The sequence below is a fragment of the Seriola aureovittata genome, chromosome 6, assembly GCF_021018895.1.
Source record: "Seriola aureovittata isolate HTS-2021-v1 ecotype China chromosome 6, ASM2101889v1, whole genome shotgun sequence".
NCBI classification, from domain to species: Eukaryota; Metazoa; Chordata; class Actinopteri; order Carangiformes; family Carangidae; genus Seriola; species Seriola aureovittata.
The window spans coordinates 16,447,804-16,590,637 of NC_079369.1; the positions used below are offsets into that span (position 1 = coordinate 16,447,804).

At 39.7% G+C, this 142,834-nt stretch overlaps 9 protein-coding genes across 28 annotated transcripts in view; 4 read left to right on the forward strand and 5 right to left on the reverse strand.

Moving 5' to 3' along the window:
- LOC130170988 (adhesion G-protein coupled receptor D2) overlaps positions 1–5,576 on the reverse strand; it is an 87,058-nt gene extending 81,482 nt beyond the window's left edge. For 2 of the 3 annotated variants that reach the window (XM_056378738.1, XM_056378739.1), the window contains exons 1-4: positions 5,540–5,576; positions 5,061–5,085; positions 3,089–3,313; positions 2,125–2,766 (exon numbers count right to left, since the gene is read on the reverse strand). In XM_056378738.1, the coding sequence (XP_056234713.1) occupies positions 2,125–2,766; positions 3,089–3,313; positions 5,061–5,085; positions 5,540–5,575 (928 nt within the window). In that variant the 5' untranslated portion in view covers position 5,576. The remainder of the gene's footprint in view (positions 1–2,124; positions 2,767–3,088; positions 3,314–5,060; positions 5,086–5,539) is intronic. The other variant, XM_056378740.1, reaches the window with a different exon arrangement.
- A 1,283-nt stretch (positions 5,577–6,859) lies between these two features.
- On the reverse strand, positions 6,860–25,912 carry kif14 (kinesin family member 14). The gene is made up of 29 exons (XM_056377725.1): positions 24,636–25,912; positions 23,894–24,148; positions 23,648–23,735; positions 23,424–23,522; positions 23,063–23,115; positions 22,931–22,961; positions 22,515–22,622; positions 22,230–22,346; positions 21,776–21,894; positions 21,262–21,434; positions 19,557–19,704; positions 19,125–19,188; positions 18,772–18,956; positions 18,357–18,459; positions 18,007–18,164; positions 17,746–17,893; positions 17,413–17,559; positions 16,678–16,810; positions 15,885–15,978; positions 15,607–15,748; positions 14,631–14,737; positions 13,435–13,535; positions 13,063–13,293; positions 12,555–12,742; positions 11,894–12,046; positions 10,921–11,043; positions 10,629–10,703; positions 8,692–8,842; positions 6,860–8,051 (listed from the first exon to the last, which is right to left on the reverse strand). The coding sequence occupies exons 1-29, from the start codon at positions 25,697–25,699 to the stop codon at positions 7,684–7,686; spliced, it is 4,926 nt and encodes a 1,641-aa protein (XP_056233700.1). The 5' UTR covers positions 25,700–25,912; the 3' UTR covers positions 6,860–7,683.
- A 935-nt stretch (positions 25,913–26,847) lies between these two features.
- ddx59 (DEAD (Asp-Glu-Ala-Asp) box polypeptide 59) lies at positions 26,848–33,371 on the reverse strand. The gene is made up of 8 exons (XM_056377589.1): positions 33,316–33,371; positions 32,099–32,965; positions 31,259–31,441; positions 31,044–31,133; positions 30,365–30,616; positions 28,729–28,881; positions 27,626–27,754; positions 26,848–27,219 (listed from the first exon to the last, which is right to left on the reverse strand). The coding sequence occupies exons 2-8, from the start codon at positions 32,945–32,947 to the stop codon at positions 26,965–26,967; spliced, it is 1,911 nt and encodes a 636-aa protein (XP_056233564.1). The 5' UTR covers positions 32,948–32,965; positions 33,316–33,371; the 3' UTR covers positions 26,848–26,964.
- A 772-nt stretch (positions 33,372–34,143) lies between these two features.
- Positions 34,144–83,872, forward strand: camsap2a (calmodulin regulated spectrin-associated protein family, member 2a). 6 transcript variants are annotated; one of them, XM_056378639.1, is made up of 19 exons: positions 34,144–34,756; positions 40,295–40,554; positions 54,737–54,898; positions 57,200–57,283; positions 62,635–62,667; positions 63,823–63,964; positions 64,721–64,860; positions 71,994–72,090; positions 72,294–72,390; positions 72,555–72,586; positions 72,700–72,769; positions 72,960–75,081; positions 76,443–76,579; positions 77,099–77,322; positions 77,970–78,066; positions 78,536–78,601; positions 79,919–80,034; positions 80,536–80,654; positions 81,321–83,872. In XM_056378639.1, exons 1-19 carry the CDS (start codon positions 34,618–34,620, stop codon positions 81,624–81,626), a joined length of 4,443 nt encoding a protein of 1,480 aa, XP_056234614.1. In that variant the 5' UTR covers positions 34,144–34,617; the 3' UTR covers positions 81,627–83,872. The 6 variants fall into 6 exon arrangements, with proteins under 6 accessions (XP_056234614.1, XP_056234615.1, XP_056234617.1 ...); XM_056378640.1 differs by having other exon boundaries at positions 77,994–78,066; XM_056378642.1 differs by lacking the exon at positions 78,536–78,601.
- A 2,602-nt stretch (positions 83,873–86,474) lies between these two features.
- Positions 86,475–98,058, forward strand: LOC130171368 (WD repeat-containing protein 47-like). Its single transcript, XM_056379344.1, has 16 exons — positions 86,475–86,679; positions 88,009–88,188; positions 88,493–88,576; positions 88,976–89,060; positions 89,596–89,904; positions 90,238–90,677; positions 91,575–91,671; positions 92,632–92,804; positions 92,892–93,149; positions 93,471–93,546; positions 93,786–93,943; positions 94,325–94,494; positions 94,627–94,797; positions 95,044–95,175; positions 95,645–95,863; positions 96,230–98,058. The coding sequence occupies exons 2-16, from the start codon at positions 88,031–88,033 to the stop codon at positions 96,370–96,372; spliced, it is 2,673 nt and encodes an 890-aa protein (XP_056235319.1). The 5' UTR covers positions 86,475–86,679; positions 88,009–88,030; the 3' UTR covers positions 96,373–98,058.
- Positions 98,059–98,213: 155 nt separating this feature from the next.
- lim2.2 (lens intrinsic membrane protein 2.2) lies at positions 98,214–102,078 on the forward strand. The gene is made up of 4 exons (XM_056379345.1): positions 98,214–100,198; positions 100,841–100,981; positions 101,440–101,574; positions 101,957–102,078. Exons 1-4 carry the CDS (start codon positions 100,021–100,023, stop codon positions 102,025–102,027), a joined length of 525 nt encoding a protein of 174 aa, XP_056235320.1. The 5' UTR covers positions 98,214–100,020; the 3' UTR covers positions 102,028–102,078.
- A 1,946-nt stretch (positions 102,079–104,024) lies between these two features.
- si:zfos-943e10.1 (GRAM domain-containing protein 2B) lies at positions 104,025–120,331 on the reverse strand. Of its 7 annotated transcripts, none has more exons than XM_056379371.1 (13): positions 120,132–120,331; positions 110,283–110,456; positions 109,500–109,563; positions 109,192–109,264; positions 108,992–109,095; positions 108,788–108,886; positions 108,483–108,554; positions 107,928–107,996; positions 107,677–107,776; positions 107,291–107,380; positions 106,902–107,001; positions 106,297–106,404; positions 104,025–105,643 (listed from the first exon to the last, which is right to left on the reverse strand). In XM_056379371.1, exons 1-13 carry the CDS (start codon positions 120,221–120,223, stop codon positions 105,625–105,627), a joined length of 1,164 nt encoding a protein of 387 aa, XP_056235346.1. In that variant the 5' UTR covers positions 120,224–120,331; the 3' UTR covers positions 104,025–105,624. The 7 variants fall into 7 exon arrangements, with proteins under 7 accessions (XP_056235346.1, XP_056235345.1, XP_056235344.1 ...); XM_056379370.1 differs by having other exon boundaries at positions 107,677–107,773; positions 110,283–110,459; positions 120,132–120,330; XM_056379369.1 differs by having other exon boundaries at positions 110,283–110,459; positions 120,132–120,330.
- A 4,540-nt stretch (positions 120,332–124,871) lies between these two features.
- gipc3 (GIPC PDZ domain containing family, member 3) lies at positions 124,872–139,359 on the forward strand. Of its 3 annotated transcripts, none has more exons than XM_056379099.1 (6): positions 124,872–125,262; positions 130,548–130,733; positions 131,166–131,346; positions 135,492–135,601; positions 136,146–136,224; positions 137,873–139,359. In XM_056379099.1, exons 1-6 carry the CDS (start codon positions 124,969–124,971, stop codon positions 138,022–138,024), a joined length of 1,002 nt encoding a protein of 333 aa, XP_056235074.1. In that variant the 5' UTR covers positions 124,872–124,968; the 3' UTR covers positions 138,025–139,359. The 3 variants fall into 3 exon arrangements, with proteins under 3 accessions (XP_056235074.1, XP_056235073.1, XP_056235075.1); XM_056379098.1 differs by having other exon boundaries at positions 124,873–125,262; positions 136,143–136,224; XM_056379100.1 differs by lacking the exon at positions 124,872–125,262 and adding an exon at positions 129,538–129,700 and having other exon boundaries at positions 136,143–136,224.
- A 156-nt stretch (positions 139,360–139,515) lies between these two features.
- Positions 139,516–142,834, reverse strand: part of tbxa2r (thromboxane A2 receptor) — an 8,128-nt gene continuing 4,809 nt past the window's right edge. For 2 of the 5 annotated variants that reach the window (XM_056379092.1, XM_056379094.1), the window contains 2 exons: positions 142,372–142,505; positions 139,516–141,253 (listed from right to left, as the gene is read on the reverse strand). In XM_056379092.1, coding sequence (XP_056235067.1) covers positions 141,052–141,253; positions 142,372–142,505 — 336 coding nt within the window. In that variant the 3' untranslated portion in view covers positions 139,516–141,051. Of the gene's footprint in view, positions 141,376–142,360; positions 142,506–142,834 lie in introns of all 5 variants that reach the window. The other 3 variants (XM_056379096.1, XM_056379097.1, XM_056379095.1) reach the window with 3 other exon arrangements.

Consider the following 142,834-nt stretch of genomic DNA (forward strand, 5'->3'; position numbering starts at 1 on the left):
AATTCAGTTTACCAAGATGTACTTCAAGGCAGAAGAATCCAGTTTTAGTCACAAAACATGCTGAGGATTCGCTGTCACATCAACATAAAACTAAAACTACACAGCACCACTTAGAAAATGTTTATATTTAATAAACTTCATGTTATTTAATAAATTCTTGTTTTCTTAAATTCTTTTAATTTTTAGTTTAAAACATCAGTGTAGATTTAAGCATAAGGCTGATATCTGTTCATAAAACAGAAATACTTTGGTAGAAATGACTGCTGATTACAAGACGTGTAGCCGTTACAAGGACTGAAACTACGAAAGTTCAGTTGCATGAGTAGTGTGTCATATGTAGTGTATATCTGAAAGGTTCTGATGAGGAAGAGGAAGGGAAAACTTAAGGAGTTTGACAGGGTAGCAGGTACCGCCATGTTGGCTGAAGTCCTAAAATAGATCATCAGGTTCAAGGGCTTCATCAACTACTGCACTGGCTCTGTTAGTAAGTTAATCTTTAAAAGACCGGCAAATATATTCCTACACTACGACTGATGATCACTGGAGGAGTACAAATACACTATATTTTCTCTCTACACTCTGTTCCAGGTGGGGCAGTGAGGGTTTTGGAGCTTCATTGCTCACTGGGGAGCATGATGTCAGAACGGGAGTAGTTTGTTTTGAAGGGAGGGATTCAGAGTGACGTGTGTTACAAAACATTTACAAGAACCATTAGGAGCCCTACCATTTGCCAGTTACATGGTCACCATCTCCCCTATTCACTGAAGGGTAAGTAAGGGAGAGCAAGAGAGACAGATTTCCTCTTTTCTTCAGTTTCATTAAACTTCTCATGCTGGAAAGAAAAAAAGTGTGTGTGTCTGTTTCCTATGTGTATGTAAGTTTGCCAGGCATGTCACAAACTCAGAAAGGATTAGGGATATCCTAATGAAGCTGTTTTTTTCTGATCTCAATTTAATACTGATTATCTGCCAATAATAATAACTTTGGTAGCGCAGATTGACACTATCACTGTAATTAGTGTAGCAGCTGCTGTTTTTGATTAATTCCAGCAATGTGTAAAAACATGCATATACAATAAACTTATGTAATATAGGTAATTCACCACAGTGTGTTCTTTTTTATTCAGTGCAGGTAATACAGTTGAAAATGCAGAATAACCTGAAAGGCTGCCAGTTTTGCATTGCCACATGAATTAATATGCTGGAGCGAATGTTCAACATAAATTTGGGGGTAGGGTCGGCAAATTTATGACATTATATAATAAAATTAGTGAACCTGGCAGTTTGCACGTCTTTTCAAACACTGGCACATTGTAGCTATACATCTGAGCATTTTCTTACGTTAATCTGAAGCAGATGACGAAAAGAAAATCTGGAATCAATCACAAAAAGACAAAATCTCACTTGGCCAAACTTCATATCTTGTCATTTGCAATAAAATGTTCTGGGAGTCATATGTTTACACGCTGTGTGTCTCATGTCTTATAATACATGTATTTTCATATAACAATTTCCATTTACTTCTTTAAGTAAATTTTACTGACAACAGCTTCAGTGATGCTTTCCCATTGTTTAAGTCTAGCAGTTAAAGAGTGTTATTCTATGTATTTAAGACAAACTTTCAGCTACAGTCAGCATCTATGTAAATTACATAATGATCATCATGGGCATGATAAGAGGAGTGTTGGATAAGAAAATGAGACACAAACAAAGCAGATTTTGGGTCTACTTGTGTCTGTGATTTATGTGTAGCATTTATTTTACCCTGCTTGGGGATGCCAGATGGGTGGAGTTTCACCACATCAGGCCAGCCCAGATCTTGGCATGTTACTGAAACGTGTACAGTCCAAAATGACTTTCAAATGGTCTCTTATGTGATTGTTTTTCTGCATAGCAACCCCACCCAGCCCTTGTGCCAAACTAGTTCAACTGTAAATAGCATGTGAAAATAATGCTTAACTATAACAGTGTACCTTCAGGATAGATTAGAGTCTCTTCTATTATGTTTTTTTTTACAGTGTTAAGTATTCCTGTACTTTGTTTAGAATTGGTGATTTGCTTTGATTCAGATTCTGGTACCCCCTCAGTTTCCTCCCGTCCCCATGCAGAATCCTGACTAATATACCTTGACACGGGTTGTCTCCCCTCAGCTTCGTAAGTGAGGACTCTATTTCCATGTCTGGTCCACTCCACTTGAACACCAGCCCAGAGGAAATGGGCGAGCACTCTTTTTCCATGGTGAGGATTTCACTGCCATTCAGTACCCGATCCCAAATGTGCAGCTCCGTGATGCTCCCTGAGAATGACTCGTCCTTCTTAAATGAGCCCCCAAAAGTGTCCTGCTCCTGCCCGATAATGAAAATACCATCAGGACCGATGCTGTCAGTACTGTTAAGGCCATCACCCCTAGATAACCCAAGGCCATCAGTATATAGTGCCCAGCGTCCACCATTCTGGCTCCAAGTAACGCACACAGAGTGCCAGAAGTCGTCATGGTCAAATGCTTCTTGGTAAAGCCCATGAATGCCATGCACCATAAGAGCCAGCTGCACAGGCTTGCCCTGGATCAGGTTTGCGCGGAGCTGGAACTCATTAATATATGACTGGATGGAATAAGAGAAAATGGTGGAAATTCCAAAGCAGTTGGGATCGAAGAGGAGACGGGTGCAAACGGTCACTGAGCCCATGGAGGGGAACTTGTGCAGGAGACGGGCATGACTCCTGTCTGAGCGCCCGGTGAATTCCAGAATCAGGGTCTGAGAGGAACCTTTGGTTTCACCCCACGCAGAGAGAAGAAAGACACATTACTATAAAGGAAAAATCCTGGCACATCTCTCGGAAAAGTTGGAACCTAATCATAAAATTCCACTTTGTGGTCCTATTCCTACTGTAAACTTGGGAAACATTTATTCACTGTGGCTAAGAGATTTGTATGACAGCATCGTCAGTCCCATTTTACATTCTATTACCCTTTTTAGTGAGTAGGCAGAAAAGCGTCTTGGACAAGAAAAACAATGAGCCTACTATTCAAAGAGAAAGGGTGCTAATATGTTAATAAAAAGTGTAAACAAACAGCACACTGAACCTACTTGTCAGATGCGTCATGACTTTCCTGGCAATCCACACAGGTTGAGAGATGTTCAAAGATTTTAAAAAGCTGGTTAGGTCTTGGTTCTCTCCTGGGTTGGAGACTGTGGCTAGGGCCCCAGAGCGGTGCTTACATAGTTCCCCTGCACTGCTCCATTGCAGGCGATCAGGCACATACTCATAATAGGAGTCATCGAATGTCAGGGTTCTGGTTTCCACTGTAAAGGCTGTTCAAAAAAGAGAAAAGAAAAAATTAATGGAGAGATCCCTGTCAGACTGCATTGGTAAAAATTCAGGCTGAAATGCCCAACTGTGTTTTGTTTTGATTCTGATATCCCAAAGACATTTCAATCCTGTTCAGATCATATCTGGTGCATCATGGTACCAATGCTCTCACATCTGGATGAAAACCAGTCTTAGACCAGTGCCATTGTTGAAAAATTTAAATAAAATCACTGAGGATACCTGTGAGAGCTGGTTAGACAGACTGCTACACTTCCCAAGTAAAATGTTTTACCATGAAAATGATTTTAGTGACAACGAGAGAAAACTCAAGTCTGGTTTCTAACCAGAACTTAGAGCCAGCCACCAGCCAAATGATGATCACTCGCAAGTACAGTGCCATCAAACACTGGCACCTGTCACACACTCAAGGTCAAGTTTACATCTAAATACAGTGCACATTTAAAATTTTGAAACACCGGCAAAAGAAAACACAAATTACTGAGGATTTCCTTACACTACTGTTATGTGTATATCAGGACTTGGGCACATCAAGATAAACAGTTGTGTGCCATTTAACAGTTGTAGCATAGGATGGTGAAACAAGATGACATAATTAAAAAATAGCATCACATTTCAAATTATGGAAAATCATGTGAAAACATGATGGAAATAAATTGAGGCTGTTACATACAGATCTGATGTTTTTGTTGCAAAGGCTTGAGTGACATTTAGGTCACATGCTTCATGTACATCAAAATGTAATCACCAAGTCTGCTTCCATTGCACTCTTGCATTTTTTATATGTGGCAACTTTTCCACCAAAGCAAAGAGTGAAACTTTTTGTTTGTTTTTTTGCCATATTTGGACTGTTTAGTTATTGATAACTTACATTTAACCACCAACTAAAGGATTGTTGTAAATGTCCTAATCCTTTCTGTTCTCCTATGACAGCAAAGCAACATGCTATTGAACACTAGCACACCATTTGAAATCCTGCTAAGGCATCGCTCTCTGACTTGCCAAGGTATTTCTGACACATGCAGTATTTCCTATATGTTTTTCCTTGTAGTGTTTTAGGGTTAGGTTAGTGGCACCCTGGACTAGAGTTGCTAGGATTGGGAAACTGTTTTTCTTCCCAACATACCATTTCATTTGTTTGTGTTGTTGACTACCTGGGTGTTTCTCTATATATATATATTTCTATGTGTCTGTGTGCAACAGCTTTGGAAAGCGAGGACATTCTGTGTAGTCCTCACTATGGATTTGAAGGTTCATGTTAGAACTGGGTTTAGATTCAGTTTAGGGTAAGGGTTGGAGGTAGGCATGTAAAAGTGATTTAGTTGTGAAATTTAAGGTTAGGGTAAAGGTCTAGGCCTTAGACCTTTACCCTAAACTAGGCTCTAGGGGATGCATGTCAATGAGGGTCCACACAAGTATATGTGTGCATGCCTGCATACTTACACATTTCTTAATAAGCTAAAAATAAATTTTCTTGACTTCTTTCTTTGAGTTTAATTTTTCTATTTTGAAATATGAACCAAAGTTTAGCTAGATACCACTAGAGCAAATGTTTAATGTGGATGACAACACTTGAAAGCACCTTAGCCTTAGTGAGACCTCTAGCTTATCAATAGTTAAGAGTTCTAGTAAGGGATACTTGCTAGGTAGCTAGGTTAGCTACTTGGTCTAACCACCTTTGGTTAAATAAAATTGTGTTTAACTTAAAAGTGACATGAGAAAGTGACTCACCTGATATACAGCTGTGAAAACACACCTGAAACATGAGATAACATATACAATGTATAAATTTAGCTCATTCTTAAAGCGACAGAACAAAGGCATCTTTACTGATATGATGACGTATTATACACAACAGGTGTACTGATTGATTATTGATCTCGAGGTATATTTAAACAGATACAAATATAATACGAACGAAGACACATCAAGCCATGGACAATATAAATTCTTGATATTTAAGATAATCATGTCTTTTCTTAACCTGTAAGGCCAGTTTAAAGAAAAAACACTCCACACGTGTAAAAACGGTGAGCATCGTTGCATTTGCTGCCTAATTGTTTTTACAGAGAAATGAGTCAGACAAATTAAGACTTTGGATACAGGCGTTGTACACAACTCTGAAAAGCTTCTGGTTAAAAGTCGACATGGTGACATGTCAGTAATATCCTAAAGAAGAGAAAACATAAATACAAAGATGATGTACTTACAAGCAGCCCTAAATTGGGGAACAATAACCAGTGCATCCTGAAAAAAACATCCTCATTAGATGGGAATAGTACAATTTATTCGTACTGTTTTGTGACACTGCAGAAGCATTAGAAGCAAAAATGAAAAGATTGTCTTTACCTGAAATTTTCGTCTTGTTAAAAACTTTTTTGCGCGTCTTCTCATTCCAATTGCGTAGTGTCAGTGAACGCAGCATTCAACCACTCCTTAAAGCGTTTCTTTTAATTCCGTAAGTTTAAAGTTTACCGAAGTAGTTCTTCTCAGCTGTGCTCTATCAGTACAAGAGCCCTGGTAGTAGCCGTCTCCAGAGAGCATGAGGGGAGGATGCGGAGGAGGCTGCAGGGCGGAGTAGTGGGTGTAACCTGCAGCGAGCAGACGGCTAATAAAAGTAGGGTTCATGGACCTCCAGGGGACTTTGAGTGGGTTCCAGTGGTCTAGTCAAGCTAGAGGCTTGCACAATGATGTAATACACCAATGAATGTGAATCCATTAATCAGCTTAGTGGAATCACCCTTTCCTGCTTCACTTAATGTGCAGCCAAGGATTATTCATATATAGACTAAAATATGTTTTGTGTGTTTAGAAACACACTAAATGGTCTCATTTGAATGTGGGGTGACCTCAATGAGGTCCCAGGACCACCAAGACCTTACATAGGGCTTCCAGGGGACCTCAGGTAGTCATTCTGAGGTAAGGTAAAAATTGTTTTGTTTCACTCTGCTTGTATCTCACCAACTGCAAAAAGGAAACATTTCCTGTAAATTTATAGTCAAATGTGTGTGACTTTTGACATAAAATCCCCAAAAATCAAAGGTGAGTGGTGTTGCACGCTGAAGTCTATTAACAAGGAGTCCAGCACGTAAAAGTTCTTTTTAGGCTAATGTAGTAGTTCCCCAAAATAGGGTCCAGGGACCACCAGGCAGTCCCCTGACAATTATTACACCACAATCTTACATGCCTTAAATTAGCACAGTGATATGACTGTAAAAAGATGGGTTAACAGCTTTGTCAACCTACAATCAAGAAAGACAAATAAAATCTTACCAGGTGTAAATTCAGCGGACAACATATAATAGAAGTAAATATGTACATTATTTGTAACTCTGTGGCCTTGAGATAAAATTTCAGTATTTTGTTCTCTAAAAAGTTAGACCAATTAGGGAATGTGTATATGAATGTTTTGATAAAAACATTTAACATGTCTCACACTTTGTGCAGACTTTACTGCAGTACGAATTGACATATAATCACTAGTAAAATCTTGTCATAGTAGTAGTCTTTACCAAGCATCCATGGTTTAGTGAACAGTGCTCTACAGTATGAAATGATAAGGTTCTTGTCAAATCAAGCCACATGATTAATTGCTGTAGTACAAGTTCCTATATTATTTTGACATATCAAATTTTTACCAAGTGTTACAGAAGACTAATAGGACATAAAACAATCCTTTGTTAAAGTACATGTATTAAGAAGAAACCCTGAGTATACAAGTCTCTCCTAAGTGCAAATTGTTACAGTATGCGTACAACATGCAAGAGCAAAGCTTTATGCAAATGTGAGTAAAACATGTCTTCATACAAAAATGGAGAGGAAGTTGTTTACAAAACACTAACAAAGCAACTGCATGTTGAACTCTTGCATGTTTGAATGAATAAAAATGCAACATAGAATAATTTAGTGGCCTCTGAAAAATATCGTACAACAGAGAAGGCCCGCCGCCGCCAGCACAAGTGAACATTTTCTGTACATACAAATACTTATCATTATTGTTTTTATCCATCATGAATAACTCTGTTAAACTCTACTCTGGTGACCGAAGTCTTTGTCCCCATGCAAAAATACCTTTAAAGAAGCAAATTCTTACCAAACTTAGAAGAAAACCTCCAGTCCCTCAACATTAGTATTGCATTTACATCATATCAGAGGTGACACATGCTAACATGTAGTGAGCAGTATTGATTTAAAGTGTGAATATAACTGACTTGAGCTATGTTTGCTGCTTGGAGAAAAAAAAAAAAAAAAAAGGTACCCACAAAGTTCTCTCCATGTCAGCAGTTAATTTTTTACAGTAAATCCTACATGATATGAGCACATCATAAAGAATAACACATAGTGTAAGTACAAATTAAACCCAGTGCGGGCTGCCTTTGGAGGACACACCTGGAGGGAGAGAGTACACTATCTTACTCACAACTCGATTTTTAAGAGCAGTGTGAGTGGTAGCACTCCCTTTAGTCAAGACTTCATCTTCTATACTCTTATCTGAAGCGGCAGAGCCTCTGCTCTCTCCTGCCCCTTGTTCGTTCCAGGGGGAGGACAGGGACTGCAGGGCAGAGTGGAGCTCGTCTCGTGCAGTCATGACGCTCTGAAGACAGGGAAGTTGTAAGGACAGCATCAATGCTCCCTCCTTGGAGAGACCAGTGAGCAGCTCATTGACAGCCTTGGCAGACGAAGAGATCAGCTCTCTGCAGCTGCTTAAGTCTCCATCTTTTCCTGGAAGGAGAAAGACAGTCAGGCAAGGGAAGTGACACATAAAGCAACAATAATCTGGTACATTTTGACTGAGGCTGCTTTTGTTTATGCTGGTCATGCTAAATTCCTTCATCGTGTCAGCCACTTTGTCAGCCAAGCAACCATCAAAACCATGGCAATAATTAAAACAAGTTTAAGCTTTGATTGGCTGAGACATAGGCAAAGGTTTAATGAAACCCAATAAACCCACACCTGTTAGAGCACAACAGTTCATTATACACGCTGATGCAATATTGCATGAAGCAATTCAGTAGTTCATAAACTGGTAAAGAATTTAAAGCAAGCAACAGCTTTCATAACTTGGTTCACAATACTGTAAAATAAACAGCAACATACTTGCTCTTTTAAAAAAAAAACTAAAAAAGAAATAAAATGTATTACTTATCTTGGCATTTTGCCTTTCTGTTTTATTGTACTGTAAATGTACATTTAGAAAATTGTCTTAATGAACTGAAATGGTGAAAGGCAAAAGGCTGGAAGAGCTTTGACCTTAGACATACTGTTAGTTTCTAATGCTTGTGACTTTGGAATGTTTCAGTGTAAGTCACTCTGGATACATCTCAATTAAACACCAAGGATCTGTATATGTCAGAAGCTTCACCTCGCAGTGCGGTAGACAGAGAAGAATGCAGCTGTCTGATGGCCTGGTTCAGCTGGAACAGCTTGGTCGCTGTTGTTCTCAGTTTCTTCAAATGGGAAGCTGAAACCTCCTCCGCCCCTTCCTCCACCTCCTCTGGATTAGACTCTCTCTCCTGTTTAAAAACACCCCCCCAAAAAATAATATAGATAGAGCAAATAAGCTGCTCCAAATGTAATGCAACCAACATTTGCATAACTAAGACACATGCATACACAACATAACCTACCAATGGAGAATATATACTTTTATACAATACACCTACTAGACCGTCAATCACTGAGTAGCTCTGCGGTAGCATCAGTGTGCTTGAGATCCTTGGCACATGAATAGTGACCGAGTGACTGTTACTCATCATATTGCCTTATCCTAACATTCTCCAACTCCTCTTTCAACCAAGGACCTTTTTGTTCAATTCTTTATGTAACCTAATGCCACTTAAGGATCATACAGATACATGCTAAGACACAAATACCCACATAGTAGTAAATTATGTCACTCAATGAATGGGGCTTCCATGGCATCCTTTCCTATGATATAAACCTGATGGCCTCCTTCCCAGTTCACTACTGACAAAAGAAAATGCTAATGAATCATGCCATTTCCTCCAACACAGTGTGTCCAATCTTTAAGCTACATTTTAACTTCTTAAACTACTTAATCTTAAAAAAAAAAGTAGTTTACCTCCTTTCTGAAGAGCTGAATGAATGATAATGTCTGCTACAGTATCCACTCTACCCTCTTGATACTGTAGATGCATTTACAGCCACAATCATGCATACGTGTAGTCCTGTTTCACATGACTTATTCAAAAATGTCATGAAAGTAGTTGTTTCAAGCTGTAACTCAGCTTTATTTGACTACAAATCCAGTGGGTAGCAAAATGCCCCAGCGCCTATATGTGTCAGTGATTGGTTTTAACAAAAAAAGCTGCTAGTTTGTGTGACTAAGATAACAGCAAACAAGCCTGTTAGCTGTGACTGATGCCACTTCATTCAACACATTCATTACCTGAAACTAACGTTAAGGGGCGACTGCAGCGAGATAAGCCTACAGAGCATTGAGCTTTATAGGAACCATAAAAGGCTGAGTGGCATCTTTAACGGGGCTGCGGTGGGAGTAGGTATTAATCTGTAACCTTTAAGCCTGTGTCAAGATGGAAGATTTTTTTTAACCTTTACATATCCAGGGAAGCTCTGCTGCCTGGGCTTGTATTCTGTCTTTCAGCCATGGTCTATACAAACAAATAGCAGCAGGTTTTGTAATGAAGCTGCAGATAGCCGATAGCTAATACCATTAATCAAATTCTTTCATTCTGACCATTAGTAATTAATTCACCTAGTATTAAATTACTTTTAAATTTAAGTATTCATCATGGAACAGTAAAGGGTGATAAATTATTTAGGCGAGTTATGGTTTTTAATATATAATTATACCAATAAGCTGTTCTTATATTACACCTCCACACAAACTTATGACTGACAATAAAATGTATCTGTTGTTGTAGTGTAGTGTTCTAGTTAGTTAAAAACCTTTTGAATTTGTCAAGATAATAATTCCAAGTCAGAAAGGTGATTACCAAACTAATAAACTTGTCAGTCCCATCTCAAAAGGAATGCCACAATACAACACTGTAATTCATACAGAAAAAATCCCTCTGATTTTTGCAGTATTAGCACCAGGAAAATGAAGAAAGCATCGTATGGCAGGAAAGCACTAAGAAGTTGTTGATGACATTTCCAGGGGGCAGCACAATCAATACCCAAGTAACATAGTAAGAAACATCAAGATGTAGTTTCTCTAAAATTTAATAAAACCTTCAAGACTTCAAGAGTGCAGAAGCTTTCTTACAATATTACCATAGCTCTTAGTTTGTAGCTGGCTGTGTTGTTGAAACTCACCGAAATCTGGCAATACATGTAGCTCTGAAGAGCACGTGCTAAATCAAGTGTCTTGGATTTTAGGCTCTGCAGGACCTGTAAGCAGAGGGGACAGTTATCAATGACAGCAACTTATTAAAAAAATACTTATGTACACAATCATGGAACTTAGTAACCAAAAATCTGTTTATAAAATTGATCTTGACAAACTTTGTGTGATGGGATGACTAAAGTAACATTTCCCTGTGACAAAGGAAACAGGGAGGTGGCCAAAAGCCACAGCATTTTTTAATAAATGATTATGATCTCTTACTGGATTTCTGGGATAGGCCAGCTGCGCCTCTCTTAGCATTTCCCTGGTGATGGTGAGGCTCTCCTCTAAGAGAGAGTGCACGCCTTTATTTGTCCCCTTCAGCAGACACATGGCCATTGATGGCTGAAAAAGATGTAATCATATAATAACATAAATCATATTTCTATTATATTTTTAATAGCAGTTCTCTGATCAATCAACGAAATCTAGAATACACAATAAACACGACAAACAAGATATCCCTGATGGTTTAGGATAGAGTATGAGAACTATAGCACGAACAATGCTATACAAAGATGATATGGCTTCCTCCCTGAAAACCCTTGGGGCTGTCTTTAGCTTAGCATCATTAATATGGGAATATTGTGAATATATGTGGCAGTCTGACCAAATAAAAACTGACAATTATTTGAATATGTAACATAAAATCCAGTGGGTCAATGTAACTTTCAAGACACTTCATAATTTTATGGCCTTAAATTTTACAAATTAAAGACCTTTGAAAACTTTTTTATGGATCAGCATCTACCCTGTATATGTCTGTAATTATCTGATATCAGCCTACACATCTTTGGTGCTCACTGATCACTGATGTGTTTTTACACTACATTCCCCAAAGATCGCCTGTCAGACAAACCATCTCCAGCATTGGGAATCTTTTAAATTGGATTTTCTGTAGGTGAGTTTCTGGCAGTCTTTCTTTGTTTGGTTCAGTCATGCTGGTTGTCGCTGCTTATGATATACCCTGTGGTTGTTTTGAGTGTTTTTTTAGAAAGGGTAAAAAAAAAAATAAAATAAAAAACATATACAAATATGCGTAGATATAATCCCCCACCTCCTAATATCTTCCTTGCTCTGAGATCCACATAGCTAATATTCCATTCTCTAGTATTGTGGAGTGGGGGCTTGATTACAGTGGACCCCAGAGCCCTACCAGAGATAGTAGCTGCTGTGGTATTAATGGTGGTGTTACCTTGCCTGTGGCCTGGGCACCCAGCTCCATAGCATTCAGCGGCATGCATGTCACTGCCGCCAGATGGCCAAGTGCAAGCAATGCTGCATCCAGGCACTGACTGCTCTTTCTCTGTGCCTCCGTCACCATTGATGTGATCTCGGATTCACAACCCTGGATGGGGTAAAATTATCATTTCAGTAAACATCAAGTCAGCACAAACTAACAGCTTGAATTAAAATTGATTTAATAGTGAATCAATGTAAGCAAGCCAACAAAGTGGTCCACATAGTCTGAGGGGTCGGTAAATAAATTAAAATACTAGAGAATGTGGAAAATCAGAAGTGAGAGAGGAAAATTGTGTGTTTAGGTGCTGAGGCTGGTAAGGAATTTAGATTTACGTTTCATATATTCATGTTCTGTTTGGGGCTCAAGGATGAGAATTCCCTCCGCTTGGCCATTTCCATAGACAGAGCTCAAACAGCTCAGAGCTAAGACCCGTCAATCAATGCTCTGCATTTTGATTAGCTACCCCCTGCCCAAACTACTCTAAATTGAAAATCATTTTTCAGCTCAGATTTTGTACTCTTTTCAACTCATTTATATCCTGTACGTGCCATGAAATGCACAATATAATGTCAGTATGTGGCCTTTATTACAGTTTAGTGATTTTTGTGTTTACCTGAATGAGCAGCTGAAAGAATCCTCCCATCTTCTTGACTTGGCTCTTGAGTTCCTCAGCGATGGTGTAGGGCAGGCCAGAGGAGGGTTTCACGCTGGCCAACCACTGCGTAGTAACAAACACTGCACTCTCTATGGCTGTGGTGGCCTTGACCAGTTGAGTCTGAGCCACCAAGTTACACACAAACACTGCAGGAGAAAAATCCCTTGTAAAAATTTGTTTCAAAAACACCTACACAGTAAATCAGAAAACAAAGAAAAGGATAATCCTTGGCCTGAATGACTGGAAGAATTGATATGTCACCCCAAAAACATGAGCAATTTTTATCTATGTTCTTTGTGCAACGTCAGATAATTACATAGAAAAATAACATGCTATGTGATTTTTCTAGTCATGGCCTGTCTAAGTTAACTCTCTACTAACTTCGACTGACTACCATTGAACTCAATGTACCACCAGTTTGCTCCTCTTCTCACTTGTTATACACAAAAATTAGGCTAAATCTCACCGTTTTCCTGACTGTTGTCATCCATGCTGTCATACAGGTCAGATATAGTTTGGACTGCCGCATACATCAGGTTCAGATCAGAGGCCAACCTGTCAACCACGCTCTCCTCTGTCCCAGTACAACCACGCAGACGGGCCACTGATTGACCAATCAGCTCCTTGCAGATGCTGGGCAGGGCAGAGTCTGTGCTGCTGGAATGGGTGGAAGGAGGTTTGGCAACACCCATTAAGCCTGGGACAAACACAGTGAAGAGATAGGGTGTGCAGTGATGGCCTCATTAAATATCATTCTTACAGCACTTTGTCACTGTGAATGTTCGTTTCAATCAAAAAGCAAAAACTAGTAAGTAAGTAATTTTGTTCTGTTCCTTACCAGCAGACTGGGAGGAGCCATTGTGGAGGCTCTGAATTGGATGTACCCGGATCTCGTATAGACGCCCTGAGATTCTTCTGCCCTTCAACAAACTCCTGCTCCTGATTCCAAACAAACCTTATTCAAAACCCTTTGAGTACCTTACCAAGATTTTGTATTTACACTCACACTTTTTATGCATGTTGATGCTCTCATTCACAATGACTTGGTCCTCCGCTATACTGAGAGTGAATTTGGTACGTCTTATTTCTATAATTCATTCACTGTCTGGCATTTGCCCTTATTAAATGTAGGCATCTTTGACAGGCTTTGGACATGATTAAAGTAATCCGATTTTGAAAGTGTTTTTTTGCTAGGATGCAGGTTAAACTCATGTGTAAAAAGGGTTAAATGGAGTTCCGCAGGAGAATAAAATTATTACGAACAATCTAGAGGTGGAAAGGTCAATAAACAGCTATTACTGTGGCCACGAGGCTTAAACATGAGTTTAACAGAGTCAGAGAGAGAAAAAGTAAGAAGGCACCACAGATCCGGTGCCATGTTTGATTTGGCTAGGTCTTCTTGTAGTTCAGGCACCACCAGAAGCACCATAAACATGCTTCACAAGAATAACAACAATGTGAGGGGAAAATGTTGGGGATCTGCATGTACCACAGGTGCTCTGTGTGTTTGGGTTAAGTGTTCAAGAGTGAAAAACACAAGGACTTAGTGCCCTTTCCCTTTCTAAACCCCTTGGCCTGGCCTTTGTGGAAATTAAATTAATAAACAGAGGAAAAAGAATACAGAGGGAAATTCTCTGTTGACAGGTTGGAAATCACATTGATGGAAGTATGAAGACTTTGTAAAAATAACCAAAATCTTCCAAACTGTCTAAAAAAAGTGATTTTCTGAGTTCCTTACACATACCTTTCAACTTTCCATACACATTCATTTGCCTGACATATTGTTCACATTAAAAGGTGAGCACAAGGGCTGTGGAATTAAGACTCACAGGCTATAAGGCAAAACGATTTTCTATCCAAGCCCTAGGCATCGTTGAAAGATAGTAAAGTGGGCTAAGAGATAGTCCGGTGACGTACAGTACCTCAGCAACATGCTATAGGTGTTTCTGAACAATTTTTTTATCTAATGTAAATGTAAGGTGCTGGGATGGGGTATTGACGGATAGGAGGAGAGAGGAAGAGCTGGATAATTACCTTCGGCGTGAGAAGGAGGAGGTAGAAGTAGAGGAGGCCGATATATCTTGCTCCCACTCATCATCGGGGGCATAAAACACATCGTCATCTTTAGAAGTGGAATCCCCCTGCGGAGATTAAACTATTGCAGACATGACCAGTCTCATTTACTCAACTTAATGAGAAGAGCACGGCAAAGTGATGCAGCATCCCTCTGTCAGGCATAAAACAGCCCATTCTGCACTTTAAATAAGGTCAAACACCTGGGAAATTGGCAATTGCACTTGAGCTGATGTTGGATGGAATATGCAGAATGAGGAAGAGATAGGCTGGCTGACCGAATATGCTTCATTCAACAGACATCATCCATCAGCTTATTGGAGTACTGGTCCTTGGTAGTTGATGATAGTTTATCAGCTTCATCATTAGTCTACTCATTGCATCATTATGAGACCTTTAAGGGTGTAAATAGGTTTCTGATTTTACTAAACCTATAATTATTCTGATTCTATACACAAGATCCTATAATACTGTCCAATAAAATGCCATAAAAATAGTTTGTTACATATTAATCCATACTTACTCTTAATAACGATCAGGGGCTACTAAAGCTAATCTACGAAAATTTGCCGAAAGACTAGGAAACACCCTGGACAAGTCAAAAGCCTAGGACAAGGCCAAGATATTCACAACTCACACCTAGTTACCAGTTCATGTGATCTAAATGTGTTTGGACAGGTGCGGAAAACTGGTAAACCACGCAAAAAAAAACATGTTCCCATTGCCTTTGCTCTTCTGACGGAGGAGATCTTACCACTGCAAATCTGTAGCCCCAAGTTCATGCTTATTTATAATTTGCTTAAAATCATAAAAAAAACTCTATTTGTAAAATATCTGTTCAGTTTTAATTAGTCATATGTCAGATTGTTCTTAATGTCTTTTAAGACATGAAAAAAAATCATAAAATCAAAAACAAGATGAGGGTTTTAAGACGAACCTGTTCGAGTTCCCTCATGGCAGCCATGTTGTTTTGGAACTTGTCCAAGGTCCAGAACGTGGAGATCCCCAGCTTTGTGTTTTGAACCCGCACCTGTAGCAAATCACCTTGCTCCATATTCTCATTGTCAAGGCTTTCATGTCTACAACAGAGGAGAGTCATGGGATGATAAAAAATATGACTGTATTGATAATATCAAGCTTGAAATAATACTGTAATTGAGGGAAAGTCTTGCAATAAAATAAGACACAACTCAATCACATCAACATTTTCAATACCTGCTGAAGACTGTATTTTTCTTCAGTTTAGCACTAATCTTATTGGCTTCCTCAATCATCAAGGACAACTTCATGGCATCCCACTGTGGAGAGACTGCAATACAGAAATGACACATTAACTACACCACAACCAACAGCCCTGAGCCTGATTTGATATTACTAGAAGAAAGGGGTTCACCATACTAGAAAAATTCAAATACTCTTATATAGGTTACCGAGTACAAACAGCAATATTGTTCATCATTGGCCTGAGAGAGTGACACAAATACTGTATTGTAGGGATACGTCAGCACAGCGGAGAACAGTAGAGGAGTGGGAAAAGAAATTTACAAATATACATTTTCCTGTTTCCATGGAAGATATTTCTATTGAAATTTCTATTTATAGTCAATTCAATAAATAATAATAATGCAGTTTAGTGAGACTGAAATTCTTACTTTGCATTGTTTAGTTTTATTGTAGATTAACCAATGACCATGAAAGCGGTTTACCACCTCACTACAAACTGCTAAATTACTTATGTTCTATAGCCTCACTACCTCCGTCCACCTATTCAACTGATGTTCTTTCAAATATTTATATCTGGACTTGCCAACACTCTATTCTAATGTTTCTTGCTTAAAAGGACATATTCCACTCATTTAGAGCTCCAATATATGGTGTAATAATAATAATAATAATAATAATAATAATAATAATAATAATAATAACAATAATAATAATAATAATATTGGTGTATATTGTCGCTATAGTTCCTAATTCCAGTATGTGGTTGAGACTTGAAAGATCTTACCATTTCGTGAAGTGTGGTTTTCCCTTAAAGCTCTTTTCTTTTGCATCTCCTCCAGCTCTTTGCTGATCTTTCTCTTCTCTGCCTCCAGGGCGTCAACAATCTTTGCTTGACACACACGGTGTTCCTCCATCGCCTGGAGTGAATCATGGTAATGTACACAACATTAAAAACCACCAGGCCAGAACATTATGCCTAAAGCCAAGCTCTGCCACGACTCAAAACACATCCCAAATGGCCCATCAGTTAAACATAAAACCTGGTGTCAGCATATTTGCTTGAGCTTCTCAAGCTTGTTTTAGATGATCAGAAATCACGAGAATGAGCAAATGAAGGAGATGATCTCCTGTAGAGTGAGGTCTGAGGATCAAGAGGGAAAAATACAGAAAACTAACTGAAATAAGATCTGTTATTTCTCTTTTCTTAGATACTGCAGCTCTACTACCCACTAGCTTGGATCTCGGACTTCAGGCCAAATTGTTAGTAGCTAGTAGGGCACAGTCTCTTTCAAAAGGGGTTTAGCTCACTAGTGTAAGATCAATAATTGAGAGCTCTAAAATTGTCAATATTCAAATATTTTGAAAAGGACATTGGACATTGACAGTGGGATGGAGCAAGTAAACTTTTTATGACGGAACAAATCCTGTCCGGCACAAGGACAACTTTCCAAGAACTTAAAATAGTCAAGTCAAGTGAAGAGGAAATTTAACATTCCCAGGCGTTGGTCTGTGTCCTGACCTGGGACTCCATGTGCAGGCGGAGGCGTTTCTTGTGTGTGTCCACCTCCTGTTCCAGCTCCAGCTTGGCCATCTTCAGCTCTGCCATTTGAGTGGCCACCCTCTGCTGGTCTAACTCCTGTTGATGTTTCCGCTGATTCTCCTCTGTCTAAAGAAATTATATTTTGGCATTACTAAATAGTGGTTGCACAATTTGAGAGGCTTTGAGGATATACGTAAGATTATACATGACAAGAACTATCCGATGTCACTGTAATAATGCAATCTAGTACACAAGGTTTAAGAATATACTGTATGCTTATTTATTTCAATATGTGATTGTAGTGTTATGTACCAGCTCTCTCTCCAGGACACGGATCCTGTCCTCATAAAGAGCCTTCTGATCATATAACTCCTTCTGAGCCACCTCCTTTGCCATCTGGATTCCCTGCATCATCTCCTCTTTCGCCTTCAGATGGGCTTCTTCAATTTCTGCCTCTAGCCTGCGACACACAAAAATGGCTTTAGGGGAAGTCTTACTTTAATTTTTAGTCTGCACATAAAAATGTTGCCCTGTGTTTTTTAGTTTTTTTTAATCTGGTCTTTTTTAACTCACTGAGCTCTTTGAGCTGCAAGTAGCTCATTTTTGGCAAATTCGAAATCTTTGTGTCCATCGCCTGCGCCTGTCCAACAAGATACCCGCATCCCAGACTGCACCTCTGCTGGATGGTTGAAGCGGAAGTAGTGGTCTCCACCCAGAATCACCCTGTCACCCTGGAAGCCAGATACACAAACATAGATGGGGAGAGTGAAATACATTTGTGAAACACTTTGGTGAAACCAGCTGATTATATGTTTGACTTAAAACATGTAAAAAGAAAGTTATTGCCCAAATTTGAGTAACCTCATAGTATAAGGCAAAGCTTAACTTTTAGAAAAGGTAGAAGATCTTTCTGATCTACTTACATGATGTAGGACAGTGGAATCTGAGATGAGGTTCCCATTAACAAAGGTCTTGGCACTTTCCATGGGAGTGATGCTGATAGTACCATGGATGCTGGTTATGACACTATGAAAATAAAGAAATAAAAAAAAAAACACATAATTTAAATTGAAAATTAACATAGGCTATTAACCATAATGGCCAAACATTTTAAAATAATTCAGAATTTCTGTTCTGTTATTTCTGTTATTTATGTAAAGCTAATTTTAAGATCTTTTTTTATGAGTAGTGGCTTATTTAACTTTTACATAGACACAGTGATTCTTTTCCTTACTGCATAGGTACACTTCTCACGTGTACAACTGTAAAGACTCTAAACACACTATTTATTCAACTCATCAAAACACCACTGTTTTCACAACAGCAATACTTTCTCACCAGTGCTGGTCCGCAATGAGGGCTCCAGTCAGCTGAATGTCATGGCTGGAATCAGACTTGAGCTTGCCAACTGTGGTTTTACCCTCTTTTATCATGTAGAGAAGCATCTCAGACAGCTGAGGATCTTCGTTCAGGTTCACCAGGTTGGGAAGGCGATTGTCCACTTTGAACGTCACACCTGCTTTCTGAGACCACACAAGAGCAAGAACATTTCTTCAGTTTATTACTTTGACAATTATTGCACTGTTGCAAAGTGTGGATGAGAGCCATGGCACTTAAATGAAGGTAAGTTTACTATATACAAGAAGTTAAAGAATAAATAAGACATAAATGTTCTGTTCAGAACAAATTACCTGCAACTCTTTGGTCTCCTCACGTTTGCGTATTTCAGCTTGTTCCAGTTTCTCTCTCCATGCCCTGTCAGAAAATATAAAAAGAAAACGGTAAAGCAAAACAAAAGCATAAAATCCCCTGTACAGAAAAAACAAATCTGAATTTAGTCTTTGTATATATGCAAAGATACATATGTAATCATATGTACATTGATGCAAAAATATTACTAATGTGACACAAGCAGAAATAGAAATAGAATGTAAAATAATATCAGCACATTCATGATATAACAAGGAATATGAAGAACTACTTGCTAATAGGTTTTTCTAAAGCGTGGAAAATCCACTACAGCTTTCACTATGATCCCCTAAAAAATGAGAATGATAATCACCGGGTGTGGTGCGTCAAATGAATAAAATTAATAAATTTATTATGATTGCAGTGATGCTGACCGGTTGGCCTCGACCATTTCTCTCTCTTGCTGACAGAGTTTGTTTCTCAGGGCAACAATCTCCTGCTGGAACAGCCTGACCCTCTCTGGTTCAATTCCCTGGGAGCTCGTCTGGGCCGCTCGCAGCTTTTCCACCTCCGCCTTCAGCTCTGAAACACACACAAAGTTTGTTTAAAATAAGGCTGATCAATTAATTGAAATATCATCAAAATCGCAAAATGGCATAAGGAAATATCCAAATTGCATGAGCTGCAATCTTTTGATTAAGGTAAAATGTATCACAACATACATTGAGGTGTTACAGAGATGCCCCAGCCTACAAATCATGCTCTGCAGACGTAAGGGAACATGCCTGTTTAGGACAGAACCCAGCAAAAATCACATTATCATGTATATTTTTTATTTTTTCCAGTGAAAATGAAATAAAAAAATTCCCAATAAAATTAAGACTCATATCGCAATCATAATATCTGTCAAAATAATCGCAGATGATTGTTTTGGCATATTGTTCAGCCCTAGTCCAAATACTTCATGTCGCTAAATTATGTGTAGCAGTTTTGAACAGATATAAAATTAGATGAATACCAGTCAATATAAAATTGCAGGGAGTTACATAAAAGTCCTGACAATGTGTTTTAAGGTCTGGCTTTCACAAAATCTGAACATTTCTGTGGCCTCTGTTAAAGATCTGGCCAACATTTTGAGTTATTGATAACAATTTACTGAGCAGCATTGACCTGATTTGTAATGTTAAAGTCATATCCACTTTGAGAGAAAACCACAGCAAGAGCTCCCCTTAGTGCTAAAAACCTCAAACAGCAGCACAATCATCTCATGAAAAATAATACTTGCATGACAGTTAGCCGCCATGTGCAGCTGACAGTGCATAAATATGGCCTGGAGGCAAGGTTAGGGCCAAGCCTTAATTGAACCGGGTAGTACATAAGTTGGTGATGGATAGATGGGCAGACAGGGCGGTATATGGGAGAGAAGGAGAGAGAAGATCAAGAGCAAGACACGAGTAGTAAGACAGACATGCACATGTAAAAGAAAGAGAAAGATATACAGACAGAGACAGTGAGACAGAAACAAAGCAGATGAAAGCAAGACTGAGAATGGATAACAGTGTGATTGAGTTTATGTATATGCATGTGATTAAGTTACTGATGATACTGGAATTGTTAAGAAGTACCCTCCGTGGTTTTAAAACTTGACTTTGTGCTGTGAGGGTCTTCCATTGCACAAATACTGTTCACACCTGTGATAACAGGAGTCTGTGCACAGAAAAGCCATCTTTGGTTTTCCTTGTGAATAAGGACATGCAGGTGTTTGCTGTTTGTGTGAAATGGCAGATGTTCAGGTTCAAAAAAGAAGAAAGATGCCCTACTGTCCATGAATGTGCACAGGTGAAAGAACCTTTTTTGACATCAAAATTGTTTTCTCAATGGAGAAAGCTGTTAATCTTATTCCACGTTCCCTTCTGTTGTAGTCACAGAGGTCACATCCATCTTTTTTTAAATCTCATACTCACATTAAGGGGGTCAGGCATGTACGAACGGGTTCACAAACATACTGATAAAACATAATGAAACTATTAACTTTTACTACAATTTAGGTTTAGACACGTTAAAATACTGTATAAATAGACAGGTTTAAGAAGCTTTTTGCAGTTAGTTCAATTGAGCTTTGAGTTTTGAGTGTCTGACCTCTGATGAGCTTGGCGCTGGTGTCCTCATTGACCTTGGCCACATTAATGATTGTTCGGGCCTGCTGGGCATAGCGCAGAGTGCTTAGGCTTTCCTCCACATTGCTGCCTGCCGGGCTCAGTGTGGCGATCATAGCCGTCTTGGAGTTACCTCCAAGACTTTCTTTTAACAGCCTGCGGAGGAAAAAAAGTGAGGATCATGCTCCTAAGTTGGAAATGCTCATTGGGTCAGAGATCTGCACAGTGGCTGTGGGTTAGAAAAAGTTTCGATTAAAATTGAATTGATTAATGATGAATTTGATTAATTAATCAGTTAATGTATTCTTATTCCTAGAAATCTGTGTTTGATGTGTATATACCACACACAACTTTAGTACACTGTGTGAAACTGTGGACAACCTTTGTTAACTTCATGTTTCTTAATTTGAAAAATAAAACTAATAAGGAGAGCTTACAAAAAAGTAAACATTGTATTCTACAACAGCTATATGTGTACAAGCATACTGAACTCTCACCATGTGAGGACAGACTCTCTGTACGGTATGAAGACCTTCTTCCTGGTCAGTGCCTGTTCAGACAGGGCAGAGATGACCTTTCCAAGGGTAAGCAGGGATTTGTTGATGCTAGCACCCTCCTATAATGATACAGGAAATGCCTTGTTTTGAATTAGGGTACATGCAAATACGGTTACAAAAAAGCAATGCTGGACATAACCTCAACTTACTATAAGAACATTCATTTGAGTCTGCAATATAATTAAATTGGCCCTCATGAATAACAGGGCCCAAAGTGAATTTTTATAATGACAAATACCTAGAAGCAAATATCATTTGCTTGTGGTATTTGCATATACTATCTGAGAAAAGGAAAAAATACAGATATCCAATTAACAATGGATATGAAATGCAGAAAAGTCAATTCTATGTATGAGCAGCAATAACCAGGGTGTGTGTGTTTATGTGCATGTACCCTGAATCGGTCTCCACTTGTCTGGGCTGAGTTACAGCGTTCACTGCCTGCCAAGTCCACCAGGTTGATCCTGCTGGTGATACTGTGGTCATGTTCCTCATCCTCCACAAACTCTGTCTGTGCACAACACACACAGATGATTAGATGACTAGATGTGTAACACTTGACTAAAACACATGACAGCCCAAGTCTCTGTATCTCTGAAGAATTCATTGTAATTATATAAAATATGTCAGACATCATGTTTGTGTTTGCTAATGATACAGTTAAGTCAAGAGGCCATACCTTGGTCTGGGTCATAACCAGGGTGAAGACAGAGTGAGATCTGGAGCTCTTGTCATTCATTCCTGTAGCTGCTGTGGCTCTCTGCTTGTTGCCCAGCTCCAGCCATCCCTAAACCAGAACAGTGTGAATCATAACTGAATCTCTCATGTGATATAGGCAGCATTATTTTCTTACCATGTTACCCCTTGGATACACAGTATATTTGAAGCTCAGCACTTATCTCCATGTTGTGCCTGCACTGTACATTCAAGACATTATGATTCAGTCAAACAGGATGTCTGTACTTCATCGTGGCCTCTAAATCTACCCAACACTGAATCTTGACTTGCTCAATCATTCAAAGTTGTTCAAAAGAGCATCAACGAAAGGCCAAGGAGCTGAAGGAAGAAACTATCTTGACTGCAGTTTCAACCTACCTGAATGTCATTGTAGGAACTCACAACATTCCTGTAAGGAAATGAAAAAAGTGAGCAATTCTGCAAATCACATCATTCAAGAATGTTCTTTTGGCCTTTATTGGAGGCCAATGAAAGAAAGGATTTTCTTACGTAGAAAGCTCAGCGACATAGGGACCATGGACTGGATGTTCCCTCACCCTCAGCTGGAAACACAAATCAACTGGGTTTTATCTTGATGGATTCATAGGTTATTATACTTCATATGCATCTCAGAAATAAGATATATTATCAAGTAGATGTTTTATTCTATCTTGATAGACAGGAAAGTCTTTCCATTCTAAGCTGGACAGCATACTGATTTATCTGAATAGGTATCAGCCAATTTTCCTAACTCCCAGCAACAGTTTTACAATAAAATCTTAAATTTAGGATGGGTTATGTGTCACAATAAAACATTACCATTACTTCACTGGTTTATGAAATGTATTTCAGTCATCTGTAAACTACTTACTGGCATCCTCCTTTGGTTAGGCTCATCCCTGGTGACAAGGAGATCATGGATCTTCTCATTGTACACTTCAAAGTAGCTCATCTCTACATGGCATTTCACCTGAAATATAACAAGCCAAATGGGTCATTTGATGAGTCATATAAGTGTTATACACAACCTCTAGATTTTTAAAGTAAAACTGCCTTATAAAAATAAAAATAAAATTCTTCTATGTGATGTTTTACCTCTTTATTTTCCATGGAGGCCAATCTAGAAAAAAGTTCACGGCAGAAACGTGGGATAACTCCTGCCTCTTCTCCAAAGCCCATCATCCTGCAAAACAACAATTTAAAAAAAGTCAAATTGGCAGCTGATATATTGTAATTTCAAAAACAACTTGCATTTTTAAGACCAAAAGATGTGAGGAGATGAGAGGAAAGTGATTCAATTGGAAAGGATGACTGTAATAAACTAAAAATAAAAATACTTACGTGTATGACTTCCCTGAGCCTGTTTGGCCATAAGCAAACAGACAGGTGTTGAATCCTTCAAAGGCCCTCAGTAGCAGAGGTTTGGCCAGGGTCTCATACACCGTCTGCTGGCTGGCAAAGGTGGGGTCACTCTCATTCACCGAGCAGAAAGAGAAGTCATAGATGAAGGAGTAGCTCTGTTTGGACTCCGGATGTTGGACAACAGTCTCCTGGTCATTCATGAAAATGACCTGCAATGGCTTCTCTGCCTTCTCCCTAAACCAGAGCAGAAATATTCAAACACATTATTTCAGAAAACTTATATCTGAACACTTCCATAAGCTAAAAATGTAAATTTTTGTTGCTTGGTGGTTTGATGGTCATTTTTCAGGTCAGAAAATTCCCATACAGATTGCTTGTTTTCTCTAACCAAAAATCCAAAGCCCTAAAGAATATATTTTTAAAAATTATTTCATTACATTTACTATCACAAAAGGCATAAAAAGCAGAAAATTCTCAATAATACATTTTCATAATCCTATATGATGTTACATTTGTCAGCTTTACCAAAACTTCTAAGACATAATAAAATTCACTGTCTTTGCATGTCAAGGAAACACTGGAAAATCAGTTTAGTCACTCAAGATCTGATTAAACTGTACCATGGTTCATCATTATTGGAGTCAGCAGTAACTTTTGTAGACCCACTCCCTAACCAGCTGACAGATATCACATCAGTTAAGGCGAGCATTGCATTACATACCTGGCATTGAAAGGGCGGACACGGACAGCCACAGTCACTGCGCTATTTTCCATCTTAAATGAATCCTGCTGCTTCAGAGCCTCACTGGGACGAGACAGTGTCTTCTCAGTAGGTGCTGGAGCAGGAGTGCAGGTCCTGGGCTGGGTCACATCCCCCTTTTGGCTTGAAGTGGCTGTCTTCCTCACCTGCTGCGCAGCGTTTGGCTTGTGCACACCTGCTGACGCCTTGCTGACTCGAGGAGTTGGGACAGGTTTATTGTCTTCAGCTTGCTGTACTCGGGATTTAGGCCTTTCTAGACTTGCGGACTTGACTGCAACTAGTTTAGGGGCTTCTTTCCCTGCCAGCCTCTCGAACACGTCCCTCTTGGCTGCGATTTTCTCAAACGGGGTCTTTTTGTCGGGGGTTTTAAAGGTATGGGCCTGGTCCTCTAGTTGCCTAATTGTGGATGAAGAAGAAGTGGAAGGTGTCTTGCTGTGCGCTAACCTCCCCTGGGTTTCCACATGAGCAGCAGTTTCTCTGGCTCTGCTCTTAGAGGTTGCTTCTCTTAAACTCATAGACCTGAATAAACTAGGAGCTCTACCATTAGGTTCACTGAGGACTTTTGGCGTTTGCTGCAGGCCAGTACCGCTGACCCCACGCTGCCCCTGTGCACTTTTATCCATGGACGGAGTCCTGGTCCTGCGCTGCAGGGTTAGTCTCTTCTCCGGAGCTGGTGTGGTATTCTGGCTGCTTTCAGCTATGGTTTTCTCCGCTGTTTCAGCCCCGGTCTTTCTCCTTGACCGCCTCTGCAGGGTGAGTCGGCCACGGTAAGGAGTCTGCTGCCCGCTGCCACTTTTTGAAAGCGCAGAGATGACATAAGTCCTGTTAACCTGTCGGCTTTTATCAGATGACCCGTTGTCTTCACACGCAGAGGCTTCAGATGTTATCTCACTTTTCCCGAGTGTTGTGTCTGTTGCTTTTCGCTCTGCCAGGCGCTCTCTGCCCGGTGTCCTGGACGATGTCGTTGACATTAGATGGTCATAATAAGCAGTATGTTTCCTCGCTTGTACACTAAATAACGACATGGCTGCCGGCTGCTAAAAACAAAAACGTTAAGTTGAATTTACGGGTTAGCTAAGTACGCAAACGATAATTCCACTTGGGCAACTACAACACTACACGACATGAAACACGTGTAAAACGAACGCAACTACAACTCCCCATATCAGTTAAAGGTGAAAATAAATGCATGTGAATAAAATATAAGCTGTGTCCAAGCTAACAGAGCTACTGTTGTTTATAATTATCCCCTCTTCCGCCTTCGCCCGCTTCAATTTCAAATCGACTGCGTCAGTGACAGCTGATTGGCTAAATTCTCGGAAAGTGTTACGTCACCCCATGGTTAAGATATACGAGTACCCGAGACTGACGCTGGGTGGCAGCATAATCAAGGTTATATCGTTGTGTATCCAAAAACACTCTTGGTATAAACTGTTAACTGTAATCAACAATAGTGCTACTCATGTTTTCCATTCTAAAATTAACGCTCTGCCGTTAGAAAGGTGACGTAAGCTCCACAGTTTAAACAAAAACTGAAATCTCTCAAACTCCATCTGCTGAGGAATACTGTGAAATATGGTTTTAAAAACTTCACAAACTCCAAATCTTTGTCAATACACTCAGTGAAGTGTTTAGGACTGGTATAGTAGGTGACATAAACTTTAAAATTAAGAAAAGTTCTGCTTTCTCTTGGCCTCCAGGGGCAAAGCTGATCACAGTCCTCAAAGATCATGGTAAACTACATACGGAGAGGTTACGAGACAATGGGCCCCTGGGCAAAAACATCTGAGAGGCTCATCTTCATATGACACAAAACACCCAGACTAAAAGAGTGGTTTTGTTTGTTCATCCTTCTGTAGTTGTTTTATGTCACTGTAGTTGTTTTGCATCTCTAGTCATGTTGTCTCTCTGTGGTCATTTTGTGTCCCTTTGTCGTCCTTTTTGTCTTTCTGTAGTTACTTGCATCTTCTTGAAGTTTTATATCTTTTTGTAGGCAATTTGTCAAACATGAAATTTAAAGCAGTATTATTTTTTACTGGATTGGTCTTCAATAAAAGACACCACATGTACACCACAGCTGTAGCAAGAAAGACTGTCCCTCAAATGGAGGGCCTGGGTTGAAGAAAATATATTTTCTCTATTTAAATAAATTGTTTTATCAATAACAAAATACTTTTTTTCAGAAAACAACATAATGATTTATTTTTTTCAATACACTGATACAAAATAAACATTTAGCATTTCTTTAATAAATAGACAGCACCGTTGCAGGAATGAAAGGAACAACTTGCTACTTCTTGCGACGGTCATGTTTCCTTATGATGTCTATGAGGTTGTTCTTGGTGACCAGTGTGTCCTCATGCTTGGTCTTTTGTCTTTCTCTTCTCTGCTGCTCATAGAGGTGGGGTGAGTTTAAAAGCTGTGGGGGTAGGATGGACCCTGTGGGCTTGACCCGGTTCACCACCTCCAGGAACAGTCGCTTGTTGTTGTTGTTGAGAAAAGTAATGGCTGTTCCCCTGTGTCCCAGCCGCCCGGCTCTGCCCACCTGGATGCGAAGAAATGAAGGTATGAATAGAATACTTTTAGCTTGCCTTCCATGATATATATTAGGCATTACTGGTGACATTAAATGTTAACTTTTGCAAATAAGTCAATATTCCAGATAATCAAATATTGCTTTTTAACTATATGCAAATTATTGCCCAGTTTAGCTATGACAGTCAACAAGGTGTCAGATATTTACCTAACTAAAAATGACTCAATATAATGATAACAAATTTAAATGAAAAATTTTGAAGAACAGAAAAATCTGTCTGTGACGGGAAGTGTCAACTAGACAATACAATACTCAAACAAGTGCATTAAAGAAACAGTATAATGTTGCTGGAAAAAAATCTTTTTGCAAAGTAAAACTGTAAGATTACCACCTTCCCACATCAGGTATTACTAACCTGATGGACATACTCATCCATTGTGTTTGACATGTCAAAGTTAACCACCAATCTGACGTTGGCAAGGTCCAGTCCTCTGCCCAACACTCCTGTACTGATCACCACCTCAAAGTCTCCATCCAGGAGACCCTGAAGACACAACACGGTAAATATTACACTGTCAGACATGTTTAGTATGGGCAGCACTCTACAAGGACTGTGAACATTATGAATAAAGTAATTTTCACCAAAGTGCAACTGGGGTCTATGGAACTCAAATTTAACTATAAACTCTGCATGATCTAATGGCTGGTCCAGCTTTAAAAACAAGCCAACCCCAGAAATGTATTTTACATTATAGTGAAGATCCCAAAATTTCCAAACATACTACATTTAATCACAGCACAATGTGTGTAGAATAATGCAGAAGATAACTTGTATATTTCCATCTGATGTAATGGTGCAGCTATGTGAATATGACATCAGCCTGAATCACCCCTTAGTGTGAGTATAAATAGCTTAAATGATGTGTAAGAACTAGCGGAGACGGAACATAAAATGTGCAATACTGCCATGCATTGATTAATCTTTTTTCCTACTAAATAGAAACTTAGAAACTTAAAAGTGACATTTGGAGGGAAGTTTAAAAAGTTAAATTACTCTTAGTACCTTTTATTTTTTTCCTGTTTTCACCAGGAAGGGTGATCTGCTGTTGAATGGCATCTAAATGAAATCAGGATGATTTTAGGCCCTGCTTAATTACAGCCGTTAACCCCTATGTTTTACTTCTCCACTTTGCTTTTTTTCTTGTCTTTTAGGAGTTGCTTTTTCTATAGCTGTTGTGGCTTTGAAAAAGAGCTTGTCTGGCCTTCATGTGTTTTTTTAGAACAAAGAGGCTGAGTGAATGAAATGCTGTGTTAGTTCTTTCAGTGTTAATATAATAACATTAAAAATCCTTGTGCATTCAATATACTGATAAAAGCAGCACTGTTAAGTCTCAGCTCTGAGTGGCTGCGCTCTTCCAGCAACAAGAAATTCAAGAACAAACACTGATGAACACCAAACATGGGACCACTGCTATTTATCCACTTTACTGTGCATGTCCTGGCTGCCATTGGACTCACCCTGAGGATGCGGTTACGTTCCCACTGGCTCTTGTCAGAGTGGATAGCCACTGTATTCAGGCCTGTCACCTTGGTGACCGCCTCACACAGCAGATCAGCCCCCAGTTTACAGTCTACAAAGACCACCACTGGAGGGTGGTACAGCTTACTGTCCTGCAGAGCCACACAGAAAAAGACAGAAACAAGGGAGGATTTAAAAAAAAACAAAAAAAAACGATGTATGACTATTGAGTTTTTAACTTTAGTTTATGAAAAACTTGTAAGTTACAATGCCAGATGCTGACATAGAAGAAACTTAGAAACTTTGGGTCAGATTGAAAAGTCAGAATCCTCCAGCAGTGGAGCAGCTTCAGCCAGTGACACACATGTTCAAGGAAAATAAGGAGCAGGACTGGCTGACAGGCACTAAAACCAGTTGACTGGTGGATGTAGCAGAGCCAAAAGCTAAGCATAGCCAGACTGCAAGGTAACAGATGAGTGAAAACTGCTTCCTTACTTATCCAGTCCCAGTTTATTTATTGCCTTCCTACTTAGATTGTGACAGAAGGGCTTTAGACAGCCCTTAATAAATGTTATGAAAGTGGGCTCTTCATGTCTCTCCCTTATGCTCTAATCTAACTTGTTATTTCCCTTGATAACCAATAAAGTGTCTCTGCCTAAAGCAGGAGGGTAGGTAATGTGATAATGATGAGGCTCCTCCATTAAACTTGATTCAGCTCTCAGCCTACTGATCTGGCTTCAATTTGTGAGAACATGCTATGATTTTCTGACTTAAGTTGAGTAAATGATGATATATAATGCTGTGACGGCTGTGGCATATAAAGCGACTGTGACAGAGTCCCATCCACTCCAGACTTTTGGATTTCTTCGAGTGTCCCCTCTAAATCCAGTCTAACAGCCCAATGATCCTACAGGAATCCTGCTGGACCCACCCACTTCAGTGTACTGTTACAATGCTGGATTAAATAACAGCAGTCATAAATTAAAAAAAAAAATCACAATCACAACATCCCTCTATGCAGAAAAGTATCTCCCTTTACTCATACAATGGTCTAACTACACTTTTTCACTGGGTTAACTAAAGCAGACCTTTCCTGTCCTGCCCAGTATAAATGGTACAAGCCATTGCTGGGATTCTTGGAGTGGGGCCATGGCTCAGGACCCACCCATTTCCTCCAGACGGGGGCCAAGGCTGTAGCAATGGCTGTCTAAATATGGTGTAGTGGGGAGACTGGTCCTTGGAGCTTTAGGAATTCCCATCTTTAAAACAGCCAGTTAATAAAATACCAAGCTGGTACCAGTGCATGTCAAGACTGAGCGATAAATCCACAATAAATTAAAGCTGAGACAATAACCCACTTTCTGTGTTTGTCCCTACCAGAGCACTTTCTGGTACATTTAGTCCTGGCTTTACAAAAAAAAAAAAATCTATGAAAACAGCCGACCAGTTAAAGAAAGCTTAGTTTGGAATTGAAAACCCTGGGCTTACAGTGATACTCCACCCAAAATCTTTCTATTGAGACTTTTAGTGCGAACTGGATTTGCTGACCAAAAAAAAAACAAAAGAGAAACAGTCTGTTTTTTTAACCACACCTCACAAAGTAATGATTAAAAATCAAAACAGGTTGCAACCTACATTGAGAATCTCAAACAGCTTCTTCTTCTTAGAAGGTTCCTCTACCCATAGCAGGATCTGCCTGACATTGGCACAGGGCTGGTTCTTCTCTCCGATGGCAATACGGACAGGATCACGGACCAGCCGACCAGCGAGCTCCTCTGTCCCTGTTGGGATGGTGGCTGACACCAGCAGAGTCTGGTGTTCTACAGGGACTTGTTCCAGAACCTCCAGCACCTGCTGCTGGAAGCCCATTTTCAACATAGTGTCCACCTACAGGATACATCACAAATACATTTGTCCCTTTCAAAACTGTAGGATTTCTACACACTAAACAACAAATTCAAGGATTTTTCAGTACAACTATTATTATTTTGGTAAAATCTTCAGTTTAACAGCATGTTTGAGGATATGACATGATGTTTGTCAAAATTAGCAATGAAAGCCATTGTTTGCTCATCATAATCTAATCAAAATGAAATTTGGAATTGGAATTTCAAAACTGCTGCTGTATCACCACAACTGAAGCTTTTCTGGAGGATGTTTAGAACTGATTGTTAGATTCCGAGAGCACCCAATGAGCTGAAACATTATTGTCTTTACTTTGAAAGATACATTTATACTTAAATGAAACCCAGGCACAAAATTCTAAATTTATGTTGGAAGCCCTTTAAGTGCTGACCCTCTGTGTTTGTCATACCTCATCAACCACCACAACCTTCACTTTGTCCAGCTGCACTGCTTTCTGCCTCAAGATCTCAAGGAGTCGCCCAGGGGTGGCTATGACAATCTAAGAGGATTAAAAGAAGAACTTCATGAAGAAAGCTGAACAGTTATATCATTATATACAAATTTTTTGATAAAGTGAATCAGGAAATAAAAATAGTAAAAGTAGTGATGCACTCTGCACTGTACTTTGATGCTGGATTTGAGGCGGTGGAGCTGTGGGGGAAGCGGCATGCCGCCCACCAGTAGGGCAGTTCTCATGTTGGGGAGGCACTTCACCAGTTCCTTGCACTGTCTCTCTATCTGAATGGCCAGCTCCCTGGTCGGGGTCAGGATCAGAGAAACGGGGCTGTGCACAGTGTGTGCTGGTTTCTAAAAAAAAAAAAAAAAGAAGACGTACAGCATGTGAATACAAATGTAAGCCCAAAAGCCCTGAGATGAACCCAATAACGTTATTCCTTCCATGTCTACTAGAGACATTTAGTGAATAGTTACATTCTATTAAAAAAAATTCTCTGTACAGGCAGGTCATGGCCAGATACGGGACAGCTCCTCTGTCAGCTGGTGGAGGTCTGGTGTCTTGTAAAAGGATACCTCAGCAGAGGAGATGCTTGCTACAGCAGTCTGAATAAAATCTTGTCTGCTCAGTTTACTGCATAACAATAATAAAAATGTTCAGGCAATTCCGTTTAATTTTGTCCTAAAGAACAAAATGACCTGACCTGTGCATTCCTTACTGCAGGTTGCTTGTACTATTGGTAACTGAAGAACTTAATACCAGGGCTGAAATGTGGCCTGCAACAAAAAAAACCCTACAAAATGCTGAGAGTTAAAACTCATCTCCAGGATTGATTAAAAAAATAATCATAAATTCCAGCCACTATTTTATTCCATCCAGAATCAGTATAGTTAATTAAGTTTTTTATAGGTTAAAATATGAATTCATTTGTGTAGGAACAGGCAGTTTCATGATGTGAACTGCATTACAAAAAAAGACAAATAATTCTGTTGTCAGCTGCACCACTGTACCTGGAGTGCTCTCACAACCACTGGCAGCAGGAAGGCCACAGTCTTCCCTGAGCCTGTGTCAGCGCTGGCAATCACATCCCTGCCACTGAGACCAACGGGCACCATCTGCATCTGGACCGGTGTGGGCGCCTCATAGCCAGCCTTCTTCAAGTTCCCACTCAGCGTGGCAGGGAACCCACAGTGTTCAAACTCAATGATTGGTCTCCTGACTTCTGTCCCCTGGGTTTCAATGCCTAGCTCTTGTTTAACGCGCTGCACCTGTTCGTCTGTAAGGCCTGATATGAATGGATCTTCCCTGTAGTTATACCCTGCTTCACTTTCACCCGCCCCACCACCATCAATTGCTGACTGTGGAGGTTGGGGAGTCCTTCCATCTCCATTTGTGTCCTTACGGTTAAAGACATCCGCCCCAGTCCCCATTCCCATTTGCACCAAATGGTTAGCTTTGCATTCAAGACTGCAAACATCATTGTCAGTGCTGTCACAGATGTATTCCCCATAGCGACCACACATCACACAGACAGGTTCCCCTGGCTCCGGCCATCTCTGGCTCTTTTTGAATGATTTGACCGGCTCCTCCTCCTCCTCTTCTTCCTCTTCTGTTTCATGGGAGGAAGACCTTTGTCCGTCATCATGTACTGAGTTCTCTGTCAAACCTGCAGAGTCTCCACTTGCCTGTATTGTCTCATCCTGTGTTTTGGTATCTTCATATGGTTCCTCCTTCTGAACAGGTGTCTCTGAGGTACCTTCATCTTTTCTCTCATCTTCTTGTATCTTGCTTTTCTTATTCAAAATTTTTCCCGATCCCTGGACAGGTCTCTTCACTTTCAGAGCTCTTGGCATAAACATTTTTAGGGAGTTATTGACCTGTTGCCACCAGAAAAAACACATGTAAACATTAAGTTGTCATTTCAGTGATTTAGGCAAGTTCTCCAAGTGGTGGGAACTTGCTATATCTGGGTTTGTACAATATATTTAACAAAGAGTCAGGAAATTACATATTTTAGTTCACTAACAAAGGTAAAATGTGATTAACATATAGATCTGCACCGCATGTTAAATCCGCCTAAAATGCTGGTTACAAAGACAAATACAACTCCTGAATGCTACTTTTTAAATTGCACCTCTCAGACCTCGGTTCGGCCACAACTAACTCATAAATCCCAGCAAGTATCTTAGCTGAATGTTTCATATACATTTAAGAGCATTACACAAACCTCCTTCCGTCAAATCTTCCAACAGTTCAAAACAATCACCGACGCACACCGATGACGCATTACTACTTTGCACGACGGGAAATGTAGTTCGTAGAACAACCTCTCTGCTATGATTCAGGGGGGTAATTAGCCTTCTATAACAGACACAGTTGACACCTTTTGTATTGAAATATGCCAAAAAATCATTAAATATTTCAGCTTATTATATTTCAAAATCTTCAAACTGAAGTCATGTGCATTGTGGATGTGGGATGTGGCTTGGGAATTGAATCGGGCTTTATAAGTCTGTCGAATATTCAAGGGAATTACACTGGTCTGGAATAAGGGCAATACGATAGACAGTAACTGAAAAACTGTCTAGATTTATGTAATTAATAAAACCCCTTCAGCTTTGTTTTCTCGCTAATTGCATGCACCCTGCCCTCTTTTTATGCTACATTCATGTGTTCATCGTAAAGTTAACATTTCCGTCTATACTGTAGAGCAGTCGTGTGGTACGCCTATGAATATATTGCTTAGTAGTGTTACAAGATACTCTTGGCCTGTTGTCATGTTCCAGATATTTGGTATTCATCGCTATTATGAAATAGCAGGAAAATGCATTACAGTTCCAAAGCTGAATATCGTTATAAAACATTTTCAGTTGTTATTGCAACTTCATCCTTGTTAATTTTACCCAGTGAACGCCGTTTCGGCCAATTGGCCACGGTTAAATATGCATTTGGACTGTTCAAACTAAGAAACTAAAACAAAAGTTGTAATATTTCCGACAGTATCTGAAGATAACCCACGCGCATGCGCATTGCGCAACAAAGGTGCAGGGCTTGGAGAGCCACAGTGCGGCAGGAAAACCGCACCGCGGCACCAAGAGATTGAATTGAGGAGGGATTGCTAAACACGTAGGTTATCCATACCAGAATACATGGACATGAAAGGCAGAAGCCGTCTGCCACCAAAGAACCCAAAGAATGGAAATTTCTCTGTTTTCATTCCGGTCAAAGAGCAGTTTTTCCTCTGAAATCCAAGGAAACCTTTCCAGCTTGGTCCGACGGAGCCCATTTGAACTGGTAGGGAGCAGAATGGATGGAAAACACCAAGACTAGCGATTCATTGTGTCAACAAGACTGAAAAATACGAAAACGCAGCCAGCCTACCATTTCATGACTGAAAGAACCTGTAAATAATCTGCGGAAAGACACCGCAGCTTTTCAATTTACAGTTCAATTTATTGTTTTCCCAGTAGTGGGATGCTTTGGCGTTGTGTTGCTTCCTAGGGTCTAACAGTACAATTAAGGGAGAAATATGGGTGAAGTTCAGGACGTCAGGGATGTTCAGAAGACATTCGTTGCTCCAGCAATAAAGTCTTTTGAGCACTATGACTTCCCCCGAGCCAAAATCTGTTGCAGCCTCACATGGCTGGTGGCCAAAGCGTACGGGACAGGTAGGTGTCTTTACTGTACCTCGAAACAGTTATACAGTTGCACGCTGCATGAATATTTGCATCATATTTGATGTTTTGTTTTCTTTTGAAGTGCATGTTTTGTCATAATTTAAATTAATTACTGCAGAACCCGATTAAATAAATGGATAATATGTCTGTACATTTTAAAAGGCCATGACACCAAAACAAACTCAAAACGGTCTCTTCCTTGTATGGTAGAGACGTCTTGGACTATATAGGTCTCACCATTGATTTCCCCTGGTTGTAGTATTCCCTGTAGAGATATCCACAGTGATTTTCCATCAGAGTAAAACCTCAGTGGTTTCATGAACGCTATTGTGCTCTGTTGCTGTTGCCCCATTGCAGACCATCTTAAATGAATAGCATATTGGAAAGACAGTAAATAATATCCCAGTAGGAAAGATTAAACTATTTGCTCCACTGGAACCCCCAGATCAATAAATATGTTGTTCTACTTAATGGAAAGGGACCGCTCAGTTTGGAACTAAAGAGGTATGAAGGTGTCCCAAATTATCTCACCTTCAGGGTGCTGCATCCAAGTCAAATTTAGAAACAGATGCATCACATGTGGGCCTTTTTATACATTGTCAGCAGGATATATAGCACACAAAGGTTGTGCTTTTGAACATTAATGTGGGTTAAATGAAAAAGTTATGAAGGTGTAGTCAGTAAGCATCATAATCAAAATATGAACATATATCTATATATATCTATATATATAGATATATATTGATATTCTGTCAGTATATAACATCAAAGGTTAAAGTCTGTTTTGCAATGAAAATATAGATAAAAGCAGGTTTACAACCCCACTGCATGAGGTAGTATTTAAAGTATTAAAAATGCATTCATCTTAGAGAGTGAAGGTATGTTAATGCAGGGAATGAAAGGATATAGCTTGGTTCCATACTGATGAATCACCACCCACATCACCAGCAATGCAGTGAAAACAAAATGGCAATTGAGTCTGTTATCTGGGTAGTAGAGACTCACCTCACCCAAAACAGATTTAAAAGGACCAACCGTGGCTCCTTAGCTGATATGGGATCTCCTGTTCCTTTCACCACCTGTTTTTGTTAGAATGAACTGCAAAGCACTTATTTTCTTAATCTGCTGCTGCAAAAAATGCTCAAAATATTTTTTGTTACATTCTGAATGGATAAAAGTTATGCTTTTATGAACATTTACAGTAAAAATAATAATGAAATGAACTGCAGTGCACATTCTAATGCAGTATTTTTGTATTAAACATGTATAATGTGTTTTATTGTACCACTCTGATTTCAGATGGATGAATATGCTCTTTTATACATTAACAAATATGTTGTTTGCAAGTGTAAATATGTGATGCCTTTCACATTTATAGATCAGCATTAACGGATTTAGGATGCATATTTTAGGTGTAACGTATAACTTTTATCACCCTCTGTTGTCCATCAGCAGGATTTACAACAACATGGTCATACAGTGACAACTCTCAGCACAGTAACTCCTCTCCTTAAAATAACCCCTCCTCATATTGTGCCTTTGAGCTATGGTGGCTTCTAACTGACACACCTTTAAGTCACATTTCAGCATAAGTGTCTAATGAAGACATCATTTATCATCATATAACACACCCAAGGATCAGGTGTGTTATATGATGATACATGGAGTGGAAATGTGCTAAATTGTGATGTCTGTCACATGGTCACATTTTTTAATCTTAAGAAGTTGAAATGCTTATACAGTGAGTGGAGATTAGGAGCGTCTTGAAATTACAGCAAGCGTGCAGCTCTTTAACAGTTTAGCAGTTCATCTTGTATACAGGAAATTGTTATTTGTTAAAACATACTCTGATACTACACTGATGAAATTCCTGCTTCTTCCATTAGTTCAAATTAATTTGCAATTTTTTATGTATTTAAGAGCATATTATAAAATATGATGTACAAACTCTTGCATGCATCTATGCATCTAAACTAGCTAAGAGAGAATACCTTTGTGTGTCACACCAAGGCTGGTGTCACTATATGCAAACTTTTGCTCAGTTTTTTTTTGTTCACACTGCAGCTGACAATGTCCTAAGTTTGCTTTTATTTCCCTTGTGACACATGGGATTATCACATATCTGATAATGAGCCACGTGAACCACACTGCTGTATATGAACTTATTTCAGCATTGCAATTACAGTAACTCAATGTTCATCATTTACGTGAAACAGTGTTAGGATTTTGGCTTATATCCAACTTGATTAGTGTTTGGAAAGATGAAAAAGTGCAGTAGTTTGGGCTTTAAAGACATCCTGCAGTATGAATGAGGCCTTGCTCCAGTTAATGAAAATGATTTAGGTCCAAACCTGGGTTTCAGAAATCTGACCTCAGGAGTTTGTTGCTGAGAAATAAAGAAATACAGTAATGCGGTCACTTTGCAACAGTGATTCTTTAGTAAGCTTAAATTCCAGATTGTGGCAGAATTATACACCTCATTCATCTTTTGATATCAGAAAAAAGATTCAGAATTCATTCAGAACAACCTTTCCCACAGGTTGAGAATATATTTGAGATGGTCGGCCCCCACATGTAACGTGTGAGGGTGGATGGCAAAACAGCATTACATTCACAAACTGAATTCTGAGCACGGGAGCCACTTTCCTAATTACTGTCTGTGATTGAAATCTACGTGACATGCATTTCTAACCAGACCTTTGGAAAGAAAAAATAATATAAAACTACAGCATAAAAACTATTTAGATGAACCACACAGATGACTTTTATATTTGAGTTGCTTTGCTGCACAAAGAGAAAGAAACAGTTTGTTTATTAGATTCTTCAGGGCTCTGGTACTTTGTTCTTTTCCATTAGTTTTATTTGTTGCGATCCCTATTATTGTAGTTATTATAGTGCTATCTGTTCACTGGTCACATCAGCATTAAAACCAACAATCAGCTTGTCTTACCAATGCAGACAATATGGTGTTCTGCTGCTGTAGCCACAAGAGCACATTACTCATTGCCACTATGTTGTAATAGTCCACCAAACATGAGATCTCCTGCACATCCTCTATGTATTTTCAATCAGGACTGAATGAAATGGGTTGATTCCAAAAATACAGCCCTCCAGAGGGACAGAGAGAGAGGGTGAGGGAGAGTGCAAAGAGAGAGAGCGGGCTTGCCTCCAGATCCCTGCCTACGCTGCTCTGAATACTTCACATTCATCTGCTTCATTACACCAATGCAGAAGTGCATCAATACACAGTCAAGTACATGCAAGATGCAAGCTAAACAACAGATCATCTGCTACCAGGAAATACTATCAAACAGTACTGATACAAATATTAAATGTACTACACAACTCTTCATTCATAAGCAGAGCTCAGGGAATAGTCATTGTGACCAGAAATAAAAGGAAAACCAAGGTGGTGAAAGGAAACCAGTGTAATTCTCTGTATTCTCTTACCAAATACTTTACAGATGCCCTTGAGCAAAGCTATTAAACTGAAAACATCAGTGGTTTTGCTCTGTCAGCAATTGAAGACTAAAATATTGTGAATGTGAAACAGAGCGTTGCCACAAAAGTCAGACTCCTCTGCATACATAAAGATTGATATAAAATGTAATCCTATATTTGAATGTTAAATTGGAGTTAGTAGATTTTCTGGATAGTATTTGATCCAATATACAACTGATCAAGTGATTGCACATTGAGTTTGCTGACTGCAGTGATTTGGATTGATGCTTTTGTGTTTTCTTGCAGAGGTTTTAGTTTGTTCGGTTACTTGATGTCAGAATAAAATGTTTTAAAGCTTGGTTCATTGGGCCACAGCAGACAAGTGTTACTGACTTTGTCATTTTTTTTCATTAAGAAAATACATGAAATGTATGACATGAAACATGAATAAAGTGACAATGTGAACCAGGGCCAGAAAATAGTGGAATTCACAGTTTGGCCTTTAGGAAAGCCTGCATGTTGAAACACAACATTAAATAAAATGTCATTTATTGTTTCTTTGTTACCTAAGCAAAGTGCAGACACAGTACCAGCTCCAGGGGTGTTTCTCTGTAGCTCAGCCTGACCTGTCTGACCTCCCTGTGGAGGATGAAGGGGGAGGGCTAGAAGAAGGATTAATTTATTTGTTGGGATCAATAACCTGAACATAGCACTTACAGGAAAAGCATATAACCTGGGTAGCTGCTACTACTGCTGTCTGCGTTTCTGCTCCATAATAACACTGAGTCCCTCTGTAGATGACCTTGTTGATAGTGGTCAGCCTAAGCAGGTGATTCATTGACTGTTCTCTGTGTTGTGTGTGTGTGTGTGTGTGTGTGTGTGTGTGTGTGTGTGTGTGTGTGTGTGTGTGTGTGTGTGTGTGTGTGTGTGTGTGTGTGTGTGAGAGTGAGATGAGTAGAGGGTTTTGGGAGTGTAAAGCTGTCAATGTAGCTCACCACATGTCACATTTTTCTCTGCATACACACTCTCTCTCTCACACACACACAGAGCAGTATCAGAATCTGCATCTATTGCCCTGCTTCTGACAGAGTGATGGCTCTGCATCTGGAGTGTGTGCAGATGTAATTTAATTTTTTTTTTACACTGCAGTAGCATCTCATTTGAAAGCACTTTAACATGGTTTCATTGTTTAATCTATTGTTGAGAGAGGGGGACTTGCTTTTGCTTGGCTCTAATTGATATTTTCTGTACAAAAGCCACACTTTCTCTTTTCAAGCAGTGGTTTATAAAAATGCTGCCCAGCTCAGCAAACACTGACAAGAAAGCTACCAGACAAAGGCGATAAAAAAAAAAGCAGTGTTTTTGAATTATATGAAGACTATCCCCCTGCAGTGGACTTGCTTGAGGTGTTACACGCACGCATGCACACACACACGTACAGGCTCTGTCTTTGATGAGACAGGCAGTGAGAGGGGTGTTCCCAGGGAGCTGGAAGTTGCAGAGATACAGACTAGTAGATGAATCGATCGTGTTCCACTCCCCCTGCAGTTGCTATAGCAACGCAGAGATCTATTCACACATATCCTTGTCAAGATATTGTCAAAGCATGGCAATGAAAAATGAAGCAGACCTGCAAAAGTAAAGTAGTGGCAGAGAATCTGTGCACTGAGTGGAAAATGTTCAATAAAGCCAAACTCTTGCAGATTTGGAATAAAGCTGCCAGCACTGTACATACACTGTGCTACTCATTTCAAGTTTACCTGACTTTTCACTTGTTTATTCCAAAGTCTTGCTAAAGAATTCAAACTATTCCTTCTGAGAAACGGGGGAAAGATAGGAAAAAGTTGTTATATTGTCCATATTTTAGAAAATGCATTGAAAAAGTTCCTTCTGTCTGTTTTTTTTCTAACTCACATACTTCTACTCTTTTCAGTGGGTCAAGTATTTTGTTGCATTTGTTGCTGGTGATGGTCTTGGTTGACATCATGTTACAGTACAGCTGATTCATATGCCAAAAATTAAACACAGTTGCATTGCATGTTCTTTCTATCTCTTACAAAATCCAACTTTTTCCCCTCCATCACACAGACAGCATCCCAACAGACTTGAAGGATCCCTTCTACACAGACCAGTATGAGCAGGAGCACCTGAAGCCTCCCGTGACCAGCCTCCTGCTGTCTGCAGACCTCTACTGCAGGGCCGGCAGCCTCATCCTGAAGAGCAACGCCGCCAAGCCTCTGCTGGGCCATGATGCCGTGATCCAGGCGCTGGCACAGCGTGGACTCTACATCACCGACCAGGAGAGACTGGTCACTGAGAGGGACCTTCGGAAGAGGCCTCTACAAATGGTGGGAGAGATTTATGATCTTTTTTTTTTAATTTTAAGTGTGACAGGATTGTGGTAGAATATAAGTAATAATGGTATTGGCTTATAAGCAGAAACACTCAACTTCCTGCCTTGTTGGCATCAAATCAATATTATGTCATAGTGGTCATCATCCAACTCTATGTTTTGAGTATTCCCAGCAGCAGAATTTGACACAAGTCACATACCACACAGTGATGGTGACTTTGCTTTTCCTCGTTCCCTGAGGCATGTCTCATGCATATAATCGCTTTCCTCATTGCGTCATTCCATCCATCCTGTCTGTTAAACTTTACTTAACCAGGAAAGTAGACATTCTGGAGAAGTAAGGTACAAGAACAGGCAAGGGTACCTGCATTCACGAATATTTGCTTGCATGCGCTTCTATACAAGCTGCATCCTAACTGGGTGATATTCTCTGATTGCATGATGTACATACTGGTCAGCCTTTAGGCAGGGTATTTTATTTTGAAAAGTTAGCACAGATAGCGAATAAATAGAATAGAACAGAATAGAAAGAATAGAAATAGAAAATAAATGTAACCCTATAAAATTGGCTTATCTCTGACGTTATTCAGTGTTTTTGTTCATCTGGTATATAATTTGTGAAATGTTTAGTCAGTGTCAGTTAAAAGTGGCCAAACACAGGGATTGCTGAAATGAGATTCCCATCCATTTTGCATTTGCCAGATAAGCAGTATATGAAAGAAAAAACACTTTAGTAGTGAGGAAAAAGTATCATTATGGCCTACATCTGTGGATGATTAGAACAATATTTATAAGACAAATTTAATTAAAAAGAGAATAAAATACCACTGCAGCCTGATAAACAAGTGCATCAAACCAGGTCATTAACAACAGGAAAGAAGTGACAAAATTAAAAACAACAGACTGTCTAGAGATTCAAGCTGATCAGTTTCCAGTTACAAGCTGAGCTGTACCTTAAGGCCTCCAATGTGCTGTGAGTGTCTTTGTCATCTCTCCCTCTACATCTCTGTCTCTCTGTATCGGAGCTCACCACAGAGATGACTTTGTAAGCAGCCTGAGTGAGAGAGAGAGGGATCCTCATTATTTTGGGGCGAAATCTCAATGGGAGGCTTTATTGCTCCACTGAATTGCAATTGAGACATGATTAGCACACAGTATGCCTGCAGTCTGTTTGTAGAGTCTTGCTGGTTTTAATTTCTCTTCTATGCTAATTCAAAACTTATTTAAGTTTTGTTGTGGTTTACATTTGGTTTACTTATTTTGTGAAGAAAGTGTTTTAGTGCAAGCCTATCTCTCAGAACCTTTATGTAATTTAAAGCTAAACTAAGTGGGATTTCATGTTGTATGTGTGTGAATTTCATAATTGTGCATAGGTACGTTCGTGCGTGTGATGTCACCATGCTCTCTGGCTCTAGCACCAGTTTGTTTTTATGTTTTTTTTTTAACATATTTTCTCACTTATTTTAGTTTCATTTTCCTGTCCAGAGCTGAATAAGCATTTTACACTTGATTTTAGCCCGAGACCACAGATCATAACTGACTGGTTTGCCAGCGAGCGACAGTGTGTGTTTGTGCGTGTGTGACTGAGAAGGTTGCTGTGAATGTGAAAATGAGCTGCTAGACAGCTGTGAAAGTACCCTTTTCACTTTTTCATCATCTGCATTCCACTGTTCCATTTTTCAACCTCATCCTGCATTCGTTTCATTCTTACGTCTTTCCCGTGACTCTGACATCCTCCTCTTTCTCTCCACTTTATCTGTCTTCCTTTTCACCCACCCCTCTCTTATTACTTCTCTTGCTCCTTCCTGCCCTTTACCCCTTCATTGTTCCCATACATATTTCTGTCCTCCCTATTACTTATTCCCTCATTTGATTTCCACACATTTCCCTCTGTCTATCCTTATCTCTGCTCTCTTCATTTATTCCTTCCTTTTTCCTCAGTCATCCCCATTCTCTTTCACACTCCCCTTTCTGAACACACCCCCGTCTGTCTTACATGCCTCTCCTTTTCACCTTCCCTCACCTTTTTTTCTCTCTTCATACTTGTATCCGTCCTTCCCAATATGCATTTCGATTTCTTCCTTCCAGCACACTCTCCATCTCTAGCAGAGGCAGCGGTTGTTCTTGTTTTGTCCGTTCCACTGTCTGTGGATTTCAGTTGCTCAGATTTAATGACACATGTCACAGGTCACAACTGAATCCTTGCTATTTACAAAGCAGAGCATTAAATGCATCGTCATGCAGAGCACATGCATGAGCTCTAGATGCACAGAAACATGCTGTAAGAAATGCTGTCTTTTTTATATTACTTTCAATGTTTTTAATCAGATTAAAGAGATTGACAACCAAAATTGTTTAGCAGTGATTTTCCAATGAGAATTTAAAGCACTATGAGACCATTTATATGCATAAGCTTACCTGCTGCATATTCGAATGACAGCTCGGGTAAGGATGCTTTATTATTTAGAGACTGTGTTGAGTTTGGCATATAAGGTGTCTGTCCAGGCTGAGCTCTGTGGGGCTGTGGAGAGCAGAAACAGCAAGGCATTTCTTCTGGAAGACTTAAGAGGTTTTCCTAAAATAAAAACACAACTTGTTTTACTCCTGAAGCAGACTGTGAAAAAGCAAGAGACTGAGCACCTATACCTGCCGTTGTAACCTTAAGCTGCTCTGGATAAGACAGCCAGGGATGTCATTAAATGCTGCTTCACGGCATTTAAGCTAAGCATCTTTATTTTTTAACTCAGCAGTTTGCATAAGGAATAATAATTTTCAACTTTAGAGGATGTTTGAGGGAGCTTCAGTGGGTCAGTCAGCAGCAGAGTCAGATGCTGCTGATGTCATGTCTGACATGTGTCATAACTGAGCACATTTACCGATGTTTTCATGAGGTTGCCAAACCGTCTTTGCATCGTAGTCTTAGTTTTTTTCTGTCTTTCTGTCACTGTCCTGCCCACTCATCCTTCTGCCTTCAGCCATGTGACGGATTCCCACATGTCAAGACGCAGGCTCCAAATCGCACTTGCCGCCCACTCGATTGCCTACACACTTACTGACACTCTCCTCCACCTGTACTGCTCACAGAGAAAGAGAGAGAGATGCGGAGGTGGGCTCGTGATCTGAAAATATTATTATAGCACTACACATTACAGCCCACATGAAGCACCGCTGTGAGCGTGATAATAGCAAAAAGTCATTATCAAAAGGCTTTAATTGCAAAGTTTGCTCGTACTAATTCTCAATTGTGTTCTTTTCAAAGTGTCAGCTCACCACCAGATAATCTCTACTGAATTAAAAACTAGTGTCTTAGCTTGATGAATCGATAACCTGATTTAAAGTCTAACCCTGTAGCTATAGCAATGTCACACAGAGTTTGATGAGAGTGATGTCAAGATCCAAAAAGAAGCCAAGGTACCCAACACCTGTGATTGTGCGGAAGTGTTTTATCTGTGTGTAGGTATCTAAGGACCTAATTGGACACAGCAGAGTGACACAGAAGTGCTTCTTGTATGACAAGACTCATGCACAGACAAGGTGGTTCATGCAAAACGGTGGTTGACATTTAGTATTCTTCTTCATTTATTATGGGTAGTTTCGATCAACTTGGACACTTTTGCAACAGCGTCTCATCTGCTAGATATTGAGCAGCCCCATTGGAGAAGCGATTGTTGATTGCCTTGCTGAAGGGCACCTCTGCAGTGATAATGAGAAAGGGACAAGTGTTGCCCTTTCACTATCCTGCTCATACTCTCTTTGCCTGTCTTGGGCTCAAATCAGCATCACAAAGACACAGGATAGTTGTACTGGTCTGCAGTAGATGGTATAGGTGTTGGTGCAATTTTGTCAACCTCCTACTTTATGTAAAAGAGAACAAATCCCAATTTTTTCTTAGGAAATCCGAGCAGAGTTTCATACCATGTTGTATTGCAGGGGTGGGCCACCAGGGCCAATATAAAGATTGATGTTGATGTTGATGTCATAGAATGTCATGGCTTTAATAGCTTTAATATTTAATAAAACTGTAGTAAATAGGTCATGTGGCTGCCAAGATTTTTAATGTACTGTATAAATGAGACTCTATCATGGATGCTGTGAGCTGTTACTTACAGTAAGTGGCATAGTACCTTATATGGTTTCTGTGTTGCTTTATTGTCTATATGGGTGCTGACTCTGTGACTGTATTTCAGAAGAGCAATAAAACAGGCAGGTTTATTGTCATACATATGTTAGAGGATGCTTACAAATCCAACCTTAATGGCATATGCACTTCTAATGTCCTTCTGAACAGATTTATACTGTAGTTATTTTTGAAACCTGCTGATTTATAATGAAAGAAGGAACGAGAATCTTTTGGATGTATTGTAACCTGTACGGCAAATTGATTACAGCACAATTTAAATGTGGAAGAACCATTTCAAGAAACTTGGATATGTGAAATTAAGCTAAAATAATTGTGACATAGGCATTTAAAATATAAACATTATTATATTGATATTTAAGAGCCTGAATTGATTTAAAAATGTGGTTGCCAGTTCAGTTTTACTTTGTGACAGATTGATTCATCAAATCATGTATGGCATGGATGAATAGAGGTGAATACACTTCTTCCTGTTCCTCTCTTCTGCTGCTTCCATCACAACCCCTATTGGGCAGGCGCTCCGTTTCCATGGTTACACTCCAGTAGGCAGGGTGTTGTGCATGTGTGTGTGTGTAGGTGGGTGCAAGAGTGGGAGTGCTTATGCTTGCATATGTCACATGTGCAGTGTGTATGTGCAGCTACGTGCTCTGAGGGTGCATGTGTGCGCATGTGTGTCTAGTGGGGGTTGTAATAGTGACGAACACTGCCTGAGACAGAGAATTCTGAAATGCTGGATTCATACAAGCAGGCAGACAGCATTTCCAAGATGCTGCATCGCACACAAAGACATTTGGTACACCAGTGCACACGTACAGGGTGAAGTGCAGAAAGCTAACCTGTGTGCCAAAAAAATACATCTCAACATCAAACTGGCTTCCTCTGTCCTGATTCTTTTCCTCTGCACTTGATCTCACGAACAAAGACGAGCTGAAGCAGCAGGGTGGAAGGGAAGCCCATCCAAGTACTTTCTGTCCTCGTCGGCCTCGGTGAAGTCACAGCCAGTACGTTTTGCTCAATGCCAGCGGCGACTCCCGGGCAGTACAGTATGGATGGATAGGCAGGGAGCACATTATGAGATGCCATTTGATGTCCTGAGTCTTTCTGTGTTTACTAGAGTTAGACTGATGTTTTATTTGTTTGCGTTTTTAATTTTGTTTTCTTTTGGGGGGTGGGTCTTCATTTCAGATGTATGGGAGAGGGGTCTTACATCCCCAGGATTGTTCTCTGCTTTCAACCCTCAACACAGGAGTATATTTGTCTTGTGGCCTTTAAACAGTGCAGAGGAAAAGATACTCAAGATAATCTTTCTCAACAGTTGATACAGCAGAGTTCAGTCGACAATGATTGTTTTTCATTGATTGTAAGTGTTCTGTCTCTTGTCTCTGTGATCATTAGTATCAGTGCAGGAATGTTGTAGAAATAATGTAAAATGATGTATATAGGGGGAGAATGCCACTTTCTTTTAAGGTATTCTAGTTCAAGTCTTGTTGAACTAACATTGTGTTTCCCTGGGGGTCTGCGAGCTTTGCTTTCAGAGCAAACAGCTCCTGGTTCAGTTTCCTAGGCAGACTGATCCTAGGTGAGGACCCACAAGACATTTGTGGATTAATACCTTCAGGAAAGAGCAACCTTGCCCAGATTAGGGGCTTCTTTAGAGGCAAGGCCTGGAAATAGGGATCACAGATAAGTGCCTAGAGGCTCGGTCTGTCCATAGATGTATATTTCACTTACTGTTCTACTCTAAATAGTTAGCAAAACTGTTTTTGTTAGTGCTAGAGATACAACACTTACCAGAGTTAACAGTGAGGTGTAGTTATTTTACTGTAATGGGAGTGACTTGAAATCAATATACAGTAAAATGTATCTAATGAAAGTGCATATATTAAACTACATTAGTACTAAATGCTATATCTTTGAATGAGGTGTTACAGCACTGTAAGCTTATTATACTATCATAGAGAAGATCTGTGTCATTTTCTCTTTAGAATTTAAAGCAGGGATTTTGTGATTAATCATTCTCACTCTGCAGGTCTGAAAATATTGTATTCACCTGATTCTCCCCATCATTGACTGGCACTTAATCCATAATGAATTTATTCTGATACAGATTTGGCCATATACAGTGGTTTATACGGGAATCCCTGAGATTAGATTGAACATTCATATTTATTGGTTATCCTGTTACAACATGTGTATTCATTACAGTTTTAATTCACTGAAGAATTCAAATTTAAAAAGGATTTTGATGCGTTTCAACAGGTATGATGGAGTAAACACACAATCTTACAATACAATAACATCAGGAACAGACTCATAATTCAAATGAAATCACTTCCATGAAAGAAAAATTCATTAACTGCAAAATTCTCCTTCTTTCTCTCGCACAGTCATTGACAACCTTGATCCTGAACTGATACCGGGTAAAATCTGGCAATGCTCTGCAGATAATCTGCTTTATTATGCTCAGACCCAGTTTTAGGTGCACGCAATGAGGTTTCATGTAGTGTGACAGACAGACAGTATATGTGAATAATAACTTAACATTTAGCTGATAACACAATTCCTTCTATGGTCAATGGGCAGTGAAATCCTATCTGCAATTCTCAAGGATGAACACCAGGTGAATGTCCATCATGTTTATGTAAAATAAGTGTTATTTCCCTTAAAATTTAATCAACCACCAAAATCAAGCAGCGTTTTATCACTATCCACACATGAAACGGTTTCAACCCGAGGGCCTTTTCAAACATGATGGAAGGATTTGTGCAGGCCTATCTCCAGGGTAGGTCAACACTGGCTGGTAGCCATGATCCTGTCCCCAGATAGTGTTCTAAGGTTAGCTTTGAGGTTTCCATATAATTGCTAGGTTGGGTTTGGAGCATATGGAGGGGGAAGGTATGTTGCTTAAAAGCTCCATTCCCACAACTGATGCCAGACCTCACAGTTGGTATTTTGTGAATCCAAATGTGTGCATAAGTGCAATTGTGTGCGTGAGAGCATTTTTTGTTTCAGCTCACAACGGCACAGGCTGTGAAAGGAGTCATGCCAGCTCTCCATTTGAAAAGGCGAGTGCTTAAAAAAGACAGAAAAAGGGAAGTCTTTATACTTCCACAAGGATTCCTGATGATAATGGGAGAATTTACCCAAATTCAAAATGCAGTTCTATGTCATTCAAACAGTTTAGGTGAAATGAAGCATTATCTGCTTGAGTGGGGACTGATCAGCTGTGTTTACTCGGAAAAGTCATGATTCGGATAATTAAATGGTTCATTTCAATTCAGTTGGAATTAAGCTTCTGTGACTTTTACTCACACAAGCGGCCAGGCTCATGGAATGTTATGTCAGTCTGTCTGTTGGCCACTCCACCACTTTGGTCCTGACTGAAATATCTCAAAAACTATTGGATGGACTACCATGAAATTTGGTTCAGGTTCTGGGTTCCCCAGAGGAGGAATTGTAATAACTTTGGTGACTCTATGTTTTTTTTATCTAGCACCATCATCATGTCAAACAACTTTGCTTGGTGTCCAAATACCTGCAAAGTTATGACATTCCCCTTAGCCTTACAGCTGTACTTGTGTGTGTTTAGTGTTAATTAGCAAATGTTACCATGCTGACATGATAAACTAAAATGGTGAAAATTGTAGACATACATGCTAAACATCGCTTAGCATTGTCAGTGTGAGCATGTTAGCATTTAGTTTAAAGCACCACAGCCTCACAGAGCATCTATCATGGCTGTAAACTCTTCTTTCATATTTAGTGTTAATACAAGGTTTGAAGTTTTAGTAACCACTGCTATAGCAAGTACATGACGTCATAGTATATAGAGACGTGTTTTTGCTGGTAAGTACTACATTTTCAGTTTTGTCATTTATATAGTCCATATCCTGGTCTCTAGGGACTGTCCTGGTAAAATAAAGGTAAAAAAAACAAAGAATTCCTGCTTGCACTGCCCAGCTGGCAATAAGTAATGCTGCAAAATGTAAGTAGAGTAGCTCTTGAACTTTGTTGTTTGTTATTCTTTTATCCTGTTTAAAGAAAAAATAAATGCATATATAAAAAAGTTAAAACTTTTCTCCAACAGTACTGCTTTTTCCTTTTACTTACTATTACTGCTTTACAGTACTTATGGTGACCTTCAAAAGAGACCAGAGAGAAGCACAGCTGAGTGCTTTTCCATGTCCAGCTAAATTGGCGTGAAGTTACCTGAAGCTAGACAGATTCAATTTTCTGAAATCTCCCCCAGCATGGAACCTCTGGGCCTGGACAGGAGAGCTGTAATACTAAAAACAGACTGCATTTCAATATTACATCACTCCTGAGCTAATGTTGATGCACTGTATATGTGTATGTGTTTCTTCCATCCTGAGGAGGTCCAGGAGACTGCAGTGCAGTCGTTTGGTGCTTGTTCAGGTCATGACTGATTGCTGCTCCCACTCTGTGATGCAAGTCCCTTTAAAAAACTTTCGGAAACCTTGCACTCCAATAAAAAGTGACACAGGCTGATCATTAGCCATGACCCAATTGAGCCCTTTGGAATGGTTTTACTGTAAGTCATAGTAAAGACATTACCATAGTGATTACATCAATTCATTTTGTAGTGGAATAAAGTCAGCGTGTTGATTTTAATGACTTCCTCGAAGCAATTTTTCACAGATCCACGATAATGATGAGGATGTGAAATTTTGTGCATCCTCTGCTATGAATATCTGGTTCAGGCCACAACAAGCAGCTCAAAGCTGTGACAATAGAGATTTTAGTTCGTTTACAACAGACACACAACAGTGAGGTGAAATGCATCACACACTGTCTTTTGTAGGTCGTTGCAGTTCTTATTTGCACTTCCTTTGTGCTATGTTAAATCAGGCTTCTACGGTGGATTTTCATCCCTGCTTTTTCACCAAGGAGTCGTATTAAAGATGAAGAGTCTTTGCCTATTTCCCCAGATGGAAACACTCAGAGCCAGCAATGTAAAAGTACAATAAAAACAGGATATTGACCGTGAAGGAGCGTCTTCTTAGCCCCAAAGAAATCACTACAAGATTTATGGACACAATCAGCTTAGATGAGACAGCAAAAAAATCAGTGTGTAGATGTGTGTTTCTGAGTCATGTGACCATGAATGTATGCAGTAACTTCATCAATGTTTGATTGAAATGCCTAATTAATTTAATTAATAAATTAATACAAAAAATTAGCAATTAATAGATAGTTTTCATAGTCAGCAATTGATAAAGTTATTATCTTGGAGGAAGCAGAAACCAAAGCTTACAAATACAGTATTATAATTAGAAAGTTGCCAGTTTGAATCCTGGAGAAAAAAATAAATAAATCAATAGATTGGAGTGAGTTAGTAACATTTTCCCCTCTGACAGCTGTCTAGATACCCCATGCAAAGCATTTGATCCCTGAACCCTCCAATGGAGCTGCTCAGTGTCAGCAGTGGAAGACTGGGGTTGTGGTGGGCAGCTCCAAGTTATGGATCCGTCCAACTGAATGTGAAGTTAAGTGATGCTGAAGGAGAAGCATACTTTATGTGCTCAGCTAACATAAAGGTTAGAAAGCATGACGTCATGAGATGTCACAGAGGAAACAGCAGGCGGGTCTGCTCTAATGAGAAAGGCTAACTCTTCCTTAGGGCAATGAACTATTACCTCTACTCTTCAAATACTCCCCCTGACATGCTCCATTCCTTTTCTCTAACCACTTACACCGCTTCGTATCCGTTCAGTTAATGAAGCCTCTTTTCCTACCTCTCGCTTTCATCTGGCATTTACACATGGTCAGCTGATCCTTCACTGCCCGTCCATTTCTGTGAGTGTTACAGCTACTCCCACTCCAAACTAATTCAATTGCAGCACACTGTCTGATGCTTCATGAACACTGAGTGCTGGAGGCCTCTAAAGAGGAGAATGTTCCACATTTATTCAAATAGAAAGAGGCAGAGTCGTCTTATTTTGATGCAACAAGGAAAGAAGAGTTCAATTACAGGCTCGGCGGTTAAACTGATACCAAAGTGCAGAGCTGTCTCATAAAACACATTGTTACATTACATGCAGATTGTTTACTTTCACCACACATTCACAACAGATCAGTAACAGATCAGGTTGGACGTACTGAAATTGATTCATACAGCAGCACTGCGATTACAAACGAGTTTTAATGTCCCAAATGCCATTTTAGCCGTGGGACTTTCCATCCTGCCATAAAGTCTGAGGATGAAATGCTGAATAATGTCCAATCTGGGGGATAAAAAATGGACATGCAGAAATGTCAGCCTCTCCATCAACCTTCAGAAATCCATTTTTAATGTGATGCAGTGTTCATCAAAGTGATGCACAAATCAGCAATTTGAGTGAAGCTCAGTTTTCCTCTGATCTCAAGAGTCAAACTAATTACACCCTTTGCTATAATCCACAGTTTGAGTTCTTCAGCACCATGATGCTTCTGTGAGGCTGTGCCAAGAGACAGCAAAATCGATGTTCCATTATCAAAATTGATAATTTTGAATGACAAAATGTGTTTCAATCAGTCAGGTGATAACCAAGTGTTTGACATGATAAAGAATTCTAGCAATACTTTATACTTGCAGAGTTTGCAGAAAGGGAATGAAACTGATGGTTTCAAACCTCAAGTATTGTGTCAAAAATGTTTATACAATTTATCCAAACTACCACTAATTGTTGACATCTCTGACTTTAAGTGGTGGAAGAAGCCACATTGCAAAGTTTTCACAATCCCACTGTCAAAAAACTGTCATATCCTGGAATGACCATGTGGTCCTACACTAGCCTCTTCCTCCCACACAACAGCTTGGATTCATTCAGTATGATTAGATACTGCAGGCCTGTGGTCTAGTAAACAAGATTAGTTCACCTTGTTGTCATTTTATCTCATCAGACCACAGCAGATCCAAGTCAATATCCTGAAATTGCTCAGCAGAGGGGAGGATGCAGGAGGGGAAAGAGGCCTTTGAGGATTCGCGCTGGTCCCTTGGCCTTTTTAAAATTGTGCTTGCCTGGAGTTGATAATGTTGTGGGAATACCAGGCAGATTTGTAGCTGTGCATTAGTCAGTTAGTTTGCCTCTGAGATTATGTCTTACAATGTTTGGACAGGCTAAATGAAGGCCAATAGGAAACATCTTGGCAGTGTATTATTAGATGGGAGGGGTTTGTTGCTGGGTTGCCAGATCAGAGACAGTGGAAATTAAGCACTAAGCTAATTCTGTATCACACAGCAAATTCATTTCAGAGCTAAAAATGCACTTACAGTCACTAAGTTGACAACCAATCTCACCACATATTACTATATTATGCTACATGTTGCATCAGTGTTTGTCCTGTGTTTTTTCTAGCCGTCATCACACAAAGCTCACAATCACAACCTATCAGCTGTTGTAAAGCTACTATATTACTAACCAATTATACACACGAGTGCACATCTTTTGAAGTTGAGAAGTTCAACAGAGAATCAAACATACTTTACAAGCTACTCCGCTTTATTATTAGTGTAAAATGACACATTGTTTATCAGTGACAGAGCAAGTGAACAACATAGCTCTTCAACATGACTTTAACAAAGAAAAAAGAAAACTACTACTTTTATTACGTTGTACCTTTTATTCAGCTATAGTGCACTGAATCATTGTGGATCTTCAAAGCCACTTTAACTTTATGGCTGATTAATTGGATTAGCTCATGGAAAAGCTGCGGCCCAAGTATAAATATTTGGCAGACTGATTCCTGGGTGGTGAGCGCTGGATACACAAGACAGTATAGACTAAAAGGAACTCAATGTAAGAGCCAAGAACTAAAATACACAGATGACAGGCTATACCCATATCACCATGGTGCAGTAAAGACAATGTTATGTTTTACTTTAAGTTTCCACATTTAGCTTTTATTACTACCCATAATAACATGTCAGTGCACTGTCTTGCTTGAATATATGTAATATGTAAAGATACATGAGGACAGTATAAGAGTTGATAGAACTGTTTCCTTACTGTGGTGATTTGAGAGACTCTGATTGTGTCTCGATATTTGGCTTGTTTGAACTGATGGAATAATGTTTTTTATGCAAATCATATATTTGTTGCTGCTTTGAACATGCCTCTCATAACATAGCATCATATTCATGATGTTACATAGCTAGTTAGCATGGCTAATGAGGTAGCGGCATACAAAAATAAAGGGGAAGTCAAGACTTGAAAAATATATCTGTATGTCAGGAGAGACACTGAAATGTAATACAGTATCTCTCAACAGGGAGCAAAGCCAAAGTGCAGGCGTAGTCATATAACATGCATCAGATATAATACACTGGAGTCTGATGTTTATCTTTGATTAAATGACATACAATTTCAAAATGACTAATAACAGAGAACTTAACCAACCACAGTCTTACATAATGAAAAGACGGACAAGTTAAATAGTCAAAACTATTCATCACAGTACGATGAATGCCATGCTATCCCTTCCGAAAGTGGATCTATATATGTAGTGTTTTCAGTGATAATGATGAGAATATATGGGTTGCCAATTCTAATGATTGGCCTCTGATGTCAGGAAGATGTCTTATTCGGGCTTCTCAAAGGCCAGCAGTCGCTGTGAGCAAAGTGGGTCGTGTAACCAGTAATGGATGCACTTGTTTCCAGGGCAACAACCACAAGGGAATATTCGAATGAAGGCAGACTTACAGATATACAGTACGTTGGAGGATTTGGTCACACGCTATAAATCACTGTGCTTTCAATGCTATTCTCCCCACACAACTTAAGCCCAGTTTAAGCTGTGCGATTTTGGCCTGTCCCAGATGAAAGATAGTAATTGTGACAGAAACGTGGCGATATCTTTGGTCAAGGCTCCAAAACGGTGGTCCTACGTTGCACTGTGTGAGAGGTGATATGACAACCAAGGACAGCCTGGGAAAAAATTCTGACAGTCAGAAATTTAGGGTTACAATGTCACAGTGTGAATGCTGTTACAGCCTACATCAGGAATGAAACATGAAATGATGCACTGTGTAAACAAACAGCAGACGTTTAGTATGTTAACACAAGCCCCGAGACATTGCTCATCTTAAAACATTGCAATGGTCATCACAAGTGTTCATTTTACATGTAGTGTGTCTGTGGAAAAAGATCACATCAGTAGTCACCACAGCTCAACTCTACTTACCTGAAGCTCTCTTTGCTAAATTGGCATCCGAAGTTGGCCTCTTTTCCCTATCCAGGTCCATATTCTCCTCCTCCGCCTCTTTTGATTTTTTTCCCAAAGGGCGCGATTCTTACTGGGCTTCGTTGTTTATGATTGTTTATCCCTGTAATGTCAGATGCTGGTGATGTTATTGACTTGCATTGTATAGCCTACGATTCAGTAGATGTTACCAACTGTGATGTTAATGCAGTGATTCTCCCTTTACTTCAAAATGCAACTTTCATTTACAATTTCATTACAATTGATACAAATGGCTGTTTTTTTTTTACTTTTACCAGTAAAAACAGAAATATGAGACTCATTACAAGACTAAAAACAATATTTTTTGCACTACGCTTCCCCTGTTGCAGACTGGATGTGCCTTTCTCAAGCTTAATGACCTGTTTTAAGATTTAGTAGCCAGTTTTGCCTACTTGGATTCATGTCTGTTCATGTCTTCGCTTTTGTTTGCAATCAATATGATGAAGGACATAGTATTCTTTAAGTGTTTGTGTTATCTTGATCTCATTAAAGTGGTCAGACCTGTTTCTTTGGATTAAATGTCAAAGAAATAAACAGAGCCCATTTCTTCATCTATCATTTTCTTATCACACACCATTTCACACTTGGCTAAGGCTTTTGACAATTGCTGTTGTGTTTGACTCATAAAACAGATGATACAGGAATTACATTCTTATAGTATTGCATTTGCTATGAAGTGGCAGTGAATGAAAGCAAATATACGGTACAATCTGCAGGAAGTTGAGCATCTCCTGGTGTTTCCAGCTACCATCATTTTTTTTCTCTAAATCTTTCTCTGTGTTGTTTTCTCTTCCAGAGCGCCCATCTGGCAATGATAGACACTTTGATGATGGCGTACACAGTGGAGACTGTGAGTGTGGAGAAGGTGATGGCCTGCATTTGTCAATATTCATCCTCTAACCCTGATGTGGAAACACCGTATGACACAGAAGATGCAGTGACCACCTGGATCAACAAGGTGGGTAATGGTGAACGACAAAGATGATGTGGATTTTTACAAGAAGGGCGGCTGTAGTCCTGTCTCAACTTCCACCAGCCTGCGAACCTGTTATGAACCTTTGTTTCCTGAAGCTAAAACATGTGTTATATCAGGTGTTGTGTCCATACTCTAAGGTAAATGGAAATCTGTTAGGATGTAAAATTTGATCACCTTAGAAAATGACTGTTAGCAATTAACAATCATACCTCCCACGAGGTTCTGATTATATGCATATGAGAGCAGTGATAAAAGCTATTGTTGGATCCTGCATCCTAAACCTGCATGTGTGCATTTCTATACATATATTATATATATATATATTACAAGAATCAGTATTACAACAGAAGTGTGTGAGAATGGGAGTTACAGTACTTGCCATTTGAGTTGTAACATATTATAAATTTGAAGTAAACCAGCTTGTTTCAGTGTCTGTCAAAGAAGAATGCTGGTGCACATTCTGTGCACAAGACAATTTGAGTTCTGAACTCAAGTTCACAAAATATTTCAGTGAAAAACACTGACCTAAATACCATCAAATATGCTACACACACACACACACACACACACAACACGTCTCCATGCCCTGAGGTTATACCATATCACGTGCACAGGTGAACTGAGAAAACATCCTTCTGGGTGTAGTGATGGTGGAATACCTTGTTGTTGTTACTAGGATTGACACGTGTTTTCTACACATGTATAGCATGTGCATAACTCACTGCATGTGTACGAAAATCGAAACATGACGATATGACAATGTCACATGAAATCTGTCTACTTTTCCTTTTGAAGATGATGTACTTAAACATTATCCACACTCTGCAACCAGTAGAGTATCAAATGTAAGAGCTGGTTGGTCTCTTTAGCTGTATATAATGACACAAAGCTCCTTGTAGTACCTGGCCCTCCCCTCTGACACCCTGCATGATTCAGCTTACAAGGGCTTTTAAAGGCTCGTACTGATAATATTATTTAGCTTTTATATAGTGATAGTTCAGTCAGCAATAATTGACAAGTGTCTATGGACCAATAAAATTAAAAGTATCTATAGAAACTTGATTGTCATCAGAACACCACTATGCAACACAGAAGCAGTTAAGCAGTGAATTTAGCCATATTTTGACAAAATGGAAAAACTTTGTTACCTTTCAAGTCTACAGGAGAAAAATTGTGTTTGGGTGGAGTATCACTTTAATGTTCAGTACACATTCTTATATTTGCAAATTTTCATGTTCTATGTTTAATCTTTTTAGCAGCTACAATGAATCAAATGCATACTTCTTTAAAGCATTTTATTAAATGTATTACTACAGTACATATAATGTGTAGCACAAAATCAGCTCTTTTGAATTATAAGGTATAAGGTCCTGTCTAAATGGCCTGCATGTGCAGATGGGTCTGACTCCTCCATACAGTGCTACAGGGCCCAGTCTGTTTACATTCTTCTGGTAGGAACGCTGGGCTACTGCCAGCTCTGGGCTTCACACACACACACTTGTGCACACACACACACACACACACACACACACACACACACACACACGCACACACACACACAAAGTAGCTAACAGGGGGTGTGGTCATGGAGTCCTACTGGTCTGACATATGGCTCTCTGTTGGAGTCCCTATCCGTTCCAGAGGACCAAAAATCACCAGCTTAACAACTGATTCCTGCTTTAACTTGATCCATATGAAGTTTAAGAGATATACTGCAAGTTGTCCAAAGTTCAGGATTGAGTGAGATTAAATTTGATTCTGTTCAATTCAACTCCACTTAACTTCATTCTGATTAAATTCAAATATCTGTTGATTCAGAAAATCCCAAAAGTCTTACAATGTACGCTTTTAAACATAGACTTCTGTTATGGTCTTTTATGGAACTGTAACAAAACCACAAAAAAAAAGTTTTATTCTTTGAATAATAATGGTAAAGTAATTTAAAAAAAAAAAAAAGAAAAAGAAAGAAAAATAAAGGCCAGTTGTGGTCATAATAGTGCAGTTATAAATGTGTATTTTACAACCAAATTAAATCAAATGAATTGATTCAATATTATCTGCTTGCTACTGTTCCATCGTTATTATTGTAGGAACAAAAATTTCAATATTTAACACAATTAACTATGGAGCCTCACTTTAAGTATCAAAACAAATTTAGTTTTTAATTTGAGCAATATGAGTGGAAGTATTAGTCATAGTCTGCCTGTTATATTGAATTTTATTCAATGATGCTGCTGCTGCTGGCTTGGTGATGATGAATCTTGTTTGCCCTCCCTCTCCCAGGTAAATGAATATCTGAAGGACATTGTGGCTCAGGAGCAGAGGAAGAAGGAGACGCAGAGTGCTGAGCCTGCTGGGAGTCCTCGGGTGAGTGTGTTTCTTTTCCTTTCCTCTCCCAGCTTTGATACTCCACTTACTACACATTAACATGTAGACATCAATAGGTTGATGGACACTTTCAAACAAGCTAAGTGAAATCCTTGGCTACACTTAATGGATTTACAACAGCGTTCTCTTTTTGACTGACAGCTATTTGTCCCAGACCTCTGTGTCACTTTGATATCTGGGACCAGTGGCCTTGACAGAACTTAAGCTGTTAAACCCCAGCTAGCATCGAAGAAAATCTCACTTACATAAAGAATGTCTGAGCTTTAGCTGAAGCTCAGTCTGTAGCCAGGCTACATCTTTAACATCAAAATGAGCTTCACTTTATTTGTACTTTAACCAGCAGATCAGTGCTCTCCAGGATAATTGTGCCAGTAGTCATTTCATGCAGGATCACACATGTTCAGGGTCCCGCCCGCAGTCCATATCTCTTATATAACTGACTCAGCAGTAACTTCTAATGCCATGGGACGGGCTAGTGTGGCCTGTTTATGTGTGTGTGTGTGTGTGTGTGTTTATACATGTATGCAATTTGTATTTGAGTGACTAGAGTAATCTGTGTTTGGATTCTGTAGTTTGACACTGCATTTGCAATAAATCATACACCAATCCACTGAATAATTCATTCATTCACTGGAAATAAATCAATTTAAAATGCCCCATAATACAATATCAAATGAATGTATAGACATTTTTTAATTTCACAATCATGTTTGTGTGTGCGTGTGTGTCTGTGCACATGTGCATACATGCATTAAGGCTGTACAATGCTTACAGAAAATGGGATGTGTGATATAGTATGTTTTGAACATTTCAGTGGTGATATGAGATAAAATAGTTCCTGTGTCTCAGGTTTGGTGTGTTGCAACCATAGCCCTGCTTATTTTCAGCATTAAAATAACAATATATACATATATATACAACATATTTTCAATATGCAATTGATAATATCTCATTCTGACAACATAAAAATTACAAATACAAATTGTTTTTATCAAGTAGCATTTTAGCCTTTTAAGCTAAGTCAAACAATTTTCCAATGACTGGATGGCTTTTACTGTGAAACAGCTGCACAAAAAAATGGTGAATGATGCCACACCCATATTTATCCTTCATGCTTCCGCCTCTCACCTCCACATCATTCATTATGCACCATCACCAATTTTTTCAGGAATTGAGAAAAGTGACCTTTCTGTGGTTTCTGGACGATGCACAGGGCTTTAACAAGTTGTATTTACCCCTGAAAGTCATGAACACCCTCAACACATGTTAGATAACCATTAGAATTTTCAGGTCACATTCATCAGCTGCAGTTTGCTCGTCTCTCTATTGTGTTTGCCTCATTAATTCTCCCTTCTACAAAGTAACGCTGCCTTGCCTTTGACGTCTACTCGACCCCTTCACACTCAACTTTACATCTTCCTTTCCTCAGACCTGTCCTCACCCCTGCTCCTGGGTCACACATCCTGTCCTAGCTTCCTCTCTGTCACAGGTTATGTCAGGAAGCACACTATGACACTACACTGTCAGTGATGCGGTTAGAAGGTTTACCTAAGGGAAAATATTGCTACCCTGTCACATGTGTTTTGCAGGGAGTTGAAATAGAGCACTGCAGTTTGTGTGTGCGTGTGTGCGTGCATGCATGCGTGCGTGCGTGCGTGAGTGAGTGACTGTGTGTGTTTCCCATCCCTGTCCCAGGGCTGTGCAGACTTCCACAGTGTTTGATGCTGATCTGACCAGTCAGTGTGCAGACGCAGCACTGCATGCCTCAGCTGTCCCACAGACACGCAGGAAGATGCACACACTTTTAACTGGTGAAGTTGGATCTAAAATAAGTGACATCATATCATCATTTAATGCTTGATAAACAAAACTGAAGTTACAACAGACACTTTTGTACAATGTAGTTGCCCAAACTCTGGCCAAGTGTCTCACATGTACAGCCATGCCTGCTCATGATGCGAGTGTTAAAACACCCGCTTGTTTGGCCCCCAGGCTGGACAGTTGTCCCTTCAGTTATCAGGTCTCGTGGATTGGGTTGTGTGTGTGTGTGTGTGTGTGTGTGTGTATGTATGTGTGTGTTTGTATGTGTGTCTGTGTGTTTTGACTGTGTTTGTGTCTTGTAGCTTAGCTTGTGGCTGATATTGTCCCAGTCTGAACTGGGGTGAAAGTCACAGTCATTGAATGATGCAGTGCTACGCCTTAAGTTGAATTAAAGTGCACTTGTATCAGTCAGTGTTTGTGTCTCCAGCTGCAGAGATAATAAGATTCTGTATCCTGCTATTGTTATTATGGCTGCCAAAGAAAACAACAATGTGTAAAATGTGGTGTTGAAAAGGTGATTTTTTTTTTCCAAAACTAAAAACTAATCGGGAACCATAGCCTGACAAAGTATTGAATTGTGTGGGACCATTTTAAAACAATTCTGCATGTTGTTTATATAAAGTTTGTGAACTTTCATTTGTGTCTGACTTTAAGCCCTCTCTGCGTCAGACACAAGACATTGTGTAATATACCACTCACTGTGTTGGCAGGCGAAGTACAGTCAGCTTTTTGGCCATTTGAATTCAAGTTTGCTTCCATCGCAGCATCATTTGTCTTCTCCTTTTCAGTGTTTTAGTTTGTATATTTTTTTCGGCAGCTGAGGTATAAGTGCCACATATCTTAATGTAGATGTGTATATCATTAAGAAATGGAAATTATGACCATAATCACTACTGGGTGTTGAGGAGGAACAAGGTGAGGAATTTTCGTAATTTTCATAATTTGTGAAGGATGACATTTTTACGTTGTGGAGAAAAACAGAGGGAAACAAAGTATGTAAACTATACTAATACGCAAAAAGTAGTGCATTACTGTTTTTTTGCTGATGCCCAGCAGCTCCATCTATCCTCGCTCTCTACCCCCCCCCCCCCCCCCATCACTCCCCACCTCCCCAGACCTCCCCCTCTTCTGTCTTTGCAGTATGACTGCAGTGTGAGTCACACAGGCAGCCTCTGTCTTAGTCAGACACGTACCTCCTAGGACAACACTGTAGAGCTCACCAGGGCAACAGTGTTTTTATTTTAACCTACTGTGCTGCACCCATGGGAGTGGGTGGGTGGAGGGTAAGGGGGGGCCGCAAAGGCAACGTCAGGACAGAGAAGAGAGGACTAATCCTTTTAAGTTGCAAAAGCTGAGCTGCAGCTGAACCGGACATGTCTGGCTTCAGAGGATGAACTTTGATGGGAAGAGGGAGAGTCACAGGCTGATTGAAGTGGAGTCGGGTGGGGTGCATGTGTGTGTAAATACACAAGTATAACATGTGGGTCTGTGTGTGTGTGTGTGTGTGTATGTGTGTGTGTGTGTGTGTGTGTGTGTGTGTGTGTGTGTGTGTGTCTGTGGGTGTGTCTTATAAGGAGATGATGGATGAGGGCCCTACTTCTCCCCAGGGGTTTGATTGGTGCTCTGTCCGAACCTGCTTAGCCCACAGTTAGATCATTACTTCAGATGCAGACAGTCTTCATCTACCCTGTCTTATTCTCAAACTGGGGCAGAGGGGTTTGGAGCCGTGTATTCAGAATTACCAAGCACTGGCATTTCAGGTTGAGCTCAAATAGGCAATACGTGGGCATTAGTAACAATTTGTGTCTTCATCACCATGCTGATATACTGTACTATTATAAACTATAAATTTCAATGACAGCCTGAGAAATGATTACCCAAAGCCTGATCCTGCTCCGTGTCATGCCACGCTCCCCTCCCGCCCAACCAAATGTTCAACTTGGCCTGGAGGTCAGCATTGACTTTGTGAGGTCTGGTATTGGGGAGTGCAGGCGCTTGGCTTGGAGAGGTGAAGTAAGGGCACAGTTTGTCTGTCTCACTCTCTGCATATAAATGCAATGTGCAATGCCACTGAATTTCAGTGCGGAGTCAGGAATCTTAATGTTAAGACGTCTGTCAGAATCGTTTCATTTTTACAGAAATCTGCCTCAATATGTTATTATGACAACATACGTGACAAAAAATAAATGCGCTAAAACACATGCAATTATGACTTTCCTGCAACACATCAAGATAAACACATTCATGCTGTGATATCAGATTCAAAGGGAGTCCATTCACTGGCAAATTGATAAAGCTGATTAACTAATATACTATAGATTAGATTACATCAGGTGTGATGGCATCAGTCTCTTGCTGGTAACTCATATTACCATTCAGACAGCTGTGACGTAAATCAAATCAGGAGAATCCAAGAGGGCTACAATCGATCTTTTCATCCTCTCGCCACTTTAGATATTTATTTTTTAGGGGTACATTACAAAGCGGCTGTGTTTTCTCACGAGTCGCTGCGTGCCTTTGAAGTTGAGGATGTGCCAGCCAATTTGAGTGATGCTTACATTTGGTTCTTTGATGCTTCTAGGTAGCGTGGGAATTAGCTATTACTGAGGCAAGCCTCTCCTCTTCTGGAGTCAGCTTACATTTTCAGTGGATGGCTGACAGTTTGGTTCCATTTATCCAGTGGGATTGTTATTTGGTTTCTACTTTAGCTGATTCTTCTCTCTTTTGAGACAATGAGATACATTTCCTGATTTTGTTGGTGCCCTACAGTGTCCCTTAATTATAATATTGGTCTCAGCTCATTTTTTAAACTATTAGAAAAAAATAAAGGAGTGTGTGCCTGTTTATTGGGCCCATTGGCTGTTAACCCTGCATGTACACACAAAAACAAACTGTCTGTCATAATCAAGAAATGCAGCACATTTATTATGACTTATACCAGACAAAAACTGTGAGTCACAATAACAGAAGGCCTCAACATGTTTGGTACTTACGCTTCTCCTGTTCTGATCCAGTTGTCTGACACTGACACAGTCTGGTTTGCACAAATCTTGCACCAGTGTAATTTCCATTCACGCTTCAAATACAGGTCACATGAAGGTCCATTTATCCAGTTTCTTGTCATGCATTTGTTTTAAATGGGATTTGAAATGTTTCATCTGCTTTACTTTTCACACTGATGAGATTTGGAAAGGGGGGGAAATGATGTTTAGATTAGCAGTGCCATTTTGCTTGAGTAAAATTGTGATTGTGAACCCCCAGTGTAGCTAATATTCGGGCTTAGGATAAATACTCAAAACTTAACACCACATTACAGTAAACACAATTTCAGGGTTATTTGTGTCATGTGGGCTGCTTTTCTTGCACCCTCAATAACACAGGTTTTCTCTCTTTGGTCTCACACCTGTCATGTCTGCCCTTGTATTACTAATCGCATTACTAACTAATCTCACTAACAGGTATTTCTTTGTTGTTGTTTGTTTTTTTTTTCATTTGCTGTGCTGCTGCAGTCTCCAACCAAGTGGTACATGAAGCTTGTGCCTGTAAGTCAACTACGCTTTCTTATCTATGTATCCATACTGGCCGCCTCTCCCGCCTCCTCCCTCTGCCTGTCTTGATTGCCATCATTTTATCACAAGTGTGCATCAGCCTGTGACTTCACTGTTACATAAACACAGCTTTTCTCTATTATCCTGTGTTTTGATTAACAAATGTTCCCTTGTGCTGTATCCATGTGATTTAATGTACAGCAAAAATAAGAAAAGACACGTCAGTAACTGTAGCTATAGAGTGTGAAGGACATTTGAAGTCAGTTGTCCTTCATTATTTTCTAGTCTCTATGAACTGCTGTTTACTATAAGGTTAGGTTTATCCAAATCCTGGGTTTATATATTAGGAATATGTTTGTTTGAACTATTCTCTAACATACTGGCTTGTACTTGCTAATAGGAAGTTTCTTCTCAGTGGAACAGGACACCCTTGGGGAATCACTGAAGAGGTCCCAAGAGATTAGCCAAAAAATGAAAGAAAAAAAAAAAGCTTAATTTTATTGGAATGTCATTTCACAGATGGGATGTCTGGGAGCATTTTGCATGAAATGATTTCATGAGTCTCTGTACCATTGCTCACTGTACGCCCTCTTGTCTCTTTTCACCGTAAACATTATATGTGTCTGTGTAGACGAATGTATGTTATACACCTACTATTACTATACATACAAAGTGACACACTGATAGAGCAGTTTTGAGTGTTTTTCATTTTGAATGCTATCTGTAAATACTTATTTATTTATTCAAAATACTCACCATGTTGAGCAGGTACTTATTTTGATCTTCATCACAACATTAGATCACACCATCTGGAAAAATTGATTGTGGAGCCCGACTCACTGCCATGGTGGATGTTGTTTACTCTCATTGGGCTCACCATTTACTACGGATGCTGTAAGGCAGCAGAACCATTCAATTACCTTCATACATGAGTAAATCTAATGACGCTTCCATGAGTTTTAAAGTGTTGCTGCTGCTTTAAAGAGACATTAAAGATAGAGCCGTTGTGATGGTTGCGCCATCATACTGTACATGACTCATTCTGCAGGCATGGGTAATGATTGAAGAAAAGAAACAATAGGAACTGTAGATGTAGGAAAGGTAATGTTGGCACTTTGGTTTACGGGTATTTATATTTATGTCCTACAGGCTCGGTACAGGAAGGAGCAGGCCTCGACCCAGCCAGTTCCCTGGATCCCCCCAGTGGACAACCTGCTGAAAGACAGCACAGACGGCTCGGCCCTGGGCGCTCTGCTGCACTTCTACTGCCCTCAGCTGCTACAACTGGATGGTAAGGAGCTGGGATGAGAAGGTGGGGAGCTTACAGTTAGAGTGGTCTGAAGGAAGAGTGTGTGTGTGTGTGTGTGTGTGTGTGTAGGTTTGAGGGGAGGCTGTCTGCAGTTCCTGCCACAAAGTGCAAGGTGACCTTTATTTATCTCCAAAAGGAGGAGAAGGAGTTCTAGTTCTAGCAAATACCAGGACCCTGAGTCCAGTGATTCTGCCTTTTTAGATACAGAATCAGGGCTTTTTTTTATTTAATTTTTGGTGTTTAAGAAGTCTGAAAATATTTTATTTTATATTACAGTTATACTGTTTGGATGTAGATTTGTGTCATTTTGTCCTCATCCTCTGAATGATTAATTCAATAGAGCAGAGATCAGTCGCCAACAAATGATACCACATAATCACATCACTTGCTGATGAAGTGTGTTGATAATGGATACAGTACATGCATACACAAGTATTCAACTAAACTGAAAACCTCACGAGAACAAAAGATCAATCAGTTGCGATTCTTCAAATCTATTAACACACAGCTCCACCCACCAGTTGATGACAGTCCACCGTCATGATTGGTCAGTCATTTACAAGCCATTATGCTTAAACACCTCAGCAGCTCTTCACTTGAAGATCCTCAACACTGCACACATCTCTGATCTTTACCATCAGTACCATCAGCACTATCCAACCACAACCCCTTTAATCATCGAATTCATACTGACGTCACACTGACCCTGACTCCTGATGGTTCCCTCTGCCCTCCCAGATGTCTGTCTGAAGGAGAACATGGCGCTGGCTGATCGGCTGTACAACCTGCAGCTCATCCAAGACTTCTGCAAAGACAACCTGAACAGCTGCTGCCACTTCAGCCTGGAAGACATGCTCTACGCCTCCTCCACCGTCAAGGTACTGCTCAAATAATGCATAACGAGTTTGGAGTTTCATTTCCACAGTGAGATATTCACTTTTACATTTGAAATCATTTGACCCTCACTCCTGTATCAAACCATTTAAATTTAGTTGGTAAGTGAGCTAAGTAAGTCTTTGAGTGACATGGTTATAGTATTTATACAGATCAGTGCCCGAATTTTAAAGATTTTTAATGAGTAAAAGTAAATTATTGTTGTTTTTTTTTAAATATGCTGAGATCATTTTGGAAATGAAATTATTTGTTAATTTTGTTTTTTTTTCTGTGTAAGAGTTTGTATTTGGAGGCACTAGCTGGTCTTGTAATTTCAGCTCAATGATAATTTGAAAGAATTTCTGTTCTTTCTAAACATAAACATGTGCAAAATGTCACCAAGCAGAAAGCTCTGACTTAACAAGCTGTATGTTTTGTGATACTGCTCCTGTTTGGTTGGTGTCCCGATCTCTCTGCAAAACAATTCTCCACTCTGAAATAGCTTTAACAGTTAGTGTGTAAAAGTCATTACAGTCTTGGAGAAATATCAGAAATGTCAGAATTCAAACTGCTGAACCGATACCATATTCAAACTGTCCCTTTTCAAGTGTTGCCAGAAAGGAGCTATGCCAGTGGTAGGTAGTAGAAACACAACCATGTGAGAAAATGTAACCCCATATGAAAGGGTTGTGAAACTAAAATCCAGATAAGTGCTATAAGTCATAATTACAGACAAATCCAAATGTCCAAATGTTAAGTTAATGATTGTTTCCATAAACTGACACAAATCCTGTATGTGTTAATTCATTCATGGATTTTTGACTAAACAAATTAGAAAACCATATGCTGTTGTATTCAGTCAGAGGGTCTAAATGAAACAGGAGAAATGAGCAGCTCTGTGGGCCAGTGTGGTGAGTCATGCTGTGGAAAAACCGTTCAGTCCAAACTGTCTACACCAACCACAAGCACAGAGAGCTTCACTCGGCCTGCTCTCTCAACATGTCTGCATGTGTTTTTTCATTCTTTCCTCACACTCTTTCCTTTCCTTGTCTTTCTTAAGTAATTTGAATTAATTTCCTTCTTTAATTTCATTTCCATTGTTTTTCCTATCTTTCCTTCCTTGTCATTCGTTCCTAATTCCCTTCTCCAATTTTCTTCTTGAACTTGCTTGCCCTTTTCTTTCTTTCTTTCTTTCTTTCTTTCTTTCTTTCTTTCTTTTGTGTTTCTTTCTGACTAATTTTCTCCTATCATACTTTGTCTCTCTATTTCTGATCTTTTTTTAATCACTCATTGTCTTTTCTCTCTCTGTCTCGCGCTGACTCACTCCATCTCTCATTTACAAGCTCATTTTATCTCGTGTTTGTTCCCACACCTCTCCTCTGACATCCATAGCCTATATATATACTGTATGTGTGTGCGGTATTGAGGGTTGTCTGCTGCTGATGTGAGATTACAGATTGCAGAGTCACCTTAGTTCAGCCACAGGTCTGGTAAAAATATCCAAAGGTGACAGCAATAAGTCAGAAAGCTTTATTGTTTTAAACTGGCAGAGGTAACACACTGCTGGATTGCTGTCTGACTCAAAACAGAAAGGGAGTGCTGACGTTATACGGCTCTACTCTTCTGTGCAGTTTTCCTTCTTCTCTTGTTCTTCTAGTTTTTCAAAACTAGGTTTATGCCAAAGAATTCATGGGAAAAGAGGTCTTAATTTAAGTATGTGTGAGATTGTTCCACCCAGTGATTCCACTTCTTTAAAGGATAGATGATAGTTTGCTTGGTCAGTTGCTGTGTGCACATGTTTGTATTTTTGTCGCTGCAGGGAACTTATCCTTTTTATAAAACAGCTCTAATGGCTACTGCAGTCCACAAAAACAGCCTCTGTCACTATTCTGCCACATAAAAAGCATAATGGCTACCGCAGTGGCAACGTGCTAGTATTTGTCTGGTGGTTTGGTGTGTAACTTTCCCTCCCTGTTTGTTTGTGCTTGTGTTCATCTCAATGTGTTTTGCCTGAGAGCTGCATAAGTGGTAAAAAAACAAACAAACAAAAAAACAAAAAAACAAGGGACTGTGTCTGGATGAGTTTGACTTTGTCTGACTGTCACCTCAGCATGTCCTCTGATGCAGGACTGTTGTTCTCAGCACAGATAGAATACAGGTCACTGAAAGGACAACATCAGCAGACTGTTCAAACTGGCTAAACATCAATTTTCAAGCTACTTTAAACATAAAAAACAGGCTTTGTGGTTGTGGCGATGCTTTTATCCTTTACACACACAAACTTAAATAAGTTAGTCAGCTGAGTTGAAGTGCTCCCAACAAACATTATGAAACCGAGACTTGAATTCCGAAGCTTAGACATGAAAAATAGAGAGGTGCAGCACCAGCGGTATTGATATATGTAGTAATATTATAGAGATATATATATAAATCATAATTTGGTGATAAAATGCTGAAATGCTGAAAATGATTTCACACTCTAAGCAGCAAAAAGCTCAGATACAGTACATCGACTAAACGCACAACATGGAAAAAAAATAATTGAGTCGTGCGAAGCAGCCAGTATCAGTATTTTGCTGATGCTGATTTCACAAGGGATAAAAAAAAAAAAAAAATCCCAGCAGGGCAGAGTTATTGTAGCCAGAACTGCACACAGAACCAGATAGATTCAGTAACCTTGACCCAGTTTCCAGGTTGTCATGTCCTCAGCAGCTGTACGTCTTGGCCCCGTCATACTAATAGAGACCTTATTATAGAGAGTGAGCCGAGACATCAGACTGGAGGGAGGGAGGAAGCGAGAGAGGTGTTGATGTGGAAGAAAATGGAAACAGGAGAGAAGAAACGAGGAGGAGTGAAATGGTTAGAGAGGAGATTGAAGTGTAAAAAGAGAGGAAGAGGGACAGCATCGTTTGGGAACTAGATGATGTGTTTAGACATGTCCCATCACCGAAACATACACACAGTCAAACACAGAGGAGCACACACCATGATAAATATCACACTTGACGTTGAATGTGTTTCTGTGCTAATTCTTCCATCACATGTGATTAGAGATTATTAGACCTGATGTTTTCCATTTAGAATGAAGAACACAAAACTGTATGAAGGAATATTTCCCAAATTTCTATAGTTGCAACTGATTATTTTATTGACTGATAAGTTGCTTTCTCTATAAATTGTCATAAAAACACCTATTATAATTTCTTGCTTTGTCTGACCAACAATCTAGTTGTGTTTACTATCTAAAAATGACAAGGAAAAGAGCTAAATCTTCACATTTAAGAAAATGAAACAAGGGAACGTTTTGTTGTCCTTGAAAAAGGACTGGATTATTAAAATAGCATTTCAAAGTTGAAAATAAGTAAGTCTTAAATTATTGACACGAGATAAATGTCATACATTTTACTTCTTGTCTTATCTATAATAACACAGAGGACATCAAAACACAAGAAAGACAAAACCTGAAAAAGAAGCATTAAGGGAGACACCTCAGTTCAGTTTAAATGTAAGAACTAGACTGTAGCTGGTGTGGCTTAGACACTTTAATAGATATTATTAGTCATCTGCAGACACCAGGTACATTTTGCATTTTTGGTGAAGTAGGGATCCGTTCACATTATGTTTGAAAATTCCTAAATAAGAGACAATGAATTAACCCTCAGTTCCCAACCCCCAATGCTATAGAATACACACATTACTTACGAAGCCATTCTTTCCTAATGGACACCAGGCTTGTAAATCACGTCAACGCACTCCCACTTACTGGCTTTTCTTTTAATTAATTCACAGCACACGTAGATTACCATCTGTGGATCCAAGAAGGAGAAATGAAATTCACCAGCTTTGGTTTTTCGCCAGCATTTACTTCTTTTTTTTTTCTTTTAGCAGACATGCTGAGGGTGCCCCAAGGAAGGCAGTGAGTTATAAGTTGCCTCTTCAACATGGCTCTTAGTTAGTTAGTTTATCATTTGTCTACAATCTGGTCCACTGTGAGATATCAGTTGACAAAAGTCACATGCAGTATTTAGATTAACTAACCCCCCCACCCCCACCCCCCACCCCCCACCTATTAGCTGATAATCCCCAGTGGGACTTGCACTGAGTGTTGCATTAAAACAAACCTCAGTTCCTAGAGCACCAGCAGGTAGGGGGGTGCAAGGGTTATGTGACGTTCAAGTAATTGTCGATCTTTTTAGTGTCATGATACCTTCGTCAATTCATCACTGGATATCTTAACATGAAGCTTTGGTCTCATGTCTGTGTTTCGCCTCTGTTAGAAATGTTATTTTAATTTTCTGCTTTTAGAAATACAACGTAAATCTAGGATTTTTTGGTTTTTTGTTCAGCGGGCAGCTGAGGGCAGCCTGATAAACTTGGCGGTAAATCAAGAGAGTGAGTTTTCCAGATTGGAGTGAGTCTGTCTGTCTGGCCGCAGGATCTAGATCCTTTAATCAACTCTCTGGCACAATGATTGTTGACATTAATGCCCTGTGAATGCTCAGTGCATGGCTAGGTCATGTGTCTCGCTGAGTTGGGTAATGCAATTTGTAGGGTGTGACCTCCTGATTGCATTTTTGTACATGAAAGACCTATACATTGACAGTGCATTTAAATGTTACACCATTCATGTGTGAGTGCGTGCACATGTAGTACATGCAGGACAGAGGAAGCGCGGCGGGGAGGGGGGGGCCTGTTTGTGCCCATCCCTGCAGAGTGGATTAGCTCCCCCTCCTCACCCCCACCTCCCTCCCTCCCCCCCCGAGCTCTTCTAGTAATCACCAATCAGGTTCCTGTTTTCATTCTGAGAGTGACACAGTCTGACAGTCAAATCTCCAAACAGCCAGATCTGGCAACGCTGCAGACCTGGCAGTCCATGAGGTAGTAATGCCAGTCAGTGGGGAGATAGGCGCAGTGGTGGTGCGGTGGTAGGTTGTTTAGGGATCTGTGTGAGTGTGTGTGACTGCTGACTGGTGGTATTAAGCGATAACACTCACACCTGGTGTGTCCGTAGTAGTCAGAGGGACAGATGGGCGGAGAGAAGTGAATTTGGATTGTTGCCACCAATCTGGGCTGAACGCAAAATAGGAGATCGTTGTCTCTCTCGCTCTCTCTCTCTCTCCCTCTCTTTCTTTATTTCTTTCTGGCTCTTCCTTCTTCTGTTCATCTTATCCAAGGAATGCTTCAAATGCTGAACACACCTAAAGGTAACCAGCACTTCGGTATTTCACTTGATGTTTGTTAGCAATTCTATGCTTAAGAACTGTTTAATCCCAGAGGCACAAGAAGGGCAAATGTAACTCAAACATATGTTGAAAAGGATGAAGGATACGATGAAACATTTGTAACTGACCCACTGTTAAAAAATTTAAACTCTAAGCAACTATTCTGTTTGCACGTAAAGATGATGATTATATATTTTTCTGCTTGACTTTAATTACTTTGGCATGTGCGCTACTTCACACACCTACAGCACATTCTGTCATTGCAGACACACCTTCTCAGACTTTTGCAGCTCTGCACACCGGCACGTGAGGTAAAAACAAAAGGGGGTTAAAAAAAAAAAAAAGTAAAATGCAGCAGTAACACCCAAGGGAGACCAGTGCTGTTGGTGTTAATTGCCTCTGCCCCTCCTGATGAGCTTTTGGGCTGCAGTTTAGGGGCTTAAGGAGCGTATGTATGGTGTGTGTGTGTGTGTGTGTTCTAACGTGTGGCTGGTAGAGTGAAATGATGCTGATGAGGTGAATCAGGTATCTTTAGAGCTGAGCCATGCAGCACTGTCTTTGTCTGGAGACCATGGACTGAGGGTGGGGAGAGGGCGTGTTTCCTCAAGGTCGTTCCTGCTTCACTGCACTCGTTTTGCATAGACATATGTATTTTTGAGCATCTGTGAGTGAGCACCAGCATGTTCACTCTAAAAGCTGAACAGTTTTGACTGATAATTATTCATGCAGTGATTCCTTAAATATGTTATAGTGTATAAAATTCTGCTTGAGATAAACTGTTTTCAATACAATATATCGAGGATAATGATATTTATTTAGAACAAGCAAAGCTTCATCAAGAACAGTTGGAATAATTTCACTCATGACAGCAAAAAATTGTCTTTTGTTACAAAAAAAAGTACTTAGACATTTTTACAGTGTTGGCAAAAAGAGCAACAAAAAGACATGCCAGCCATGCTGGCTGAAACACGTGGTGCTTCTCCAGTAATGTCTATTGAAGGCTACACACTGTATCATTACTCCTCTATACAGCATAGCTCTTATTTATTGTCTTTACAAAACAAGCGTAAAAGTCTTTCACAGGTCACACATTTTTACTGTGTTATAAGGAAAAAAACATTGGTTGAAGGAAAATATAATAATCCTGGGTGAAATGACTTTGTAAGATGGATATTTTTTGCAGTACAATGTCCTCAAGCAGTTTGACCTCCAACTGTATGTTGACCTGATTTGGACGTTGACATGACCTGGCACAGCGGTGGCAAAAATCCCTCCAACATTACTTACCTGTCTAATTCAGGTCAACTGGTGGATTGCATGCTGTGTGATTGAGAAGAGAAAAAATAGCTGACCTCTATTTTATAAATTAGGGTAATGTCCTAATCACTTCTCTGTACTACCACAGGTACTACTGACATTATTTAGTAAGTGGACAATTAGCTTATCCACCATGTAAAAAGCCAGGATGCTAGTTACATATGGTTAGCCAACACAAAAAAAAATCTCACAGTATGAAAGGTCTAGCTTGTGAATAAGTCATGGAAGCGATAATTCCATTCAAAAGGACCTCACTCATTTGAGAAAATATCTTTGCTATATTCCCTTGTACATCACTGGACTGTAGTTTGAGCTATGAAGCATCTTTCTCTTATGAGGATACTCATGAAATGGAGTAAGATTGGTGAATTATTTATATGCAGAGTGGAAATACAATAAGCACTGGTATCTGCAGGGGGTCAACAGAGACACCTGCTGGAGAAAAAGGTACAATGCAATTGTATGACAGTCGATATTATGAATAAAGTGACAATTGGATGCAGGGAATTTGTCCCTGTCTGTTTAAGGTATCTTTGAGCTGAGTGACTGAATACAACCCATGTTTTTTATGTTATTCTTGTTTGATTTTTTCCCCCCAGAATAACTATCTGGTGTTCATGGCAGAGCTGTTTTGGTGGTTTGAGGTGGTCAAGCCGTCTTTTGTGAAACCAAGAACGCTGGGCAACGAAGGCACAGGCAAGTCTTAAAAGCTCTGATCTTCCAATAGCATTCACAGTAGCAATAGCAACAACAGTATCATGCATAGAGAGAGTGGTGGTAAGTGCATGTTCCTGTATTCTATATGTGACACACATAAAGCAAAGTAATTAAGGAGAAAATGAGGTACAGTGTTATGTTGCTGTCCAGTTTGATAATTCGTCCCTGTTGTATCACCTCAGATCCCTCTTCCTTGTTGAAGAGTATTCCAGCCATCCCCATCTCCAAGGCAACTAAGAGAAGCTTCATGGAAAGATCCCCCAGTCCTGAAAGACCCAGGTATGTTTGTAACTTTGTAACATGAATTCTGTGTGATATACTGTGTGTACTTCTAAAAGTGCATCCTTGTATCCTTATCTGGATAAATGAAAGCTAAAAAGGACAATAAAAGTATATATTATAATTTATATAATATCTGTCATTTTCTTACTCTCATTCTCCAGTTTGCCCCTCCGACCCCAGCCTAGAAACTCAGGTAATTCTTTTTTTACCCAAATTGTACTGTAAGGTATACATATCAAACTATGATTACCTGTGGGTACAATAACCTCTGTTTTGAATTTTACTTTGCTTACTTGTGTCCCACAGGAGAGATTAAGAGGTCAACCTCAATGTCCTTTGTTGATGGCAATCTCGGCACCTGGCCTAAAGAGAAAAGGTTTGCAATATTGCTGTCCTGTTCATGTGCTGCTCATTTAAAATCCAAATCCCCAAGAGAATTAATCATCCCATGGGGATTAAGAAAAGCGTATTGTGATGTTGCCAAACCAGACTCTTTCCTCAAATAACCTTTTCAAATTTGTTAGCTGTTGATGAAATGACAGTTTTTTTTTTGTTTTTCTCTTAAGATCTGGGCCTTATGGAGTGTCTTTTGACATCCCCTTTGACAAAGAGGACTCTGCTCCTGCCCCTCTTTCCTCCACACGTGGCATGGTCAGGTCTGTCAGCACCGATGACGGTTCTGGTTTCAAGGTCCACCACCTGCCCCGTGGAATGAAGCGCAACTTATCTTTCCAGCCAGTGAATGGTCAGAGTATGGGCATTGAGGAGGAGGGCTGCCCAGACAGCATAGCTGGTATGGAGCCTGGCAAGCAAGCTTATCCCAACGGACATGGGAGTGTCATGTCAACAACTCCCTCCATGGAGGAAGCCCTGCAGATTATCCATAGTCCTAGCAGGCCCCCAGTGGAGGGCATCAACAACGGTTTCTTCCTGCACAGTCAGTCTACTGTTGGTGGCTTAGAGCCGGTGTCAGAGGTGGACTCCAAAGGACCTCTGAGCACCACAGACACCACAGAGGTGGACACTGGGATCCATATCCGAACAGAGGACATGCTAGATGAGGATTCCTCTCTGAAAGACTGCTCCGTGAACATGGAGCTGGATATGGATACGCCAAGCCCTTGCCCAAGCAGCCAGAGCAAATCCCCCACAGGGGTGAAGTTGACCAGCTTTGCTGAACAGAAGCTGAAGAAGATCAATCCATCAGCGCCAGACTCAGGGAGGGGCAGCAGCAGCTCCCTCAAGACCACTCCTGAGGGCTCTGAGTTTGGCCTCCCGTTATCTGTCTCCTGGGCCCCAACCCCTGAGCACAGCCCCATCCATCAACCAACCAAATCACCCCTTACTGCACAAGCATCACCAACACCTGTCCAGCTTCCACCCAATGACCCTGCTCAGGTCATGGCTACAGAGATGGTACAGCTGAGGATGAGGCTGGAGGAGAAACGGAAAGCCATTGAAGCACAGAAGAAGAAAGTGGAGGCTGCTTTTACAAGACATCGGCAAAAGATGGGTCACTCGGCGTTTCTCAATGTGGTAAAGAGAAAAGGGGATGGGGCTGCCAGTGGAGAGGAAGGAGGGAAAACTGAGGGAGAAGGCAAGGCAGCAAGCACAAGTCCCGTCTTTAAATTTGGAAGGAGCAAAGCAGACACACCTGATGGGGCAGAACAAAGCAACACAGCCTCCTGTTGGACAAAGTCACCCGTTGCAGGAGAGGAGGGTGGACAAAGTCCTGCTCAGCTAACTGAGGTGGACCTCACAGAGTATACGCGTTCTATTGAGAAGCTGAACCACTCATTAGCATTCCTCCAGACTGAAATGCAGCGACTTGCTCAGCAGCAGGAAGTCATCATGGCCATGAGGGAGCAACAACATCAGCAGGCGTGGGTCATCCCTCCTTCACATACAAACCCCTCACCGCAAAAACACAGTCGATCCGGAGCTGTTACTCGATCCTCAGGACCCTCCTCTCCTGCTGACTCCCCTCGTTCCACCCACCGCTCTCCAACCAGCATCAAACGAAAATCTGCCTCCTTCCACTCACGTAATCCCCGCACTGCTCGTCCCACCGAGCTCAAGCTAGCCCCCTACAATCGAGTCCTAACCGCCCCCCAATCAGTAGATAGCATCCCAAGGCTGCGTCGATTTTCTCCCTGCCAGCCTTTGGCAAGTTCCTTCGTTTACATGGGAGAGAAACCAGCAACCGCCAATCCGGAGACAGCAGCTCCAGATGGAGATAAAAACAAGGAGATTGATTCCCTCTTTTCCCCAGAGAGGGACCTTGCCAGTGTATGTGTAGCCAGCCCCCCCCCCAGCTCCCCCACCATGCAGAACAAAAGAGGGAAAACAGAAGTAGATTCAAATGCCAAAACCCAGGAAACAGAGGCTCACAACCAATCCAAGATCACTGCCGTTCACAAATCAGTTGTAGATGTCAAACCTACCATAGAGTCATCATTCCCTGAGGTGCTGGCCCACCCTGTGGTAGAAACCTTCACACTGACACCCACAGAGATCCCTCCCCAGCCAGAAGCTTCAGGCCAAGCAAAGAGCAGCTTGATTGAGGTTCCTCTTTCAGTCGTGAAACCACTGGAGGACCTGATCCTTGATGATGGTTTGGAGATGCAGCAGGGAAATGCGGAAGGCCTGGATGAGGAGCAGAAGATGTGTCGTGGTTTCTTCTTCAAGGTAGGCTGTTGTTTCAGACAATGTCTGTTACCGTATTACATGAAGAATGTTTGGACTTTCCTTAATTTCATTTCAGCCCATTATCTACACTTTGTAGCGGCTTCTCTTTTTAAAACAGATGAGAAGAAGGATTTGCTCAAAGGCCAAATGTGTAATGTACAAAAATGAGTACAGTCACTCAAGAGAGTTGAATAACAGCAGCAAAGAGTAATAACACCGGCAAATAAGATCACCAGTCATTAAAAAAAACAAAAAAAACATGTGTAATTAAACATTAAATAAACATAAAGCCAACAGCATAAACTTTAAAATGTAGTGGTGAAGATCTGGAAAAGAAGCAATTATACATTTGAACCTAGGGCAGCCATGTTTGTTTTTTATCAGGAAACGCTGTTGTTCCTAATATGAGATGGTGAATTGTTCCGGAAACAAGCCAGCTTGAGGACAGTGTTATCTTTCCATTTATGGGTTGTAAGATGTCTTGCTATCTGCAGTCTGGGCCTCGATTTAGGTCAGAAAACTGGGGCTGTTGTGAATAATTCAGGCACAGCTGTGGTAATGTGGGGTTGGAGAAGTGTTAAACTGAATAGATTGTGAGGGTGGATACCGAGGGACGAACAATGAAGATGTTCAGATAAAATAAAAATCTAGATGAAACTGATTTATATCATATCATATTCTATGATATAGCAGGCTGGCTGGTATACCTACTCTATGTTGGGAAAAACTGAATTCCAATTGAGTTTCTTATTGTAGGGCTGTAGTAAAAAAACACGATTTGACATTAATAATAGATTCTGAGTCTGTATGAGATGTCAATATTTTACAAACCATGTTTCCAATAGTCTGCTGCTCTCTTGCTTTAGTCAAGGTTCATGCAAAACTATCTTAAGTGCAGTGAGATGTGGCCATAAATATCCATGAAATAAGGAAAATGCTGTTTTGTTTTTCTTATCTATACTCAATACATCAATTGCAATAGATGTTTTAGTGTCAAAAAAAAAAAGAATGTCTAGCCCAGAGAAAAATCCTCTACTCTGTTGCCAGCCTTTTTACTGTCTCATTTAATTATACAAAGAAGTTGACCTTTCACACTAACAGTTCAGGTTTTGGAATTATCTCATTTATTATCTCATTTATTATATTAGAGCAGATGAATAAAATGATTTAAGGAGTATCAGACTGTAATAACACTCAACATTCAGCCTCTTGATCTACAGCATGTCACAACTATAGAAGGTCTATTTTCCTCAATAAACTGCAGATAAAACAGTTACTTTATTAAATGACCCGGAATTCTTATTCTGCGTGGAACACCATTTACCTGAAGCAGTATAGGGTAACTGACTTTGTTTGCTCAGGAGGACGGAAAGGCTGAGGAGAACATGGCTCAGAAGAGAGCAGCGCTGCTGGAGAAAAGGATGAGGAGGGAGAAGGAGAGCCAGCAGAGGAAGATGCAGCAGGAGGCTGAGCTGGAGCAAAAGAAAGAGGAAGCTCGGTACGTTGACACATCTGGAGAGAAAGTCCGTACACATTCTCAGAACACACAAGCATGGGAACACACTGTTGTGTGCTCTTAAGCCTTGGAAGGGGGAAATGAATTTATTCAAGCAGATTACTATTAAATGAATGTCCTATATTAGAAATATTTGTTGACACCAATATTAGTGTAATACAAATACGGATAATTTTATATATCTGTATATTAATCTGCTGGTTATTTCGCAAATCTATACAGTCCCAAGATGACATCCTCAAATTGCTTGTTTTGTCCAACTAACAGTGAAAACCAGGAGATATTTGATTTAATGTCACGGAAGACAAAGAAAAGTAACACGTTTGAGAAGCTGCAACCAGAAAATTTTTGTCATTTTACACTTGACATGAAATTACTCAGTGTTTATTTTATTTCATTTTTCCAGGGTATAACCGTATATAATTCCTAAGCTATAAACACATGCAGTATTTCTTATCACTGCTCTGACTCTGTTTCCATCCGTCTGGTCTGTCTGTTCAGACTGAAAGCAGAGGAGGAGCGTCTCAGGAAGGAGGAGGACAAGGCCAGGAGGGAGTTCATCAAACAGGAATACCTCAGGAGAAAGCAGCTCAAACTGATGGAGGACATGGACACCGTCATTAAACCTCGACCAGCCGGTGGCACCAAGCAGAGGAGGGGCAGGCCAAAGTCCATCCACCGTGACAGCATGGACTCCCCCAAAACCCCTGTCAGAGCTGCCACAGGTAACCATGGGAATGACCTCCAGTCAGAGAGGTCAAGGTCATCCCATCTGTCGAATCTGTGTGTCTTGCTGCCACTCTGCTTTGTGCCACATGAAAACATCTTATACAACCAGCTAGTCTTTTTTATTACATTCCTGATGTGTCCGTTTTTCTTGTTTTGTGAATCTAATTAGGCCAGTTTAAGCTTTCAACTGGAAGAACTGTGACATTTGCATTGATATATCATACATTAGATAAATTGATCCCAATCGATATTATATTATATATAATAGGAAATAATAACAAGCAACAATCTTTTTCTGTTGTATATAATAAAAAAGGTGCAAAATAATACAGTAGGGCTTCAAATTTAACACTGACAAACTGAAGGAGCAATGTAGCACTAACATGTTTTTTTCATGTGTTCTTTTATGTAAATTGAATAATTCATTATATAATATGCATTTATACACATTTAACCATGTATTGTAAGTTGTGACCATATCAGTTTTGTGTGTGTGTTTTATCAATGTGAGAATTCATTGCTACATTGCTGCGTAAAGGGGTTGGCACAAAACACAGTGGCCATAAGATATTGGTCTCGTGATCATTCGTGGTGTCGGTGTAATCGTGTCGTGCTGTGCCACATCTCATTGTCTCACATCCAGGTTCACGCCAACGTGTCTTTTCAGTCTCCAGCTTGTCCCTGGCTTCCCTCAACCTGGGAGACAGCGACAGCGTTCAATCTGAGAAGAGAACACCAAGGTGAGACGTTTTTAATATACTAAGTCTCTGATTGCTGGTGGAACAATGGTGTCAAATGCAATAAACCAAACGCAATAAGAAACTTTTTAATCCAAACTCAAAGTTTGATGATTCTTGGGTTTTATTCACTTTTGGATACACAACCCTGATTCATTCAGGAATACAGCGGTGGGATATGTTTAGTTAAAAGTATGAAAATAAGAAAAGCTCAGCTGATTGGGTGGTGCCATCAATTAGACTGGACATATAATGTTGTTAAACTTCACGTGAAACCTGAGAGTATCTGATGAACTTTGATCTTGGAGTGATTTTTAACATAAGTCTTTAACAGTTTATTCTTCATGTGCAGTAATGGTCACATTTACTGACCTCTCCAGACTAACTCCAGTCCTCAGGTCTAACATTTCTCCTGTATTCTTCCTATGTTCCTTTCTTACTACTTTCTTTCCTGCTCTTTCACACATGTCAGAAGTGCTAGTTTAGCCTCTGGCAGTCTCCTCCACTTTCTGAGCTCTCCTAAACTGAGAAGGAGAAGGTTAGTTTCTGCCCCTCAGTTTAACATTAAGATGCTTCACGCTGTCCTGAGCACAATCCTATGCTGAAACCCTGTCCCCTCACTGGGTTTTATTAAGGATTGAATAGCACTTATAATAAAAGCAACATCTCTCTTTTATGACTGACTTCAAAGCACTGGTCTAATGCTACGCTTTTACCAGCATTGCCATCACAAAACATTAACTTCTCTTTTTCCACTTCACCACCCTTCTGCTGTGCCTCCCACACCAATTTACACTCCTCCACTTCTTTCTTTCAAAGTAAATTGTTTAACTTTGTTAAGAGCCACTACATCACCAGTCCTGTAGAGTACACCCTGCATAAAACACCCATCTTATCAAGTCATTCAACAATATATTTTGTCTTAAAATCACCCAGTAGGTATTGAAGATAGTTATTTAATGTTAAATTCATCTCAAACTGTTCTGGAAACATATCAAGATATATTGAATCCAAATTAGACTTGTATATCCTATTGGAAGATTTTGCCTTTTCGAGAAACTAAAGAAAACTAAATGACTTGTTAATGTGGGCAGCTTATGTTCCCAAAAAAGCACCACAAACACATGTGAGCAAGGGTTGGCTTTAGTTGCTCTTACTGTACAATTGCCCTGCTCATGGACTTTTACATAATTACATATAATTAGAGCAGTGTATTTTGAATGAATTATAATCCCAGTGGAATAGTGGTCGTCACTCTGTATATTAGTAAATCACTTGTTGCCAGTGTACAGAGGGGACACACCATGCAGTTGCCGTCCACAAAAGCAGAGCAAGTAAACGCCAAGTGCTGCACTGTAATTGATTGAACTCTTTTACTGACCTTCAATGCACCAGACTGCTTCACATCACTGCACTCACTGCCTGTGCTTGCAAGCTTTGCTGCTTTACTAGTTACTGTAAGGCTCTACAACTAAACCAAGCCCAAACTCAAACTGTGTGCTTAAATAGTACGCACAGTTTCCGCCATAGCAAAGGATAAATCTATGCAAATATGATGTAGACAGGGTGGGAAAATGACACCAGTCAACAGTCAAATTCCACTGGTTTACAATGGCTGGGTTGAATCATGTTTGGAGATGGCTCTGTATTTAAAAAAACATCTAGTTGGCTTATGAATAGCACAGTTTTTTCCTGCCCTGCCTACAGTATAATTTGCTGAGTGTTCAGGAGCAGCACCCATGCAGAAAGGTGAACTAATTGTGTGTGTGTGTGTGTGTGTGTGTGTGTGTGTGTGTGTGTGTGTGTGTGTGTGTGTGTGTGTGTGTGTGTGTGTGTGTGTGTGTGTGTGTTCTAGGCCTGACTCTGCAGATGGCTTCCTGTCCCCGAGCCGCTCCAGCAGCAGGAATGGAGAGAAGGACTGGGAAAATGGATCCACAACCTCCTCTGTGACATCCAACACAGAGTACACTGGTAGGTCAACTTAACACATTTCCTCTACAGAATATCTTTTGCATGCAAATTTTAAAATGAAATCAAATATTTATAACATAAGGGATGCTAAATGCCAACCAACATTATAGCTAATGTTTTTGAATAACATGATAGAGTTTAGGGTTTAATTCTTCTTGGGTCATTTTTATCGTTAGCTTAGTTTTTATTCTAATACTGAAGGCCTTTTTTTAAAAATGTCTACTACTTCATATCCACGGTATTCTTGGCATGGTTTCCTCTCCGTGTAATCCAGAAATTTCTGATGTGTGAACAATTCTTTGTGCTGTGAGTGCTGCATTCATAGCTCATATTCCTTTGTCACACTGACCGATAACACCGAAAAATGCTACCAGTTAAAATCCTCATACATGATTTATCAAAAGAAAGAGCAAAACGATGGAGGGATTTCCTTTGAAATAAGTGGAATGGTTGCCATGACAACAGCCTCATCCTGACATTATCTCCCCTGTTCTCATTCAGGACCGAAGCTCTACAAAGAACCCAGTGCCAAGTCTAACAAGCACATCATCCAGAATGCTCTGGCCCACTGCTGCCTCGCAGGCAAGGTCAATGAGGGGCAAAAGAACAAGATCCTGGAGGTAACAGCATGGAGCTTTTAACATATTGTTTTATATACTGTAGAGGTCAAGTTGTCCTGGTGGCTTTATTGATAATTCACACCACGTGCGCTCAACACTTTGGGGTTTAAAATCTCTTCCCTTTTTTTCCTGTCTGGTTTTACTGGCATGAAACAAATGCACATGAGTGTGACAAATTTTCTACTGTAAATTGCAATTATTCAAATAATGGTGGAGTTGTTCTATAATAAAAGAGTGACTGGAATTAATTTGTGAATGAAAACAGTATTTAAGTTCAAAGGAAAAACACAGCAGAGGGGTGAGTAATGATAGGACCTTTTTGTACTGATGGAATTAGTGATGTGGAAATGTACATTTTATTTAATTTGTCAATACAGGCAAACATGGAGGAAGACTGACTTTGCATTAAACTGGGAACAGGAGAAATTAGAAATAAAGCCTGGTCAAAATAAAAGATCTTGTTCACTCACTGTTTTAGAATTTAAAGTAAGAGGGTTTCATAGTGATTTACAAAGGTCCATCAAGGAAACCTCACATACAAAAAAAAAATGTTAAGTCACATGGATGTCCATTCAGAGACTTTATTTTCTATCTTTTTTTTTGTCCCTTCAGTATACATGGCCTCCATACTGTATCTAATGAGCTTCTCTCCCCTGACCTTAACAGGAAATGGAGAAATCAGAAGCCAACAACTTCTTAGTGTTGTTCCGTGATGCCGGCTGCCAGTTCCGCTCCCTCTACACTTACTGCCCCGAGACGGAAGAGATCAACAAGCTGACAGGTATTGGCCCCAAGAGCATCACACGCAAGATGATCGATGGCCTGTACAAGTACAACTCGGACAAGAAGCAATTTAGTCAGATACCAGCCAAGACCATGTCGGCCAGCGTGGACGCGGTGACGATCCACAACCACCTCTGGCAAACCAAGAAGCCAGCCACCCCTAAAAAAGTAGTGCCTGCCCTGTCCTAATGGAACTTGTTACCCCAAACATCACCATTTCCCCCTCGAATGGAACATACCCATTTCAATTTGCACTTCATTGTACATATCCATAAAGATTCAAACACCTGCAATGCCAATTAGATGAATGCATATATGTCTTTTTCATGTTTGTTTTTCCTCTCATTGCATTCCTGTCCTTCTTTCTTCTCCTTACTCTGGACCGGACATGATAGGACTCAAAGATTAGGAGCAACTGGAATGTATGCCACTGTTGAAGAATGATGTAAATGCTTATCACTTCTGTGTTTCTAGAGACTGTCACGTTTAAGTCAGTTCACGAAGGCATGTATGAGTGTTCTTCTTGTTTCCTATGTGCCAAACGTCAAAAAAAAGAGACAGTATGAATGCTAGGACATTTTACTCGGTACAGTGAAGCACTGAATGTTTTTAATTCATGTACAGATTGATTTTTGTTTGCATTATCCTGTTGATGTGTGGCCTTATGCTTGTTTTGTTTTAGCGTGTGCGAGTGCAATGAGATGGTTGTAAAGCAGCGTATATACTGAGGCTCTTTTTGTATTTGGAGGAACATGTTTTTTCTTCATCGCCGTGGGTAAAACAGTTTGTATATTAAGGTACGTAAAAACTACAGAGGGCCAAAAAACTAATTGCATACAGCTAGGATCAGCCACATGGTACACGTGTGTTCAGCTCAACAAAGCCAAGCGGTTTCAGCTTTTTCAGAACCCTTTTTGAGAAGGTGATTTTAAAGAATGCAGGACGTTACTCTAGGTCACTGGTTCTCAACCTCTGGGTCTGGACACCTTCAGAAGATTTGAGCTATAATATACAATGTGTGAAAAACATATTTCTAATATACAAATATGCTATCATGTTATCATGTTATGATACATTTCTTTTTCTCGTAAGTAGTTGAAACTTTAAAACTTAAACCAATAATTTAGTAAAACTAACCCTTGTAGCATCAGAGTTGACCTGGTGGTTTGCTGGCACTCACAGCGGGGCTTTACATGGAAGCATTGCTTCAGACAAAAAGGTTGAGAACCAGTGTTGTAGATCACTTTGTTGCTGGTTCACAGCAGGTTTGTGAACAAATAAAAACACCTCAGTATTATTTCTTCTGTATTTTGAAATGCTGACCACTGCACCATGTAGAAACTTTGCAGTATATTAAGATAATGCACAATCACACACTCAGCCACTGGTATCAGGAACATGACTAAAATCCAAGACATAATGACACCTAAGATGTATTTCTCTTTATATCTATATCAGGATTTAAAATGAAATCTTTGTGCTAGTACTCTCTTGACAGTATTCAATTCAAGATAACACACTACTCATCTTAATAATGTCTGCACTCATCAAGCTTTAAGGCACTTCAGGTCCATCAAGCACCAAAATGTAGTTGACATAGTGCACACACAAAGTCTAGATTTCTGATTAGTTAAAAATCAATTGCTCTGTTATTAAAGAAGCCAGTCATGCATCAGTGAGTTACTGTCTGACTCATTAAAAATGGCCACACTGTTACAAAATGGCTGTCATTTTCAACACATCTGTGCATCAGTTGTTCTTTTGTCACACAAATGTGTGTTAACCCAAACTAAACATTATCTGAGTGTGTATTAGCAGCATCTGTCGCATATGAATGGAACATGTCCTAACCAGGCCAGGTTAGATTTCTTTGTTTTTCCTATTATTGGGAGAATGAATCTCACAGAATAATGCATGGCAGAATGGGCAGATCCTTGTTGCTGCATACGGGTAAGAGACTCGCTACAGGGTTTCATTGGTGTCAGCAACATGTTCCTTTTGCCACAGAATGTCAAGTCAACACCATTCGAAGGTATGATTTCCAACAAATCAAATCTGCCAACATGGTGCTTTGCTTTTCAACTGGGGGGGGGGTATTTATGACCAAAAGAGAGCATATACATGTCTTTGAAAATGTAAAACAATATGACAGTGTGAAGAAGTGAAGAAGTTTCTTTGTTGTTTATTGAAAGGATTTGTCCACAGAAAGCTCTGTCCACCTGCTTTTGGCTGTTTAAGGCCAAGGGAAAAGATTATTTAAAGTGTAATGATATTGTACAGTGTGTTCATGTGCGCTCATACCTATTACTATGATGACCTTGTTTTGTTTGTCAGACACTGTGCTGTCATTCAACATATTGCTGAACATGTAGTTTAATTTTTGTTTTTGTTTTTTTTCCTTTTAGCATTTAATAAACTTAAGCATGGCCTCAGCATTTATATGGTATTAACTGTAAAACAAAATTTCTACTTTAAAAGGAGGGAAAGTGATAGATAGATAGATAGATAGATAGATAGATAGATAGATAGATAGATACTTTAGTAAGCAGGGTTGATATGATTATGGTTTTATTTTGTATTGATTTATAGAAAATTATGAAGGAGGTGTTTTACAGAGGACACTTTATATCAAAGCTTTTGTGTGAGGCAACATAATCGAACAATTCAAGGTGTGTAACCTCAATCTTATCCTTACTGATCTAGAGAAAATTATAAGACATCAAGGCTACTAATAACCCTATTGTTTACAAGCTTGCAATGCATAACTGTGTATTATCAACATACAAATTGAAAAATACTTCTATCCTGAGAAAAGAGTGGGACCCAAAACTGATGATTGGGACACCGCACAGCTGAGTTTAGTAGAGGTAAATTCGTCTGAATATTATTTGTGTGAACAAATTGACAATCAGTGAGTAAATGTGTAATCTATCAATATAAAACGAGTTCCACAAATACAAGAAATAGATTTGTAAAATGTAGATTTGCAAATATAACATGGATCTGCAAATACACAAACAAATTCCATGAATAAAAACATATCTGTGAATACTTTGAATATATTTAGAAATAAATGAAAAGCATTTGTGAATATCTTCCAAACATGTACAGCTTTCAAAGACAATTGAAATTGAATCAATTTTCTATTTGTGAAACGAAAACGCATTTGTGGATCTCAGGTCTACGCTTGTAGATTTGCATTTTAGTTTTGAGACAAACTTTCGGTCAGTCTGAATGAAAATCAACTTGTGTCAGTCAGCTACTTTGGGAAAACACGTGCTCACCTGCTGACGACGCCATTTCTGCTCTTCAGAATAAGAGCACGCAGTCTTCTACGAGCTGTTTTATTTCCCCAAATAATCAGCGAAAATTAACGTGCACTACGTTAACGGTGTGAAATGACATGGTTATGGTTAAGACCTGGTCTTTGATATTATGGCTGTTGGTGTTTACATTTGTTTTGTTAAGAAATTACGTATAACAATGTTAATGTTCGTTGTTAATATGTAAACTAAGCTAACGTTAACTACTAAATCGGCACCTGTTGCCATGGCGACAGTAAACATTCATGTTGCAGAATGAGGGAACGAAAACACTGTGTTGCTGATGAAGATGCATTGTAAATAGAGCACATTTCATGCCCATCCATAACTGGTGTAATTTCTTTATTGTAATCATTCAGTCCATTTGCTGTTTACAGCATAATTGGTATTTTCTACATGTAGGCTATAATCAGTTGGCAGTTATCTTTATTAGTCCTGTACAGTCACTGGAACAGCCAATAAATCTCTTACAGGTGGTAACAGTAAGGAATGTCATAATGCACAATCTATACTAAATAAGTGAAAGGATACAAGGTTAATTTATTTCTCATTTGACACAGGGTTGCATAACAAGATGAGACAAAATGTTTTATTTATATGACATCTTATGTATTCAGTCATTTACTGTATATTATTTTTGTTTTGGTGAGTAGTAGCATAATGGGAACGACAACTTCTCCATATACAACGTTAGAGTAAATATACGAGCAAATATGACATGAATAAATAAAGATAATAAACATATATAATAACACTGTTAATGTTGAGACTTTAGACTCAGTGTCATGTTTTATAAAAGATGTTTACTCAGAAAGAATGAATGAAAAATCCCTATACTTTCATTCAATTTGTGAAATACAAAGGTTTGTACTTGCCTATTTTACACTCAGGCCAGTAGATGTCCCAAGCATGAAGCATCAAGAAATGAACATTTTCACAAACAACGCTGTCAGACTTACCTCCAGTACCAGGCAGTTGATTTCTTTAAGCTAACAGGATATAAACGCCTGGGACTGTACACAAAGTCATGTTTCAGTTCACGATGGTGTTTAGCGTCCGTGTAAAGCAGAAATGGCGCGCCAGTCAGGTTTCTCCCTGCATGCCTCATTTCCTGTTCACCTTACTTCCGATGTTGTCACAGGTATGTAAAGATTATGTGTTTGTTTGTTCCCCAGTTTACTTTTCTTATGCTGCTGTTATACATGTCATCCTGAAAAATACTCGGCCGGGCCTTGGCCGAGAAATTCGACTGAAGTGCGGTCCGACTGGCTGCCGGAGTCCAACAACCCACTACCAGGCTTAGGTACACCACACGTGTCAGACTCGGCCCATTACCAGTTCTGACATCCAGGATGGCTTGTATTCATTTCCTGCCGTTTTCCCCATGCCAGTCCTTCCCTTGGATGCGGGATAGAAACGGATTACATGACTGCTCTTTCATTAAATGACACATTTACACAACATGAGTACTCACAGTCTCATTGACACATTTCTACCACCACTGACTTTAATTACCAAATCCAGTTACTAATTTTTGTAGTAAAGTGAACGGATGCACTATTTTACACGGCTCCTTTTTTAATCAACAATTTAGAAAAAGATTTTCCCACCACTATAGTTACAACCTGCCTACCTTTTTAATTTCCCTCTACATCAGTTGAAAGTTTATCTTTGCCATGCAGTGGGTGTGACAACCACAGGGCGTCATCGCTGCATTTGATTGGTGGTTTTGCGGCTTGCGTCCGCATGGCAACGGCGAGCTGTGTACAATAATTAAGGCAGAAAGGAGCTTTCTTGAGAAGGATTTCAACGTCCAAACAACAGTTTCTGTCATCTTCTCCGTCGATACTGTTAGATTTGGAGACTGCAGACGGCGCGGAGTGGCTTTAATGCGGCGTGGTGTTTGCGCAGACCGACAGGTGAGGAGTAGGCACGGTGGCGTGTTAGCCCGGAGTGTACTCTTGCATGATGTCCTGTACATTTAAAGGGAAAATGAATGACATTGCTGAATGCTGTTGTCCTGCATGTGTGTGTAACACTGAGCGGCTGTGTGTGTGTCTGTGAGAGTGTGCGCTATGTGCTGTCATGTTCAAGTAAACAAGGTGTGTCTGAGCGCAGCAGAAGTGCTGAGGCTGTCAGGTTTGGGCCGCAGACCTGCTGTCACATCCAGGGCTGGATGTTGTGTCTGTGTGCGGCGACTAACAGGGCGGTGTCACCGGCTGCTCTGCCTCCAGCACGGACACCTGGAGGCATCAATGCTCGTCTCAGCCTTTCTACATAGACACAGCGAGTGCTTCATGCATAATGGAGAGCCCTTCATGCCTTACTGTAGCTGCCTATATGATGTCCCAGTGTTTAACCATTAATCGGCCGACTCTTCAGGACTGCATCCTTAAATATTTGTCGAGTATCATACCAAAACTGTTCACTATATTGAAGTATTATGGTGAGATTAAACAAAACACCAAGTGCAATAATGCTATATGGATCCTACTGCACCCTATAGAACAATTAAATCTAGTAAGGCCACTTTAAACTTAATATCAAACTCACAAATATACTTGAAGTCATTATAGGAGTATTATAGAAATACTATAATTTGGTGATGCAAAGTACCGAGCGATACCGTTAACTCACTTAAACCTCACTGTTGGAACATGCAGACATAAGCTGCCGTAGAAATGTAGTTAATCAGGTCAATGTTGTTATTGAGCAGAAGAGTAGAAACACTAGAAGTCCCTGTAGGAATATTACAGTAATTGATCCACAGTGTGGTCCACAGTGTATAAGCCAGTGGGCATCGGTGTTGAAATAAAAGTCAGCATGAGTATCCATCTATGTTCACATCGTTACCATTGATCTGAAACTGTTAAGCTGCATGGGTACTCACGCCACTGCTTCACACATCTGCACCCACATAATGAAAGGTCATGCTGTATATTAAGTGCTGTATGTTTTTACATTTTAACAGTATTTGTCAGCAGAGCATTTCAAATAACAGATTGACAGATTGCATGTTAATAATGATCTGAGGTTTATGCAATTTGACAACAAATCAACTTTGTCTTTATTTTTGGCTGTAACATCAATTTAACGAATGTAGACAGCATTGTCCCTAAATAGTGGAAATGTACAGTCATTTTAGAATGAAAGTCCTTGAACTGAGGTTATGAACCATAAAAAAATTTATTTTTTGATGCGACTTTGCCATCAACGTGACTTTCTACAACTCTCTCTCTCTCTATAAGCTGCCACCACAGATTTGTAATCATGACGGCAGAGGAGACAATCAACATCAAGGAGGCAGAGGTGATCAAGCTGATCCTGGATTTCCTCAACTCCAGGAAGCTGCACATTAGCATGCTGGCCTTAGAGAAGGAGAGCGGTGTCATTAATGGACTGTACTCTGACGACATGCTCTTCCTCAGGTATGACAGTACAACAGACTCATGTGACACTCAGGAGAAGATCAGAGTTGGCTGAAAGGATTGATTAGACTTTACATTTGTAGGGGGCATAGCTGAGTTTTAGTCAGGATGTGGATTTATACTTATCTCAATATCCCAAGGTGCACTTTTCCACCATTTTGTTTTATTGTGTTGCATTTTTTTTTTGGACTAAATTCATATTTTCATGGTTGACTGCGGCATTTTGACTCACAAAATAGTACCACTGAGATAGGAAAAGGGATTGCAAATGATTTCTTAACTGTCCGTGGGCTGCTTTCAACAGGCAACTGATTCTGGACGGCCAATGGGAGGAGGTGATGCAGTTCATTCAACCCCTGGAAGGAATGGACAAGTTTGACAAGAAAAGGTGAGAGACATAATGTGGGGGAAATTATTAATTTCAGTACAATCACACTGCTTGTTTGCATGTGTTTCCAATACAGTATTAAGTACAGTATTAATGACATTTTCCTTCACTGGTGAGTGGGTAAGAGTTGACAGTGAAGTGGAGACTGGTAGCCTCAGGAACTAAATTAGGTCAACTCCCAGTACTGTACTGGCACGATTCCATCATATAACTGGTAGCCTCTCTTTCTCAGCAACCACCAAAGAGATTTTTAAACTCAGTTGTCCTACCTAATGAAAGAACAAGTTTATCAAAAATAATTTAATCCAAGAAATGTCACCAGAGGGTTAATCAATTCATCTACTACAAAATATATTTCTTAATACTGAGATTTATGTTTATGTTTATTTATGTTTCCAGGTTCCGTTACATCATTCTGAAGCAGAAGTTTTTGGAAGCTCTGTGTGTAAATAACGCCATGTCTGCAGCTGAAGATCCTCAAAATGTATGTATATATTCAGTTTGCTCAGTGGTCAGCAATAAGCCTCTGATTGAACTGGATATGAATAAACTGTATATGAATAATTGGAAAACAGTGCAGATGACCTTAAACTTGAATGATCCCAGAGAGAAATTGGTCTTCCTACTGAGAGATACATAGAAGTCATCCATACAACATCTCGCTTGAAGACATACTGTTTAAAGGACAGTCTCTCTAACCTCTCTGACAAATTGGACGAGTGTGTTATAATGTTAGCCTCTGTAGTCTTCCAGTTTTTCACAGTTTTAAAAGTTCCCATATTTACTACAAAATGGCTTGTATGAAAAACCATGTTACCATCAGAAATCCACTTTTTGCATAGTAAAAAAAGCTTCTGAAAACATAACACTATCATGGAGCATGTACACTCTCCACTTAAATTCAGTTAAATATAACAATACCAGTGGGATTCTACAAAAACAGACCTCACACTCTGAAAAAGCATAATCACAGTCACGTACTGACACAACCTCTGTAATGTTTTTTTTCCCATCTACAGCTGGAGCTCACCATGCAAGAGGCCGTCAAGTGCCTCCACAGTTTGGAGGAGTTCTGTCCGACCAAGGAGGACTACAGCAAGCTGTGTCTCCTCCTCACCCTCCCTCGCCTCACCCACCATGCAGAGTTCAAAGACTGGAATCCAAGCACGGCACGTGTCCATTGCTTCGAGGAGGCTTGTGCTATGGTGGCTGAGTTCATCCCCGCGGACAGGAAGCTGAGTGAGGCAGGCTTCAGGGCGAGCGGGAACCGCCTCTTTCAACTGCTCATTAAAGGGATTCTTTATGAGTGCTGTGTGGAGTTCTGTCAGGTAATATCACCCCCAAACATTGAAAGTGTTACAAGGAAACCCTAGTGAGTGTTGATGTTGCATTAAAAATTGAATGGACCTAATCGTTTCTCTCAAAACCAGTGTAGAGATATAATGGAAGGGTAACCCTACAGTATCATTTCCTGCCACAAATCCCCATTTGGTTTTAAGTGCCAACATCTAATATAAAGTCAAATTCCTATGAGATCTCATTCGAATAGTAGAAAGTTACAGGACAAGTTTTAAAATTTGTGATTGCAATCTTGCATTCACTTCAAATTCACAATTTCAGCTTTGGTCCCTGGTTTTAACAACACTGCGTCTGTTTTCTAGAGCAAAGCAACTGGGGAGGAAATCACAGAGGGTGAGGTGTTGCTTGGCGTGGACTTGCTCTGCGGGAACGGCTGTGATGAACTGGATTTGTCATTGCTATCCTGGCTGCAGAACCTCTCTCCAGGTGCCTTCTCATGCGCCTTCCAGCAAAAGGTCCTCAACATCCACGTGGACCGGCTGGTGAAGCCCAGCAAGGCGGGCCATGCGGACCTCCTGACTCCATTAATGAACCGTCTGTCTCCCTGCCCTACCTCGCCCTTCCACCAGAGGCCTCATTCAGCCGACACCTACATGTCCAGATCTCTCAATCCGGCTCTGGACGGCCTGTCCCACGGTCTGGCAGCGCAGGACAAGAGAGGCATGGAGGCGAACTCGAAGACTGCTCTCAGTCGGAGTCTTGTTGAGAATAATGTGCATCAGCAGGATGATTCACCTGAGAGGTAAGCTGGAGCCAGCCTGGGACAAATGGTTTGTGGTGTTAATTAGAAGTGCTTGGAGTAATGGATGGGTGGAGTTTAACTCAACATTTGTCTGCAGCGACAATAGCTTTATTTTTTCTCTCCAAAAGCTTTTTTACTGAGCTGTCTTCCTTAGCTTGTGCATTTGCAGCCTTAGGCCTTAAACCCAGTGGTAGACCTTGTTGTATGGCACAATGTGTAGCTCTATTAATCCCATTAGCCCTACTACGGTCATCTCCCACAGTGCTGCACAGAGCAGCTGAGTGTTGATGGATGCAATATAATCTAAAGCCTTCACTTGATGACTTATAATTTAAAATCTCCTAAAATCTTAGAAAGAACCTTCTGTTCTTCCTAAGTACTTTTGCTTTTGCAAATAATAAGGCAGGTTGGCGTAGATATCCGTTATCTCAGTCTCTGAGTATTTAATTTTAAGGAGCTAGACCTGAAATGTTAATACAGATATTCCTCATGGATATTTTAGACTCAAACTAAAAGAGTTTTTCCATTGTGATGTTTTTCTCTCTGGCTCCACCTGCAGGATTGAATTGATGTGCACAACTGGTACAAAGTGAGATCACTACGATCTGTGACCAGTTTGTTATGCCACAATTACAATGAAGTTAGTCTTTAAGTTAAAACACATCTAAACATATTTTCCATGTCTAGTTTTATAGAAGTGCAGTGACTGACATTTTATCTTGTTTTTGTTGTTTCCTTTCACATTTAACACTTGGTAGCCCACATTTCTACTGTCTCTTTCCTTTTACTACATACAGTATAATCCTTGACTTTTTTTTTTTGGCTTGATTTGTAACTGTACTTTCTACTTCACCTCCAATCAGTTTGATTAAAAGAATTGCTTGTGAACTGACATAGGAAGCAACCACAAAGGCTGGATGGTCCAAACACCACACGAACACCTCTGACCCCTGGAAAAGATGGTGAGCCACCCTGCAGCACAGAAACAAATGAGGTAATAAAAACTTCAGAATATTAGCAGTGCTTGTTGTATTTGTAGTGATGGTACACGCATTATAGACCTTACATAGACCATAAATCAATGATAACCACAAAGACATTTCATATATGGAGGAGTAGATTGTCTCACCTTTGGTTGCTCAGGCTGAATTGGTTTCATGACTTGTGAAGATTGTAAAAAGAAATAGCTGGGGTTGTCTGTCTGGTCACTCACTCTGGTCACTGTCATTAATCCAGATTCAAGAGATTTAGAAAAGATTCCCCCTGAACCCATGGGCCCCCTTGCCTCCATACCCCACTCTTCCTCATAAATCCTTCCCCAATTCTCTAGCACACCTGTCCAAGGGACACTCACACCCTGCTGACCCTGTCTCAGTGAAGGGGCTGGAGGTCATGGACACTGAAGGCAGATAATCTGCTTTGATGTGCGGTCACACTCGAGATGGCCCGCAGCCTCCATCATCGCTCATCGCTCATCTTTATGCATCCCAGGTCCCATCTAGAGGAGCAAAGTAGCTTGAGATTGGATTTTTTTGTGTGTGTGTGTGTGTGTGTGTGTGTGTGTGTGTGCGCGCGCGCATGTGAGTGAGAGAGAGAGAATATACTGTAGACCCTTTGGATATGATGAGGTCCTTGAAAAGTTTTTATGGGATGGATGATGGAGGACGAGGCCCTGGGAGCTTAAAAGTTGTCAGTACTAGCTCTTAGTAGAGAGTTTGTGTGTGTGTGTGTGTGTGTGTGTGTGTGTGTGTGTGTGTGTGTGTGTGTGTGTGTGTGTGTGTGTGTGTACGTGTGTACACAGGACCCATTCAGTTAAGATAAATCCTGTCAGAATATCGCTCTACATAATATTGTTTTACAGCTTCTGCTGCAACAAGCCTTACAGTGTGTTTTTTCCATGCTGGCTCACTGTGGGCATGCGTGTGTGTGTGTGTGTGTTTGTGTGTTTGTCTAGCGTTGTGACTCCACCGAGCACATACAGGAATTTTACAGGCAGCGTCTCCGTGTGCAGCAACATCTGGAACAGAAGCAGCAGCAGAGGCAACTTTACCAGCAGATGCTGCTGGAGGGAGGCGTGAAGCCGCAGGACGGAGCCCAACATAACCTCACTGAGACCTTCCTCAGCAGGTGAGGAAGTCATTACAAGATTCAACATCGGTGGCTTGGTGAATGTAACGTGACCTGAGAGCCTCAAGAGATATCATCTTTGTCTAGATCCATTCAGAAGTTGGAAGAGATGAATGTGGGCATTGACCACAGAGGAGATGAGGCGATCACACATCTGGGCCAGCAATGGAACGGACTGACGGGGAACAACAGCACCTCTAGTCCCAGGACTACCAACACCCGCCACACTCCAGATACAGGGGTGCTGAGGGACAAGCCAAGTGGTGTGAGCAGCAGCACCCCATTAAAGACTGGGGGCCACGGCTTACCTTCCCTCTGTGAGTCTCCAGTTCCTGCCAGTCAAAGGTAAGAGCCTGTCAAATGTCTGGTTATCAGCCACTACAGAAACACCAACATCATAAGATTAGTCCCATATTGTTACGCAAAAATGAACTCATTTATGTTGATCGAGTATGTAACATTTGCTTCTTGTGTTGCCCTGCAGCTCTTTATATTAAGGTTTCACTAATGATGAAATATAATTTGCATTTGACTCTGATCCCTCTGTGGTAGAGACCCATGAGAAATGCCATGTGTTATATTGTCAGATTTTTTTTTTTTTTTTTTTTTTGCAAAAGAAGATAATGGTAAACAATGAATCTATGCATCTCTTTGTGTGAATGCCAGTGCTGAGAGGATCAGAGCATCTTGTCCCACGGTGCAAGATGATTCAGGCTGCTCTGCGACACGCAGCACACAAGAGGTAAACCAAACTGCATAGTACAGACCTCAGTCAGTCTCCTTTTTACTTAAACAGATCTATTTTGCTTTCTGTTCCACTTTATCTGTCTTAGTGTAGTAACTCCCTAAACATGGTTAAAAATACATTCTGAAATGTCTTTACAGAGATGACAAGAATGTAATGTAAAGTTTAGGTAAAAATCCGTGATGGCAAATCATAGGTTATATTTCTAAGGATCATTTTTTTCTGATCTTATACAGCCAGGAAAGTCCAAAACCCAGTTTATTAAAGTCAACCAGCTTGAGGACACGCAGGCAGTACGTGCAGTGGCCTTCCACCCCTCAGGAGCACTCTATGCTGTTGGCTCCAACTCAAAAACCCTGAGCGTCTGTGCCTACCCAGAAAGCCTGTCCACCAGGTAGGAGCTATTCACATCTCTATACGATTTCAAACCATGGCACGTTCTTACAACATGATAAATTATGTACTTCCATACTTTATATGTTGTCATGCTGCAGAATGAATTTGGGACCAATCAGATGCATGCCTGAATCTTAACATCTAAAGTGGCTAAAATCTTTGCACAGTAAAGATGGATGTTTCTGACACAATTAAGAATCATTGCTGAATAAATTGTCTGAGCTTGACCAGACGGAAGAGTTTTTGACCAAAGAATGCTGACTGTTGAGAAAACCAGTGTTAAGTCAAAGTATGAGAATTCTGTTTGCAGTTTATTCCACTCCATGCCTTCCTGCACACTTGTGAATCCGTCTCTATTTTATTTTCTCTGCTCGTTCAGTGGTTCTGGTGCAGTTAAGCAGCCGGTTGTGCGCTTCAGGAGGAACAAGCACCATAAGGGCTCAATCTACTGTGTAGCCTGGAGCCACTGTGGACAACTGCTGGCCACCGGCTCCAATGATAAATATGTCAAAGTCCTGCCTTTCAATGCAGACAGCTGCAATGCCACAGGTACCATGTTATGTGTTTTAGTTGTGCTTCTGAAAACACAGAACAAGCAAATACAAGTTGAAGCAGAATAACATAGGGAACACCTAATGGATCTAACTTTGGATCTAATTTCTTTGCGTCTCTGTGATTCAGGCCCAGACCTGGAGTTCAGCATGCATGATGGTACCATCAGGGACTTGGCCTTCTTGGAGGGCCCCGAGAGTGGAGGATCCATCTTGATCAGTGCCGGAGCTGGAGACTGCAACATCTACACTACTGATTGTCAGAGAGGACAGGGCCTTCATGCTCTGAGTGGACACACTGGTACGTTAAAGAATTTATCCTGAGGGAACGCTGGGGGTTTACCAGTTTACAGATATGGTACATCTCATACATAGACATTATTTTCTTTCAAAATTGTTTCCTCATGAGAAACAAATTAACTCTTAGGAACAGTACCATAAAATAGTTGCATTATAACTACTAAACAGGACTTCTAAACACAACAACTCTGTACAAAAAGGTAAGGATGTATCATGTGTTTAAGACTTGACCATTTTGTTTGAACAGGTCACATCCTGACTTTGTTCACATGGGGAGGGTGGATGATCGCCTCTGGCTCGCAGGACAAAACAGTCCGTTTCTGGGACCTGCGGGTGCCCAGCTGTGTCCGTGTGGTAGGCACGACACTGCATGGCTCAGGTGAGTCACATCATGACTGAAATTAGAGCAAATCACATGTACCACACTGGTACAGGTTGGTAGGGTATCACAGTTAACCAACAATGTTACAATACACCAGTGGCCTTCTAGTCCTTCAGAGAAGGCCAGAAATATCAACATTTTAAATGTTGTATTTAATCTCTATCATTTAATTATTATTATTATTATTTAATAATTATTATCTTCATGAGGATGTGTGAAACACTGTGTAACTTCCTGTTACTTAACATGTTTTCAATTATTAGACACCTCAGATCAGTCTTAGTCAGAGTTTAAGTTATTGTCCGTACATTAAATAAAACACAAATTAGAACACGTAAACATCCAAAGTTTATATTTGCACCCGAAACTGGATCCTTGTTTGCATGAAAATCTAGCTGTGGCTCTTCAGTGAGATAAACCAGTCTGTACTTCTTTTAGTTATTTATTACCAACCTGTCTCACACAGGAAGTGCAGTTGCTTCAGTGGCAGTGGATCCCAGCGGCCGTCTGCTGGCCACCGGCCAGGAGGACAGTACCTGTATGTTGTACGACATCAGAGGAGGCCGCATAGTCCAGTCATACCGCCCCCACAGCAGTGACATTCGCTCAGTGCGCTTCTCACCGGGAGCCCATCATCTTCTGACTGGTTCCTATGACAACAAGATCATCATCAGTGACCTACAAGGTAGCAGCACCTTCATGGAGAGAGAGAGAGAGAAACAAAAACACACATACTGTACACAATGGGTTAAAAAAAGATAATTCATTTGTATGTTTCTGACTAGAAAATTCAATTTGAAAAGGTTAAACTTACTTGATGCCGATCATTTCGTGATTGAAGAATTTCACCTTTACCAAGCAGGTTTAGGTTCTATTTTCCGAGTCATGAGAAATGATGCTTTTCAAGTCCCACTTATTGTTGAAAGAACCATATACTTGTAGATATTTGATCATCTGGCCACTGTATTAAGGTGATGACAGTGGTGACTGTGCTGTCAGTTTCTGGTGATTGCACTGTGTGATGTATTTTTTTCCTTTTCTCTGACCCCAGGGGACCTAACAAAGCCCCTCCCTCAGACAGTGGCAGGGGAACACTGGGACAAGGTGATCCAGTGTAGGTGGCACCCCCATGACCAGACCTTCCTCTCCTCCTCTGCAGACCGAACTGTCGTCCTCTGGGCACCAGGCCCGTGAGAATCCAGACGTAAAACACTGATTAAGCAACAGCAGCAGCAGCAAGCACAAGTGTCCACATACATCCCAGCATGGGATCCCTTACTGTTGCAGGGTGTATGTACCGTATGTGTGTTTGTGTGCATACATATGAATACATATTGTGAGCATCAAGATGGTTATATGTTGGTCAGTTTAAAGTTAACTGTGTGAACTGTTGTGTGTGTTATGTGTGCATATGTGTGTGTGTATATAAATTGCGTGACTGATACTTTTTTCAGGCAGAAACTCCAGTCACTTTAAAAAATGACTGAAGTCTATACTTGGTTGTGAGTGTGTATGAGTGAATACATCTGTATTGTGAGTATGTGGCAGTGTGGGTGCAAGCAAACATGGCATTCTTGGAGATAGGCATGTGTGTGTATTTGGTTTTGCAGTTTTAGTGTAATTAAAATTAAATTCAAAGAAAATTAGAACATTTTGCAAATGCCATGAGAAAACGAGGATATTTTAGTGTTGCTATTTGGAGTCCATGTGAGGTTAAATACTTCAATATTTACAGTGTGTTTTTGCTTAATACCTTTCTGCTTTTGGCTTTGTAAGTAGAGCATAAAGATTAAATGGCAAAGACGTACTTAGACTATAGAGATGACGCCTTGCATTGAAAGGCATGAGTGAGTTCAGGGCAAGCACACTTTCAAGTTAGTTTAGTTATTTTCTCAAAATGCCAAACTTCATATAAGTCAGCCATAGTCAGCGCTTGGAGGTCACTTTAGGTGGGATGTAGTTTAGGGAGCAGCGAGTGACCTTGTGGACAGAGGCCACGTTTGGTTATGCATATCATAATGTGCCTTTTTGTAGAAGTTTTTGGATATGTGGATAAATTAAGAGATTTATTTATTTATTTATTATTTGCAGCTTTTTCTTATTTGTCCATATGCCTTGTCATGTATAGATTATTCTAATGGCACTGTAATGCAGAAAATGATCACCCACTGGGCAGTTGTGCACACCTGTATAGATTCCCAAAGTGATTTTTCCCCCTACATCTCTTATTATTGAGAAAGTGAGAGTAATTCGGGCTTTACACAGATGTTGAGAATACAGAACGTTCAAGTTTGGAATTTCAGTGATGAACATTGTAATTTTTAAACATGTCTCACACAACAAGTTTCAATTTCAATCTGAAAAGATAAATTGCAAAATTAGAAAAAAGTACATGTTGAGAATATATTGCAACCAGACAGTCTCAGGATGACAACAGCTCAACGTCTCCTACACAAAATGATCAAAGAAATGAGAGAAAATGTCGACAGGCTAAAGCTAAGACAATGGTAATGATGCACTTTAAAGACAGGAACGCTGCTAGACTGCACACAGAGTGAAATGACATATCTGGTCACATTTTTAACTTTTACAAATAAGGTTCTGATTTTATCCTCACTTTTTACTAGGCTTTTACTAAGCACCTACACAGAATAAGCACCTAATGCATGCGAGAGAGAGAAGGGGGTATGGGGGAGAAGGTATGTCATAGCTTACCGTGTTATACATCATATTTTACATGATCTGTTGCTCACAGTGGCAAAATCGAGTGTCATTGTCCACCTGTGTGGTTTTAAAAGAAAGTTTGTGCACATGTGTAATGATAGAATTCCAAAGGGGTCAATGAAATTCAAACTCTTAAAATAAAAATATGGAATAGTGGCTGTCTAATACCACCTGTTGTTCTTGCTTTTGAATAAATAAAGGTATTTTTAAGTTACTCTTTGGAGCCATCACACTGTTCTGTAATATGTCGAGTCGTGTGTGTGTGTTTGTGTTTTATATTTCCACACACACGTGTCTCTAGGTGCACATAGGTAGGTAGGAGATGCACACAATGCAAGGTGCACAGTGCACAAATGCTTACTTTCTGCTTTAGGCAATTGCCTATGTTGCCAATGCATAGGGGGACTGCCAGTGCCTGTCCTGCACACTCCAATCGCTGGCGTGGCTAAACTGTGGGGGGTGGGACATGGTCGTGGCCTTTGACAGAAAAGAATCTCATGATGCACCTACCGTAGGTGCCAGATCTGATCAGCCAGTTTTGATAAAACATGGAGAAAAAAATTAGTGGAATAAGAAGAAGTTATGCGGGGTGCAAAGAGATGACTCGAGCATGAGTTTAGATAGACTGATAGGTGATGGATGAGAGTTGGAGGGGTAAGTGCAGGGAAGAGAGCTAGAGGGGGGGGATTTACCATCACTCACATGCTGCGCTCGATCATTCCCTCTTTTGTGAGATGGACAATGAGTGCCAGGGGTTCAGGGCTTAAAAAGGATAGGCACACTGTTACAGCCAGCGACCCTGGAGAGACAGCAGCCAACCCAGAGGTATCAGGAAAAAAAAACTTGGAATTACACTGAATCTGTATTTACTGCACTGCCAGGAAGATAACTACGTGCTCTGAGGCTTTAAAAGGCAAATCAACAAACACCTGTTTTGGGAGACAACAAGAACGGCAAGAAAGGCAAAGAAGAGATGAAGTGGAGATCTATCTATGCTTCTCTTACAGGGGAAATGATCTGTACATCTGACAAACTAGGCCTGAGACCCAGTTGTTCGTGCTATTTATGGTTCAGATCTAAGTTGGATGTGTTTTTGGAATTTGGAGGGTTTTTCACACGCTACATTGAGGAGTGCAGGAGTTGAAATTAGTGTATGAAATCACTGGTTTTGCTGGCTGGGTGACAGAGTCACAGTGCTGACAGTTCAGTTGTTCAGTATTGGAAGATTAGTTTGTGGTGCATGGAGGGGAATTAGTGGTGAACAATGGCTCTGAACTGCCGGATAGGCAAGCTTATTGTCTTCCAGCGGTTTGGGTCAAGTACTTTGCTGGCTATGAGCAATTTGACAGCGTTTTGAAGAATGGCTCGGTTACTTGTGTCCGCTTTGTTTTAAAAATGCTTCATGAGGATCATCTGTTAATGTTTTTTTTTAAAACAAAAACCTGTTCAAACAGTCATGAACTTTCTTTTGGCGGTGGTCGTCTTGTTTTAAAGAAATTAGCTGTAGAAAAGATCTTATAAATGTAATGTGTTTTCTGAAACTTCATTGAGCACTTTCATGCTAACATGGCAACTACAGGAAGGCTACAGGTTTGCTTATGTCATGTGGAGCATCTTCCATCATAAATATTTGATTGGTTTAGGATTGTAGCACATATTGCAAGTTCTGGAATGTAATGACCCGTCAAATCTGAAACAACAGAACAGTCTGATTAGCAGAGGAGGATGGAGGTGCACTGCTATGTGTAACTGGACCAGAAACTTGACCTATGTTATCTTGAACAGTCGTGATATACAGTATAATAATGGCTAACATGCTTAATGCACACATGCAGTATTACAGCTGCATGCATCTTTGGAGTCCACACCAGTTTGAAAACCAATGACAGCCATTTGGCTTGATGAACAAAATATAATGTCTCTAAAACAGGTTGGGAATTCCCAGTTGACAATGACAGTTTCCACGAATGATAACACTCAGTAACTGCTGTTGGAACCGTGAGTAATTCATTGAGTATGAGCTCTAAATGATGCACCTTTTCCCACCACTCTGTTTCTCTTCCCCACAAACAGTTGCTGAATGTTTAGGAGAACTGTGTTTCCCCCGGCTTCTCCACGATGCTGTATTCTTTAGCAGGAGGAGGCACACTCTGCGGTGTGGCCGCCCTCGTGCTTCTCATCGTTTCTACGGCAACGGACTTTTGGATGCAGTATCGATACTCGGGGAGCTCAGCCAATCAGGGGCTTTGGAGATTCTGCATAAACCACAAATGCCATGCCCACACCATAACTGTAGGTGAGTACTCCAGAAGTGGGAAAAGTCTGAGGTTCTCATGAATGCCACTATGATAGAGACTTAAGCTGCTGCTGCTGTTTGATATTTTGAGCTGATATCTCTAACTCAAGACATTTCCAATATTACAAGTGGCCAGTCTCTGAGGAAGTTATTATTTCAGAATGGTAACACATTAACTACACGAAGCACACTGGTCTATCCAGAAAACAAAGCTACAATTTGTTGGTAATTTCTGCAAGACAAAGGATATTGCACCTATTGTCTAGACAGATTTACTAGTGATATGAAGTGGGCTGTCGCAAGACCCAGCAATCTCTTTCTACTGATGGTGGGAAAACTTACTAAAACTGTACCAATAGTGTTTGAAAGAAAAGAAAAAAAAAAAAAAAAGAAGAGCAGAAAACTCAATAGATTTATCAGGAAAACTTCTTAAAAAAGCCCCAACAGCTTACTGCAGAAGATCTCTGCATTGTGAGTGTGAAGAAGGTCCACACTGGCAAATTGACAAACTAATGCAAACCTAAAAATTCCAGCATGCAAACCAAAAATGTGAGTACTTTCAAGTATCAGTATTTGTGTACAAGTAGGACTGAATGTTAGCATCTGTTGATGTGTGTGTGGTCCTTGCCTTTCTGTGTCCAGCTTTCTGGGATGCCACACGGGCCTTCATGCTACTGGCGGTGCTGAGCTGCTTTGCTGGGGTAGTGCTCGGCCTCAGCGCTTTCACTAATGGCACCAAGAACAGGAGGGTCCGCACAGGCGGCATCGCCTTGGTGCTGTCAGGTAAAACACACAATGTCAGGGTGACCTGCTGGTTAGAGGTGGAGTGGGTAGGTGAGGTTCATCGGATTAGAACCGTGACTTGTCTCTTATGTGCAGAGTATATACAAGTGAATTCAAAAGTCGGCTCCAAAAATTTGTTGCCAAGGTTGTGTCTTTTTTTTTTTTTTTTTTTGTATTAGAGTGATCACGCTGTCTGGGACTTTTCTACAACAGGTGTTAGTTTTGGGTCAGTAGATATTCAGGGTTAGGGTAAAAACTTGTAGATCAGAACAGGTGCTATCCATTGATAAACTATAAGGTGGCATCGGTCTTGGGCAGTATGCAGTTGACAGGTTGTATGAGTTGAGAAGTGAACAAATTACATGATCACTTGGGGGAAATACAGGAAGGATTCACAGTTTCTTCTTTTTGTATCTTTACTCAGTGGATTTTCTCCCCTTACTATTGTCTGTTCTCAGGTTTCCTTGCTCTGCTAGCTTTGGCAATTTACACTGGAGTGACTGTCACTTTCTTTGGCAAACGCTTCTTGGACTGGCGCTTTTCCTGGTCCTACATCATTGGCTGGGTGGCCATCATTCTGGCTTTTGCAGCAGGTATTTATTGCATATTTTATTTAATTTTTTTAGTAAGGTAAAGTTGTGTTTATTGTGAGTAAATTTCAAGGACTGCAGCCTGGATAAGTAAGTAGGAACAAAACTTCTTGTTGCACCTTTTTCTCTCCTGCAAGTGAACACACAGTGACAGTGTACATTAAGTTACACACAAATCTAATTTAAATGCTCTTGTGCAGAGACAAATCTACAATGATCAATTTTTCTACTGTGATTTCCCTTTCTTGTCAGCAATCACCTGTCATACTATATGACTTTTTTCAAAGTGGTCACATGTCATTTAATAATTAAACTTCATTTATCATATTTGGAGATTGCTAAGTGTAATTTTATGAAAACAAAGATTTATTTCATTTTCTTTCAGGCGTGTTTCAGCTCTGTGCTTACCAGAGAACCACTGCAGAACCTGCTCCCTCTAATAACGCGGACAGCTGAACAAGCTGAACACACTGATGAGCTCCAAGGACTGTTGACATGGAAGTTGCGGCTGCTGTTGAGCATTTAGAATGGAATAAATAGAAATCATAGACTCCTGTGTGGTTTAATTGAAACACTCTTTTACTGACACCTTATTATTCTTTTTTTTAATCTTGACCACAACATTTAGAAAACATCTTACCTTTTTGTTTTAGGTTATTAGCAGATCAGCATACATACATCAGGGCAGAGGTTGTCACACATCGACATATCCAGGACCACCAGACTAGAACTCTAGAAAACATAATTTATTAGGCCACTGATGATTCTGTATCGGGACATACTCTTCTAGAATGATTTTATTATTTTTAGATATAGAGAAAACAATGAACAGTGAGAAACATTGAATCATAATACTACTTATAATTTCACTGAATCAAATAACACATGAACTATCACTGATTTTCCTAAAACATCCGAGAATCTCCAGTAATATTCCTACGATGGTGAGTACTTTGGTGCGCGACATTGATCAGTAGCGTACTTTTCTATTGTGATCTCCCTGTGTAAGAGATTCTCCACCAGATGGTGATATTGAGCCATATACAGGAGGCACAACACAAGGTAAAATGAAACCACATTACTCACCTGAAATTCAGGCTGTGTGGTCTTTCAAAGCTGCGCATGTGTTAGCTCTCGTAACCCTGGACTCACCAAACCAGCCACAAGCACATTCATATGAATCAGGCGGGGTTTAGACCAAATAACCCAAATCAACAAACCAACAGCTGGACTGGAACCGGACACAAAAAGATTTTCAGAGATGCAAAACGTTTCCAAGAAACCTACAGCAAGTCCATTTCCCTTTGATTTCGTACTTCTATATATCCAAAGAATAATGCAATAATAAAATATCTATTTGCAATCAGTTCTCCCTAAACTTATCAGATATTCAAAAGCAGATTGATTCAATTGTCGATCTCTTTAAAAAAAATAAAAAAAAATCTGTATACGCACTGATAAAAGCTGCAGTGTGCAGTATGACTGAGCATAGCCACAGAAGAATTCCCCCAAACATATGGTGTGAGATGTAAGTGAGTCTAAACTATGTATTTTGTAAAAATCTTCACTTCTCTCTACTTTTAACTCCCAAACCTTAGTTGATCAAGTTCATTTTCCATCCACATGATCAAGTTGTTGTGTTGGAATAGTAAAGCACAAATACAAGGAACATTTACTTTGCAACGTTTGATTTATTTTGAACAATAGCAAAGCCATCTCACAGAGACTACTTTGAATTACACAGAATGCAAATAAATATATATAGGACCATAGCAGAATTAAGGACATTAACAACTGATACAAAATTATTTACAACACTTTGAATAGTGCAAAACCACACAAATACTGCCCTCATCACTAAAATTCTTGCATTGAGTCCTTTTTGAGGACAGTGGATGTGTGTGCTGCCCCCTGGTGGGGGATTATAAGAACTGACAGTACTGTATATGGCATGTTGACAAAAACCTTAGCGACACATTATGAATATGACTCTCCTGAAAGAGGGAGTAGCAAACGTAAACCCACCCGCTACACCTCGTCAAGAAGAGCTTTCACAACAAGGGTGATGTTGGATCATTGCGATGTGGTGTGGATATGCATTGTTAGGTCAGTTGAAAAGGGCCATGAGAGGGGGGAATAAAAGGAAAAGCAATCATTCTGAGAAGCTCAATAGTTACATCAATCAAGTCAAGTGAATCTCAATAGAAAGAAGTGTTCTTTCTCAAAGGGACATTTGAGAAACCACCAAAGCCAAGATGTACAGAATGTGAACCTCATCATGAGCACTAGAACGTTGAAATGGCAAAGGAAAAGATGGGAACCTAAAACCACGTGGCAGGTAGTGCCCGCCACCCCTGAGTGAAAACTATTTTTTTTGTATATATATATATATATATATATATATATATATATATATATATATATATATATATATATATATATATATATATATATAAAAAAAAAAAAAAAAAAAAAAAAAAAAAAAAAGTCTTAGCACCATCAGATACCACAGAACACCAGCTTTGCCATTTCTTCTCGATCCGAACACTGGGGTCATGGATTGTGACAGGCACAACACATTTTTTAAAGTGCGGTCGCTCACTTGAGCTGTTCCTTTCACCTCACATCTTTGTTTGTTTTTTTTCCTTCTTCTTCTTCTTCTACAATTGTTTACCCCCAAAACATCAAGCTCCAATTAAAAAACAGCACACAAAGATAAATTACATTTTGTCATGCATAATAATAATAATAATTTGTTGCATATTGAAATTTCTTTCTGGGACCACTTGTTTTGCTGATGAAAACTTGGACCTTACAGCAAGTGTGGTTGCATACTCTCCTCTCTGGGTGATAAAGAGCGAGAATGCATATACAGTATCAGTTAAGTGTCGATTTTGCAGACACGTGCATGAACATTAGAAATAAATTATTGGTGCTACGTTAAATAACCTGAAAGTTCTAGAAATGCCACTTGGTCCTCAAGAGGCCCGTGAAAGAGATGTTTGTACTTTAACACAACGTGGTCATTTTTTCCCGGTATAAAAACAGAACATCGACAGACATCTGAACCAGACAGATTATAAGTCTACTTTTCAAGACCAAAGTCATAGAAAAGCCGTACACAAAAACAAATGAATACCTCTGAGACTACCTCCTCATATCCTATTGTACTAAATATTTGTGCATTGATGATGCATTCATCCAGTAGAGACTGGAGAAAGAATAACCTCTGAGCATTGATCATTAAACAAGTTTAAATCATGCCAAAGTAAGAGGAAAGTAGTACTGCAATCATTGCTGATTGGAGAAAGAGAGAAAGGATACGACCATCAGGAGAGTTTCAAGCCTCCATAGGTTGATCTGAATTCAGCTATCATCATTTCAACCCACAGCTGATTAGGAAGATAAGAGCCATTAAAAAGAGAAGTACCCAAAGGTTACTGAAGTCAAACAGAGAGACAGATTTGTATATACTGTTGATAGATGGAAGGGTAAATAAGAGATAGAAAATCAATTAAAAGTCATCTCCGTGCACTCATGCAATAGACGTGCACTGTGTGCATCTTTGGCTATGCATAGCACTATAGCAGGCTAATGCTGATTGGTATAGCCCTGTTCAGACTGCATGCTCATGGAGAAGAGAATGAATGAAGGACAATGGGTAACATAAATTCACAGATGTGGAACAGTTTCTGTCAGGAAAGTGCCCATCACCTTGGCTAGTGTGGCACCGTGCTAAATTAGAGCCGTTTGGCTTTGGTTTGAATGACAGACACACTGCAACCAGGCAGTATGTTTGCATTTTGGCTCGGCTCTGTGCGACTAAGTCGTGGCATGTCCTTTTGTTTACTGCACTAGGAGGAAGTATAGCCCTTCAAGTTTACAAGTTGTCTTTGAAATTGCACAGGTTGGCCACTCGTCCTCAAGCCAACAGCACAGGCCACATTGGCAGCACAGTCTGAGTACACAAGTTCTCCACTGGGTTCTGCTGGGAAGAGGCTAAAATAATCCTTCAGTCACAGGTCAACCAATCTCTCCTTTAGTCACCTAGTGTTATGTGTCTTGGCGGTACCTATGAAAAGACCAGAGGGAAATAGTTAAGAGTGGCATTATCAACAGTAAATACACACCTAACAATACTCTGGTATTTAGTTACTTGGCAATAAGGCCACGCCTGTTTGAGGAATTATTTTCCCTCAGTTTCCTTGAAATACAACACAGCTAACAACAGAGTAAACTCAAAATTAATGAGATAAATACACTCTGCAAACACATCTAACTAACACAAAATATTCCTATCAAAATGAAACCACTTAATGTCCATTTCAATTTAAACTTTTTAGAGTGATGACAATTAAGATAAAGTATTAATGAAACATTTTCTTCCTCAAGCCGCTCAACATCTTGTGTCAGGGTGACTGTACTTATGAAAACCACTACCTGATGAGTCTCATTGTAAAGATGAACAGGATATTTTAATTTCTATAGCCTTGTGAAAATAAGAGCACAAATAAGGCAGATTTTTCTGAATGTGTCTTCAATGGCACAGAGTAGTTGTGAGGCAGCACTGCTGTACTGGGTAGACACTGTGTGCACTGCCAAGTCAAACTTTTCCATCTCTTTGGCATACACCCTATTTATAGGGCTATATTATCTAAGATTATGCTCAGAGAAAGACGGCCATGGACAATAAAAGACTCAAATCGAAAGAGAAAGACTTCTTACCCGCTCTGTAAAGTGAACTCAGGCAGAGCCCCAAGGGATGTCAGCTGTTCCTCCAGAGCCACGATACGCAAACCAATGTAGCCTGAAGACAGCAGCAGCAGCACAACCCTGAAACAAACAAAATATATGACAGGTCACATTTTTTGCCTTTTTATTAACTGTGACAAAGGTTAACGATATCAGCTAAACACTTGCATAGAAACACTTTCTTAAAATAATATTTTTCTAGTTCTTTTAGCTGGCACTAAAAGAACTGTATATCACACTTGTCTATGAATAAACTGCACTGCAGATAAAAGGCAGAAAAGGGTCATTGGCTTAATTTTACTTGCTTAAAATAAAGTTTTTAAGTTTCAAGTTAGTTTTCTTAAGTTAAACTTGGCAAGCCTGAATTTCCTATTATGGAATGAAACACAACAAGAATGCTAACTACCAGGACAGGTTTCTGAAATTCCTAAACATTTCCTCTAAGGAGTGCAACTTCGAGAGTTAGAAGCAGATTTAGATTTAGCACATAGGAAGATAAGGCACTGGAGATAGATAGAAGGGAGAGTTACTGAAAAAAAAAACAACAGACGGAGGAAGAAGAAGAGGATGCTACTTACAAAATCAAGTAAATGAAGAGTAGAGTGTTGAGGGTGCTGGTTTCTCTCTGAACCAGCATGGACTTAGCCTTTTCTGTCACATTCCAAACCCACGATCCACCTGTACCAGGAAAAAGAAATGTAAGCACAGCATGAGTCAAGGTTCCAAGTTGTACCATATATTTCACCTAAGTTTTCATTGATCTACAGTATTAAGGTGTAAAATGACGCTATGGGCAAACAGAACATTTATTACAATCAAAGTAGTAGATGTCTTCCAAGTAACAATTTAAAAACTTGTATTTCTCGGTGTCTGCCGATCTAGGAATTAAACAAATACTACTTTATATCGCCCATAAGTGCTTAAAATGATGGTAACCAATGAAACCCCATGTACGTTTGTGTATTACCTGAAGCAGACAGCTCCTCTGAAGACGAGCTATCACTCTGCTGCATGTGCAGGCTCCTGAAAGGCGAGCTATTACAATTAGGCACTGCCTCTGTTGAAGAAGAGAGACGGAGAAAAAGAAATCAGTGTCAGCCTACAACTTTGGACTTTGCATGTGTACTGGCTAGAACACAAATGACAACATGAGATAACAGCACCAAAACAAACTGTCAACAGTTTTTTTGTCCATCTATGCATAGCGGCTGTCAGTTGAGGATCAGACAAATGTTATTCATTAATGTTTCTCTATGCTCATTCGAGGTTCATGAAACATTTATCACATTAACTGTTTGCTGCTAAGAATTTACATGCAATGTAAAGGATTGAGGATTGGTGTTGACCTCTCACCTCTGTGTGGTCTATGCAGAGGCTGGTCCTGTAAAGATTGAGATTCAGAGCCGTCGAACTGGTCGAAGCTGTCGTCCAGACTGGACTGGCTGGAGTTCTGCTGAGAGATGAAGGAATGCCGTTACAAAAACTTCAAAGACAGAAAATCAAGGTTTCTGGTCACTTGGCTTCTCATACAAGTATTCCCCTATGCACACCAACAATAAATAAAATATTTTACATTTTTAAAAACGGAGAAAAAGGTCTCTTACCACAAGTTTGCTCTTATCAAAGCTGTTCTCGGCTGAGGAGAAGACCGGGCTACTATTTGTGCTACCATCCTGTAACAGAAAGAATTGTTTAGATCGAGTGTATCCAAAATGACATTTTATCAGTCATTTTGACTTGCTTATTATGATGTTCGTTCTGACAAATGGATTTGATAGTCCACTTGCTCTAAAACTGTGCATTTAGGTAATGTATAAATAAATTGTTGAGAGATGTGCAACAGGGTTACAACATTAAAGTTTCTGCTCCCCGTCATAAAATTGCATTTTTTCTCGTTCATTTTACTAAACTTGAGATTTTATAATGAGAAAATGTGCACAGTGTTGTAATACTTTCACAGTCACAACTAAGGATTTTTAGCAAGGTACTTCATACTCTTTGTAATACAATACAGTTGCATCAACACTTATCATAAGCTTACAATCTGATTGTGACGTGTAAGTATCATGTACACTTTCCCCAACAGAGGTACCACATTTTATCTTAGCAGAACTTTTGAACTCTTGAATTTTTGAGGACATTTGAACTGAGCCACCCACCTCTATCTGAGGAGAGACTGAACGCAGCAGCTGATAACATGATTCTCTGTTCCGCAGTGACACAAACAGGAACTGAACAATGAGAGGGAATAAAAAGAAGAGAAAAATAAGCGGGAATATTAGCCATCTGCCCTGCTGGCATACTTGAAACATAAAATACAGTCAGTCATTGATTAGATAAAATTTAAAGCAGAGTCCAGTGTGGTTGAGCATGGCCTACACTTGATTTTGAACGTCTCTAATTATTAAACAAACTACACCAAGCATGAATTAAGGATTGTGTGAAACTGAGGTGAGAAACCTACCTTGTCTCCTTCTGTGGTGCGGATCGACAAGGCGTTGGGCACAAGCAAAGCTGTGTTCTGCTTCTTCACAATGTGAATGCAGGAAACTGGAATCACTACCTGTAAGAGCACACAGCCACACATAGAAAAGACCAGACTTAGAAACCAGTCAAATCAAACATTAAGCCAAAAGGAATGAGGGGAAAGGGCTGAGGCGCTGTCTACCTTAGTGTCCTTGAGTAAGACTGAAGAGTAGAAACAGGCATGGGTGTCTGTGATGTACAGCCGACCATGGTAGGGCACTTCCTTCTGCAGCGCACAGATGTATGCTGGGAGAGGAGGGGAGAACAAACACTTAAGTTTTACATGATTCATTCATTCATTCATTCAGCCACTGAATCTCTCTTTCGTTTTCATTTACTTACCATGTATCAAGTCTTCACTCTCAGGAATGTCTGGAAACAACTTGTGGAATGTCTTGTTGTGCTTTATGAAACTCTAAAAAAGGTTTAAAAAAATTTTAATTAATTAAAAACACAATTAAAAAGGAAAAAATTAAGACACTTCAGGTGTCAATAAATGCACTAGTCTAGTTTGAGGCCTTGCACCCATTCACCAAACAACACTGACTGACTGATTATGGTACATTTAAAGTACCACACAGGTTTGTACTTCCACCTGAAGTATAATAATCTATTTCTTTGAATGTTTAAATTAAAAGTTATGGACTTACACTTTGTGTGCTTGGGCCTTCTGTCTTCTCAAAGCCTCTGCTGTCAACATCGAACGTCTGCGACCTGCACAGAGAAAAGGCACAGCTGTCAGTTTAAAAAGAGGTCTGTGGTTTCAGAAGAATCATGTTGATGTGAGGTAACAGAGACACGAACATGCAGTAGAAATATATTTTTATCACTTTCATGCAGCAATGTTCTTGCAAGAAAACCACTATAGTTGCTAAAAATGGATAAGGTTTCAGTAACATGAGAAAACAGACGAATGTTTAGAGCCTAAAAAAAAAAAAAGTGAGTGCTCTGTGGATGAAGAGAAGAGAAAATCGCTCTTCATCCCAACAAATCTCAAACACTGCATCACTGAATCATGTGAGAAAAATAGTCAGGCTACAACGGCTATGCAGTCACGTGTGTGTCATGACTGAACAGCTGAGAGCTGGGTCAGGTCTTGTGATGCATGTTCAGAATAGCTGCAAGTCTCCACTACATCAAATGTGTGATTTTATGCATTCTTAGGGGATTTAAATGAATTAAAAAAACATATATCATATATATGAAAATATAAACATATAACTATGTTTAACAAGAAGGGGCTTATTATGATGGTGCAAAATTCTGGGACTTCTGTAGATGTGTGCGTGGAGTATTACCTCCTGCAACAGCATGAGAATGGTATGTACTGTGGTATGTATGGCTGTGTACTCATAGGTTGGAACGCCAGCATGTTGTCAGGTGATGCAACTAACAAACATCTTATGATATTTTGTGGCATCCATCAGTCCTACCTGATGGCTACTTGTCTGGTGAGGGTTTTGTGCTGTTGCTGGATCTCGATTTGGGCTGCTTCCAGGCTCAAGGCTTTCCTGGTCTCCACCTTCTTGATGCTGCCATTGCTTAAGCTGCTCCTGCTTTTCTTCACTTTTTCTGGCAGCCCGCCACCACTGCTGTCTACTGGGTAGCTGCTGAACATGGGGGGAAACAAAAAAAACAACAAAAAAACACAGATTTAGTCACATGCCAATTATTTTTGTTACTGTGAAATCCCTTTCATTTGCGTATGCAGTGAGCATGTGGTATTTTTCCTGGGGGAGTTATTGCAGACAGAATTAAGACAAAACGTACAAACTCTCCATCTCGGTAGAATATTGTTTTCATGACACAGTGCAAAGTATGTTTAGAATACACAAGCATTTCACAGTAAGCTAAAACCTCAACCACATATAATGAATAGGTGGTGGGAAATGAACACCCACCAAATGTTCTTACATTTATAAGTCTCTGCAAAGACGCCTTTAACAATCTCCTGTACTTTTGAGTGTTGTCATCTAGCACCCACGTTAAATGCTCAACAGCACACATCTACAATCATTGTTTCGAGGTCTTATTCATTAACCAAATCACTCCATTTTTACAAATATAAAAGGCTTTGTGATGACTGGACTGATATTGCGGAGATGAATGGCCTTATCTTTATGATGTGCTGGGAAAGGTTAACCTTTTCCAAGTCACAAAGTTTTATTGATATGTGTTGCATCAGGGTTCAGGCTATGACTGGACAATTACATCTCCAGGCTTCTTTACAAGTTGTTTGACATATACTCATGCGCTTAAACTGGCAAGCATCTACAAACATGCCATTTAAAAAAAAAAAAAAAAAAAGTGTAAAAAACAGTCCCGTAAAAGGATCGCAGGGTTTACTATAGCCAATGTGCTCTTCAAAGGCCATGGCCCGTCCTTGACCAGGAACAAATGAGCCACAAATGTAGTGAAAGACTACAGTCAGCTGATTTCTATTGCTAGAAATCTAAACTTGTGATTTATGTTAACAAAGACGATACAGGACACAAACCATGAGACTACACAAGACAAGCTGAGTGATTGCGTAAAGCCTCCATCCAGTTAAAAAAAAAAAAACAAAACAACTAAAAGAAAAAAACTATTAAAAAAAAAACCTTAAGCTTCACAAAACTCATAAAGACAAACAACAAAGGCCACCTTACCTGATCAATTTAAGTCGCTTTGATGAACGAAAACTCATATACCTACTGACAGTAGGCATTTCCTTTCCTTAAAGGAAAAATAACAAAAAAAAAACCCGCTCTTTTCTCTATATGCTATAAACAATGGCTTTACACAATTAAAGCTGAGAAATGATAAAAATAAAGAACACCAATATGCCACCTGTAAAAAGATTTAATGTTCTAAATGAGAAGTCCAAGATGAGTTTTTGTGCGAGTTAAGTCAGTGTCCTTCGCAACATCCTGCCAGAAAAAAAAAACAAAAACTGCTGCTGTGTTGCTGTATGAATGTGCTTGTAAAGAGGAAGCCACTTTGTGTTGAGAATGGTGTGACACTCCGTAGTGGCTGACGTCAAACTCAACCACTCCCCCAGAGCCGAACAAGCATGAAAGGGCCTAACAGGCAGCGGGGCGCAACACATGCACAGGCATGTTTAAGAAAAACAAGGCCCATCTCATAAAATCTTCCACTGTCAGACTTTTTCCAATATCAAAATTTTGTCTTTTTGGGATTTAGGCCAAAGCAGGATCAGAGACTTTTCAAAACAGCTCTGTGTGCGAATGAGATAGTAAAATACTTGTGAGGTGCTCAGACTGGCCCGTCTACACCGATCTAGGAGTGGTGAATTATCCATGTTTCTATTCAGTCAAAGAATCTAACCAAGGAAACAGAAAAACAACACACCATAACCGTAAAAGTCCTTCTTCAACTAACTGCTATACAGGAAGTCAGACATTTGAAAAAAGCAACACATACCATCTCATTAAAATAAATACTACTCACAGTACATAGTGTGTTGCACTGCTTAAGTCCTGGACAAAATAAACATTTTCAGAAAGGATTCTTGATGGAGGAACTTGTGTTACTTTCTTTTACCCTGTCAGTAACCCGTCTCATAACTGAACAATTTCTTTGTCTCGTCATCTGAGTAATTGGGGTAAAGGTCAGGGAGAAGAACATGAAGTGCAGCTTCAACGAGATGTTTACCTTGCAATTAGTCTCGAATGTCTAAGTGCGGGGTAAGGGTAATGATAAATGCTAACAGCACATAGAGATCTTAAATACCATTCAAGAAATGCTTTCCTGTCTGTGCAGTGGGATCTTTTTCCATTCTAAAGTGTCATTAAAGCTTAAGCCTGTTTCTGAATGTTGAGTTATAAACCATGTTAAATAAAACCCAGTGTGGTAGGTCTATTGTAGTTGCAGCTTGTAATTTTCTCAACTCCAGAAGCTTGAGCAGGTAACACCTTTGTAAAAGATGTCCTTTACTATATTACTAAAATATGAATGCTTATAAATAACATAAGCAGCTAGTAAATTTGGCAGCCAATAAGCTACTGTGACTGGTGTTTATACACTTTCAAAACAATATCATAATTATAGCTGAAACCGTTGTGTGTTAATGTATGCTCAACTGAACTATTTACAGAAGGCAGGGGGGGTTCAAGCAGCAATGCAATAAAAGCAGTATTCAAAGGCTATGAGCTGTTTGAATTTCTCAACAACTTCCTGTCTGTACTGCAGTTGAACTGTTACCATTAACAAGGTCATACTGAAGCTGCTTCCTGTAACACTCTATTGAGACACTATTTACAAACGCACACAGCAAATTCAAAACTTCAAGTGAAGGGCTGAAATTTCCCCACAAATATTAGAAGTTTAGAAAATGGAATTTCTTGCAGATAATGTTCCTGTATTACCTTGACCACAGAACCCTAGATGAAAATTATCTGTACACCTCATTTACATCACGCCTCTGCAGTTAATGTTAGTTTACACAGTCTGTAGCTACCCACCAAATTCTACTCTGGATAATGTTTATTGCAGAGTTTCCAGGAAATATTGCTTTTGTCATTATACTGGCATGTTGAATCTCCAGAAACATGGCATGCGGACATGAGGAAGGAAAAAAAATCTCCCGGAAATCTAATATCTGTCAGTGAAACACTCAAGTTCGTGTGAAAAGTACATCTCATGCCAAGATTATCAAGTCTGTCTCAATCAAGGAAACAGAGTCAGCTATAAATGTTCAAGGCCAAAGCCATGACACATGAACAGGTGTGTGATAGTAACGAGAGTTTAAAAAAAAAAAAAAAAAAAAAAAAAAAGTCGACAAACATTTGCAGCATGACGTCTAACTCTTATAGTGACAACTTATGTACTGCATGAAAGTGGTGTTGCTTGATGAGCGCTATAAAGCAGGAGGCGGCTGACTTGATATTGGTGTATAATGGTCATGGACAAAGGCCTTGACTTCTGACCTACTTCCTTATTGGACCACTGTGTCATACAGCCTGACAAAAATCAATGCTGGGCCTAGTTTTAACACCCCGCCTGACATTTCAAAACAAGCATAGGCATATCTAATTCTCTGCAGCAGCAGATTAAAATGGAAATGCACAAAGTTATAGGCGTATATTTATCTGGATTCCCTCCAAAGTACAGTTTGTCTCAGGGGTGGAAAACTACAGCACAAAAAGCAAACTCACATGATGACATGTTCTGTGAAATAAAGATTACTGTCAAATATATTACAGTTTGATCTGTCTGCATTTGTTCTAGTATTATCTAAGGGGACCAGATAAATCACTTCATCACAGTCTTGATGGTCAGATCTGTGACCACTGCTATGCTAACATGTTTTCCTGGGTTTACAGTGGATCTATTGAGAAAAACTTTTTCAGGGAAATGGGCTGTTGATCACAAAAAATTTTTTGAAGCACAGATATTAGAGCGGTGACCACATGATAGACGTATGACAAAAAAGTTTTACAAACTCAACAGTCTTTCCTGCAGGTTGGTGGGGAAAAAGGCATTATCTTGACTTACCTTCCCAGATCCTCACAATGATCATGTGGATTCAAAAAACCTTTCCTTCTCTCCATGACCAACTAAGTTTTCCCTTCTTGTCTTCTACAGTCTGACAGATTTTAGCCACCACTGGTCGATGCAGCTGAATGACAGAGTATGGTAGCAAAAGTGCACTTAGACCCTGAGCATTCAAGCCAAATCGAAAGGGTGTAAAGGTCTGTTTTACTGCAACGGTTTGGAGTGCAAAGAGCTCAATGTGAAGACAGAGCCAGAACCAGGAATACACAGCAGGAAAGAGAAAAAGAAAGAACACAGTGAAAAGATCCCCAGCTTTGTCCTTTCTAAGTCCGTCTAACAATGTGTTGTCGTGGAAACAGGTAACAGTGGGAAAGTAGATGGTGAAAATGTGGGGGGTGACAGAAACATTGCTAGGTTATTCTCAGTTCAGACGGCCTAACAATAACATTCAATAGCCTGTTCTCAATGACAACAAGGAGATGGCTTTAAAAGCAGCCAGAGTAATGTGCATGACAACAGTTAGCTTAGTCTTTGTAGAGGATGCAAATGGAGCCATCACACAAGGACATTTGTATTTGGCTGGAGAGAAAGAAAGACTATTTCTATACCTATGACACCACCATCCAGGAAACTCACACAGACAAAGTCCAACTGCACTTGTGACATCAGTCTTAATTTAGCCACCATATATCAATCCTTATGTCTCCCGTCTATCCACCACCTGCCATGTTTTCAGTGTAAACATCTTGGTGTCGAGCTCCGGGATGAACACTATGGTATGGCTGTGTTAAATAGGTCATAATCAGAAACGGCACAGGTTTGATCCTTGCTATAGACATGTGGCCTCTCAGAGTCCTTGAGCCCAACAGTGGAACTTCTGCAAATTAAGACGACACATATGTACTGAGTACCAACAATATAAATGATCCATGTTGAATTAAAGGCTATCCATTGATGTCAAAGGTTAAACTGAGCAATGGGCCACTGATTTAGGAAGTAATCCAAGTCTCCTTATGGACTGTAAACATTCCCCAACAATCATCTTACTCAAGCAACTTAAAAGCTGTAAAACGCTGACAACTAGAGATCTGCCAAAAGTCTATTTAATTCCTTAAAATATTAGTTTATCCCTGTGACATTTAACAGTCTTAAAAATGTAGATATTGCTTAACACATTGTACACAGAACATATTTGCATCATAATGCTGCCAACTGGACAAAAGGAGACACTTAGTCATTCACGTTACACAATACCTGTGTACATAGTGTATAAGCAATTCCAACTTGCATTTGTTGCTCTATGTTTTATCTACAGATAAGACTTGCACAAGGCTTCTGAGGAGGTACTTCTCACGATAGCCATGTTCATCTTAGAGCTGCAAAGGTCAGAGTACACTCATACTTAAGTTACTCTTCTAAACTTAGAGTATTAACATGCAAAAATGCTTACTGACAGTTAGATGGAATATTTTCTGCAGTACTAACAATAAACTGAATTGCTGCTGTTGTATGATGGGGTATAACAGGGTAGAAAATGCCCTTTTAGACTGAATGATGACCATTATAAAAATACCACTAGTAAAGTTAAACATTTAACCTACACTGGATTCACAAAAGATGACTGACTGTTTAAATTGACTGGAAACTAGCTTTGACTGAGGTGGGGGCTGATATCTCTTGCACAAAACATTCCAGCTGGCAAAAGAACTCCTGGGGGTAAAGAGTTATGATGCTTTCATTTCCTGTCCCGAGATGAGACAGATTATCCCAGGAGTCCTGCTGCAGACGTCAGCCGTACGTCAGCTAGTCTGCTGCTCTAGCACCCTTAAGACAAGACTGCTTCTGTATAGAACTCTTGTTTGAAAGCTTTCCCACAGCCAATGCAAGTGCTGTAGCATGAGCACCAAGTTCACATGTGAGCTGACAAAAAGTTTTATATCCATGAAATCCCTCCGAGATCAGCTGAGAACAAGCAGAACCAGACAGTGTGAGAGCACCATCTTCTGGAGAGCTGGGGATAATTTTTGTCACGTGAACTGCTGATTCCCCATCATCCAATCAAAAACAGTTTATTCCAAAGCAACACAACAGATTGTTGCAGCTGTGCTTTATTGAGCCAAATGGGACAGTTAAAATGTTAAAGCCTACTAACTAAACCAGAGCACTGCTTTCATCACCACTCACATGATCTGGGAGTTTTAATGTGTGATAATCCAGTTTTAGGACAGTGTTCCACAACAATTAAAACTAATTTTGCTGTTCAGCAGGGTTATGGGTCTGTGACAGCTAAGTTTGATTCATAACCAGAAACAAGAACAACACGATTAAAAAAAAAGGCAATAAGAAGATTAAAGACAACCCAAAATATTATACTGGATTGGACTGAAATGAGTTTGTGTATGTATGTGCATGTGAGCTTCAACATAGCATTCAGGATGGGCAGGGAAAATAGTCAGTGGTCATGGCAAAATAACATGCAGTCTGCGGCACCCTGCCAGGGCTCAAGTCTGCAAGGAAACTCTGTGTGTGTGTGAGTGTATTTATGCCAAATGGAACAGAGAGTGTGTCTGTGTGCATGTGTAATAGAATATGTGTGCGAGTGGGAAGTCATGCGGCCCTGTGCACGCAACATCTCCCTCCACTTCCTCTGTGCTAACTGGGCACAGACACAGAAAGGGTCTTTCTTTAAGGCGACAGAGCACTCTCAGCAACCAGGCATGTGAGCAAGGGGGGGTGATGTGGTGTGGTGGTGGCTGGAAAATCCCACCTGACTTTAAAATCATTCGAAGTGAAAGTAGGCCATTCTACTATACACAAACAGGGCTTGGATTTAATCTACAGTAAAATTTGTTTATCTCAGCTCCTCAGAACAGCAGGTTTCCTAGCTGAGGAATCCAAAACTATTACATGTGCCAAAATCATTTTGAGTCCAAAATTAAGTGCACATTCACTTGTTACCTGGTAAAAGCCAGTTCTCAGCTAACACACCATCTTAAAATCTAAAATATCTTGAATAAGCAGGAGGGTTCATCTATGTGACAGCAGGTGATTTCATTGATTAGTAACTACCTGCTGTATACCTCCTGACCATGAGAATAACATAATTTGCTCATGTCAATTCAATTAATTAAGTCATTCAGATATCACAGGTCTGGATAAATTAAAGTTTTTTTTTGTTTTTTTTACTGAGCTAGGAAAGTGTTAAAAAAAAAGTCCACTGCACTCTTCATGCAAGAAAAAAAAATTGGCTAATGCATTGTATGGATGGTAGAAATAAAGTGGTAAAGGGGAAAAACTCTCCCGAGGGTGAAAACTTTTTCTGAGGAGTGGACTGCAGTTTTTTTATTGTTGCTATTTCTCCTACAGACACTCCAGCCTCCGATGAGCATCCTACCTTGACAAAATGATGTCAAGGCCTGTGTTGCCACTTTTTCAAGGACTACGTTTATCTCAAAATCAAGATTACTATTAAAAAAGCTGACTTGCCAAGTCTTTTATGGCCAGCAAAGCCACATTCTGTCAGCAAGGCATCATACCAAACCTTATCCTACTGTAAAAAACTGAGCAGGAACCTGTCAAGCTTTAACTCACACTTTTAGATCAGCTTCCATAAAGCCTCATGTATCTGAAATTGGATGTATACCAACTACTTAAAGTGGAATTCGCCAGGCTGCTGTGAGTACCAAGGTGAAACAGCCAAGAATAATATAGCCTTTTTTTCTTGGCTCTGTGACAAGGGCAGAGGAGTAGTCATTAGCACCAGTCTGACAGAGGCAACAGATAAGTTCAACCAAAACCAGCTGGTTAGTATGCAACCCTTCATTTAGCAATAAAACGTCCTGCCGATGTGGTTTTCATCCTCCAATTTGGGCTTTCCCTCTGCGCCTGCAGCCCATATCATAATTTAGACCTACATGGTCTACACTGCCCACAGCGGCAAGGAAGTTCTGTCCTGGGAGCATCTTCCTGGAGCCAACAGGACGCCTACAAATCTGCCCCACCCAGCCTATTCCAGGCTCCTCCATCTTACAAAGCTTTGCAGCTATACCAAGTTCTTTCCTACTTAAACAAGGCAATTCATATTTCTCTGACTGCAGGCCTTGCAAACCTGTAAGCAGAGCAAATTACAATGAGCTAGCAAATATGTGTTCAGTGTAAAGTCATGTGGTGCACTCATTTGCTACATTCAACTACTTTTTTTACTCTGCAACACATTTCATTTAGTGAATATTTTCATCTTCAATAAGGAGATTTATTTACTCAAAGAAAGCACTGAAAAGAAAATAGAGAGGATGAAAATACTTTAGCTGGATGTTTGCGTTTTTAGAGGCCTGACACTGCCACAACACTCGTATAGATATATATATGTGTGTGTGTTGTGGAAACAGATAATCACCCCACATTCCACACTACAGACACACCACAGCTATGCTGATAAGTAGCAGGTTATGTCTGATTGGCGGGGCTCTTGACACCCAGCAAGTGGCTATCTATGGGGAGGAAAATGAAAGGCAAGGCTCAGAGGACAGGGAGTACTAACAGTGAGATACAGGAATCCTTTATATAACACCATGTACCACCTGTGGTCGCCTCACAGGAGCTAAAAATAGGCTTCTCTGAGAAAATGTAGACTTGCCTGACCCATGTATGACATGTGTGTGTTTCCCTGGTGGGTAGAGAGAATCACAAATCACAAAACAGTGTACGAGTGAATGTGGTTGTGCATAAATGCATATCTGCCAGGCTGCTCTGCTCTGGATCTCAGCAGGACTGGATCATCCATGATCCAGTGACATAGTAATGGCAAATAGACCCACATGAGTCATGATTTGTAGGTAGAAGGCAAATGCAAGATTAAGAACCAACCAGATCTGAACTAGCTTTCTTTTTATACCACTCTTCCTCATGTAATGGTGTTTATTTACACTGCCTGGAATGGATTAGCCAGCTACTAGATAGAAACAACACACATAACACATCGCTTTGTTGGGCTAATGTGGGTCAATCATTGAGTTCCTGGAAATTAGCATCAGGATAAAAGAAGTAAAGTAAACTAAAGGAGTACAAATGCCATCCCCTGCTCTGTGTCTGTACAAACAATTCACAGAAAAGCCTAAAAATTTTATAACAGATATATTGACTTCACAATCCTCATCCATGGGATTATTTTTCACATAAAGATCATTACATTTTACCACTGGAAAACATTTTGCCTGGGTTATCCAAGTCTGTCATTAAAGATATCAAGGGTGTCATGTGCTTAGGTCATCAACAGCTCCGTCAATACCTAAACTAACGACGTAATGTTGGGATTATGCTAACAAACCGCATAGATTCTCCACTAATGGGTGTGCTAATGGACAAAGATGCTCCTAACTGCCAGCGTTTACAACAGTCGAATATATTTAACACAGTGGCCAACAAGGACTGTTTTTAATGTTTAATTTCAATGACAATGATTATAACTGATAATGCACAGTATGACGTTAGCTAATGCTAAAGTTACTTTAAATGCCAACGTCTTTAAACAAGCAGATCGCTAGCCTGCTAGCATTATCTACACACAGAGTAAAAGCAATATTCTCCTTGTATATACATTTCAGTAAAACTAAGTTCGTAAAAACACAGTTCATACCTCTGTGATAAATAGTACTATAATATGAGATAATACAATCGAATCTTATTGGATAGGTTGTTGTCAGCAAAGAAATGCTAACCGTTAGCCACCCTGTTGATGATGCTCACCGGCAAATAGCGGTTCAGCTAGCCACATTCATTTCGCTCACCTCTCTTTCATGAAGTGCTTGATTCTGACAATGGCCTTCTCGTCGATCTTCCTGAGGAAGGTTTTCAATCTCTCTCTCTTGTTTTCAAGCATTCTTCCCTCAGCCAGTGGTGGTCGGTTCGTGTTGAAACGACACTCCACGCCAAACTCCACCGTTCCTGTTTTGGCTTCTGCTTTTTTTTTTTCTCCTCACTTCATCTATGGTGATTAAGATAATGAGCTTAAATCGGACCAAGTCAACCAACCAATCGGCGTCGGCGACGACCTGAGAAAAAACGGTCATGTCAGATGGGTTCTCCAATCAGAACGGGGTAGTTGCCTTTCACGACCGCCCATTGCCTAATATGGTAGTCGGGCTGTCACTTTCTTGAAAGCTATAAAGGTAGGGCCTGTGTTATTACAGCACTAGTGTGGACCTTATAATCAATAATTTACGTGTGATTTCACGTGTGAACAACATGGGGAATACATATTGTGATTGAACAGCAGTGTTTCATGTGCCACATCACACCATGCCTCGTGTAACAAAGAAGATAACTGTTCAGTGCACAAGGGTGGGGCAGTAACTAGAAATATTTTACATACAGCTTTGCATCCACCAATAGAAAGCTGAATTTCACTGTATGAGGGTAAATACCAGAAATGTTTAGATATATAAGGTATATTACTATTTTGAGTTAAAGAGATACTGCATTTGTGCTTTTTAAACTACAATAAATAACGATTTCTTAACAGCAGTTTCAGAACAAATATGGAGTATTTTGATCTGATGGACTACAAAAGCTGGCAGTAACTATTCAGTTAAAATGTGACATTACTTTAGTTTTATGAATCATAATGAGCAAGGAAAGTTGGGGGTTTTTATCCTAATGCCACAGCACAAAACACTTTATTTCAGCCCAGAATTGTGCATGTAGCTAATTGAAGGGCCAATTCTCTCACCTCCTACTCATTGGGGAAAAAGGCAACAACTGCCGCAACAAATGGCAAAGTCACACACCTACTGTATAATCAGCAGACCAAGGCCATAAGACCAAAGTTTAAACTGTCAGTGAAGTCACATTGTAGTCACACTAGAGGATTTGTGCGTTACTTGTGACTACCTTATGTGTTTTTTTTTATGCAATATAATTCAATAGGTGGTGTATTGTGACAATCTTGTCATGTTAAAAGCCAGGGTTTGAGCTTAAATCCCCCAGTACTCCAGCCCCCACTCTCTCCTTCCATTACAGTGATTATCTGAAGTGTCCTTAAGCAAGTTGTGCTAAAGTACTTGCTCACCTTGAACCATCACCTCTATGTGAGGAGCCACCCACCCCCCCCCCCCCCCTAAAACTTGAAATACCTAACCTGAATAATCTATCTTAATGATTTTTATGGCAGAAATTCATTTGAACATCTACAAGTTTCTGTATTGGCTGATAAAATTTTACAAACTTGAATATATAAAGACTTTTGAGAAACAACTTAAATCAAAAATTAACATCTGCTTATCTGCTTTTCTTATTTGCTCTAATATTTGTACTCTGAGAATTAATGTTTTTTTAACAGTGATATTTTTGGAAATACATTGTTAAGGGGAATGAGCCAATTACAATAATTGCCCAAAAAAATTTCCGGATGTCATATTTTATACGTCACATCATGACAAATCAGTGAGTTACAAAATTCCCTCTGATTTCAATACAGCTTTCTTAGTTCATCAGTAGAGTGTTTTGCCACTCTATTGATAAAGACCTTGAATACATTGAGAAAAGAAAACCAATCATTGGCAAAAGTTTAGAGAAATGTGCACAAATCTCAGCATTGAAAGCCTTTTTTTCTCACCAGGCAGCTCAGGCGTCGCCACGCCACCAGGAACAGAAGAGACAGTGTATTGCCACATGACACAGCAAACACACCACCCTCACACAATCTGGCCTACACCAGCCGGCCCCCGGTCTTCCCTTCTGTCTCCGCTGCCAGGAAACAAAGCAGATAGAGAAGAGGAAATCACGCTTCATAAGGACGTATGTGATGTAATAAGGGGGTGTTGATGGAGTGTAGGCAGTAACAGGCTTTTCTGTGCTGATTCATCACTGAGAAAGCAGGATTAATAATTGGGCAAAATGGGAAGCTACCCAAGGACTCAAGATTTACAGTGTGTTAGTTGGTTTGAGATAATTTGATTCATCCCAAATGTGTTTGGGAATATGAACTATGTATAATATTGTTTCTACCTGACCTTGAGGCCCTGTCTTGTAGAGTGGCCTTTTGTGTTTATGTCAACAGCATTCTTGTTGGAAATAACTATATCTATTCATCAGAAAAGATATGAAACTATTATTTTTGGATAAGGTAACACATTATGATACAGATACAGTTAAGGGATCCATCATTTAGCATTGGGGCTCCTCCTAAATTTTTAAATGACGATTTTGGAGCCTGCACAATATCACACAGCAGACAAACATTGCATCTCTAGGCCATATCTTAGCCATCTGGATGTTTGTGAAGTGTGTGAATTGTAATACAGAGGGGGTTATATAGTATATAAGAGTATTGAGTATAAGAGTATATTAGAAAAACATTTGAAATGACTATTACCTTCAAACCATCACTGCACATAAACAAAAAAACAACAAATAAGAAGATAAAGAATTATAATAAATAAAAATGCTTGGTCGCTATAGTAAATGCTATTAGTCCTATAGGACCACACTATTTGCTAATATTGACAGTCTGAATCAGGAAATCCTGAATTTCTCACCCTTGACCTGGTCAATATTTGTAAATGACTTTAGTGTTCTTGAGTAAAACGAAAACAAAAAACACTCCATGTGTTAAGAGCCAATGAGCTGGAACTCACATGACAAGGGAAGATTTTAAAAATGTGTATGATTTCATTTACTGGTTTCTCATTATTTTGTTTTGTACTTCTCTATCTTACATAATCACTGTAGAGTCAGGAAGGTTGTGCTGACCGTTGTGGTTTTGAATCCTGCATGTTACATTGTTGTTTGAACTGTTTATATAAAATTTAAGTTTTACATGCATTAATCCCTTCAGCTTGGACTTTGTCTTTCAGTTTTCTACTAAATTTGCAAGCAAAGGATTTACGAAATTGCTGTCATCTCACCTCCCGAGACAACTGACAGCTTTATGTTAAGATCATGTCCTTTGGAAGTGGGAAACAAGCAGCCAAAGAAATATTTGTATTTGTGTTGTCAGTTACACATCTGAGAAACTAGAGCCTGTCTGTCATCTCTGATGTTGCCTAACTCATACATCTGTTTGCTTTGAAAAATGTAGATGGAGGTTATCACTGCAAGGGGAGTAAGGAAGATGTCCTTTGCTCAGAGGACTGCCTATTATCTGTAGCAGAAGGAAAGTTTTGCCAGAGAGATCCTTATTATTAGCTGCTGGAGTAAACACTCCAACCTTGGGAGGCTAGCAGCACCTTGGCCTGGAAAAAGCAAGCTATGACGCAGAGACAGCTGCAGCCACGCACATTACAGCACAGGTGTATAGAAATGCTTATGAAGCAGGAAAAAACAGGGCATTGCAGTGCTGTACTATACAATGATGAACTGAAGTAAAGCTATATGGTTTGGAAGCATACACTGTGGGAACGTGACTGCCATTCAAATAGGAAATATTTTTAACTTTAGGAATTTAAATCAGGTATCTGAGCATTTCAAAACCTCTTTTAGTGTCAATACATACCTTATATCCAATTTGGAAAGAATCTTTGTCTGAGGTGTATTACAATGGAATCACAGTGCTGGTAACACATTCCCAGCTGATGTTTTAAAATGGGATTGTTTTGGAATTTCACATGCGAAAGGGACATAGATAGATTTTTGTGTCCTAACGTGAAAACTTCCCTGATTCGCATGAGTAACGCATCACCTGGGACAAAGTGAGACAAATAAGATTGTTAAGGGCAAGTGATCACCATGACGAAACAAAATGGGAATATGTTGATTAAGTCATTGCTAATCAGCGCGTGGCTATTTATCCACTATTCAGAATAAACAGACTGTTCGCAAAACCATTCTGCTGAGGCACTCGCTCAAGCTTTGTGTCTTGTTGGGTTGGCTGATGAGTTTTGTAACGGTCTTTTATCTGTTTCAGTCTATCCATCTCAGCTATTTTGACGCGTAGCACAGTAAGTTAGGAAACTGATATTTAAAAACATCTGTTTACTGGGATAAACTGTCATCAACAGTGTATCTGTGGGCTGTCTGTGGGGTCAAAAAGGTCAGTGCATCACCAAGGATTCACCCCAGCAACAGGCTATTGCATTCAATGTGGACAACGAAGGAAGGCGTGGGGGCACTTACTCCTTACCCAATGATATCATCTTACCTACAACACTGGGACATTGTCTGTGGCCATTTCTAAACAGCCCACTTTGGAAGTCAGTTTGCAGATATGCGGGGCATTTTCATACTCCAGAGGAATGTTGACACATTCAGGATCATGTGTGTGCAACACGTCTTGCAGCCAGACTGATACAGGGAATTAGATTCTCAACCGTGTCAAGTTTATGAAGAAACCTTTACCTGATGTGTTTTGTTTGTGTTCTCTTTGCATGAGCTGCTAGAGTCTCAGGTGTAACACATACAATCCTCAACTCAAAGGGTATTGGGTTTCTACCTGGTAGGGCCTGGCTGGCCTCTTCCAGATACTGTTACCAGGCTACTCTCATCATTAATTCATCTGCACTCTTCACCACAAAGCTGTGGGTGGCTGGTTGATCAGCTAAACAGGAGGAAGGGCAGTGTTTCTCTCCCTGCCAGAGCAGCGCAGCACCAGGGCTCCCAGAGGAGGACCACACACCTGAGCTGGGGCCAATGCAGAACGGGGAGGCTATGAGCCCGCAGGACACTAAGGCAGCAGGGGCTGAAGCCATGGAGGAGCAGAAGGCCCAGAACCACAGCCAGAATGAAGGGTGTGTGGAGCCAACAGCGCCTCCGCTTCCTCCTCCTTCACCACCACCACCGGGCCCACCAGAATACCCAAGACCTAGGCTCATCTTCCACACACAGCTGGCTCATGGCAGTCCCACAGGCCGCATCCACGGATTCACCAATGTCAAGGAGCTGTACGCCAAGATCGCAGAAGTGTTCAACATCTCCCCGTCAGAGGTACAAAACAAACACAGCTATGCTTGTAAACACTGTCAGACTACTTATTACCATTTCCACTTATGATGATGAAGAGAAAAAACAAATGGTTGCATTCCCTTCCTGCATTTCTGGTCTGGCAGGCCATTTCTGGTCTGGCAGGCAAATAGGTGTTAGGTTTCCAGTCTAGGCGTTTTTCCATGATGCACTATTGAAGATCATTTGCCCTCGCTACTGTCTGCCAGACTCTATACTCGTCTGCGCCTTGACCAGGATCAATAATGGAAACAAATAACCACATAGTGTTCTGTAGTCAGTAAACACCACACATACTGTAGGGCACAGCAAGTTACAGTAATGAAAGTGAAATTGGGGCAAAACAAAACCAACTTTATTTTAAAAGTTATTCACATGACAAAATAAGAAGAGATAATGCTGCCAGATGAAAGCAAATATCTTCAAAATTCCGATCTGTTACTTATTACAGATAATTACTGCACTTATTTTGCCTAATTCATTGGAAATAATCTGATGGATGATTATCAGCATTAAGGCAGCAGTGCTTCATTTCAGCACATACTTTAAGGAGGTAATATGGTCAAATAACAGCCTTTCAAAGGGCCTCTCCAGTGATGTAGTGTAGTCTCAACACAGGCTGAGATAGTCCCTATATAGGTGTATCTCCAGAAACACTGGATCCTACATTTGTCATGTTGCACACATTAGAAACTTACCGTTATACCATTTCTGCCTTGTAAATGCCCACACACACTTTCTTTTTATTATGTTGTAGCATGCAAGGCCAATGATAATCCCCTGATGCCATCACTTGGGTTATTTTCTAAGACTAGAAAAAGCTTGTCAAAAGATATTAAAAGACATTTGTTGACAACTATTCACAGTCTGAGTCCTACTCCATATGATTTGTGCATGTGTAAAAATGATAATTCACCTTTCAGATAATTCAGGATGTAACATTACAATAAATACCAACTCAAATATAGCAAGTGACTGTATTGTTTGTGCTTTAGAGATATCAAATAGTAAATTTCAGGTAATTAGCATTTGTAATGGTTATACAACATTATGCGACTAAACAGTTAATTCACAGCACGGTAGTGGATCAAATGTGTGGTTTGCAGTTAGGCTAAAGCAGCAGCAGCAAGACCAGAATCCTTGAGAAAAAGCGTACTCACTCAACCTTTAGTAGGTCAGGGCGGAGCAAACCAAACTGCAGCCTGATGCTGCTCTAAATACTCAGCACAACAAAAGGCCACTGGCTGTTTGAGGTACAGACTTCCACGCAGATATCACAGAAGAACTTGCACTTAATTTTCTGCATTTCAGAAAGGCATTTAGAGGACATTTATCCAGAACAGCTGGCAGAAGACACAACTGTAGAGTGATCAAAGCATGTGCAGGAGGAATATGGTAGTTCAGGAAAGACACTATTTTCTATCTTGTACTTGTGAACATCTTGTCTCTGGAATCTGGTTTACTGCAGCAATTTGTAGTAAAATAAACATCATCGCTGATTATATTCACAACTGGTATCACTGCAACTTGCTTATAAAAAGATTTGAACCTTTTTTTAAATTTTAAGTAAAGATGCAGCAAACATGCTGGTGTCCTGCTGCTTTCTCAAGTATGTTATGGTAACACACTCAGCAACAGAACAATAAATATTCAGCATTGGCCTCTCTACTTATCAGTGTTGTTATGAAGGCCACCATGAAGGCTTGTCCTATCTGTGTATTGCTACCTTCTGAACATAAATGACTAGAGATGAAGTGATAATGTAATGTAATATACATTCCATAGCAACAAACCTTGATGATCTTATCAGGCAACCAGTCATGATTGTGTCGTATGGATTGGCCTGTTTGCAAGTGTTATGCAAGTTTCCAAACCCAAATGCTAAATACTAAAAATGCTGAATGACTTGGAGTGCCACAGAAGAATAATCTGATAATGTAAGATTCAGGATTCTATGGGTTGTGAGGTGTCTGTTTTTGGATACATTATTACAAATAAAAAATGCAAAGGTTGCAGCATCACGTTGTGGCAAATACATTACAATACATTTTTTTTTTTTTTTAATTAATTTTGAATCTTTAGCATTTTAAATTGGGCCAGACTATGCTGTCAATTTATTTCTAATGTACTCTCCCTACAATCAAAATGACAAGAAACAGTCAGTAAGTCCTCTTGGGTTTTTTTGGTCTTAAGGGAATCAATAAATTACACAATTGAATGGTTTTGTTTCTAAATCATACAATATTTCGATAATAGTTTATTTAACAACTTGTATATCTACAAGACCTTGAACTGCAGTCAGACTTTCTATGAGAAATATCAGTCAATTAGTTGGTGATAGTGAGAAGTGCAGCAGTTTCCTTGACCTCCTGTGGACTGAACAGCAGCAGCATAAAGTTACAGTACAGCTATAGAGCAGATGCCAGAGAAGACCTTGGACTGCAGTCAGACTATTCTACTTGCCAAGAGAATTACAATGTGCAATATCTAAGAGGAACTGCGCCAACAGTTCACCCGGGTTATCTTGGATTTCCGCTATGGATTATAAAGTTAAACATGACCTTTAACTTTTGGTTTCAGAATACCAAATTTAAGACCTGGGAGATTTTTGCAAAAACAAAAGCTACTTTTGAATCCAAATATAATTTTAAAGTATAAAAAAGAATTAGGGGGGATTTTTTTTTTTAAATTTTTCAGAATAAGAAATACACTATGAGTAGACTGTAAGAGAGATTGACAGGTTCAATCCTGCAATCTAATCAAAGGTGCAAATGGTGTTATTTAAAACACATAAAATACATGGCAATTATTATGTTTTGTTCCTGAGATTGAGTCACACAACACTTTGGAGAAAAGGTTTTTTATCTATAAGTGTGTATTACTACCAGCTACTTATTATTATTGAATGACTCTAATGCTTAATTCAACCACTGACCATTGAAAACAACAAAGATTTTTGCACTCAACTCCTAAAGAACAAAAAAAAACAATCTAACTTGCTTGTTTGCTTATTTTTAGGCCTAAACATTAAGCTTGAAATATACAAAGGGTGTTGATGAGGCATCACAATTATGACTCACAACAAAATGGCCACAATAGAAAAAAACTAATTGCATGGCTCTACTGCCATCTGGTGTTTAATCTCTGTACAGCACATCTAAAGAAGTAACAAAACAGGAGGAACCTGGTATTGCTGCATGATTAGGGCAGAAACAATTAGCCTCACTCTCATTTTCTGTGCGTAAACATATAATGAACTCTGAATTGATGAATTCATCAAAATTAATTTGTCAATTATTTAATTTGTAATGTAAGTTTAGGAAAAAAAACGTTTAAGTTGGTATCAAATGCAGAGACTTTCTTATGTGTTGATGGTTAATTAATAATTACTGGTCAATACTACCTGTGGAAGCTCTTCAAGTTGCACATTTGTCTTCTGTGCCCATTCCCTTCCTTCAGATTCTCAAGTTCTATTTACATTTTCATTTTACAGTCACTTTTGTCTGTTTTAGCTGCAGTTAGGATGCAAGACCAGAAACAAATGAAGGCATTGTGATATCAGAAATACATTTCACTGGGATGCATAAATTTACAACCGTTACCAAAAAAGTTGGGACGCTGCGTAAAATAGAAACAGAATGTGATTTGCAAAACATTGAAACCCCATATTTAATTGAAAATAGCACAAAGTCAACACATCAAACGTTGAAACTGAGCAATGTCATTGTTTTTATGCCCATTTTGAATTTGATGCCTGCAACGTTTTTAAAAAAGTTGGGACAGTGGCAACAAAAGAGTGGAAAAGTTGTGAAATGCTCAAGAAAGAAAGACACATTAACTAGGTTAACTGGCAACAGGTGAGTAACATGACTGGGTATGAAGAGAGCATTCCAGAGCGGTTCAGTCTTAATAGGTAACGATGGGGAGGGGTTCACCATTCTGTGAAAGACTGCGCTGGCAAATGACGCGCAACAACTTAAGAATGTTTCTCCACGTAAAATTGCAAATAATTTTGGGATTTCTACATCAAACAATATCATTAAAAGATTCCGAGAATCTGAAGAAATCTCTGCAAGCAAGGGACAAGGCCGAAATCCAATATTGGACGGCCGTGGTCTTCGGGCCCTCAGACGGCACTGCATTAAAAACAGACACGGTTCTGTAGCGGACATCACCGCATGGACTTCACTCAACGAGGAAACCGTACAGACTATAAACCAGATCCGGAAACGCCACCGCCTTCTCTGGTTCCGAGTTCATTTAAGATGGATTGAGGCGAATTGGGAAAACTGCCCTGTGGTCTCACGTGTCAAAATTTGAAATTCCTTTTGGAAATCATGGACGCCGTGTCCTCAGGGCTAAAGAGGACAGGGACCATCCGGCTTGGTATCAGCGCACTGTTCAATAGCCAGCGACTGTGATGGTATGTAGGTGCATTAGTGCACATGGCATGGGTAACCTGAAAGCACCATTAATGCTGAACGCTATATACAGGTTTTGGAGCAACATGCTGCCAAGTAGACGACGTCTTTTTCAGGGAAGGCCTTGCTTTTTTTTTTTTTTTTTTTTTTCTTTTAGCAAGACGATGCCAAACCACATTCTGCATGTATTACAACAGCATGGCAGCTTCGTGGCAAATGAGGCCTGTCTGCAGTCCCGACTTGTCACCCAATGAAAATGTTTGGCTTCTTATGAACCGTAAACTACGACAAAGGAGACCCCAAACAAATCGTACATGAAGCAAGAATGGGAAAACATTCCACTTTCAGTTACAGCAATTGGTCTCTTCGGTTCCCAAACGCTTAGTGTTGTTCAAAGAGCAGGTGAGGCAACATGTTGCAGGCATCAAATTCAAAATGTGCATATAATTTTCAAAAGAACAACGAAATTTCTCAGTTTCAACATTTGATGTGTTCTATCTGTGCTATTTTCAATTAAATATGGGGTTTCACTGTTTTGCAAATCATCACTTTGTTTCTATTTACGTTTTACACAGCGTTACAACTTTTTTTGGAAACAGGGTTGTAAATCTATACATTCAAGTGAAATGTATTTTTAATATAATTCCTTCATTTGGTTCTGGTCTTGCATCTTGGTGGAAAATTGTAAAAATGTTTATCGTGCATTGGTAGGCACAAAAACGATAGGTACCAAAATGTATTGAAAACAAAATGTAGGTTATTGATTTTCTTAATATGATTATTAGATTCTGAAAACGATAATGAACATACAATCAACACCCCCACCCCACCCCTATGTCCTTGCCTCAGATCCTGTTCTGCACTCTGAACTCTCATAAAGTGGACATGCAGAAACTACTGGGGGGACAGATCGGACTGGAAGACTTCATCTTTGCTCACGTCAGAGGAGAAACCAAGGAGGTGGAGGTGACAAAGACAGAAGATGCATTGGGCCTCACTATCACAGACAATGGAGCTGGATACGCTTTCATTAAGGTGAATGACTGGTAGAGCATGATACGCTGAAGAACAATAAATTTGCATTGTTAACTGAGAACTGACTTGAGTTACTTGCTGGCCTTATTAAAAAAAAAAAAAAAAAAAAATGCTTGAAGGTTTCATTGTAGGAAAAGAACCCTCATTAAAATAGCTTGAGCCTCTTGAATCCTCATTTGGTCAGTCTAAACTTTCTGGTCCCATGTTATGTGTAATGTAAACTCTCTTTCTGAAGAGATTACCTCCCATTTATTGTCACATAAAACGGTAAGGGTTTAGTTTGTAACAGCTTTATTTTGCTAAAGAATTAAGGATACATATGCACCGTTAAAGTTTAATGATAGGTTTGCTCACCTTATATGAATAGAATATCAGGCACTTTATAGGACTGGGCATCTATGTTTGTGATGTTTTTCTTGTTTTGTTTTTCAGAGGATAAAAGAGGGCAGTACTATCGACCGGCTGAAGACTGTATGTGTTGGTGACCACATCGAGGCCATTAATGACCAGAGCATTGTAGGGTGTCGACACTATGAGGTGGCTAAGATGCTAAAAGAGCAACCGAGAGGCATACCCTTCACTCTCCGCCTGGTCGGACCCAAGAAGGCCTTTGGTGAGTGGAAAATGTTTTGTGCTGGGTATACGGTCATACAGACTATAAATCTTAAACTTGTACTTCATGGAAATCAGTCAAAACTGGCTTGTGAGATCAAACATAATATTATTTACACTACTTACAGCATTAGTTGAAACTGAGCCTGTGCACTGATACCATTAGCACTCAGTCTTTGGACATGCTCATTTGGACTAAAAATGTTAGTATCCATTCTTTCTGAATCCGGGACCTTGTAATCACTCACATCCCAAAATATAAAGCCACTCATGAATAGATGAATGAAAACCAGCAGGGCTATTGGTGCCAAGAAGCAGGAAGTGAAAACATTGGATTAAGGAGTGGAATAAAATAAACATTTCTATTTCCTACCATTGTATCCTAAGCTTTTTTTAAATTTTTTTTTTTATGATAGGATTGTCCATGGAAGAACCATTCCTAATCAGGAGGCTCTTCCCAGTTGTCCACATATAGCCTGAGTCGTTGATGGAATTCAGTACTCTGTTGATTTCCCCACCCCCTCTTATCAGCCAAACAGGAAGCGGAGACGCCACCTGTTTACTCTTCCAGTGGGTCTGGAAAAGTTGTTAACTTTGTTGCTACAATTAATTGACCAGTATGATGGTAGTGGTTGTTAAGCTTCAGCCATTATCGTGTGACAGTGGATGCTCAAAATTGGATCGGTTTTATAGTTTATCTTGATAATCCAATAAAATAAACTGTAAAACCAGATATCTACAGTTTCAAAAAATGTTAGCAAAAGATGGAAACAAAATAAATCTTTTTGGCTGTAAGGAAATCCAGTTCCTGTTTACTGACTGAGTCTGTGATATAACAGGGAAAATAAAATACTTTGGTTTTTGTCAGTAAGTAAGTATGCAGTGCATTGAAAATCAGCTATTTCAATGCAGTTACTGAAGTAAGTTTTCATTCCCAACCATGCACAGACAAAATTACAGAGGCTTTGAGCGATTTTTCACATCGCGACCACAGGAGAAACGCAGGCTCTTCAAAAAGTGGATACTGCACAGTGATGCTTTTTAATATTTTAAGGTTCATTTTTAGTTTACAATTCAACTGGAGGCAAAAGACAAGCAGAAAAGAAATACAGCTTTATAGGAATACAGAAACAACCATGAAACGCCCTCCACGGACAGGTACACACATCCACATGCATGTCTGTACTTCTATGAGGACCCTTTTTCCCAAGAGGCATTTGTTAGCCCCTAATTCTGACCTTAAATGTTGCAACTACACATCTAACCAAAAAGATTGCCAATACCTTAACCTAAACCCAATTGTAGCCTTTTGCTAAGGATTTCTCAACCCCTTAAAAAGCTGGCCAAAATCTCCTCTCTCTGAACTTTTAAAACTCAAACTGGTAATCACAAATATAGTACATGAACACGTAAGTATAGCAAGTTAGAATTTGGATCATATACCTACAAATTCCTTGGCTGTGTGACTGCAAGGCATATTAGAAAGTAGGGTACTTTAGATGACTGTCCAAACTTTGGTCCACATAAGAAATAGAGACATAAAAATAGAACAGATTTTGTATTTGTTTTTATATCTTGAGTTACACTGAGGCAAGATTGGATTAGGTCTGATTACTTTATTTATCTTGGTAATGATCACTCTTTTTTTGCGCTTTGAACTCATGACCTTTTTTAGGGACACTCTCTGTCCATGAGGTCGTCCTTCTTCTCTTTCCCTTGCAAGAAATATTTTACCTGTCAAAAGTATATTAAGTGGTTTATTTATTGCATCTGACTTAGAACGTGGAAGTGGAAAAACAGCTGGGTGGGAGCCCAGAATCTCGCTTATCAGACAGGAAATCAAATCCATGGTCAATGGGCTTACTTCCTGAAGTCAGGAATCTGTATCTCTTAGTGCAGTGTAACCTCGCTTCATGTTATTGAGGGACAACAAAATCTTTGAGAAAACAATCTCAACTCAAGATTGCATGTATGTAAGACTTCATCCTAGTAATGAACTTTTAACCCCTGATTTAACCAGACAAGACTCAGAGGAAAATGTTAACAATTTGAATGATATGGGTGAGGAGGAGAAACACCCAGACCCACAAATACAGTGGTGAAAATAGGAGTGTAATATAACAGTACAAATACAGTAATCCTGAAATCAAAAAAACAGTTTGTGATTGTGACAATTTGAGTGTCAGTATTGAGGCCTCAGTCGTGTTTTTAACTAGTGTTCTTCTATTTAGTGTTTGCTATCTGCCATGCTGATTTACAACTGAACTTTTAATCTTGTCCCACATGATTCTGCAGTGTTTGTGGTGGCAACAAGTACATGTCACATTTATATAGGCAGGTCCACAGGTGGGTGAAACTTCGGTTCCAATTAGCAGTATTTGTTATCTCTATTAGAGGTCTGATCATCACCATTAGACCGTATAACGCAGCTTGCAGAGGGACAAGCAGGCTACATACAGTAGTATCTTCCTCAGTATCGTTGACGTAGTTGATTTTCGACCCCTGACCTGGGGTTCAATTCCTCTTCTGAACCAGTATCATTCAAAACAGATGTGCATTTTTGCACAGAACCCCACTGGGTGTGTGTTGAAAATAACTCAGTGAGAAACAGTTACTGACTTGATATGTAGGAAAAAAAAATCACTCATGTCAATGAAAGACTACAAGCTACACATATCAGCCTGCTCACAATTCAAACATGCAGATGTTTAACAGGTAGCTATTCAGTTTATCATCTTCACAATCTCAGTTCAGTGTGTTAGCATGCCATTATTTGCTAATTAGCCACAGTTGAGGCTGAAGGGAATATATGCAGGTAATTTATCGAAGTATTAGACAAATGACAAATTTGACACGATGTCTGGACCAAACGTTAGGGGATCACCAAAGTTATTACAGTTCATTCTGTCTGAACCAAATTTCATGGCAATCCATCTTATAGTTGTCAAGACACTTCACTCAAGACCACAAATTTCGACCTCATGGTGGCGCTGGAGGAAAAGTCAGGGATTCATCTGTGAACATCTGTACAAAGATTTGTCATATCCCAGTAGCCTAGAAGTTTTGGTCTTTCCCTGGTTTGTGATAACAGTGACCTCAAGGTGACACTAAATGAAAGGTTATTAAGTCACCAAAGTCACATTTATCCCCTGAGGAACATGGGTTTCTCTACAGAATTTCATGGCACTCATTCTGTAGTTGTTTAAATATTTTAGTGTGGACCACAGTGGTGGAGCACAGTGGTGGACCAACTGACCCACACGGCATTGAAATCCCAGAAACCATGCAGCTATTGTGGCCTCAAAAGGACATTAATGATAATGGTAATATCTTTCTGTAAATCTCCGCAGATGATTCACAGTCAGCAACTTTATTGTTAACACAAACAAGAGTACATGGGGAAACAGATGGACTGGAAATCCATGAGTCACATTCAAACTGATACAGAACTCCTTGTTTAGTGGAAGTGTTCTAATCAAGGAATGATTTCATACAAACATCACTGACTCAACACTTTTTCTTTGGATGAGATGCAACATCACAACCAAAGTTACTGAACTTCAGGTGCATACTGTTTGCTTTAATTGTCCTTGATGTGTCTAAAACTTGACTGGAAACCACCTCAGGCAAACTGAATTGACTGGACATAGGTAAGAAAGTCTGTGTATATAAGTTCCCACAATTCACACTGTATGTCAGGACACAAACCAAGCCATGAAATCCAAGGAACTCTCTGTACTTTTATCTCTGCAATAAAACTGTGTTGCAGCATAGATCAGGTCAAGGGTATAAAACTATTTTTGAAGCTTTGAGTGTTCTCTCCCTTGAGTTGGCCGTCCAGTCAAAGTGATTAACTGAAGAAGGGCCTATGCAGAAATATGAACAAGAACCCAATGACCCAACAGTCATCTTAATACAACTTCAGAGGTCCATAGACTGTTTGTTTTTAATTTGATTAAATGTTGTCATCCTTGTTTGTGTGTGTGTGTGTGTGTGTGTGTGTGTGTGTGTGTGTGTGTGTGTGTGTGTGTGTGTGTGTGTGTGTGTGTGTGTGTGTGTGATCCTTGTTTGTGTGTGTGTGTGTGTGTGTGTGTGTGTGTGTGTGTGTGTGTGTGTGTGTGTGTGTGTGTGTGTGTGTGGGATTAGACATGATTGGAATGAGGACCAGAGTGCCAAAATCCAACGAGGGCAAGATGGTGAACGGAAAGGAGACACTGCGTCTTCGCTCCAAGGGTGCTGCTACAGTTCAGGAAGTGGTGAGGTTCACACGCTCTGCTGAACAATGACGATGGGAACTTTAGTTTGAATGCAATATGATAATGTCTTTCTCATACAGTTTTTATTCTTTAACTACAATAATAAAATCATCATTGAATTGTGTATCATTTATGTACAGGTTTTACGGTTACAAACGGGTTGATCTTGTCTTGAACATCCTTTGTTCTGAGGTTGTTTGATGTGCTGAGTCATGCTCACAGCCAATTAAAAGCCTACTGTCCCACACTGATCTGTGATGTGAAACCCACAGATCTAGAGGCTGAAAAGGTTTGTTGGGTTTTCAAGAAGCAGCAAATTCGGAACATTTTTCAAGTAAACAGTCGACATCTTCATCAATAAACTTTGATATATTTACATAACACAAAGGCAAGTGATAAACTGTAGCCAAGGATATTCTTGGCCGATGCATATTTTTGGCATGAGAAGAGGAGCTCTCACAGAGTTTCTATCACCATATTTAGAGCGTGAACACCAGTGAGTTTCCAGTAACACCTCTGTATTTCCTCTCTGCTCTGCCAGCAGAATGAGTTTGAAGAACAGGCCACAAAGAAAGTGGATGACCTGCTGGAGAGCTACATGGGCATCAGAGATCTGGAGCTGGGTAAGATCATCCACAGAACATTTGTGTCCTTAAAATAGACATTACCTTTCAGTCCATGTAGGGATGTAAGGAAGTGATATATAGATTATTCATACACAAACCCAGGAGTCTGTGGGATTTACTGAGGCTTTACAGTCCATGGTGGCTGAATGCCCCTCTGGCATGCTGGGATATACCAGCCTGCTTTGATCCCAAGACAAATTTTCTGTGTGATTTTTGCTATTTATGGTATGTTCATATTTTTTTGGGTGCACCTCTTTCCCCTTAACATTTTTGAAATTTAATTTGGCTTCAGCTGGTGAGCTCCTGTGTTTTTGGCAATGCCCTCTGATGACTCCCGAATAGCTGAGCATTTATTTTCCCAGAGCTTTCTTCCACCCATTTCACAGCTGTTCTCAGCCAAGGAAGTTTGATCATCATGGAGATGTCATGTATGCCAATATGCTAAAATGAATAAAATAAAATTTGGAAGAATTTTTTTTTTTTTTTGTCAAAGTCAAGAATAAACACTAAAAGTAGTGTTATCAGAAATATTATACATAATTAGAGGGACACTTCAGATCCCTACCAACACAACTGCAACTTTAAGATAAAGAATGAGGGGGGCACGTACTTTTCCCTTTCCCAGACTTTCAAGGTCAACGGCCTTAGCTGTTTAGACCTAATATAATATGAAATGGGTTAATGATTCCTAAATGTGTCCTTCATTTTGTTGTTTACTTGGATGTTAGCCTACATAAACATTCTTGGTTGCATATTTTGGTCTAAGAAAAATACTGGAAAAGCTGTTGTTGACCTAATTCTACAACATTCAGCTACTATATGTACATCATGATCCAAGTCAATGTTTTACTAATATACTGTATATTCATGCACATAGAAATCTTGTTAGTCTTTTTGAGATACTTTTTTTTTGGGGTAAAAAAATGTACATAGTTAAATGATAGTGACACGTGACTGAGAGCAGATTTAAGTAATGTGACAGTGCATTCATCTTGAATGCAATTTGAACATTGTTGAGTACGTCTGCATAATGCAAGATACAGTTTTTAGGAGATGTTATTTTCATTTTGAATGTATATTTCCTGCACATTAAGATGCAGACTGAGTACATTTTAATTTACTGTATGTCATATTTAATGTAAGCCCTGATGTAAAGAAAAATAGATGAGAAGAAGATACTATGGGATATGCACAGTATTCATGCTCATCTTGTCTTTTCAGTGTTTCCCCACACATACTTGGGTGTTCCATGAATATTGTGACCCACATTCAAAATTGCAGAGGTTCATAAGTACAATTTGACATCACTGGGGTGACAACAGCCAAATGTATCTTTTGTGTGTTTTTGTTAAACAAAAATTGCAGCATTATGAGTAAATTCAAATCAACAGGGTTGCATGGTGCATTTTTCCAGTTTAGTTCATGTCTTGGCTACCTTTTTGACATCGAGATTATGATTAAACCTGAAACGGTGATACTTCTGGATAAATTTAAAGCAGCATTTTGTCAATGGGCCACTTTTATGCAGTAAAAGACAAGAAATCTGACCTAAATGGGTTTTGGTGCCTGTTGTGGCCTTCGCTGGTGAGAAACAAAACTTGAACAGAACTCTAACTTAAACTTTTGTGTCCCCTTTTCTCTGCAGCAACCACAATTGTGGAAGCAGGCAAAGACAAGAAGAACCCTGATGACTTTGCAGAGGCCTTGGATTCAGTTCTGGGAGATTTTGCTTTCCCTGATGTGTTCTTGTTTGATGTATGGGGGGCTATTGGAGACGTCAAGAATGGCAGAATCTAAACATTTGCTGTTTAGACAAAAAAGTGAGAGTAAAATAAAAAAAAAAAGGAAGCTTTAACATTGCCTTCCTAGCCCTGACATTAATTCTTAATCACTATAAAACCATGATTGGAACTGTTATTCATTCAGCCATTTCACTTTGAACAGTCAAATAACAATAATTTGTTTTTTGATGGTGGACAACTGCAGCAGTGAAATCTGCTGGTTCACCAAATGAAATTTTGATTAAAAATAAAAGTTTTTTACGCCTCCCTCCCCATACATATAGACCATTTTGTAGGCTACAGGACACATAAGCAGTGAGTTAGGAAACATGACTGCAAAACAGTCAACAATCAGCCAGTCATCTAGGAATCCAGGAAGTCAGATAAGCAAACCCTTTTGCTCTGATGAAAACCCACTGGGAAAGCAGGTGAGGAACGAGGAGACATATTTGTCATTTTAAAGTCAGAATGTATTACTCTGCTTCTCCATTAACAACAACCTTTACAAGCTAGAGATCGGTGTGTCACATAATGTTGGTAGGTTTTCACTATATTTATATAAAATTGGTTCACCTTTTCCAAGCAAAGTGGCACCCCTGCAATTAAATCTTCAAAAAAAAAAATCATTGCAATCAAAATATCCACAGTCCTTCAAGTAAGTTATTGATCAGGACTTGCTTTTCTATTTTAAGACATTAATCAAACCTCTTATCTGAACATTAAATCATGAGTGAACACCAGCTAGGGCAATGTGAAACCACTGCTCTGCAATCCAGTTTCCCATATGATCATTACTGTCAAACAGGAACCCAAGCCATAATTTCCCATGATAAAAATAAAAAACTAAACAAATAAAGATAGTTTTTGTGCATGAAAACCAGTTCCTTGGAAATCCCTGTAAAAATGAAGGTTTTCATCATCACTACTATTAAAATAACATGTCACATATTCAGAGAGAATGTAAATATACTAGGTTGTTGTAGCCTTTATCAATGTTCTTAGTTTGTTTATTTGTCTGTCTCTGCACTGGATAGCATTTACTGAAGAGAGGGTAAGTGCACATGAAACTGTTGGTTTTTTAGTTATGTTTTTTGGCTCACCAGACAACATGAATAAGGTATTAAATCATATTCTCAGTGCACATGTAGGCAAGTAATCACTGAACTGACAAAATTTCAAAATGATGTTTTACTCAACTTCATTCATTCTGGCTATTGTTCAACATCAGTATTTGTCTGATAGTGATGTTTTGTTTTAACACTTTGTATATGATTACACCTCTTTATGAAGCCCTGAAAATGTATGGTACATTTTACATGTTTAAACTGTAAGTAAAAAGGTTGAAATCATATTTATCAAGCTTGTGTGTGTTTAACAGAGAAGTTTATTTCCTTTATGTATATGTACAGTCACATGCCATTTCTGTCAAACACATTCAACAGTTACACTTTTACATCTTACATTTTCATTGGATGATACTGCTGAAGAGAGAATCTCAGCCATCGTCAGTAATTGTTCAGGTCTATTTGTTCAGTAATTGAGTGCCAATCACACTGATACCAGTGATAATACAACGTTCAAAGCAAATGATGTGCACAATCAATGTGCATAGCTGGGTGAATGAGTAATCCAGTACTGTAACAAATGACAAAAAGGAGGGAGGTCATTTTCAACAAAACTATAACAATCCAGCTAAAATGTTCGTCACGACATTGCCCAAATTATCAGACTGAATTACTGAATTATCAAACAAGTGAATTCCTGTTGTAATCTGTGAACGTGTTTATCCTTCTCTGTAGGCAGTGACTTGAAGTTTCTGATAAACATCTCTGAGAGGCAGAGATGCTCTGGAGGAAGAAATTACAACAGTTTCATTAACACTGGACTGAAGCCCAGAAAAATGCAAAGAGGAATGTTTCTGGTCTTATGTAACCATGTTAAATTATTTTGAAATTCCCTACCTCCTTAGCAATTCTGGATCTAAAAAAATATTTGTGTGGTCCAATGACCAGTTAGGAGAACAAAACCACGCCAGTGATAGTGAAGTGGAAATGTTGCTTTTGAAACTAGTCATGTATTACCATCATAGTATGATATATTCATATATCACTCGCCAAAGATAATAGGCCATTTACAGTAGTAATGCTTTCTTCTTATCAGATTTACTAAATATGTAACCCGAACAACAGGCATTGTTTTTTATATAGCAGTAATTTTAACCTATTTATGTAGGTACTGTCACCTTTCGTGCAAAATAATATATTATAAATACTTTTATTACATCTGAGTTCTGAAGTTAACTTTGAAAAAAATCACTCTATTAATTAACATTAACACTGTATTTTCATGGTAAACTAGCATAGGTCCGTACAGTATATGACAGACAAGCATGAGATGGGAACCAAAACATCCCACACATTGCTCTTAAACATTTTTATACAAATCTGGAAAGTTTGGAAAAGTTAGCAACTGATCATTTCCAGGGTTTTGCAAAGTTTGGACATTTCATCTTAATCATGTGGATGCATGTTCTGTGCTATTACACATGGCTTTACAGTAGCTCCACTGTCAAAACTGTTCATTTAAATACTTTCAGAAAGGGAACGATACATGAACAGTACTGGGCATAAGCCTGAAAACAAAAGTGTACATGTGCCTAAAAGGCAGCTGTACTGTAATACAGTGTTTAAAACTCAAACATCATAAAAACACTTGATGGAACTGGGCAGTGCATGTAGACAGCTTAAAAGGTGCCTTAGCTGACTTCATATAGTGATAAGCAGGATTGTTTTTATTGATGGATTGCAGGTTTGATCAGTGCTCTGTCTTTATACTTTGCTCTGAATTAAAGTGTTGCTGCTAATACTGAAAAACATTTCAATGGTATGCTGTAACAAAATCCTTTCAGATTATAGGAGCAACCTTGCACGTTGTGCTCCTCATCGTCGATAAAAACTGATCAGACATTGGAAACAGTCAAACACATACTGTGACCCTAATGATGTCCCTCATTCTGCTGCAAAAACAGTTCAAATCCAACCAATCATGGAGAAGGAGGTGGATGCTTCAAGCTAGATGGGGGTATTACATTTGTTTTCCCCGTCTCTCCTGTCTCATCTGATCCCAGGGTGCTCCCCAGTGAAGAACGTGTGAGCCTGCGCAGGGTGTTGCCTAAAGGTGGGTACAAGGTCATAATGGAGCTCCGGGACCAGTCGAAGCGGGGGTAGATTCTCTTAAGAACGGCCCTGCGAAACAGGATGTATATCCACGGGTCAAGGATTTGGTTCCAGGTGGCGAAGCGTAGCCATAGCAGTAGGTATTTGATCTGGAGTTCGGCTCCAGACAGCACAGTTTGTGCAATAAATATCTGGAGGTGGAGATAGTGATGGAGAAATTAATGGTGGAGAGGTCAAGAGGGTAAACAAGAGGAAAGCAAACATTTGCAGGAGAGAATAGAAAGAGACACATATATGTAATTCCACTGAGGGAATGGCTTAATAGCCTTAATAGCATTAGCCCAACAGTCTCTTGTGGGGTTAAAACAAGCTAACAAGCTCCTTTAGGAATGACAAATTGGCTTATTGTTGACTCTCTTCCAAATTTAGATGGTGTTCTATCTATTCTCCAGTGGTTAAAATCCAAACAGTGCAAGAAAAACCGTTACCATCATCCACTATACACGGTGTTTTTAAAAAAAAAAAAAGAAAAAAGAAAAGTTGCATTCAAGGTTGGGTTCAAACCACAGTTTTAGTTAAACAAACTTTTCTCAGAGGCAGAGGTGCTTCAGGGATTGAAACAACCAAAGAATCACAGCTTTTAGTTAGCTTAGTGGCTAGCAAAGAAGTAAACAGTAATATTCATGGTCTTGTTTACTGGCATCAGGGCTATTTTGAACTCTGAGGCATGACTGCACCTGGATTACATTTTTCAGGAGCATTACAATTACTGAACCTGAACACCCCTTTTGATGTTTATTTCTGCAGCTCTGCTCTGAAGAAATGTTTGAGTAAATGACTAAAACTACAATGTGCAGATTGTCAAGATATCAAAGGGTATCTCTGTTAGTTTCAGGGACAGAAAGCAGACAAAAGCAAACAAAAACGAGAATGGGCTGAAACCATCTCAATATGTTTATTAACTCATGGAATGGAATGAAATGTACACAGCAGCAGCAAAACCCAGATGGGACACTGGATGGACTATGAAGCATGCTTGATACTGATACTGTGAATTTATGGGTGATGAATTGGAAGCTGAAGGGCACTGGGTAAGCTGTGATACAGAGATGAGTTCATCCATGAGTTTCATTGGCAGAGGACATGCTTAGGTGGTCTTTCGGCGTTTTGTTTTACTTTTTACTCGCCTCAGTTGGGACACGTTAAATATGATGTAAATCCAGGGGTCAAACATCTGACTGCAGGTGGCCATTCGTATGAAGAACAAAAGCTCGTCCTCTGATACAGCAACAGAAGTCACTGCGCTCACCAGAAATTTTATCTGCGCAGGGTATCACATAATTGAGGTTAGATAAGACTGCAGGAAAATATGTCTTTCGGTCAGGAAGGACTTTGACCCTTCTATTCTTTATTGTGAATTCCTAAAATGATGACAACTATGGTAACTTAAATGGCCCTAAAGCAACATAGACTGCACTGGTGTTCTTTTTTTATATAAACAATAACTGTATTACAATATTTGAAAGTTCACGTCAAATATTCCACACTTAAGGAGTTAAGGTCTATTATTTTACCACAGACCTATAAATCATGACAACATGACATAATGGTGAACAGGTTTGTTATGGGGGTATCAGTGGGTACTTAATT

Coding starts and splice junctions, on each gene's coding strand:
- ddx59 (XM_056377589.1), bottom strand. CDS start 32,947: ATGTTTATGCCAAGAGCTCTGAAAGTGAAGAGACCTGTCCAGGGATCG. Junction 30,617..31,043: donor AGGTTGTGGTGGTTGATGAG/GTATGACAAACA, acceptor TGTATCCTGTAG/GTGGACACTATGTTGAAAAT. Junction 27,755..28,728: donor AACGTAACCGCATCCTCAGG/GTGAGTCCAATG, acceptor TTGTGTCTTCAG/GGTCTCCTGGATGGAGACTT.
- gipc3 (XM_056379098.1), top strand. CDS start 124,969: ATGCAGAACGGGGAGGCTATGAGCCCGCAGGACACTAAGGCAGCAGGG. Junction 135,602..136,142: donor CTGCTACAGTTCAGGAAGTG/GTGAGGTTCACA, acceptor CTGCTCTGCCAG/CAGAATGAGTTTGAAGAACA. Junction 136,225..137,872: donor CATCAGAGATCTGGAGCTGG/GTAAGATCATCC, acceptor TTTTCTCTGCAG/CAACCACAATTGTGGAAGCA.
- si:zfos-943e10.1 (XM_056379369.1), bottom strand. CDS start 120,223: ATGCTTGAAAACAAGAGAGAGAGATTGAAAACCTTCCTCAGGAAGATC. Junction 109,096..109,191: donor GAGTGAAGACTTGATACATG/GTAAGTAAATGA, acceptor CTCCTCTCCCAG/CATACATCTGTGCGCTGCAG. Junction 108,555..108,787: donor GCACCACAGAAGGAGACAAG/GTAGGTTTCTCA, acceptor CTCATTGTTCAG/TTCCTGTTTGTGTCACTGCG.
- lim2.2 (XM_056379345.1), top strand. CDS start 100,021: ATGCTGTATTCTTTAGCAGGAGGAGGCACACTCTGCGGTGTGGCCGCC. Junction 100,199..100,840: donor TGCCCACACCATAACTGTAG/GTGAGTACTCCA, acceptor TTCTGTGTCCAG/CTTTCTGGGATGCCACACGG. Junction 100,982..101,439: donor CATCGCCTTGGTGCTGTCAG/GTAAAACACACA, acceptor GTCTGTTCTCAG/GTTTCCTTGCTCTGCTAGCT.
- kif14 (XM_056377725.1), bottom strand. CDS start 25,699: ATGTCGTTATTTAGTGTACAAGCGAGGAAACATACTGCTTATTATGAC. Junction 22,962..23,062: donor TATGTCGCTGAGCTTTCTAC/GTAAGAAAATCC, acceptor ATTTCCTTACAG/GAATGTTGTGAGTTCCTACA. Junction 13,536..14,630: donor TCCTCCTTCTCACGCCGAAG/GTAATTATCCAG, acceptor GTTTGGAATCAG/GAGCAGGAGTTTGTTGAAGG.
- LOC130171368 (XM_056379344.1), top strand. CDS start 88,031: ATGACGGCAGAGGAGACAATCAACATCAAGGAGGCAGAGGTGATCAAG. Junction 88,577..88,975: donor GACAAGTTTGACAAGAAAAG/GTGAGAGACATA, acceptor TTATGTTTCCAG/GTTCCGTTACATCATTCTGA. Junction 91,672..92,631: donor GCAGCACAGAAACAAATGAG/GTAATAAAAACT, acceptor GTGTTTGTCTAG/CGTTGTGACTCCACCGAGCA.
- camsap2a (XM_056378639.1), top strand. CDS start 34,618: ATGGGTGAAGTTCAGGACGTCAGGGATGTTCAGAAGACATTCGTTGCT. Junction 77,323..77,969: donor CCCTGTCAGAGCTGCCACAG/GTAACCATGGGA, acceptor TCTCACATCCAG/GTTCACGCCAACGTGTCTTT. Junction 80,035..80,535: donor ATCCAACACAGAGTACACTG/GTAGGTCAACTT, acceptor GTTCTCATTCAG/GACCGAAGCTCTACAAAGAA.